At 31.7% G+C, this 121,896-nt stretch overlaps 12 protein-coding genes and 1 non-coding gene across 20 annotated transcripts in view; 6 read left to right on the top strand and 7 right to left on the bottom strand.

Annotated features, from left to right (window-relative positions):
* Positions 1-883: 883 nt before the first annotated feature.
* Positions 884-6,050, top strand: LOC101252660 (RNA polymerase sigma factor sigE, chloroplastic/mitochondrial). Of its 3 annotated transcripts, XM_004234132.5 has the most exons (7): positions 884-1,069; positions 1,709-2,277; positions 2,365-2,468; positions 2,602-2,748; positions 3,189-3,425; positions 3,771-4,034; positions 5,593-6,050. In XM_004234132.5, exons 2-7 carry the CDS (start codon positions 1,764-1,766, stop codon positions 5,788-5,790), a joined length of 1,464 nt encoding a protein of 487 aa, XP_004234180.1. In that variant the 5' UTR covers positions 884-1,069; positions 1,709-1,763; the 3' UTR covers positions 5,791-6,050. The 3 variants fall into 3 exon arrangements, with proteins under 3 accessions (XP_004234180.1, XP_004234179.1, XP_010317478.1); XM_004234131.5 differs by having other exon boundaries at positions 1,709-2,468; XM_010319176.4 differs by lacking the exon at positions 3,189-3,425 and having other exon boundaries at positions 1,709-2,468.
* A 2,049-nt stretch (positions 6,051-8,099) lies between these two features.
* On the top strand, positions 8,100-10,025 carry LOC101252361 (bidirectional sugar transporter SWEET3b). 2 transcript variants are annotated; one of them, XM_004234130.5, is made up of 7 exons: positions 8,100-8,225; positions 8,324-8,360; positions 8,490-8,712; positions 8,795-8,956; positions 9,109-9,228; positions 9,539-9,764; positions 9,863-10,025. In XM_004234130.5, exons 1-6 carry the CDS (start codon positions 8,189-8,191, stop codon positions 9,731-9,733), a joined length of 774 nt encoding a protein of 257 aa, XP_004234178.1. In that variant the 5' UTR covers positions 8,100-8,188; the 3' UTR covers positions 9,734-9,764; positions 9,863-10,025. The 2 variants fall into 2 exon arrangements, with proteins under 2 accessions (XP_004234178.1, XP_010317476.1); XM_010319174.4 differs by having other exon boundaries at positions 8,792-8,956.
* Positions 9,453-13,408, bottom strand: LOC101255766 (pentatricopeptide repeat-containing protein At2g13600-like). The gene has a single exon (XM_010319173.4). The coding sequence runs from the start codon at positions 13,266-13,268 to the stop codon at positions 11,031-11,033; it is 2,238 nt and encodes a 745-aa protein (XP_010317475.1). The 5' UTR covers positions 13,269-13,408; the 3' UTR covers positions 9,453-11,030.
* Positions 13,409-14,672: 1,264 nt separating this feature from the next.
* LOC101255466 (uncharacterized) lies at positions 14,673-17,657 on the top strand. Its single transcript, XM_004234225.5, has 3 exons — positions 14,673-15,067; positions 16,027-16,278; positions 16,949-17,657. The coding sequence occupies exons 1-3, from the start codon at positions 14,711-14,713 to the stop codon at positions 17,285-17,287; spliced, it is 948 nt and encodes a 315-aa protein (XP_004234273.1). The 5' UTR covers positions 14,673-14,710; the 3' UTR covers positions 17,288-17,657.
* An 87-nt stretch (positions 17,658-17,744) lies between these two features.
* LOC101252055 (ATP-dependent zinc metalloprotease FTSH 11, chloroplastic/mitochondrial) lies at positions 17,745-29,709 on the bottom strand. The gene is made up of 17 exons (XM_004234129.5): positions 28,651-29,709; positions 28,010-28,163; positions 27,768-27,860; positions 27,464-27,552; positions 27,031-27,154; positions 26,072-26,191; positions 25,914-25,964; positions 25,342-25,403; positions 24,277-24,334; positions 23,107-23,232; positions 22,941-23,021; positions 22,451-22,580; positions 20,318-20,466; positions 19,682-19,963; positions 18,561-18,650; positions 18,372-18,425; positions 17,745-18,288 (listed from the first exon to the last, which is right to left on the bottom strand). Exons 1-17 carry the CDS (start codon positions 29,259-29,261, stop codon positions 18,124-18,126), a joined length of 2,439 nt encoding a protein of 812 aa, XP_004234177.1. The 5' UTR covers positions 29,262-29,709; the 3' UTR covers positions 17,745-18,123.
* Positions 29,710-29,827: 118 nt separating this feature from the next.
* On the bottom strand, positions 29,828-41,163 carry LOC101251752 (polypyrimidine tract-binding protein homolog 2). 2 transcript variants are annotated; one of them, XM_010319172.3, is made up of 12 exons: positions 40,936-41,081; positions 39,406-39,608; positions 39,088-39,297; positions 38,884-38,948; positions 37,630-37,692; positions 37,462-37,535; positions 32,860-32,952; positions 32,331-32,388; positions 31,653-31,757; positions 31,471-31,552; positions 30,614-30,726; positions 29,828-30,440 (listed from the first exon to the last, which is right to left on the bottom strand). In XM_010319172.3, exons 4-12 carry the CDS (start codon positions 38,887-38,889, stop codon positions 30,087-30,089), a joined length of 948 nt encoding a protein of 315 aa, XP_010317474.1. In that variant the 5' UTR covers positions 38,890-38,948; positions 39,088-39,297; positions 39,406-39,608; positions 40,936-41,081; the 3' UTR covers positions 29,828-30,086. The 2 variants fall into 2 exon arrangements, with proteins under 2 accessions (XP_010317474.1, XP_004234176.1); XM_004234128.5 differs by lacking the exon at positions 38,884-38,948 and having other exon boundaries at positions 40,936-41,163.
* A 364-nt stretch (positions 41,164-41,527) lies between these two features.
* LOC112939966 (U6 spliceosomal RNA) lies at positions 41,528-41,633 on the top strand. The gene has a single exon (XR_003246310.1). It is a non-coding gene; the product is annotated as a U6 spliceosomal RNA (small nuclear RNA).
* A 1,747-nt stretch (positions 41,634-43,380) lies between these two features.
* LOC101251256 (abscisic acid receptor PYL8) lies at positions 43,381-46,696 on the bottom strand. The gene is made up of 3 exons (XM_004234127.5): positions 46,183-46,696; positions 45,191-45,406; positions 43,381-43,900 (listed from the first exon to the last, which is right to left on the bottom strand). The coding sequence occupies exons 1-3, from the start codon at positions 46,303-46,305 to the stop codon at positions 43,682-43,684; spliced, it is 558 nt and encodes a 185-aa protein (XP_004234175.1). The 5' UTR covers positions 46,306-46,696; the 3' UTR covers positions 43,381-43,681.
* Positions 46,697-58,389: 11,693 nt separating this feature from the next.
* LOC101250960 (probable trehalose-phosphate phosphatase 2) lies at positions 58,390-64,492 on the bottom strand. The gene is made up of 9 exons (XM_004234125.5): positions 64,355-64,492; positions 60,551-60,737; positions 60,022-60,162; positions 59,870-59,941; positions 59,659-59,784; positions 59,514-59,570; positions 59,300-59,401; positions 58,990-59,208; positions 58,390-58,904 (listed from the first exon to the last, which is right to left on the bottom strand). Exons 2-9 carry the CDS (start codon positions 60,731-60,733, stop codon positions 58,758-58,760), a joined length of 1,047 nt encoding a protein of 348 aa, XP_004234173.1. The 5' UTR covers positions 60,734-60,737; positions 64,355-64,492; the 3' UTR covers positions 58,390-58,757.
* A 7,619-nt stretch (positions 64,493-72,111) lies between these two features.
* Positions 72,112-77,457, bottom strand: LOC101250663 (uncharacterized). The gene is made up of 2 exons (XM_004234124.5): positions 77,240-77,457; positions 72,112-75,269 (listed from the first exon to the last, which is right to left on the bottom strand). The coding sequence occupies exon 2, from the start codon at positions 75,101-75,103 to the stop codon at positions 72,896-72,898; it is 2,208 nt and encodes a 735-aa protein (XP_004234172.1). The 5' UTR covers positions 75,104-75,269; positions 77,240-77,457; the 3' UTR covers positions 72,112-72,895.
* A 5,166-nt stretch (positions 77,458-82,623) lies between these two features.
* LOC101250368 (probable protein phosphatase 2C 76) lies at positions 82,624-90,655 on the bottom strand. Its single transcript, XM_004234123.5, has 9 exons — positions 90,281-90,655; positions 89,579-89,877; positions 88,424-88,551; positions 87,300-87,398; positions 86,843-87,001; positions 86,249-86,335; positions 85,056-85,147; positions 83,373-83,447; positions 82,624-83,147 (listed from the first exon to the last, which is right to left on the bottom strand). Exons 2-9 carry the CDS (start codon positions 89,677-89,679, stop codon positions 82,989-82,991), a joined length of 900 nt encoding a protein of 299 aa, XP_004234171.1. The 5' UTR covers positions 89,680-89,877; positions 90,281-90,655; the 3' UTR covers positions 82,624-82,988.
* Positions 90,656-100,662: 10,007 nt separating this feature from the next.
* LOC101250084 (cyclic nucleotide-gated ion channel 1) lies at positions 100,663-106,854 on the top strand. 3 transcript variants are annotated; one of them, XM_004234122.5, is made up of 8 exons: positions 100,663-100,844; positions 101,566-101,776; positions 102,197-102,749; positions 103,127-103,339; positions 103,666-103,949; positions 105,023-105,134; positions 105,532-105,768; positions 105,939-106,854. In XM_004234122.5, the coding sequence occupies exons 2-8, from the start codon at positions 101,748-101,750 to the stop codon at positions 106,635-106,637; spliced, it is 2,127 nt and encodes a 708-aa protein (XP_004234170.1). In that variant the 5' UTR covers positions 100,663-100,844; positions 101,566-101,747; the 3' UTR covers positions 106,638-106,854. The 3 variants fall into 3 exon arrangements, with proteins under 3 accessions (XP_004234170.1, XP_010317473.1, NP_001304069.1); XM_010319171.4 differs by having other exon boundaries at positions 100,689-100,844; positions 101,552-101,776; NM_001317140.1 differs by lacking the exon at positions 100,663-100,844 and having other exon boundaries at positions 101,748-101,776; positions 105,939-106,637.
* An 11,074-nt stretch (positions 106,855-117,928) lies between these two features.
* Positions 117,929-121,896, top strand: part of SPM1 (protein) — a 5,960-nt gene continuing 1,992 nt past the window's right edge. The window contains exons 1-7 of one of the 2 annotated variants that reach the window (XM_010319081.4): positions 117,929-118,203; positions 118,300-118,542; positions 118,639-118,683; positions 119,202-119,278; positions 119,381-119,503; positions 121,623-121,727; positions 121,809-121,881. In XM_010319081.4, the coding sequence (XP_010317383.1) occupies positions 118,389-118,542; positions 118,639-118,683; positions 119,202-119,278; positions 119,381-119,503; positions 121,623-121,727; positions 121,809-121,881 (577 nt within the window). In that variant the 5' untranslated portion in view covers positions 117,929-118,203; positions 118,300-118,388. Of the gene's footprint in view, positions 118,204-118,299; positions 118,543-118,638; positions 118,684-119,201; positions 119,279-119,380; positions 119,504-121,622; positions 121,728-121,808; positions 121,882-121,896 lie in introns of those variants that run through there. The other variant, NM_001247478.1, reaches the window with a different exon arrangement.

Below are 121,896 nucleotides of genomic sequence, written 5' to 3'. Positions count from 1 at the left end.
TTAAGCTGAAAAATCAAACAAAAAAAGTTGTAAATTTTTAAAAGCCCAACTAAGCAAGCTCATTAATAAAACCGAAATAACAAAATCGAACCGAATTATATTGGTTCGGTGTTCGGTACACATTATACAAGAACCGAAAACCAAAAAAAAAAAATCAAAACCAAATCGAATTACCGAATGCCCATCCTATTCCAATGTTCAGATTGACCCTCTTTGAAAAAGACTTGATTCTAAAAGTTTTATGATTTATCTTAAGAGTTTTTACGGTTTACCATTTTTAACTTTCTAAAGTACGTACTAATATATGCTATTGGTTAATCCAATTCTACCAATAAATAAGTAAATCTATCTTATAGACGACATTTTCATAATTAAAAAAAAATTATACATATTTTCTTTAAAAACATAATAAATCAAACACTACATAAAACTAATTTTTATACATCTTATTAAACGAAGTTAATAATTCAAATAATACTCAAGATTCACCAGCTGTGAATATTATGAGGTAGACAATTAATAAACCCTTTTTAAAACATAAATTAGAAAAAAATTCAAATGGCACAAAATAAGCAACGTATGATTCTCCACACCACTTCATCAATGGGTCCCACTAAACATTTTTTTTTATAAACAATAAAAAATTAATACGTCGTGTCATTAACCACATCCATATACACTCTAAAAATATCTCTCGTTCCACTCTTAACGTGCCACGTATGCTCTTTCACTCTTATTATTCTTCTGCTATGGCACTGTCCACGTCATCACTTTCTACACTTGCATCCACGTGGATCAAAAATTCTGACCGTCGATCTTTCAAACTACGAATCCTAACCGTTGGATAGTCGGAGAAAACAGCTTGTGGACACCGAAATTTGTTATTTAGAAAAATATATTTTGTTATTAACTACCCACACACACTTCCATTTTTGAGCCTCTCAACTTTCCACTGCGATCAATTTTATTTTTATTTTTTTTTGAGAAAAAAATAAAAAAATTTCTGCTCTGATCAGTTTCGCTACAGGAATCTTCCTCGTCGCCGGGATCAATTGAAACTCCGTTTCAGGTGCGATATATTGTTTTCTGATTTATGAGTGCTGTAATTGCGTAAGTTTGTTAACTAGTTTTGATTTTAACTCCTTCCGGCGTCGTTGTTGTTGTTTGGTTTTGAGTTAGAGATTAGTTTCCGATTTGATTGAACGGTGCATCTTCAATGTCATAGTATTCCGATCTTTTTGTATGGTAAAAAATGAGAAAAACACAATTTATTTTAGAAAAATAAGATGATTGGGATTGTATAGTAGTGTGATTCTCGAAATCGAACTTGATTATGTTATTCAGTTTACATAATCTCAGAATTGCAAACATTCATCATGTATAGGATGCATGTGTTAAGTTGTTCAACTTTATGCGAGTGTAAGAAGTGTACTCGTGCACATCTAAAGTTAGAAAGTATAGATGCCAGCTGAAGCCAAGTTAAATGACGGATTCATTTATTATGCTTTTTTTTTTTTTGCAAATAGCTGTGGAATTCTCAACAATTGAACTTTGATACTCTATGTTGATTGTTCAAACTGAAGCTTCTTCAGGAAACAAACAGAAAAAAGAAGAAAATAGTAGATGTCCTAGAGAATTTCCTTTTTTGTCTTTCGTTTGAGTTAAATTTATTATACATATTATAATGCATGTATATTGGATTCGACAGGGGAATACTGAAGCTTTTCTGAACATTGAGTAGAATTTTGATAACACAACTTGGCATGGGAGTTGTGACTGTTTCAAGCTCTGCATCTCGAAGTCCATTGGGATTGAGCTCAAGGTTTTCGGCTCGTTTATGTCCGCTTAAAAGGCCAGTAATTGTATCGTTTAAAAAAGATATAACGAAGAATACAACTTTAGTTTCACCTAAGGAGTCCATATCCTCGCCTATTGAAACATCGAAAGAAAATGAAAAAAGGTCAAGACGAGTATCTAAGCGTACTGAGAGAGTGCATGCTGTTACAATCGAAGCCCCTCCAAGTACGTTAGAATTAGACTACAGTGAAGCTGCTGCCAAACTTGAAAGTATCTACAAGCGCAGTCTGGAAACTGCTAGCCCCAATACAGAAGTTAAGGATCATTTGGTGAAGAGAAGGCCAAGGACGAGGAAGAGGATTGTAGAAAGTGACGAGGAAGCGAAGAAAGAAGTTGTTGATAATGTGGTCAAGAATCGTAGAAAGAAGTCAAAGAGATTGAATCTTGACCAGAGGATTGCTCTACTAAAGAATAAAGAAGGTAAAATGCTTGCTTCATCCGAAAGAAGAAAACTTAATGAGGACACCGAAGATGAAAAAATTGATAAGCTTGTCAGAGAATATTCAGGTGCTACCGACTTAGCGAGCTTAGACTGGAAGAAAATGAAGATCCCTCCAGTGCTTCCATCATCTGAGCATACGTGGCTCTTCAAGTTGATGCAACCTATGAAGGTACAATCAATTTATTGTTAACTGGTAAAAGTGTAAATGTGAAAGGAAGTTTGTGGATTGCATGTGTTTATCATTGGATTTTAGTGTTGCTATTGTTTTTATTTACGATTGAGAGTCAATTGTTGTTATTTAGGCAATCCTTCAAGTTAAAGAAAACTTGCAAAATGATTTGGGGAGAGAACCAACTGATGGTGAAGTGGCTGAGGCAACGAATATGGATGCCTCTGAACTACGGAAAAAGCTGGAAGCTGGTCGAGCTGCTAGAAATAAGCTGATTAAGGTACTTTCTTTCTTTTACTTGTAATACCTTCTTGCTGTGCACCTTAGAAGTTCAATTTATGCCTCAAGCAAAAGTAAACTTGTTTCTAGTTTTATAATCTGCGTCAAGCGATCCTGATGTGATCTGTTTTAGTTTATTATATCATTGAAACTGGTCAATCTTCCCATGCACTGCTTACAAAAAGTAATATGTGCAAGTTATGCATGTTATAAAGCACACGTAATTATCTTCTCTATTTTATTTTGAGTGTCTTATATACTTGAAATTCTGAAATATTGATCTTGAGCCTATGACCCTGAGAGGGGAAATGAAGCCAACAATGCTAGTGTAACTTGAAATACCCCACGTTCTTCCTGTCATCTAACTTTTATGTGCATCCAGATGTTAGATGAGTTTTAGCCTTTTAAATAACTCACCTTTGCAGTCTTGTTTGTTTGCAGCACAATCTACGTCTTGTTTTGTTTGTGATGAACAAATATTTTCAAGATTTTGCAAATGCGTCAAGATTCCAAGACCTCTGTCAGGCAGGAGTTAAGGGTCTAATCACAGCTATTGACCGATTTGAACCTAATAGGAAATTTAGGCTATCAACATATGGTCTTTTTTGGATAAGGCATGCCATAATACGTTATATGACAACCTCAAGCTTCACCAAAGTTCCGTTCGGGCTTGAATCTGTATGTTTTCTATCTTCTATCAGCCAGTGTTCTTTCATTTCACTGTTCACCCATCAAAGAACCAATTTCTTCACTGTCTGGAAGCCAAGCAATTGCTTCATTTGGTGAAAAGAAAAAATGTTCTCTATTTATGAGACAATTTCACTTGGTAAATAAAATCGTTTCTTGGCTTTCAACTAAAGGAATTTGTATTAGATTAAAATGGAAAATCCTTTAAGTGGCTGTAAGTTCTTTTGTGAGCCCGTTAGGAGTATTCTTCTCTTCTTCAAGGAAATTTCTGGGACATATGCTCGTAATTAGCAAATAGTCAGTGCAAAAAAAATTGATATTCTTTTTTTGATTCAGATCAGAGTGGAAATCCAGAAGGCCAAGTTGGAGTTGCTGTTTGAGCTCCAGAGGATACCAACAGATGATGAAATAATTAAAAGAGTTGGATTTTCCCCTGAGAGATACCATGAAGTGATGAAAGTATCTAAACCTATCTTCTCTCTCCACGCCAGAAACAAGACAACCCAAGAAGAACTCATCAATGGAATAACTGACGTAGATGGCGTTGATGGGGATAAGAGGAAGCAGCCAGCTCTACTCAGGCTTGCTCTTGATGATGTGGTAATGTGTTTTCCTCTTTGCCTCTATATTTGGTTTTGAAATTGCTTCTCTGGTTAAGAGCTTTGCTTCTTATTGAAATAGTGCGACCATACCTCTGGATATGGTACCTTTTAAATATGGTTATTGGTTTATTGTCTAGAGCTATGAAGGGTATATTTAAAGGATACACCCAAATTTAAAGCATATAAATAATAGAATTGCAATTAAATAGTGTAATGATGTATCCCTACTTAGAGTTGTCAGATGAAATAATTCATGTTGAGAATTTATCAAACGACGAAACCCATAAATGTCTTTGTAATGAGATCATTATGGAACTTAGAAAAAGACAGAGTGAGGAAGGAAAAAAAAACTTAGGTTCCACGTAGTCTATAGTGTTCCTAGTTGAAGAAAAAACACAAGTTCCTTCATGGTAAGAGCTCCATTAAGCTAAATGTGGAAGACAATCCATAAAACTGTGGTGAAACAATGGAGCGACATCTGGAGGCTCGGTATTCTGGAAAGAGACATTAAATTGAAATGAGGATATTATTTATTTATAACTATTGGAACATACAGAGATAAAGTGAACAATGACTTAACCAAAATATTACTATACTTTATATCACTTCCATCGTTGTCCAAATTATGGCATCTTTTCATTTAATGTTGAAAATGATATCAGAAGAGTAATTTTGGAAGAATGCACAATCTTATAAGTTGTATCAGTTTTGCTTTTGACGCCATGAAAATTGACAATTTTCTCAAAATAACATTTGAATATCCTCGGTGACTGAACATATATCTTCAACACTCGAAAACACATAATTTTGTTCTTGTTTATAATATAAAGCGACAAATTTTCTTTATAGGAGATCTTGGTTGTCTAACTTGCACATATATGGGGAAAAGGAAAACTGTAAGAGTGAAGTAATATCACTTGCCTGATTTATGAAATATCACATATTTTTTTATGGTTATAAAATTAGAGAGATTCATCACTTTTTATATTATGGAGTAATAATTATGAACACTGGTTTGTGAATATTTGGGCAAGAAAGTTTATTGAGATCTAAAAACACGAACAGAAGTTGTCAAATAGGAAGTTTGAGTTATAACACATTGTTTAGCCCAAGCATGTCAAACCCATCCTACCCCAAGTAGACTTTGGGCGGGGGTGGACAAGGATTCATTTATTGAGTTCGCCCATCTTGACCCTCTCAAATTCAGCCTAAACTGTCCATTTTCCATCCCTGGGATTATCTAAGCTTTGGTGATAAAAGCCTATCATTGAAACTGGCATCTCTTTTGTCGGAGGCCTTCATATGAAGTCATCTGGCTTTCAAAGCAGAGAATCAGATGCTAATAGCACTTGAAAGATTAGTAATGGAAACTTGTGGCACTGAAAGGACACTATGATTCTATGAGTAGATTTGCTGAGCTAATCTTGAATCTTAAGATATGTGTTGCTGTAAATGAAAAATCATTTCAAGTTTATAAGTTTCAGTTTGATAAATTATGAGGCGTTCAGGATTTCTGAATCATTAATTTTTACATCATCATGTTTCTCCGTTGACAGCTTGATTCTCTTAAGCCCAAGGAGAGTCTAGTAATCAGACAAAGATATGGACTTGATGGCAAAGGTGATAGAACATTGGGAGAAATTGCGGGTAACCTAAATATTTCGAGAGAGATGGTACGGAAGCATGAAGTGAAGGCTCTCATGAAGCTCAAGCATCCAACTCGAGTGGATTATGTTCGCCGGTACATATTCTAAACAAATCAACACCATTTGATCATTGTACGTATTGGACAACAATATATACCCCTTCATACTGTATAGTATATATAGTAGCTGCGTGCACACTAATCATTTCCATCACTATAGTTGTAATTACATACTCTTTCACTAGACTCAAAAACCAAAATCTGTTAGTACACACCTTGTAAACAACTTATATTATTTTTCTTTTTCTCCTTTAACAGACCAGTTTGAATCAACTGATCTGTATATTTACGACGTGGCCTTCATGTTGATCTTCGATTGTCCTAATTTTCATGGTGGTCTCTGATTGTATTAGTCGTGCTTGTATTATACTATATGTCATCGGATATGCTTTACCGTGTGTTTGTAGTTTAGGTAAAAGCATCTGTGCTAGTGCTTGTTGTCTCAGGGTAAGTTGGTGTTGTGATGATATAGGTGACATCTGCTGTGATTCAGAATAGCACTTGTATAAAATAGAGGAGGATATAAGCCACAAGTGAAACTGTGCAAGTCCACGTTATGACATAAAATTTTAAAAAAATTGTTGCAAAGTGCATCCTTATTTAAATGATTGAGCAGTATAATAAAACCATATGATAAGATTAGGAAAATGGATGCAGGTTAGATATTCAAATAGCTACAGAATGCATTAGGGATTGAGGATATGATATGAAGTGATGTTGCTTTATTGTTGTCATAATATTTTAAGGAGTCGATAATGTTGAGTGACATGTTGCATTGACTGAGGAATCGATACTGATCCTAACTCACACACTAAAAGCTAGCTCAAAGGGAGAGGATGATTGTCTAAGTCGTCTCCCCATCTCATTAACCATTGAAACTTTTTGCTTTTAACAATATTGAATCGAGAATCAATCAAAAACAATCTCTCTATCTTAAATTAGGCGTGTCTTAGGAGGCACTAAATCAACAACAACAAAAAAAAAGGAGTAGCGCGCTAGTCTATAGTCTCTCTTGTAAATTTTGGGATTTATTATGACTTACCATACGATCGACATTGTTTATACGTTTGATCATAAAAATTAGAAACTAATGCTCAGTTGAAAGATAATAGTGGAATTTTTATTGGAATATAATATTTAAGAGATGATGAATGGGAGACACTCAAAAGATAATGCTGATATCAACCATAGTGTTAGATGAATGGTTTAATAATTCTTTTACTCAAATTAAAAGTGCAACTTTATATAATTTCATAATTCGTATTCTGCAAATATATGGTAATCTGATTGGCTCTTTTATTCCTCTTCAAATAGATCCTTTTTTTTTTTACGTTGAATTGTGATTATGTATTTGATGCTTTTCAATTAGATGTACAAGTTTGATTCTCCTCCATAAGCCATGTTGCATGACTGTCTAAACGTTTAAGTTATTTGAAAAAAATATATTTTTGCTAATGTAATTACAGCTTCGAGATATTCTTATTGTGTGAATTTGTTTTTGTTTGTTTTGTTTTTACGGAGGAAACATGTAAAAAAGAAATATCTTTGTTATGGAGTGAAAGTGAAACACGACCACACGAACCAAAGTAAATCACAGTAAAACTTGTGGAAGAAAATACTTCATCTTAGGTTTTACTTTCTTCGTTTCAAATTTTTATCTCAAAATAAATGTGGTTTATAAGAATTTAAAACAAAAATAGGTATGTCTGTATATTGAGAAACTATTTCAATTATTAATAGTGTTCAATTCTAAAAAAACATTTAATAACATGAAACAAGTTAATATATCAAAATACCACTTAAAGGTTAAGGTTGAAAAAATGTCTCGTAAAATCATTAAATTTTATTTTTATATCAATAAAATCGCTCAAAACAGATATTAAACAAAGTTTACTAAATACATACATAAATAATAACGTGTAATAGACGTAAAAAATGAAACCACCCGAAGATTATATTATAATTTGCAACAGAAAATATTAAGTGGATAGTGGAAGTCTAGTAACATCTTCCACCAACACAAAGAACAAATTTTATTTTATCTACGAAAAAAACAAGAATTATTTAATTTTATGCCTTTTTTTTTCTTTTTTACATGCATCTCGTTCCCTCCTCCTGTCCTATTATTATCCCAATAAAGCATTTTTAAATGGAGCATTTACAAAATTATTCCATAAATTACATTACCATTTATTAGCCTCCAACCAATTTTTCCTAACCACAAAATATTCTTTTCTAATTTATTACTTTTATTTTGAAAATGATTTATCACCTTCCACACACAAATTTAAATACATGTACACACACCACTTTAATCAAAACCATAGTATATATATATATATATATATATATATATATATATATATATTTATTTATAACAATTATAACTACTTGCCTCTAAGCACTTATAAATTCCTCAATAAATTTTTTTTTTCTCTAAAGAAAAAATGAGTGAAAGATTGCGTTTAGCAGTTGGAGTAATGGGTAAACTATATATTTTTTTTTAAAAAATTTATATTTATATTACTTTCATTTAATTAACTATGATCATTATAAACTTGCATGGTTTTTATTTGTCACAGGCAATGTTGCCTCCATGTTGCTCTATGCTGCACCAATGTACGTACGATAATAAGATAGATAGCCTGCTATAATAAATAAACGTGATAAGATGGCTTAAATTTTTTTTATTAGTTATAAACGTTTAACCTCTAATCAACCTCTAATCTTGTGTTTATTGATCGATAGGCTTACATTTTCTCGAGTTATGAAGAAGAAGAATATTGAAGGATTTTCATGTGTACCTTACGTACTAGCATTATTCAATTGTTGTCTCTATACATGGTATGGATTACCAATAGTAAGTTATCAATGGGAAAATTTTCCAGTGGTTACTATAAATGGAATTGGGATACTTTTGGAGGTCTCATTTATTCTCATTTATTTATGGTTTTCTTCAACTAAAGTAAAGGTAAGTTATATATATATTTGATTCAATTTTTTTTTTTTAAAAATAGTATATAGTATGATTATTTTTTTTTTGTTAAAAGCAGAAGGAGGTTGCAAAAATGGTGGTTCCTATTATTCTAATATGTGTAGCAACAGGGATGATATCGACGTTTGTATTTCATGAACACAGGCGTCGAAAAGTTTTTGTAGGGAGTATTGGACTTGTTGCTTCAATTGCTATGTATGCTTCTCCTTTAGTTGTTGTGGTAAGACATTTTTTTTCGAATCGAATTTCGATATATATATATATATATATACTGATGATTACATATATTATCTACTCGAACTAAGTAATGTTAATGTCTAACAGCTTGTAAAAATTTGTTTTTTGTAATGAACACTCATATGTGTACTGCAGAGACAAGTGATCAAGACAAAGAGTGTGGAGTTTATGCCATTTTACTTGTCATTATTCTCTTTTCTTGCTAGTGGTCTTTGGATGGCCTATGGACTACTCAGCCATGATCTCTTTCTAGCAGTTAGTTTACTATTCTCTTCGTCTCATTTTATTATACGAGTGACGTGGAGTTTAAGAAAGAACGAGTTTTTTAAGACTTGTAGTCTAAAAATAAGTGATATGTATGAGTATGACTATAAATTATTTTATTATTACTTAATATAGAAATGTGTTTTTTTTTTATACTGACTAAAAGGAAAAGTGAGTCATATAAACTGAGGCAGAACTGAGGAGGGAGTACTAAGTTACCTTGTTAAACTTTATTTTCCATAAATCCAAGAACAAAGTGTAGTTACACAAAATCTTCTTTTTTTTTTCTTTCTTCTTTCAGTCTCCAAATCTGGTGGGAACACCCCTTTGTATCCTGCAGCTTATACTGTATTTCAAGTATCGAAAGAATCCTGTAATGGAAGTAGAACCACAGAAATGGCCAGATTTGGAGTATAACGATGACAAACTCAAGCAAGAAGAGAAGAAAGATCAATCGATGCTCGTTCTCACTGAGAATCTCAGCACCAAGAATTGAACAACTCTCCTTTACGTAGTAATTTATTAAGGTATACTACTTGCTATACATCTCTCTAGCATGTGTGTTGCAAATTGCAATCTGCCTCCTTCGTGTTATAGCCAAGTGTTTCATTTTTTGGATAAACAGGTAGAACCTTGCTCGAATAATGGAGTAGCCATTCCACTCAACAACGATCAGAAAAGAGGACCAACAAGTACATAACATGGTGAACCATATACATTGTTTTTTCTGTGTGTAATCCTTTAGTTACTTCTCTCGAGGAATTGGAAGAACTTACCTTGTCCCTGAAGCTGCTGCCTTTTCTTTTCTTTCACTTTTGCTAGGATCGACTTTCACCCAGCAATAACATTCTTAGAAAATATAACGAAAAATGGCAGGAGAAAGGAAATCTGCTTCAAGTTCATTCAAACAATCACTTGACAGGTCAAATAGGAAAAATACAATCAGTACATAATCTTGAATTGTCTCTCGTCTCATCAGTCACGATTAAGGGAAGTCTAATATATATGAAAGTAATTGAATGCTACATTCACGATAAGCATTATTAGTGGACATTTCTATTAGATTAATTCAATAGAAGATCAAATCTGAACCATAAGGAACCCCATGTTAAAACAAAGATTTTCTTTTCCCAGAAAAAGCATCAGAATTATCACAGAAAAGGGGATGCAGCTCCAAAAACTAATAGTTCTACTGTTTCTTAGGAAACAGCATGTAGCATACGAGATCTTTTTCCCCCCAAAAGGCATCAGAATAACCAAAAAGAAGATCAGATAAGCATCAGAATGATGCCGGGGAAGTGGATACAGCTCCAGAAACTAATATTCCTACTATTTCTTAGGAATATGAAACGTACACCCACTTTGAATGGATACTGTCAGATGATAATGAAAGAATATATACTGAGAACCTGTCAAAATTGTGTAGAAGCGTATGAACAAGAGTTGACAATATCTCAGAATAAAGCATCTCCTAACGCTTCAATCTCTGCCTTTGAACCAAGGTATGATTATCAGGGCCTCCTATATCAAAGATTAGCCGTTGCATATACATAACAAATCTCACACACCCACCTAGGTGAAATATCATTCTATGCACCAGAGACAAGATTTAGACATGAAAGAAATGAAGCCTTGGAGAAAACCAGAGTTCCATAATCAGTTTTAAAGCATAAGAAGTCAAACTGATTTAGCAGAAATCTATATGATGCTAGTTGCATTTATTTTTTGACACAACTAATAATTTCAATAAACACCACAGATGTTATGCATATCAATATAATCAGGAGGATTAACTAAGAGAGTAACTCACTTTCACCAAATAATTTTGAAGTACAATCAAAATTAATTTCGGAGTCCACATTTGCTGTTAGGTTTGCCAAAGTTGAGTAAATTGTATCACAAAAAGGATGAGTTCTATTATCAACGGAGAAAAATTGAACCTTGTTGTTTAGTTCAATCCAACTATATCCAGGATCCTTTCTATACTGCAGTTTCTTCATTGCTTTCCTCACTCTCATCTTCTCCCACCACCTGCCAATTCCTGCATACATATTGGCCATGATAACGCAGCTGGATGTAGAGTTGGGATCCAATGACAACAGTTTTTCTGCCACCCTCTCTCCAACTTCCACGTCCATCCAGAACCAACAAGCATTAAGCAGTGCAACAAAGATAATGCTGTCTGGTTCAATAGTCATTCTGTTAACAAGCTTCTCAGCTTCATGTAAATGGCCTGATCTACCAAGAAGATCTACCATGCACGTGTAGTGTTCCAGAGTAGGTGCTATACCATAGTATTCTTGCATTACGTGGAAAAGTCTTGTGCCGTCTCCAACCAAACCCACACAAGTACAAGCCAATAAGACACCGACAAAGGTTGCTGCATTAGGATTAATCCCTTCATCTAACATTTGGTGAAAAAGTACAAGTGCCTCAGAGCCAAGCCCATGATGCGCATACCCATTAATCAGAGCTGTCCATGCTGCTACATTAGGATATGCAATGCTATGAAAGGATGTTTGAGCATCATTAAGGCTCCCACATTTGGAATACATATCAACAACAGCTGTCCCGACATAGTTATTGGATTCAAATGGAGTCTTAATCAAATCTGCGTGAATCAATTGACCTTGTTGAAGTGAACCAAGGCAGGAGCATGCGTGAAACAGGGCAGAAAATGTTGACCTAGTTTGGCTAATTGTTAATCTTCTCATGGTTGTATACAACTTTAACGCACTCTCATGTTCATAATTTTGGGTATATCCTGAAATCATAGAATTCCAGGTGACAGAATTTCCCTGTACTTTCACTTCTTCAAAAAGCTCTACAGCTTTGTCAATTTCACCATTCCTCGAGTACACAGAAATCATAGTATTGATGGAAGTTAAATTTCTTTCTGACATCTCCAGAAACAACTGTTTAGACTCCTCTACTTGACCAGCCATGGCATATCCTTTAATCATCAAATTGTAAACATGATCCTGCTTGATCAATCCGTTAAACAAATATCGAGCCTCCTCAATCCTGCCCGCCAAGATTAGCCCTCCAATTAGTGAGTTTGAATTATTCAAGGAAGGATTAACTAGTGCACTATAAACTAACATAGCATCATCAAGAACCTCACAACTACAATAAAAATCAATCAGTGCACCAGAAACAGAATGATCCCACTCAAACCCAAATTTCACTACCAACCCATGAACTGCTCTTCCCCCATATAAAGATCCCAATCGACCAGACACCCTCAAAACACAATCCAGAGTAAATTCATTTGGGACAAGCTCAGTATCCTCTCTAATAGACCGAAACAACTCTAAAGCTTTCTGGCATCCACCTTCAACCTTTGAGTATCCAGAAATCAAAGTGGTCCAAGCAACAACATCACGGGTCGGCATTTTCCTAAAAATCTCCAAAGCATCAGTTAACAAGTTACATTTAACATATCCCACAAGCATCAAGCTCCATAACAACTCATTCTCCCTATGCAATACATCAAACACCATCCTTGCATCTTCGATTTCATGACACGTTGAATAAAGATACAATAAAGCACTACCCACAAGCTGAAAACTTTGATATCCAGATTTCAAAACTAGCCCGTGAACTTCCTTACCACGATTGAGCGACTGTGATCGAGCACAAACACTCAGCACTGAGGACAAAGTAGACTCGTTCAGCTTTATACAGCTGCTACGCATTAATGAAACTAAACTTAACCCTTCACTGAACTTGTCCCATTCGGAATAACCAGAAATCATGGTGTTCCATGAGACAATTGATCTTTGAGGCATTTTGTCAAACAGGTTTCGTGCTTGTTCCAGTAAACCCTTTTTCGCTAACTCTGTAATTGCAATGTTAGTGGAGACAATTGATAGATGCGTATTATTACTATTACAACACATGTTGGAGCAAAATCTGAAACTCCATTTCCAGCGTTGATGCCTCCAGGTCCCTGTTAATGAATGCCTTATAATCATCTTCATTCGATAAAGTTTCATTGATGTTTTGTCAATGTCGATTCTCTTAACCATCTATTAACTTATTATTATCTTATTATTATGCTTGATTATGAATTATACTCGGGCTGCTAATAATTTTATTACGGCGCACGTAGTTTCTTTCTTTATAAACTGGACATAAAATATTAGTCCACTAGAAAAGAAAATTTTAATTTATCGATTATTAGTTCTTTCTTATTAACATTAATATATTGCTTTGTTTAACCTTTTTCATTTTGTATGCATATGATTATATGTATATTTTATTATTATTTTTTATGTCAATTCAGTTAATATTACACATGTTTTTATACATAAATTAGGACTATATAAATTTTCTATAATAATAAAGATCAAACGTGCTACGCATGTTCTTAGAACTAGTATATATCTATATTATATATATCTAAAAAATTATGTTAATCATGTATAAATTGTACTCCCACCATCTCATTTTATGTGGCACTTTTCGTATTTCGAGATTCAAACAAATCTATCTTTGACTTTAAGTTTTTCATAGATCCTTTTAATATTTGGAATTATCAATTATTGTGACTTAAAATACATTTTACATAGTTTATAAATATATAAATTTTATTTCAAAAAAATCAAAGATTTCATACACAAACGTTCGATCAAAGTTAAACTGTTTAACATTCGAAAAATAAAAAATACTACATAAAATAAAACAGATGAAACAATATTTTTCGCCGAAAGAAATTCGGATGAAACCCTAACTCTATGCTAACTCCGCCCTTACCTGCAGTTATACAAGTTTAGTTGGAGTAAAAACTAATCAATATTATTGTCTGTTTATTTATATATTGTCCTTGCTAAAATAATGTTCTTAATATATGATATTTTTATAAAATTAATACATAAATAATATTATTTTTTCCATTATATCATTGATAATTATCAGCTTTGAATGTATATATTTGACTAGCACACAAAAATTAAGTAAAAGCAACTAATTTGTGTTTATTTAAATTAATTAATTTATATGCGTAGATTGAAAATTTGATTTTAGATAACTATTAAATAAACTCCCAATAAAAATAAAATGTTAAAACTTACTTAATTTCTTAAATAAATATATAATTAAATAGAAATGAAATAAAATAGAGTGATAAAATTACTCCATTCTTATATTTAAAGCCAAAATTTATACTCCAATAACTAAGTAGTATATATTCTTCGTTTCACAAAGAATGATTTAGTTTAATTTGAGATAAAATTTAAGAAAATAATTTTTTTTTTAATTATGTGATTCTAAATTAAAATATATTAAATTATTCTTTAATTCAGTATTCAAAATTTTAGTTTTAAATGAATCGTTCGATCAACACGTGTTAACGTTGACGCTTTGACGCAGCATGCAGAAAGCCACGTACCCCCTCACAATTTCTGTATGAATTCTTCATCAGTGTTTTAAACAGAGATTTCAATTTTCTCATACAAACAACACAACAATAATGGTGAAATTAGCATCGGCGCGGGAGATGCGATTGTACGGGCCGAGGCTGACCGGAAACCGATTCGAGTACATCAACGCCGGTCTATACTTGTTCGCTACCATATTGCTCGCTGGTGGGTTCGTAGCTCAGATCTCGAAAGAGCAATTGTCCGGTTTGGTTCTGTTGCAGATAGCGTTGGCGGTGATCGTTGTAGTGAATGTGCATGATCTTCTAGCTCACCTCGCTGGAATCGATTATAGATTTCTATTGCTCGGATTTGACCCGCAGCTTGCCCTCGTCGAATTCGCTGTGCCCGTAGTTCACTCCGTAGGAACAATTCTCAACTTCATAGCCATTCTGTTTCTCTTCACTCAGGTAAATTATGAACTAACTCCCTCTGTTTTAATTTTATTTGTCTTAGTTTGTTAAAAAAAGAAAATGTGAGACAATACTTGTGATTTACGAGATTATTCGTCACAAGTTTTTAAATAAATTGGTACCTTATGCATTTGCTTTATATTTCTTCTGTGTTAAAAACATCACAGTGAATTATAAGCAATCATTTCATAAGAGAATGTTTGATTGGAAAAAGGAATACTTTTTTTTTAATCTATTATACCTTTGAGAGAGGAGATTATAAGACGGAGAATTGAACCCTTGCTTATGGGTAGAAGTTTTCAAATATGGTATCAGACTAGAAAGACTTAAAGTGTAACGAGTGAGGTTTACTCTATTGGTTGAGTACCTGCACCGTCAACAGGTAGATTAAGTACGAATTGCGCTAAGTTAAGTTCAAACAGTGTTTGTTCCTCCCCGTGGCGCAGCCAGGATTTTTTTAGTAAGGGGTGTCAAAATATAAAGTAAAAAAGCAAATTCTCCTACCAAGGATAGAAAACACAACCTCAAATAATGTAATTTGGACCTATATATACAATGTAATTTTCCAACACCTTGCCCTAGGGTAGCTCCGCCCCTGGATCCTCCGGTGTGGGGTAGAGGAAACGGGAAAAAAATGTCTGATGTACGAAAATTTCATTTATTACATGTTTTGGAACAGATTAAAAGAAACATAATTAGCCTTTTAACTACCACAGTGCCAAACGTGAACCCGCTGACAAGATCACCATACCACTGGCACAAATTCAGCCTATGCCACTATAAGGAGGTGTCTGGTCTTTCTTTAACAGATAAAGAGCCACGAATGTGATGCAGGGAATAGTAATTTTACTTGGCTAAATATGTATTAATTATATGACGTTGAATATTGGCTATGTAGTTTCAGTATAATGTTGTTTAGTTCTTCATCTGATCAAGTATTTAATTCATTTGTTAAGGCAGAAAAGGGGTATGGCAGTCACAAAATGGAGAAGCAAGCTGTGAGTCTGCTTATTGCTGGCCCTGCTCTATGGCTGCTTGGTTCAATCCATAACTCGTGTCAGATTTACGAAAGAGCGGATGGGCATGTCCAAATCTTGCAAGAAAGTGTCAACATTCCCTTCTTATTGGGCAGTTTACTATTTCTGGTAGGATCACTCCTCAATTGGAGAGAGCAGTCAAGATATGCCCACCATGGCTTGAAATTGTTAGTAAGTAACCAACATTTTTTTTACAATTATCAATACGGATGTTTAATACCACCTAAAAAAGGTGGCTTTCCATAAATACTCTCAACGTAGGGTTGATGCGCACGTCTCCCATAGCCATGCTTGCAAGTTCCACCACAGAAACTAAACTGTCATGCTTGCTCTTGAAAAAAGAAAATAACTATTTCTCTTTAGTTAGTTTCCCCGACTTTTAAGACCCTCATCTGCGAAGCATGAAGTAGTTTAAGAATAAGAAAGGTCTTTAATTTCTATACTTTAGGATGTGCATAGTCAGAAAGTCCTGACCCTGTCAACCAAGTATCAAAACGAAAGAGAAGAACAGAGAAGGAAAACTTGTATTTTTGGCAACATTCCAGGAGTCGTCTTAAACGTTTGATGCTGTGAATAGAATCTATAGCAGTAGTCCTATCAGTAAGATGAAGTGAATACTGAATAAGTTGATAGAGATGTTCCGTATAGCGGATAGGCAATCCAAGTTTTGGATCTGAGACATTCATTTGGTTGGTACTTTAAACTCTGTCTATGTCTTTATACTTCTTGTAGGCCTATGACATAGAGAACACTACTAATATACTAGCGAGCATTACAATCTCTTGCACACCTTTTGTGCAGTTCGATCAACTAACTATTGAGGGACTTTTGAATGATGCAGAGTGAAGACTGGATGTTGTTTGGGTTATTTGGGAGTTTATTGCTGTTCATTGGAGGATTAATGAATGTGGTGAAAGTGTTCAAGATGCAACAAATGAGTGGATTGAGGCTAGAAAAGCTACGAGGTGGAGCACAGGACCGATTAATACAAGAAAGAGAGGGGCAAATGCCACTGCTAATAGAAGAGCAAAGACGAAGGAGACAGTCCTCGGGGGAGGAGGGACAGATGCCACTGCTAGTAGAAGAGCAAAGTCGAAGGAAAAAGGCGCCAGTGAAAGAAACAACATCCACTACCATCGCGCCAACTCCTTACAAGGATGTTCTTGTTGGTCAAGCTTGAGAATTCATGATTCTATATGCAGCGATTGGACAGTCATGTGACATGAGGCTATGCAGAGAATTTGCAACTAAGCTCATTCTTGCTGCCTTATTGGGCTGATTTATGTGCTTATTGACAAAAACTGTTGAGGGGTCGTTTGGCATACAATCACACGATCGTTTAACATACTTGAATTTGATGTTGTTGAATAATGTGAATCATGATCACGTACATATTTGATTCAATGTTACATTTGTTATGTGAACCCCAATGTAATCTCGAATTTTTGTTTTCCCTATTGCAGAACAGGGTGATTTACAGTTGAAAGACTTCATACAATGTAAAACATAACCTTTTTATGCAAATATATGATATATGTTAAACACCCTCACATAAATTGAAGCAGAATTACTTTCTTAAATTATCGAGTTCAAACCTAAAGCTGAACCAAATGAATCTCCAGAGACGCAAGAAGAGATCAGTCAAATTGTTCAGATGACATTGCATTGAAAGAAGAAGAATTAGTAAATCCTTATTCCCAGTATAACAAATAGATATACAATTCCCAAGTTTACATGCAAAATTTTGCCCAATACAGGGTATATAAAATTTAAAAATGACTGACAAAGAAAAGGGAAAAAAGAGATTTTGGAAGTCCTACTAAGGCGTACAACACTACTGCAGCTACCTGTTTTGTATGCCAGGAAATGGAAGTCCTAAAAATATGTTACAAACAGAAAAAGGAAAGAAAAAAAAATAGTGAAGACCTGTAATCAAAACTAGTGCTCTGTATACACTGTACATAATAGCCCCTACACCAGTTGAGATGATCACCCATGGAAGAGAAAGCCATACATCTAAACCAATGCGAGTGTTTCTTCATCCTGAGGCTGCTGCTGCTGCTGCTGTTGTTCAGAGAGCCGGTCTTCAGAGAAAGGGAGAAGAATCCGCCTTATATCTTCTGAACTCAATGTTTCACGCTCTAGAAGGGCAGTTGCCAGAGTGTGTAGAGCCTTTTCATGCTGCATTGAAAAAGAAAATCATAAATAAATGCTAACCGAACAGTTAGTATAGCTCTATGATCATTAAGATATGTAAGACAAACCTTTTTTAGGAGGGCCTTTACGCGATCATATGCTTCTCTTAGAAGTTTGACCACCTGTGCATCAGGAGAACAAACTTATAAGAGCTTATCAACCCAAACAAAAACATACTAGAATACTATGACTTAGAAATTTTTCATCAGGTCAGTTGTTAGAAAAAAAATGTTTTTAAACTCAAGCTAAGCACATACCTCAGCATCCATACGTGATTGCATTTCAGCACTTGGCCGCTCTTTGATGTGAACAGGTCCAATTGCATCACTCATCCCACAGGATGATACCTAAATCAAAATGTGGTACTGTCACACACTTGTAACAGAAAGCTTCATTCTGACAAATTTAATAACATCATTCATAGCAGAATATATACATTAGTCAGACAGAGAAAACAGAACAGATTCTTTTTTACTCTTACTATAAACCAGGTCCGGAGAGAAACCTTCTCAAGGCAGCTTTTGCCTGTGGAGAAGCTACATCTCATGTGGGGTAAAACTTTAGTAGCTTCTAACTTATGTCTTGTCAAAATACTCCCACACCATAGATATCGGGAGGGTATGTTTGCTTTCTTTTTTTCACTTTCCACCATGTTGGGTTATGCCTAGGTTACAGAGATGTTAATTTTACTTATATTGACAAATAGTAGTAGATGGAGGTAAAGGAACTAAAGGCGATACTATTTTCTCTGAGAAAAACTGGACACAGTCAAAGGAAAGCAAAAAAAACTTTGAAAATTGAAGTTTCAGGTCGGCAAGATTCAATTTTCTGAGCCCAGTATCTTTCTGATCATTTCAATTTAACATGGGCCAAAATTTCCTTCCCAACTTCATCAGTTAGGTAACTTCCTTAAGAAACCTGCAATCCAAAGGTCTTGATGTGCACATAAATATTATTTTTCTTTCTGCAGTTAACTGGCAAGAAATCAAAATGGAATAAGACTACCCCGTATAATGTTGTTGAAAAACAAGACATTCTGGGTTAACAAATTCTGCCATATAAATGCAGCGAAAAGCCAAATCAGTAACTTAAAAGAAATCATGCAGCCAGTAAGAACATCAGATTTAATCTGCATGCGTACGTTGAAATATGTAGGCATGTAGTTGCTGATGAGCAAAAAAATATTGGGAAATAATTTTCTCATAGCTAATATTTGTAATACATGATAATCCATATACTTCTAAACTGTTCAAGGCGTCTTAAAAAAATATTTGTTTAGTGAACTAGAGAAACAAAAAGGGAAGAGGAAAGAAGTATTTTTACTACATAAATTGACAATTTTACTCAGTGTAATAGACATAATGTAGCGAAATTGTACCATGTATTGAGCAAGTTCTGTAGCTGTGTGTAGGTCACTACTAGCCCCAGTAGTTACATTGTCTGGACCAAAGACCAGCTCCTCGGCTACTCTTCCTCCCATACAAACATCAAGCCGTGCTAACAACTGCTTTTTGCTGATTGATGTCTCATCATTTGAAGGAAGCTGTGTAACCATTCCCAAAGCAGACCCACGTGGCATGATTGTAGCTTTATGTATTGGATGTGCGCCTTCAGTATTCAAAGCAACAATTGCATGGCCACTCTCGTGATATGCAGTTAGCTGAAAAAGACGATATTTACCATAATGGTGATTAATATGTATGGGATATTGTAACATGTTCACCACAGAACAAGGACAGGAAAACAAGGTGCCATTAAGCAAGCATCCAAAGAGTCCTTTCATTTACTATACAAGAGGTTGACCTAGATTCTGCACGGCATTCAGAAAATGCACATCTTGATATTTTTAGGCTCAATAAGTTTTAATATTCTAAAGAATTTTGCCTGTTCATAAACACGTAAAATCAAATAATTACATAGATTACCAATAATACCTGATGTCAAACCAAATCAAACTTACAAGTGAGTTACAGGAGACAAACATGAACATATTTTTCATAATAGAGCAGAATACCTTTTTTGAGTCTTCAGAAAGGAACATGGTTTTGCGTTCTGTTCCCATTATTATCCTATCTTTTGCGAACTCCAACTGCGATGCATTTAGCTTCTCAGCACCTTCAACAGCAGCCTTAATGGCAGCAATATTCACCAGATTCGCCAAATCTGTTTCAAACAGGAACTGTTAGTCATATATCCATAATGAGAAAAGAACCAGGTTATGAGCACTTGAATTAACAGTTCCTAGAAAAGGTGGTCGGATGTTTTAGTATTAAAATGTTGTGTTACAAGAGTGATGACATTAGTAAAATATAGAGCCACACGAAACAAATATCATGTGTCTTGAATTTGACATCTATAATATGTGTTTCTTTTATGCCACTATCATCAGGTGTTCATTATTTTTCTCTTTTAGTTTATACTTGATATCAGAACCAAGCTTTGGTAAGCTCACTCGATTTTTTTTCTTTAACACTTCTATTACTCTTAAGGTTCTTTCTCTAAAAACAGCATTGAGCCCATCGGATCTACTTTTGGTCTCAACTCCAGGCTGCTACTCAGCTTGGTAAATCTACTCTCTCTCTCTCTCTCTGTGTGTGTTTTATCATCTACTATCGAATATACTTTTACTCTCAACTCCATGCCTACTCCTCAGCTTAGTAAGTCTACTTCTGTGTTTTATCATCTACTATCGAATATACTTTTACTCTCAACTCCATGCCTACTCCTCAGTTTAGTAAGTCTACTCTCTCTTTTCTTTTGTCTACTTCAGCCACACCCTTGTGGAGCCACTTCGTCTTCTCGGCCAACAAAAAAGCACAAGGTCAGGTAATAATAAAAGAAAATGAAGGCAAAATAATCTTTAATCCAGGAGTAATTTCAAGAATTGATTTAACACATGATAGAGGCTGTTGAAATATTTATCAGTCCTACATTGGTTGAGAAAAGGTTTCCAAAGGATTTATAATGATTCTTGTCTATTCCACCCACTGGGTCAAGATTTTGATGTGAATTTTCATACTTTTTCATGTGGTATCACAGCCAAACTTCGGTGACCCTGTTCCCGTAACTGTTTCTCAACCTATTATATTCTCAAACCAGGCTTCTCCCTCTCAATCCAGCCATCAACCACTAAGTTTGCTAGAGACTCACTCCTCACTCCCCTGAGCCGCTCTCTATCTCTATTTACTCCAAATCTATCTATCTCTTCACACTAGGACAACTCTTCAATTCATTGGCATATTCTATGCCTACCAGCTTGTAGAGCCTATCTCTACTTCCACATCCAATTTTTTATCTTCCCCAAAAAAGAAGTCTCAATTTCCAAAGGCCAAATGAATTCTCGAATGATTCTGGACTACTCCATCCATAGTGAGTCAATTGACACTATGATAAAAGAAATTGTTACAGAAATTATAATCCCATCTTACCCAAAAGTAAACAAATTATCAGAATCATCATTCATCTAGCCCTTTCACAAGTCATTGGTACTTTAATTCTATCAAATATTCACTTCAGTAAAATGCCCAATCTCCAAATATCATAATCCGCCCAGATCCCTAGGGAACATGACAATTAGTAACCTGGAAATGATGTATCAATAATACCACTATTCCAATGGTCAATAACAGTAACATGATGTATCTAGGCTATGAAAAAACTACGGCATCAGCCAACAGTTGTCAAAAGAAGTTCATAAAGCAATGCCACCACAAGGAAACAATGTACAAAACAATGGACACAAGAATACAATTCGTTCCAAATTTAATCTAGTTCAGTAATCTGACCAGAAAAAGTATAAATTAGTGCTCTAATTCGTGTATTTCGCCCATGAACTTGCATAATATTTTACTTTTTACATCCCGCATCCATGAGCTTCACTTCACACTTCCAGAGTTATTTTGAAGAATAACCCATGTCTAGCAGATTGGATAAATGATACAGCCAACTTCACAAATCCAATCTTCTTTTACCAAAATATTTAAAAAGTCATAGATAGAATCCACGTAACAGGATCATCCATTTCAATCTTGAAGAAGGTAGTATACCATCTCAGTAGAGATCAATTTTAGGATAAAAAAGATTCACATTATATGGAAACTTAACCAAAAGAAAATGAACATAAAAATAAAATGGGCATTGCACTTGCCTGCTCCATTGAATCCTGGTGTTCCACGAGCAATGGCATTCACATTGACATCGTCACTAACTGGTTTGTCTTGCAAATAAAGCTCTAAGATCTCTTGACGACCCCGCACATCTGGATTGGGAACCACAATCTAGAAAAAGTTGTTTTGATGTTAACAGCTTGATGATAAACTATATTTATAGAAGAAAATACAATATTCCTCAAATTCATCACTTAGAATGTTTTTTTCCAAAAGGGGGTCGTTCAACAAAATTCAAACTAAGGCCTCATTAGTTTGCCCTTATTGGAGATCTGAATGGTTCAGACCTTGGGTCATTTAGTGCATTTTGTTTACGTTAAGATTTAAGCACTTATTTGGTTTGAATAGGTCTTAATCATTAAGATCTTGCACAAAGTCTTAATATTATTAAGTGGTATTTTTGTGTGGATATCTGGAAGACTGTAAGTAGAAAAGCAGCCGAACAGGATGGAAAAGCTCCAAAAGACTTACATGCCTATCAAATCTACCGGGTCTTGTCAAGGCAGGATCAAGAATATCAGGCAAGTTTGTCGCAGCCATCAATATTATGCCCTGTATAATGAGTCAAACGTGCACTTCAGTTTCAAATTCAGGAGAGATATTCATAATTCAGATACTTTAACTTCAAGGCGTTTACCTCATTTTGCTCAAAACCATCCATCTCAACAAGCAACTGATGCAGTGTTTTTTTAGTATGCCCTTCCCACTGCTTTCGAGTTGATCCAACAGCATCAATTTCATCAATAAATATGATGCATGGAGCCTAAAAGGATGTCACAGACATGAAAATTAGAAAGCAGTTCCAGGGAACTGATTAAATCCTTCACAAAGCAAATTATCTCACATGATAGATATACTAACATGAAGCAGAAAGAGGACTTCCAACTTCCCATTAGGTTTTCACAGTTATTTAACGAGGAGTTCTTTAACTTTGCATTTCAGACGGAAGTAGCAAGTTTAACAACAAGAAAATTCAAGACAGATACTAGGGCATCATTCCCCTTAAGCTTTGTTAATCCAAGCAAACAAGGAAGTTACTTTCCTAGTATAACAAAGTCTTATATAAAAAAAATGGAATTTCTAGCAACTGCTTTGTTAGGAGTTACCCCAAAACCTCCTCTTTCACTAGCTGAATTCATCGTTCACTCCAAGCTCTTAATTTTAGAAAGGTGAATATTCCTTTTTCCCATTGATGAAGGTACATTCTATATGGACAGCCCAAATTGGAAGTATGCCAAATGATGACAGACAGGCAAGTATTAAAGTGACTGAAGCTTCATAAATCATACAGGAGACACTCATAACCAATTATGGGTGATCTCACGCAGTTCTTCTACTATGTAACTCGAACAAAAGTTCATTCCAGAGTGTTAAGGAATGAATGCAGTCTTATTCATCGTAATATACATAAAAAGCATAATTATAGAAATTGATAACAGATCTATAGGATTGTCCTTTTAGATTCTTTCCATAGTTAATATTCTATGTACATGTGTATATGCTTGCTACTTCATGGAATAACAGATCAATTTTTCTCTCGTATCTTTTGTTACACATAGATTAATAGGCATGCATACTTTATGAAACATGCAAGATAAGCTCTATGCACACAGAGAACCTCTTGCTTCACAACGGAACCACTTAAGTAAAAGTAAGCTTTTCAAGCATAACTCAGCATTGACTAAAAATTTTCAGTCCAGTGTTTACCAAGTACACTGTACATTTCACACGATTTTGCTCTGATCTGTAAATACAATTTTCTTTACAAACCACAATAAGTAAGTGATGTATGTGTAATCTATCAAACCTTCTTCTTAGCAGCTTGAAACAAAGATCTCACACGCCGAGCACCAACTCCTACAAACCTAAAAGAATGTAAAATTTCCCAGCCAAGTTAATTAGACTGTTAGGTAAAGCTGTAAGATCTTAAAAAGTGAAAATAGTTGGCCAAAAACAAAAAAGAAACAAAATAATAAAGTGCACAATATCAGACAGTGTGCTCTTAGAAGGACAGAAGGACGGACTTCCATAGTAAAATCATGCTGAAAGTGACTATCCAACTCATCAACTTCTCTGGTCTTGGAAGAACATATGGTAAGTTAAAAGACTTCAACAATATTTCTTGCTTCACTTGGCTGGTAGCACCTGAAGCATGCTTGACACAGCACAATTACTACATGCTCAGCTGTACCCGATGCCCTCATGCGAAAAGAATACTACAGATTCTAATCACCTATTTCTGCTTTGCAACTTCACAAGTCGACTCTGGTACAGTTTTACCGTTTTTGTAAGTAAAGCGAGTTGTGCTAAAGTCAACCATGGAGCAGCTAGAATGCAGAGCATACTTGACAAGGAAACTAAAGCTGCCTATAGTAACGTGCATGAAGTGGACTTAATCATAAGTACGTATGTTTGGACAGAGGATTTGCAAACTGTGATTATGCTTGTACACTTTGTACCATCTTAGAGTTGGAATAGATCAACAAAATCCTACTTGTCAGGTGTCCAGGAAAAAAGATCTGCCCTACTATACCTATTGGCCTACATTATCCAAATTCGACATATTGTCATGCATAGGTTTGTGTGCAATTACCAATCTCTCTTCATAGTCAAAAAGTTAATATGAAAAACTGTGATATCAATGACAGATATCATTCTATTCCCTAGATGCTGGAAGCAAATACTGCAGATGTGTACATATAATGAACAAAAACTGACTAAGGTAATTTTCTAAGCACCAAGCAGCTTGCTACCCCTGAGAAGAAACTGAGCTTCTTCTAGAAAGTAAGAGGAGCTCACAAATCACAAGTTTCTATCACATATTGGATACAAACATGACCAAGTTATGAGGTAGAGAAAGTAGTAAACATACATTTCTTCAAATTCGGAGCCTGCCTTATAAAAGAAAGGCACCCCTGCTTCCCCAGCGATAGCCTTCAAATCAAGATAATTAAGCAGGATTAGCGTATGTACATGCTTATGTTTACATAATTAGAATGCAGAATTAGAAAGCAAAAGGTCATATTATGAATGAAGGAAGAATGCATAATAAAAAACTTAGCCCAAAGAAGAGAACAAGGTAATAGAAGAGAAATCTTTAACTAATTAAAAGAGGACCAATGTGGACACGAAATTATTCAAGAGCAGAAGAAATAACTATGTTTTTGTAATACAAGGAATTGAAAATCTTAAATGAATTTTCTATATCAAAAAGAGAAAAGGATTAGCAAATTTTACATCACCAAATAGGCAAAGGGGAGAAGGAAGAACTGCTCAAGCAGAAGACTCACAATTCACAACTAACAAAAAGAAATTGCATCTGAATTTGATTATAGTTGGAAGGGCATAATGCATCTGAAGATATAACAAAGAACACTGCTAGCCGACACATGGAACATCCAATGTGCACAGCTATTTCAGCATAAGATGTAATCAACAGCTTACCTTGGCAAGGAGAGTTTTTCCTGTTCCAGGTGCTCCAGTCAAGAGAATTCCCTAAAAACAAGACAATATTCCATCAGGAAAAGCATAGGGGGTGTTTTACATAAAAGGAAGCACATTAAAAATAAAAAGGCAGGATAAACGGGCATAATAGCGCAAACCTTCGGCAACTTTCCTCCAAGCCGAGTGAACTTGGAAGGATTTTTTAGGTACTCAACGACCTCCTCAAGCTCTTGCTTAGCATCATCACAACCTTTGACATCCTTAAACGTTTTGACATTCTGCATCCAAAAGAAAAAGAGATAAACAAAAACAGCTGCAAGATCCAAATCCCCCAACAAGAGAAGTCATACTTTTCCCAATCTCTATTGGACAATCTCTGGGAGAAAAATGCAAACTCTAGTATTGACTAGCACTATAGAATAAGTGTGGAAGTTCAAGTCCATTCAACATCTTCTCAAGCACCTACACATTGATCTAAAGCTGAACAAGTAAATAACCCAACAAGGACTATTAGTATTTGTCTATTGAAAACATTCCAGTCGGTGAGCCTCGGGAGCATCATTTCTACCGGGTTGGGTCTTAATACCCAAAGAGAGAATGTTGTACAAACTTTAGAAGTTGTTAACAGTTTGAGTGAGCTAATACTCAAAGAATTACTCCGGAAAAAGCTGGAAGAATAAGAGAACCAAACAACCAAGGCCAATGACACATTAACATTTATGTGAATATGCAATAAAATTGATATGGAAGTAAGTTACATAAGGCATAGCCTGGGATAAAAGAGATACTTGAAGCTGTTCCTACTTCCCTTTCCAAGTAGTCTCTATTGATCACTGGTGGATGTCCAATAATGCAAGAACATAAAAAATAAAAAATGAGACGCATAAATTCTCCAAATTTCATGACTCCTAAATTTCTGAATGAAATTCCTAGGGACTTGAACTCCTTTTTCTAAAACCAAAACGAGGAACACATACAAACTAGATATTTCATACTATGACAAGATTAAGAAGTAAAATAGAATAAAATTAGCTACCAAACCCTTTAATCACATAGCACATCATAAGATTGGTGCAGAAGACAACCTACATGTAATATCTCCAGAAAGAAAACAAACCTTCTCAGGCATTATTTCTTTATTCAATTCTTTCGGCGCATAGGATGAGCTTGAACCAACACCTGAAGCTCCTATCCCACCTAAGCCACCAATATATTTCTGAAGTGCAGTAGCACCCATTATCCTGAAAAAATTATTGTACTCTTTTCTTAGTAAAAATATAGAAGAATGAGACTAAATAACTGCCAACGAAACATATAAGAAGTTACGTAAAACAAGGAAAGAGAGTGAAAACTAAGATAACAATAGAGACAAATCAGTTAATATGCTAACAAGCATAGTGGCAATCACGTAAAATAATCAGTGCACAATCCCCCTGCCACAAACAAACTCCCAGAAAATCTGGAGAAAAGGACAGGACTATATATCTAGAGAAATTACTGGGCCACATTTCTGTACATATAGAATAGTAAATTCAAGAAGATGCACTTACCAGACCAAGCCAATGGCAATAGTGAATATAATAGTTGAGAGAAACTCTTGCGCGAAACGTGATGATCTATTTGAAACTTTAGGATCAACCTACATGCGAAAATAAAGAATTCTGGGTAAACAACATGCAAGCACAAAACCATGACCCAACAAATGGACAAAGTAATTATGAGCAGAGTCAATGGAAGCACCAATAGCCATGGTTTCATATTTAACTGTTAGTAACACTAGTTTTAGGTATGATGCTTAAGATGAACATTAGACTCCTTGTCTCAACAGAAACTACAGTGCTGAGAGTATCTTACCATCACAACATGTAATGGCTGCTTCTCGGAAATGCCAGGATTTAAAAAGGGTTCGTCCATGTTCCCTGATGCCCGTTGCTTCAACTCTTGCAACTATAATTTTATTCCAATAATCATCAAACAGAACAGCAAATCAAGAGACAAGTGCAGTACAAATTACAGTAGTAAGCAGAACATCTAGAGTTCAGGTGGCATTGCCAATAGACACAAAAACCTGAAGGTATTATATGATCAACAATTACCAGTGAAGGAAGACTGGAAGGCTTTCCAGATTGCTCATCTGGTAGATATTCAGCAATAGCATTTGTAGCCACAAGAGCTCGCATATATTCTGCAACTCCTCTACTGTCTACAGCATGAGCTCTCTGCTCAAAGCGCCGAATGACAGACTCAGGGCTAAGGTTAAAAAGATAAAGAGAACAGTGAATACTCTCTAAAAATAAATTTGTGCAGCAAAGGTAACTTACAGACAAACCTAAAAAAGGAAACAAAAGTAATCCAAAGTGATCAGGTGAAAGACTCCAAAACAATAATTCATAGGAACTGACAGGCTGCATCATTGTTTAGCTACATCACATATGATTCTCTTAGTTTGTAATTGAGATAGTGAGAGTCCCAACTAGGCAGATTAATCAAAAGCATCCATGAAAACAATGACAACATTAAACAGCTTTGTATTTTATCTATTTTATGATACAGGCAAAGATTGTTAAAAAGTAGTATCCTAGTCATTCTACCTCCCCTAGAGAAAAGCACCTTAGAAATCAGTAGTGAACACACACCATTCCTCATAAAAAAAAAAAAAGAAACTTTACTAGTATATACCTCTTCTAGATTTCTGTCACTGGTGCAGATGAAACAAACAAGGCAGACTAAAGTTTACCTGTGTTTGTTGAGTTCAGCAAGCAAAGCACTCTGCATAGCAGCATCGTTTGGATTTGCATCGGCATCCGCTATCAATCTCTCCAGACGTTTCTCTTGGTGCCAAAACGGCCACCAGCTAAACCAATCAGACAACAAAATATTCTCAAACCCTTTCTTCACCTTTGCAAATACCCCCATCAAAAAAACCAGTATAGGCAGTTTTTTCTTGAGTTCATCATTCTCCACCAAAACCTCAGATGCCGCTTCATTATCAGAAAAACTACTACTGACAACTCCAGCATTGGAGTCGATGGAAGAATTTTGTACGGAACCAATCTGAACCACAGATGGTTCATTGAATTCTATGGGTTCCATCTCGGGAATAGAATTGTCATCATTGTTAGATAAGGCAAATTCCGATGAGGAATCGACTTGTTCAGGATTCAATGTACAATGAAGCAGTAAATTGTGGCGGCAAAACCGAGTCTTGAATGGAGCAGATGCAGTTGTAGATAAACGACGACAGGATAAAGCGTTGGCGAAAGAAAGGGACCGAACATGTTTCGAAGAAGAAAAATGGAGAAGAGGAGGTAAAGGCTTGAAGAGAAGAGAAGCTTGAAGAGTGGTCATGGCTTCTCTTTCCTTAAGATTTAGATATTTTAGGGTTTAAAGAAGAAGAAGAGATACTTTGGGTTGAACTCAATCCAAAGACTTGAAGATTCTTTACTGCAAAAGAGAGGATTTTTATTAATCTTTTTGGTCTCTTCTCCCCCTTTTGGTTGATGAAGGGATTGGGTTTATTTCTTGTTTGGACAAGAAAAACCTTATCTCTACTCAAATTGGCGCTCTTCTTCATGTGGCCTCTATAATTTCACTTATTTTTTTGAAAAAATACTACTCATATCCCAACGGCAAACCCCTGTTTTCTTAGACCAAAGTTATGTGGCCTATCCTTCAAGATTGAAATGAGAAACCCAAAGTTTTTCCATCTTCACTTGCTTTTTGTATATTTGGAGTTTGAAAACCATTCAAGAAAACTGTTAATCAAACAAACACGATTTCAAAAAGCTAAATATATTCCAACCAAACTAAGGTTGTCAAAGTTTAAAAACAGCCATAAGATGTTTGGGGTCTTGTTTTACTCTTCGTTTTCAACATTATAACAAGAGTGGATAGGCGAGCAAATAAGGCGAGCGTGAAAGGAAAAGCCTTTGGCTCCAATTATCATTCATTGTGATGATAGATGATATCAAGAATAGTGTACAATGCAGAGCCTAAAAGCAGGTATGAAACCATCCATTGACCTCAAAAGGGAGAAAAAAGAGAACATGACAGAAAATACAGACAAAAAAAGAAGCAAGATATGCAAGTTAGGACCAAAAGACTAGTGACATCTTTGGTTAACACATCTCTGCAACAATATTGAGGACTCTAGTAGGCAAAACTTGTTTCGCACTAGTGATATTGTGGATGATAAGGAGGCATTGGAGTAGAATGTGGCATGACGTTCTGTCCATGCATTGGCATCATCCCAGGACCCATTTGAGAGGGCATACTAGCAGTTGGCATGTAAGGGTGGTTATGCATCTGCATCGGCATTGATGGAGTTGCAGTGGCGGGGGCCGAGTTCCACCCTGCAGAATGCTGAGGCGGAGCAACACCTGGAACTGGCGTGCACTGGGCAGGGGCACCATAGGGATGAACGCCTGGACCTCCCATCTGAGGCGGCTGTTGCCCCATGATTGAAGGTTGAGAATTCATCATCGGAGTATTTGGGATTGTGTAATCCCTGCCGCGATCATTATTAATCTGAAATCAGTAAAAATAACCATTCAATTAGGCAGTGAATTGTTCCCTCACAGGAAATGGGGAAAGAAAGCTCGGGAAGCTGGAGGGTATTAAGTAATGAACAAAAGAGAGATGGCAGACACTAAATTACAGAGTTCCTTCACAAATTAATATCTCCACAAAGCTGCTTTTACCTTTATACTAAGATCTGTGTGTCGAGAGTAAGAGATATGAAGCATGCAATATCCACCTTGATATATGGAATGTCCTTCCAAAGCTTCCTTCGCAACAGCAGCTGTGCGCATATCTGTAGGTTCAACAAGGCTATAGCTTAGTTCAACTCACAAGCATCTGAGTACAGAATAACCAATTCAAATCCACTAAAGTTTGTACAAGCTGACCAATTCACAAGAGGAAAACATTGCTCCCTAGGGTGGACGAGTTCAGAACATTGCTTTGACTAATATACCAACTATCTTATTTAACCAAGTCACTTGAGAGGAAACCAAAAAAGAAGAAAAAGACAGCAAGAAGTATGTCTTTCTTTTTATGAAATTTGGCCAATTAAAATGCATCAAGAAGATTTTGAACCACAAAAGGGAACACAAAAGAAAAGAATATAAGTTAACTCTAGTATATCAAGCCTATTCTAGGATCAGAGAGCTAAGAGAATACAAAAAACTGAACTGGAGCTATTTACAGGGGTTTAGCTTGTTCCAGGTAAATGGAGTAAGAAACCTAGCTTTTATGGAGTGGTCTGGAGTTGAAATTCCATAAAATAATTGCAATTCCTCAGTCCAAAAAAAACAAAAAGAATACTTGCAAGGGTCATAATCCAGACAGCAAGTACATTTCCAATAAAATAATCACTAGAAACAGATACCCTGCTTGAATATAAAATGCCATATAGAAATCACAACATAATATAATGTCAGGAAACTGAGAACAGTGTTGGCCATTTGCCAAATGATTTTGAAACATTGGAGTAAGCAAGTAATGAGCAAGGGCAAGAACTAACACTTTGCAAATTATTGTCCGCACTTCATCTTACCTGGATATTGTATCAGAGCCTGAAGCCCTCCATTCTTATCAAACATTGCAATCTTTAGGACAGGACCAAAAGCTGAGAAAACCTGAGCATATGTGAAGGAAAATGAGAACCAACAAAACAAGTCAGAAGATGGTTATGAAAGAAATTACAAAAGCTTTTTTGCAACTTAAGAAGAGTGTTACCGTGTATAGGACATCCAAGGTTACTGCATACTGCATGTTCTCAATGGAAGCAAGAAGAACATTACTCTCAGGTTCCAGTTTCTTCCCATCCAGACCCAAACTGAACTGCATCACAGATGGAACAAACTTAAAAGAAAGGATAGACAGCATTCCATGACCAACTTGCCCCCAGGAACATATCGCAAAAGACGCAAACCATAGAAACATGAAAAATAAGTGCATTCCATGTAAAGATATGAATACTGTTGATTGTGTTAATAATAGCTTAGCTTCATTCCAGGAAAAACTTTATTACCTAGCACAATTATAAGAGAACATTACTTCTATCAAAATTAACTCTCTTTCCTAATTTAGTTATAGCGCTCATTGTATAAATACCCCTTCTCCTGAGATGTAAAGATATATCGAAACACAAAGAAGCCTTTTCTTCCTTCTCAAATTCTCACATACACACCAATGATCAATCAATAAACTTATGCCTCAATCCTACATTAGACTGGGATACACGTTCATGGTGGTTCAATTAATACTTTGCTGTATGAAAGGGCAGTATCTTAAAGTAATCCAACAGAAATCCATAATGGCAGCAACAAGGGAACGGGAAGAGGATCTAACAATCCTAGCAAATCCTCTACGCACAAGTGAGTCTGCACTTTAGAGCTTTGACTGATTCATTACCTGACCACTTGAATCTATGGCTGAGGAAGCAACAGGAAGAAGAGAATTGGTGTAGTCCCTAAATAAAAACCATAAACAAAATATAAGTTGGAAGAGTGGAAAGCAATAATTAACACAAACAGATTAAACCATATATAAGATGCAATTAAGTACAGTGAAGATTGCGCAAAAGCATTCTGTATGACCAACTTTCAAACAACATATGAAGTATTGGGGTCTAGGGAGGGTGGGATGTATGGAGTCCTTACCCCTACCTTGGCAAGGGAGAGAGGTTGATTCCATAAGACCCTCCCGCTCGAGAAAAGCATTTTCAAAACAGGTTTTGAAAAAACAGTCAACACTTATGAGTGTGTATGTTTGTATAGAAGATAGAGTATCTTCGTGGAAAATCATATTTTTTGTGTGTTCTCTACGTTTTGGTAGGCCACTTTATAGGGGAGCTTTTCTTCCCATCATCAATAAGGTTATTTGCTTTATCCGAAAATGTGCATGTGTGAGAGATAGAGAGGTAGATGGAGATCATTTGTACCTGCTACGATGACTCTGAAACTTCACACTCAGATCAGTATGGGCAGAATATGTGATTTTAAGGGTACATGGTCCCAGTTCCGGAATCAAGTAGCTGATGCACGAGAAAAGAAAAAAATCAGTCAACTGCCCTGCATGAACAATAAGTACTAGCTAGTAATACTTCATCAAAATAAATAGTAGCTAGTAATAAGTTCTCCAGTACACCAATTGAGTTTGGTATAATAGTTATAGTTAAACAGCAAAATAAATTAACTTGGACTTTTATTTTTACTAACAATATTTCCAAGTTTGGCCAAGAAAACTAATCAAATACAGCTTGGTTATGATTGTCCTTGATTCATTTGAGTGCAAGGGCTCATATCAAGTGTATTTATAGAAGGTTCATTGTGAAGAAAACTCATGCTGAAGGATCAAAAGAATAAAACAAAGATGTACAATATGGTTAATAATAAAGCTACCAGCTGCTTTCAGAGAAAGAGGCAACAATATCAGAAACCCTTTATTATGCACCTTCATCTACTAATCCCACTCAAAAATGAGAAATTCTTCACTATATCCTCTCTCTTTTTAATCATAACAGTAATATTATCTAACTGTGCTACTGCCACTTCAATGTAATATGAGGAATCTTCACCCAGAGCACTAGTTCTAGATCTCATTGTTCCTTACAGTCAAATAACAATGGTAACAACACATCTCGAGAGTAATTTAACCATACAAAATGGTGTGAACATTAAAAAGGACAATTGCTATAATAAGGGCCTTTTGTTAGGGCGTCATAGAGAATCCAATACATTTACTCCTTTGTTTGGTAGGCTTTTCAGCCCATGTACACCCTATTCAGTATTATAGGGTGTATACACTATTCAGACCATGTACACCCTATTCAGTTTTTGTGAACCTCGGGAGGACCAGATAAGATTCTTAAAAACAATCTTCCTGTTTTTTGAAGCTTCCTAGGGTCTGAAAGTGAATTAGGGAAAAAGCAATTTATTTCCAATCACGGAGGTGACAAACATTTTGAATCTGGCAGATACTTTGGGGTGTAAAGTGGAGAATATGCCAACAGTTTATTTAGGTATACCTTTGGGCAATGAACACAAGAGCATAAAAATTTGGGATGGCATTGTGGAGAAAACAGAAAGGAGATAAGCAAGATGGAAGGCTCAATATTTGTCTATGGGAGGCAGACACACTCCCATCAATTCAGTGCTAGACACCCTTCCTACTTATGTCATGTGACTATTTCCATTACCCCCCAAAGTTCTGAAGAAGCTGGACAAATTAAGGAGGGACTTCCTTCGGCATGGATAAAAAGAAATTGAAGGTTATAACCAAGTCAAATGTAACATTACTTGCTTGAAATCATGCAGAGGATGGGATTTCGAATGAAGTGGATCAGGTGGATGAGATTTTGCACAAGTACAGTCAAATTTTCAGTGTTGATAAATGGGTCTCCTGAAGATTTTTTCCCTTCGGATAGAGGATTGAGACAAGGTGATCCCCTCTCACCTTTTCTGTTCTTATTGGTGATGGAAGGTTTAAGTAACATGATAAAGACAGCTCACAACAATGGTTGGATACGGGGTTTCAATGTTGCAAAGGATGGGAATGCAAGAGTGGAAGTCACACATTTACAATATGCAGATGATACTCTTTATCTTTTCTGATGCAGAGGAGAAACAACTCAAAATTTTGAGGATAATATTCATCCTTTTTGAAGCAACTTCTGGTCTGCACATCAATTGGAGGAATAGTCACATTTTCCCAATCAATGAGGTGAATAGAATCCAACAACTTATAGAAGTCCTGGGAGGAGAGATAGGGCAGTTGCCAACTATCTATTTGGGGATGCCCCTAGGAGCAAAAAGCAAAGTCAAAGAGATTTGGAATAAAGTGGTGGAGAGATGTGAGAAGAGACTGTCCAGATGGAAAGCACAATACTTGTCAAGAGGAGAGAGATTAGTTTTGATCAATTCAGTCTTAGATGCCTTGCCAACTTATTTGATGACAATTTTCCCTATTCCAGCCAAAGTAGAGGAAAGAATTGATGCCATAAGGAGGAATTTTTTGTGGAATGGAGAAAAGGAGTAGAAAGGTTTTCATTTAGTTGAATGGAAGACTGTAATCCTATCAAAAAAGCAGGGCGGTTTAGACATCAGAAATTTGAGAAAACATAACAAAAGTTTGCTTATGAAATGGCTGTGGAGATTCCCTAAAGAAGAGCAGACATTGTGGGTGAGGGTGATCCAAGCAAAATATGAGAAGGAAGATTTCTGGAAGACCGAAGAGGTTTTCTTTGCTTATGGCATCAATCTGTGGAGGTCAATCAGAAACTTGGGGTATGTTTTCTTTAAAAGAACAAGCTTCAATGTAAAGAGTGAAAGGAAGATCAAGTTTTGGGATGATGATTGGTTAGGAAATGGCAGTCTCAAGCAACTTTTCCCAGATATGTACCTACTAAATCAGCAACAGGAGTCTACTCTAGAAGAAGTTAGGAGTCCTCAAGGGTGGAAACTGACATATAGAAGACTGATGCAAGACTGGCTGAGTTTTATGGCACCTTGGATCTGTATACAGGACCAAAGGAAGGAGATGATACTCTCAGATGGAAGTGCCATAACAGCTTCACAGTCAGCTTTGCTTATAAGAGTTTGAATCAGACGGGATCTCAAGTTAGTTTCTTGCCCTGGAATCTTATATGGAAAGTAAAAATTCCCTACAAAGTGACAATATTCACTTGGCTGGTAGTGAAAGAGGCCGCTCTAACGCAAGAAAACCTTATGAAGAAGGGCATACAGATGTGTCCAAGATGTTTTTTTTGTGAGCAAAAGGCAGAGACAATCAACCATCTGTTTTTACACTGTAAAGTGGTTGCCAACTATGGAACTTGTTTACTAATTTCAGAGGCATAAGGTGGACTATGCCTAAAAGGGTAGGTCAGACTCTAGTAAGCTGGAACTATGAGGGGAGTGGTAGTATGAACAAAAACAGATGGAAAATTGTCCCAGCAGTGATATGGTGGACCATTTGGAAGGAGAGAAATTCGAGATGTTTTGAAAGTGTTAGCAGTCCTCTGCATAGGATTAAAACGAACTGCATTATCACTTTTTGCTGTTGGTGTAGTTCGGAATATGTAGATGATCTTGTAGCGATGTAGACATCTTAGTATCCTTATAAGATGAGATAGGACCGACAGATAGATTTTCTTTGTTTGGGGCTGAGCCTATTCAGTTGTAAGTAGCTCTGTGATGTAAATTTTTGGGACACCAGCCTTAGTGCTGAAGATTTATACAAAACCTTGTAACCTTTGTCAAAAAAAAAAGGGATATAACATTACAAAGCAGAGACAGAGGAATTATGGGTATTTAGAGATTTAAGCAACCAAAACAATAGCCTTTTGTTGAAGTGGTTATGGAGGTATAATGAAGAGGGGCAAGATTTATGGAGGATGTCATCAGATCCAAGTATAGTGAGTACAATCCTTGGTGCAGTAATGTTAGTGTTGATGCCTAGGGGGTGGGGTCTGGAGAACTATCACACTTATGGCAAAAACTTGAAGTCAATACGTACAATGAAGTGGGAGATCGCAGGAGAACTACGTTTTGGACAGAATCGTGGAACAAAAAGATTCCTCTAAAAGAATCCCTTCCAGATCTGTTCTTACTATGTAGTAATCCTGATGCAAAAAAATGAATATTGGACAGCACAAGGGTGGGATCTAATCTTCAGGAGGTTTTTGAATGACCGGGAAGTGGAGAGAGTGGCCAAATTGCTAGAGCCATTCGAAAAATTCCCTGGCATCACCAGTGCTCCTGATTCTTGAGATGGAAACATAGTAAAGATGGAGCTTTCACGGTTAGCAAGGCACACAAAATGAAAGTCCCCAGCAACGCAACTCCAAGCAGAGCTTGTGGAGAAAAGTATGGCGAACCTTAGCACCAACTAAGATAAAATGTTTTACATGGATGGTCGCTAGAAGGGCTTGCCTGACACATAAAGTGCTGAGGAGAGAAGGAATTATAGTATCTTGGTGTACATTATGCAGGAACGCAGCAGAGACCAACCAGCATCTATTCTTGCATTGGCACATTGCAACTTTACAACACAAATTTGGGCAATCTTCCTTAGTCTCACAAAAACAAACTGGACAATGCCCGAGCATACTGTAGACTTGTTGAGTTGTTGGATAAGAAGAGGGGGGAGCAAGAGTCAAAAGGCAAGGTGGAGAATAATTCCACATTGCATTTGGTGGACAGTATGAAAAGAAAGAAATAGTAGAAATGTTGAAGATAGGTCCAATTCCATTTAGAAGGTCAAATGGGATTGTATCCTTTTATTTTTGGTGTAAAGAGAAAGGTTTAGAGGATACAGAACAGATTGTAGAATTATTAGGATCCTAGTAAGTATTTTTTGTTTTCTCTTCTTTTGTTCCCATCTGTTTGCAGGTCACCAGCATCTCCTTAATGCTGAAGAATACACCATTACCATTTCGGAAAAAAACAAACTAATACATAGAAAACTATGATAGTAGTAATACAAGGGCTATTAATATATCGGTAAGCGTGACATAGCCAACTAAATATAAATCCAAAATCACCTGGGAATGCTTCTTCCATCCAGGGCATCCTTTGCTGAGGTAGCGGTTTCTGCATCAGAAAATTGCACCAGAGCCTGAAGAGGGTTCAAAGAGGGACTAGTCAGCTAATTAGGAGGTCAACAAGCCTATTGACACTGATCAAATTTGCTTCTTCTGAAGCATAAATACCTGGAATCCTGCAGTCTTCTCGAATGTCGTTATCTTATGCACGAATCCAAAAGCTGAAAATACCTGAAAGAATAGGATTATTTCAGAAATGAATCTATTCAATGTTATAAATAATTTGGAGAAATAATATAACACTAAAAAGAAATCCAGCATGCTCTTCTCAATTAAGCGTCTAATACATTAGAAACAAATAGCACAAACAACATTTCTACTTTAAATGATTATCAATTATACTCTCTACTGCCAAAGAAAAAATCTATTCAAGGAGTATTCTCCATCAGTTGACCTAAAGAAGTTCCTAAAATGTGAAGGATATACACAGGAGGAAAATGAATAGAAGAACATCTCTCCTGTCATTTACAGCACATGATACAAACAAAACTAACTGAACATGAATACATGATGCAAACAAAACTCTATCTGCATGAGAAAATTCTCTGAAGTCAGAAAATTATCTGACAGTTCTCTGAAGAGTCCACAAATTTAGGTCAAGCACTCATACAACCAGAAAATTCCACAAGAAGCACTGATACAAGTCTCGAACCCTTGTTCTAGTGGAAGAATGTAAAGCATTTAAGCTACAACCAAGCTCGCGCAAGAGTAGTATTCCACACGAAACAAAATTAACTTTTAGAGAAAGTTAACTTGCAAGTCTGTTAACAAAGCCTAAAGTTCAGCATCATTACAAGGGTGACCTATCAAACAAATCTCATCATTAGAGAAGTTCTAAGCAGCCATAAATCACCTCAAGTTTGTAAGATCTTGGCCCCTAACCAGGCAAGCTCCATCCCACTAAGCTGTATTTTAGAAAACCAAACTTTCTCACTAATAACATCCTAATAACTCTAAAACAAGAGGAAAGAGACTATTTCTCAATCCTTTGAAGTAAAAAAGTCCAGAAAGTTTAAGACAAGCCAGTCTCGGAGATGGGAAGCTTAGATAACCAAATGTCTGACTATAAATGATTATTGGACTTTGTGTTTTGCCTTGGACCCTAAACTTTCGAATTATTTTAACCAAAAGACATTATTACTATAAGCAAAGGAAATTATGCATCCACTGCAAGTTGCCGGATGCATATGCAACAAGTTTGCCTCGGAAAACAAAAAATTGCATCTCCATTATGCACATGCTAAGGAAGGATGAAGATTTTAGAGGAATAAGAAACATCTGACACTCCAAGAAAGTCAGGAAAGTTAGATGAGGAGAAGGGAAGAAAGAGCTAGAGTTAAGAAAAAGAGAAAGGAGACAAACACGCATGCGCTCTTTCTCCCGATGCAATAAGCTGCCATTGAAGATATATCCTGGACATTGGCCTGCTGATCCATTCAATTTCATGTTAAAGGGTGCTCAAGAAAGCACGAAATACTCCAACCTAATTACCATAACTATAGGAAACCTTTCCACGAAGAAGATTTCCTCTCCACCAAAGCAAATGGGAAGTATTTTAATCCTTACCAAGTGTAAAACATCAATGCTGACAAGGCGAGCATCATTTCCCTCAATTGTAACCAACAACACATTTCCAGCTACATCTGCTGTAGTTTTGTTGTTCACTATCTCTTGCCTGTTGGAATATTGTAGGTAGACGGTTTTCCCCCGTACCTGAGCTGGTTCAGAGGAAGAGGCATAGTACGATATCATTGCAATGGCTTGATTTAATTCTGCCTACACATATCAACAATTCAGACATAAGAACTCAAGTTTTGAACGATGTAAAGATTCAAAAGAAAAACAGATATACTATGAAAGAGAAAGATGAATTCAGCAACTTACAAACTCTATAAATGCTTGATTTCGGTTTGCTCCTACATTACACTTGGTATTCACAACTCTACCAAAAGGTTTTCCCAATTCGATCAGCTCCTCCTCTGTGCACTCCCATGGTAAGTTTCTCAAATGAAGGACCTTTGATGGGGGTTGTGTGTATCGAAACTGAGGCTGGCTAGATGCAGATGCCATCCGAACTACAAACCAAGCTTTAAAAAGAATAACAGATATTAAATTGTCATTTGACCCAACATTTAACTCTCCTCAAGGTCTCTAAGCTAAGAGAAGAATGGATTATAAGCAGTATATAGACTACATGTGCTAAAGGATCACAGTGCAACACCCAAAAGCGCGTTGGACTTAAAATGTAAACTAGTGATCTAATAAGCATGCTTCTACATAGAAAGCAATTGTGAAACTAAGTTTTTAGAAAGATGGAATATAATTCAGACTAAGTGCAACCATGTGCAATTCTTCTCCTAATTCAGAGTAAGTGCAACCATGTGAATCTAATAAGCATGCTTCTACATAGAAAGCAATTGTGCAACATAAGTTTTTAGAAAGATGGAATTTAATTCCGAGTAAGTGCAACCATGTGTGATTCTTCTTCTATTTTATGATAAAGAAATCAGAGTGAAGTCAACCCTTGGGGGCCAACTGCAACCTTCAAAAGCTCTTTTTGAAACTGATGACCTCGACCCTCTGTCCTTCTCCACTTAAATACATAACTTATTTCTTTGGATGCACGCAACCATTGCCATACATTATCTTCCTTCATACTAGGCATGTCCCTTGTACTAAACTTTCTCATGGAGATATATCAAGTAACTATAACCCACTAAACCAGTTATTATTTCCTTATCACACACCAAGGTTAACCGCCAGACACCAATAAAGAAAAAATATTAGATGGGACACTAGATGGCATTTAATCCATATAAAGTGAAAATCTCTAATAGAGCATGAAAAGTGGTCTTGCTAAACTAAAACTCAAGTCTTAAAACTCGTAATTCAATAATATTAGTGAATCCTCATTACACTGGTGTCACTGCTCCCCTTCCCCGCACCACCAAAAATAAATACTGCCCAAGTAAAGACCCTCAAGCATCCAAGTCCCACCAGCAGAAAAACAACTAACTTATCCACAGACGTTTAGTAACATATACAAATGCCCTGTATTCCTGAGAATCACTGTGATTTACTCACCTAAAGAGACATCAAAATGTATGGTCAACAAAGACAGACCCTGAGTCGGGCAGCTATTGAAGGCAACTGTGAGCTGAACTACAAGAATAACCGGTAGACCATTAAATAAGGGAAAAAACAGAGTATCGTACAGTCCTCAACTCAAACTCATCGAATATATAAATCCAAGGGACGAAAACTGTATAATAGAACTTGCAAGGTTCAGAGCAAGAATTAAAAGCACTGACGCCGTGTAAAATGTAGAAAAGCCATTGTTAAATTGTACTCAACGAACAATAGGGATTAGGGCAAAATTGAATTAGAATAAAAAAATCATAAAGCAGATCGTACCTAGGTTAAGCGGATGTTATCAGAAATTAGGGTTTCACCGACGGAACCACCGCACAACAACGCCGAGTAGATGAGATGAAAAGCCGACGAGTTAGATGAACTGATTGATGGTTTCTCTTTATATAAGGTTAACGATTAACTCCATTAATGATGTTCAAAGACTGAATAACATATAAAGTAAATTTTATTTTTAAAAAAGAATAATAATTTTACCAATCAATTCACATTAAACATTAATTAATTTGACACAATATATATTAGTAGGACAATATCGTTATAATTCAAATTTATCATATCATAATTTCTATTTTTAGAGTCAAATTAATACGCAAAAAATTGTAATTGATAGTATTTTTCATATTGTTTTAGAATATCTAATTTTTTTTATTTAAAATATCAAATTAATGTGATCTAATTTATCTTTGAAAATTAATCGAATCAACTTTCAATAAACGCAACATGACAAATATTTTCAAACTGGGGAAGTAATTTTTAAGCTCTTACATTACCATTATAAAACGATAATAATAATAAGTGTTTATATTAAAGTCGAATTAGATATTGTAATATGAAATTTGAGTACTGGCTTTTGGTCTCTTTGGAGACATTCAATAAACTCGTAACGATACACAGAAAATTAATATGGTCCCTACGCAAGAATGATATGACAAATTGAAAAATGGTCCTAGAAGAATTTTAAAAAGAATTTTAAAAAAATGAGTACTTCATTTTTTATTAAATATTTACTTCATTCAGCAATTGCATTGAATATTTTTGCTATAATAAGAGACTGCTCAATAAAAGGAGAGTAAATGCAAAGCTTTTGAAGTTTTTGTTATTTTATTTTTCATTCCGTACATATATTATAATGTTGTTTGCAATAGGAATAGGCAAGTTATATATCTTTTTAACAACACTAGCTGCTAAATGGTCATATGATGTTTTCGATACGAATATTATCGTGTTACTTGCAATAGGTTTGAGCAAGCTACGTATCTTTTTAATAATGCTACCTGCTAATTATTACGTGATGTTCTATACATATATTATCATGTCTTGCAATAGGCTTGGACAAACTATATATATTTCTATATAATAAAAAAAATTAAATTTAAATATTTTTAGTTAATATTAAAAATATCTCAATTTAAATAATCTTATAATAACTTAAATAAAATTTATAAATAATATGTAATTATACATAAAAAAGAACTTTCAAATTGTATGGACCAAAAGCAAAATAATAATAATCTCTAGTTTTGAGTGATTTATAAGAAATCTACAATGAAACTAGACTAATCATTATTAGGTTAATCCTCTTTAAAAAAACTAATTTTTTATTTTGTGTACTTGTTAAATTTAAAATAACCTTTTGGATAGATCTTATGATATTTTTAATCTATCTCAACGTAAGGTCATTATAATAATTTAGAAATGAAATAACTTTAAGTAATTATATTATATATTTTATATGATTATCTATTTTATTTCTTCATTTATTTTCTAACAATTAAGACCAACCAATATTATTATTCCTATATTTTCCTTACTTACTTATTCTTCAATTTTTCCTTTTACCCCCTCCATAAAGTTCCCATCATTTTTTATCTTCGGCTGATTCAAATTTACAAATTATAATCTTTGATTTGAAAGTTACAGGTTTCTTACAATTGAATATTTAAATTTCTCTCAAAACCATTAAATCTTTCGCATTATACAAAATTTATTGTGGTTTATTTTACAAAAAGATCAAATCTGTTTTTTTAGAGTCTTTTTAAAATTTGTGTCATTACAACAAGGCATCATTATATTGAAACAATATAAAACAATTTCGAAATTAGCTTATCAAATTCAACGCAATGCTATCTCGATATCGTTATATAGACTTATCAAATTAGTGAGCCATGTTAAATTATCCTAACTTAACATTTAGAACTGCTTTTGGACATGTTTACTTTTTCCATTAGGGAAGCTTTGGTTTTCACTTAACATTCCTAACAGTAGATCTGTGTGTGCAGTATTTTGTCTTGTGAATTACATGCTCGTTGAAAGAACCTCTAGCGGAGTGACATGACAAGCTACCATCCTCAGTTTATTAAAGCAGTCTAGAAGTCATCTTCAACTTTCCTCTCATAACTCCAGCCACTACACAACAGTTAAAAAGTCTTTGCGTGATCAATGATTAATAACAACGATATAAATAAGAAATGTTTGCAGATCTAGAGCATTTCTCTATAACTAGTCTGTACAGCATTAGCTCTTGGACTGTTGGAGCCTTAAATGTGCTTCTATTCAGTAAATAGAGTCCCCCCCCCCCCAATCCACACACCCAACCCCACCTCCTGTACCCAGCCATTGCGTACTGCAATTAGAGACCACAAATGCAACTTAAAAGACACGGCTACACACTCAATATACCCTGGAACAACACAAAACAGAGACAAGTGACATACCACACCCCCTATCAAAATTCGAAGAATGGAAACAGGCTAGTCTTTTCATCCATTTACAGGGTGTCTTCAAATCCTTGTAAAACGTGTGGTTCTGAGACGCTACAAACAAGTAATATGACTGAACCCTAAACATACACTGCAGAAGAAGAAGAAAAAAGGCGGAGCACTAAAAGCACCAGGGAATATTGAAGAGAGCAAGCCACATACAGTCGGCCTCCAAAGCCTCAGGAGAACTAACAGCCTTAAGGAAGCTTCATCCTAAGTAGAAATAACCTTCAGAACGTCTTCCTGATTTAGACCTGATCAATGGGTTCTGTCCTGTCTTGCACAGCAAGCCTCTCTGAAACATCAGCAAGTGATTTTAGGTTGCAATTGATCAAAGCTTCAACAAAATAACATGTCTCGTCTTTGGTGTTCCCTTCGGGCACATCCACTACAAATGATTCAAGCACTAGTGTCCCAGGTCTTCCATCAATCACCTCTGGGTGCACAGATATGACAGAGGAGTAGTTCTGGAAAAGATCAAATAGAAAAGATAAGGGCAACATACAGGGCTGAATATTTAATTGAATGTAGTCAAAACAATACTAAAGGTCGGAAGAAGCAAGCACAAAGTATCTCTCTATCTTTGCAAGATCAAACTAACCTGTCATGTTTAACCTGCTAAAATAAAACCAGATCATTCATCTAGTGATTCCTTAAACGAATCCAAATACATAAAAACTTGCCTTCACAGGACATGACATCAAAGAGCAATCAATTTGCAATATTCCCCAATTAAAGATAGTGCATGAAAGTCATTAACCCAAACGAACTCACAAGTTCAGACACCTGCATTGTGCTACATAACATACCATCCTCCCTTTATTAATTATTACCAATAAGATTGCAATTTAAATTGATTTTTTCTTGGCATTCTAGTCGACCTTTCAGAAAAGGTTATCATAATTCTAAAAGCACATGCTCGGCTCTCTACTAAGAATAATCTCAAAAGCAAAATAAATATCACTTTGTGCTGTACTGATCATTCAGTTTCATAATGTGCTATCATCAATTAAAAGTGTTGTTCTATTACAGAAGAACCCAATCGTTTTTGCCAAATCAAAGAATCAATGGAGTTGGTTCTCTGCATCAGGAAGATGCTCACTTATCTAACCCTCAAATGCCTAGCAATTGAGCTATTGTCTTCAGTTCTCAACACACAAGTCAAAGGGGGCATTAAAAGGTATATAACCTGCCATGGTACAATCACAAAAAGCCCCCTGAAAATAAATTCAATGCTCTAAAGCTTAATCCCGAAAATCATCAATCTATAAGAGAACAAATTAATCTTTAGATGAGAAACATGCTAATTTTTTAGCTTGCCTAGAATACCAGACTGCAATATCCATTATTTATTTTTTTTGAGAAGGTAACAGTAGAATATCCATTATTTTGCTGACAGGTTGTACGGTCTTTAAGGGAAGAGGATTAGTATTCTGCAATATCACTATCACAAGAAGTACCAATATCAGATGATTCGAGCTTCTCTAAAAACATATATGACTAAGCACTTAAAAATAGAACTGTAAAGTAGAAATTAGAAGTATATTAAGTTATTTATTAGAAGTATATTAAGTTATTCAAGTTAGAAATTTATTTTGGTAGTCTAATTAGTTTGGAGGTAATCTTCTACCATAGAAATGATCATGATCTGAGAAAAAACCAAATTCAAGGGTACTTAATAACAATAAAATTTAAAAATAAGAAAAAATAATTGAAAAAAGAAAGGAACAGCCAAACAAGAGAGAATTGTTTAGTACCCTAAGTCTGTGATCCCCGCCAACAATCCTGACACTTAAGATGTGCTCTTCATCATCAAGAAGCTCCAATCTCTCAGTACTCGTTGTTGCAGGGAGGCCCGACTTGACATCAACTTCCCTAAGACTACCAATCCCAAGATCTCCTTGCACAATGCACCTGCTGATAAAGGGCTTGTACTTCTGTGGCTGATCAAACCGCCTAACCAATGACCAAACCTGATAAAAAGAGGGAGAAACAACAACCATTACGACTGGTTAAACACAAAATACAAAATGCAAGTTCCGTTCACGTTATCAGAGATATTAATTTTGTCCTGCTTGCAGTAATATCAGTTATCCAGCACTTCAGTCAAAATAAAAAGCATAAGGCAAACAGGCAATCGACGTGGAGAATAACTGCAGATGATTCATTTGTCCCTTTTGCATAATCAATGAACATATCAATTGCTAATACATTTAGCCTTTCGTCTTTGTTCACTATAAGCACTTGTATTAGGTAATAGGTAGTTCTTCAAGGAATATTTTAGTTCACCCCTAGTTATGCAAGAGTTTTATAGCAGGGATCTTTTCTTATACAACTAACCAAAAGATTAGTTAGAGTCACTTTCAACTTTCATGAACGGATAAACCAAACAGCTAAAAGATGATACAATCTTTGCTTGACCTAAAATAGGAAACAATTCAAATCTTATCCGTTTCATCCTTTATACAAATTTGACCAAGACAAAAAACTACAAAGGAACTCGATGATCTGACTACCAAAATCAAAGCCTAGTGACGTCGTATTTTTTCAGGAAAACAGAGCTGAGAACACGATCAATACAAAATCAGAAACCATACAATCATCGCAAATATAACAAATCTAATGTTTACCTTCAAGATATTTAAAAGTATAATCATCAATCACAACACAGCTGAAAATAAATCAATCGATCTACGGAAAAGAAAAATGCAGTAAACGCATTCAGAGAGAGAGAGAGAGGAGAACGAACAAGATGAACAGGTGCTCGAATGTGCTTGACTAGAAATGAACTGCATTGATTCTCCTTAGGTTCATGAATATGATGCTTCCTTATATACTCTTTCTCAACACCGCAGAATCCATTAGCGTTCATCGTCGCTTTACTTTCCTGCAAAACCTGTAATAATCAATGAACGGCGTGTATTTCTCTCGCCGGTGACCGGAGAATCACTCCGATGACGTAGCAAAGATCTCTCAGAGGCAGGCTAACGCGTATTGAACTCGCAAGTGGACGAGTCGGACTCGGTTTGCTTGGGAAGTCGCCACCGCCATTACAAATAGATCTCCATTATCGATTTAGTACAGTTATTTAATTATCTCACCTGGAATATTAAAACATTTTCGGCGTCTTCTTGCTCTTTGTCTTTTTCCATTTTTACCCTTCATATTCTCCCTATCTACCCGATGAACCACTCCTTTTGTCCATTTCGGGAGTTGAAACTTATGCAGTTCCCAAATTACCCCTTTATAAGTCTTTTATTTACGGGATAGGATTTCTCAGTTTCAGCTCCCTCTTATTGGAACCAATAAAAAATCTCTAACAGCAAAATAACTGTTTTTGTCTTTATCCTTTGAGGCATAAATAAATGCTAATTTTATATTTTGAACTCAGAATTACGATCAATAAATCGAAATAATTACCTAAATAATTAAAATTATTCAGTTTGTAATTTCATATTATTTATATATTTTAAGTAGTTAATTATGTTTCTTTCTAAAAATTGTAATGTTTGGGATTAACATTTCATATATTTTAATTAATTTTACAGAATACATGTCATCTCCCATCAATAATAAGTAACAAATATAACTCTATTCACTGAGTTAGAACAGGCGCAAAGAATCATTTAATATTTTTTTTTGATTTCGTTAGATTAATTATTTAAACAAACTTTTGATCCGAAATAGAAATAATGTGTGAATAATATTTATCAGTAGACGTACAAAATAGTCAAACAAATACATATAATAATATTGATTTTTTTTTAGCTCCCTATTCTATGAAAAATTATTAAAACACCTCTACTAATTAGAACATTTCATCTAAATATCTTTATACACCCTATTTTTAGCAATAACCTAAAAATATGATAAGTCCAAAATTGTGTTCTTTTTCAAGCGGTATAAAATGATGGTTATCAAATATAGAAACAACAAGATTGTGATCAAATCCTTTTAAGAATACATGAAGAAACATTAATTATTCAATGTAAATTTGAATTTAAAATCTTAATTTATAAGAAGATGTAGTAATAATTATTAATTAAATTGTTATATTTGAAATTATAGTTAAGATTCGTTGTCAATTTCTTTTCTTTAATGTTGCATACTACCTTTCATCGACATATTACTCGCTCTGTTACAGTAAACAAGCTAAATGGAAGATCATCAAAAGATGAGTGAACGGTCAACCAAATCTTCTCGTTTGAAAAAAAAAATCTTAAGCGAAAATACAATTGATATGAAATGAGACAATATCACTAGCTGCATAAAGGGAATTTGGTTTGGTTTTCTTAATCAAATAGGTATGATATTGGGTTCATTTTTTTAATATCACTATGAAATGAAAATTAATTTCATAAATCTCACAAGGGTCTTTTTTCATCTTGCTAGTATTTTTTTTTTTTACTATTAAGCTTTTTGGAGTTTTAAAAGTATTTATGAAAAAATAATTAAGTTATTTCGAGTAAACTCTCTATCTTAACTTTGAGCCTATTAAATGAGATTTAAAGCCCCATGTCCACCACAACTTTAATGTTTGCAAACACCAAAAATTAAAACAAAGCATTTATACTCCGATTACTTTATAATATAATTTTGGACCCGTCAAACCTTAAATACAAATATATTTTACCTAGTATTTAAAAATTAATTATATTTATCATTGTTCGTTTTTTTAAACTATAAAAATATCTTTTAAATTTAAGAATTTCAAATACATCAATTCAATATTCTAATGTCGTATTCTGATTTTGAATACATAACTCAACGTTATATGTCATATCTTGATACAATATTTGTTAAAGAATGACAAAAATTTCACATTGTTGGTTAATGAAATGGGCGGACTTCTTATAAGATTTGGACAATCCTCCTCCCTTTGAGCTAATTTTTGAGATCTGAGTTAAACCAAAGATCTAATTTCATAATATTCTTGTTAATATAGGACATATTTATTTCAATACATTACGCAACGTCTCGCTACGATAAAATAAATTTGATAGAAAATATGAAATGGAAACCTACTCAACTATAAAATAGAGCATAAAAACAACGTCCAGAACATTGTTTTTACTTTTTAAAAAAGCCGCCGCCAAAAGTTACGGTGGCGGCACTCACGTTTTTCCTTCTTCTTAACCTTTACTTTTCCTTCCTTTGACTTCAAGATTGCGGCTTTTGATTTTGTCTTTTTATTTTGAAGTATTTGGCTAAAATTATTTAATAACTATGACTTAATTTTAATGAATATTTTCGTATTATAAAAGTGAACAAAAATCACTTTTACACTATTTAAAAAATTACAAGATTCATTTTTTTTTTGTCTATTTTAAAAAAAAGAATCAAATCACCAATAAAAAATGTGTTAAGTTAAATGAATATATGTACACACGATTAAGCTAGTCAAGTTGGATAATTTTATTTTTTTCTAGAATTTAAGGATTAAAATATTCAGACAAGATATATTTAAATTCTAAATATCCTTTTGTTAAAAAATTGCCAAATACAATTTCATTTTCAAAAATTTCAAATAAAGTAATTATTATTGAATTCTCACGACAAAACACGTACATAATTTTCACTAAATTGCCAGTATTTTTATATATAGTATAAATGTGAATTGCATTGTCTATATATATTATAAGTACTATATGTTTTTTTTTAATTAAAGAGAATCTCTAAATAGTTGCACATAATATTTTTAAAATAGTTTTTTCTTTTGCATAATCTTTCAAACTATTAGATCCTATTGTATAAATATTTCAAAATTCATGTATTATTTGTTGCAAGTCAATTTACTTTATCATGCAAAAAAAAAACATATAAACTAACAACAAACAAAATTTAAATTATGAGGATAAAATATTTATTTTTTATTCATATTCTTATTCTTTTAGATAACATTGATATTCTCGATTTAGCTAAGACATGATCAAATATAAATATATATATATATATATATATATATATATATATATATATATATATATATATTATTTGTTAAATTAGTTTCTTAACAAAAATAGACGCATGAAGGATGTTTTTTTGTTATTTTTTAAATAGTATAAGAATTTTTTTTATTCACTGAAATAATATAAGAATGTACATTAGATCTGAGTCATAATTGAAGAATGATTTTAGCTAAAAATTCCTAAATTTTTTTTTTAGATATTAAGCTTCGGAGTTTTGACGTACCTTGTGATTTTAGATAATAAAAAAAATGTTTTCTTTTGAATACTTTTTACTTATCTATTGATTTTAAGATATTACACTTTTGTAAGGAATTGAACTAACTTTAATTTTGAATTTATTAGAAGTAGTTGAGAAATATGAAGTTTGTCTTTATCAATTCGAATCAAAATAACCAATAAGATAGCCACAATTTATGGCATGCTAATTTCTAGGCATATAATTGGCTATTATTTAAAAAGTGGGGACATAATTAAGTTGCAAGTGAGGCCAATTTAAGTTTTTTTTGGTCAAGTCTACTTTATCATTGGCTACTAAAATAAGTATAATTAGTAAGTAGAGTGAGAAAGGTGAAGTGTTTTCTTTCTTCTTTTGACATTATTTTGAAGTAAAATGTTTTGCTTTTTTTTTTTGTTTTTGGTTGATTTAGAAAGTATTTTTTAAAAAATTAATATTTTGTTTTGAAAAAATAAGAAAAAAAATTCTAGTAAAAGTTAAAAAAAAAATATTTTTTTGAGATTCTTTTAATTTTAAATTTTATAACAAAAAAAAAGTTTCACTATCATTTCACATCATTATTTTCTTTCTCACTTCATTACAACACACTCCATCCTAACCTCTAGCCCTTTAGTCCCATTCCCATACCCCACCACCCTACACCCCTAATTTTCATCTTCATCATTTATACTAATATTTATTTTAATTATATATAAATATTTTAAAAATAATAGTTTCTACTTATCAACCAAATAATATTTCAAAAAAAAAAAAAAGGAAGCAAGAAATCACTTATATTTTTCAATCTTATACTTTTATTCTTATTCTCTATTCCTTTTCATCTAGGATCATGTCTTTATTAAGCTGGACTTGTCTTAGTTTTGTCTTATTAACTCTCTTAGTTATTTTTCAGTCTATCTCTACCTCTCCTAACTCTAGTACAGTTAACCTCTCGCACCTCCTTTTCATATACTCGAACCATAATCTTGTTTCTCTGTTTTTGTTCTGCGTCGAAAACCACTCATATCTTGTCATGTATAACCATCCTCACACATCCTTTTTAGTTTCCTCATCTTTGTTACATTTATCTTCTGAACATTGATGTAGGTGACACATTCTTATCATATAATCCCCCCGACACGAGCATTTAGATCACCCACTACGCTCCAATATGATATACAACATCATCATTATCAATCTTTCCACATCTCCTTAGATTATTGGATCAAGATACTTAAAACTTCATTTCATATGTATTACTTGTTCGATTATCATTTTCACCTCCACCTCATGTGTTATGTCATGCATTTGAAACTTTCAGAATCTAAGACATGTCTCCAATTTTCTGTTCATTAGTATCTTGTCGATCAATATTGTGTCGTCTGCAAAATCAAAATATAAGACATAATATCATTATTAGTGATTTTCTTTTTAATTTTCCGCATGATATTCCATATTTTCATTGGGAGCCAATAAATTTAATTTGTACAGAGAGATCACTCATCAAAGATAATTTTATATCCATGATTCAATTTCAAAAATTCAAACTAAAAATAAAAAAATACTTATCATTCCACCGTAATACTTATATCTCTCTCCTCTTCTTTATTATAGACTATAGGTGGAAAATTCAAATTTATGATTCGTTCATCGTTTGAAGCTTAAATTACAAATAAATATTTGTCTAGGTTAGACAAGGGGAGGATTAATTGTAATGTGTTGATATTTTAAATAAAACCTAGACTACACTTAGTTTAAATCTTAAATAAAAATATTTAATGAATAGATGATATAACTTATACACATGTATTGTTATTTTCATACCAAGACCACACATAGTTTAATTAAATCTTGAATAAAAACAATTAATCATTAGATGTTATAACTTTATGTACATTTGTTGTTATTTTCATATTAAATTAAATATTGCTTAGCTTAATTACATTTTGTCCAAAATATTTTAAATTACAATCCATTATCGCTTTCCACTACACAACTTGATAACGCACCATCTATATATAATTTAATAATTTTGCTTTTTGTGTTTTGGTATTTTTACTAGTTATTAGTTACCACTATATTTACTTTTATATTCTCATGTACTCTCATGAGTTAGTTTAACTTATGGATTAATTTTCTTGAGAAAAAACAAATACTACAAAGGCAAGCAAGAGGACAATTTTGACGAGTTGACAAAATCGAAATATTTGGTTATCAGAATAATCTAACGAGTAATATATGACTATATAAATTTTTATTCTTTTCTTAATAAATAGAGAGATTATTTCTAATAAAAAATCGTCATCTCAAATCCCCCATGTTTGTTACTTTTATTATGTACAATCAATTTCTTTATACTTTAGCACCTACTTGCTTTCTTTTTAGCAAATTGACCATATGACCAATAACATCCTTTGCTTCTTCTTCTAAGGGCTTTATCACTGTTAGTTTTCTTTTGCTTCTTTTTTTTAGGGGGCCCTTGTTTGATTATCTATAGTTTCTGTTAGGATCGAATTCAGGTATACACACTTGATAAATGAAGAACACAAGAATTTTCAAGAGAAAGAGAAAAAAATAATATTTCGTGGTAACACCCCATGAGTAAACTTTCACGGCGGTGGGGTATATATATATTAATAAATCAGATTTTTTTTGGTTACAGAGAATAAATAATAAAGCCTAAACAGTTATATATATCAAACCGCGTAAACAGTTATATATATTAATCATATTTTACAACCTAACAGTTTCATAATATCAAAATTCAAGCACCTAATATGTAATTATTGTTCAGATATTTACTGGCAATAAATTTTTGTTAAAGCGACAATATTTATTAGCGCAAAAATGTCTTAACGATATTGAGTTAATATCATAAAGCTCTTGACAATTATATATGATATAGTGGATGAGACTGTTTCTTCTTTAATTAAACATCTTGAATTCGAACCATGAATATAAAAAAAATCATTAATAAAAAACCCTTCAACCCTCAAATAAGTCCTACACGATACAAATTTTAAAATAATCGAACTCGAATACGATCGATGATTCATACTTCCATGAGTGAATACTTTTATATATAGTGATTAGTGGGACTGAAGTTGCACGTTTACCTCCCAACATGTTCACAGCCTTTATTTATTCATGCATTAATTTTGGACCATATTTTCCTTTTTTATTTTCTCCACTACTTTTTGTCCACTCATATATAATTGTTGCTCATGACTACCGACACATATCATTTTAATTAATTAATTATAACTATACATTATAAATTTATACAATATAGAAATTATGACACTGTATTATTTTGCCTGCCTAAAATAGTGAGACATCAAAACTTAAGACACTAATACTTTTTACCGAGGGGGAGATATATTTTTCGAAAGCCGATGACTATTTATAGCTTATCTTAACATCGGAAAATTGAGTTCGCCCCAACCTATGGCATGACAGGTAGGTAGCAAGTAGCATTTTACTAACATGACGATTCAAAGCAGGGTAGAATTCCTTCTTTGTTATTAGGGTTGTCGATCTCAAAGTCATAATATCTCAAAACGAGAAACTGAAAAAAGAAATATATAAATATTTGGACTTCCAATTAGAAGTTGTCTCGAAATGAAAAGAAGTTAACAAACTCGATAACGATCTCAAAGTCTTAATGTCTCAAAACGAGAAACTGAAAGAAAAAATCTAAAAATATTTGGACTTCCAATTAGAAGTTCTCTCAAAATAAAAAAAGAATTTGACAAACTCGATGAATTTAAATTAAAATAATTCAAGAAAAAAACATAAAGGAATCGTTCTTTTGGGGTAGTAAAAATATTCAAATATCTCCTAATTAAATGCATCTAAAAAAAAAGGTTTGGCACCTTTAAAACCCTAGCTATGGCCCAAAGTGTTTGAAATTCTTCCCCAAAATTATTTATTTTAATTTTTAAAGATGCATAGACCTTTTTTCTTTTCTTTTGAGATTAGATTCTTCTATTTCCATTGCATTTCTTTGAGACTAACAATTGCTTGCTTAGTACATAAGAAAAATATACTCCTCTCTGTTTTAAAAAAAATTATCATATTTCCTTTTTAGTCTGTTTATAAAAGAATGATTTTTTTTCTTTTTGAAAAACACTTTAACTTTAACTTTCTACGTGGCATGTTTAATACCACAAGATTAAAAGAAATTTTGGTATATTTGACATAACTTTAATTTAGAATCACTGATTAAAAAGTCTTCTTTCTTTTCTTAAGCTCAATTCCAAATTAATCTAGATCATTCTTTTTAAAACAGAGAAATATATAATAACACATAATTTTGTAGTACAAAGCAAACTAAAGCTTAGATTCTCATCTCATACCTTAAAAAACGTAAACAAAAACATAGGTACTTTTTAGGGGAAAAAAAGTAAATTCGAAAGTCCCTTGATAAAGAAATTAAAGAAGAATATGGTCCTTATAATAAATGGTTATAAATAATTATTACTATTTTTAAAAATTAAAATATTATTAAGTATAATTTTTTTTGTTTATTTTTCTCCTAATACATTCCAGTGATATTAAATATATATCACGTTAAAAATTAAAATTTAAAAATTATCAAAAATACTCTAGCATATATTTCTTTCACCATGATTTGACCATCTTAATCAACTATTATGCAATTCACTCCAGGTATAGTTAACACGAATAATTTAGTAGATAGATGTAAGCTAATTTTCTCGCTATATATCTAGTTATTAAATAAAAAATCTTATATTATTTGTAAATTACTCTTATTTAACGTAATAAGTAACTTATTTTATTCAACCTGGCCCTTTTTCTTAAATACCCTATATGGGTCGGATTAGGGCATAATTGAACCATTTAAAAGACGAATACTATCGTGATCTGATTGGAACCGCCGAGGAATCAATGGCACGATAGGTGAAGGAAAAGGAAGTCGAGGTTTGAAAAGCGTTTCGGCGCAACGCAGAGCTGGAGGCGCAAACCTGGCAGGCAAGGGCCAGAGCGGAGGAAATCACCGCAACAACGTTACAGGCACAACTGCAAGCTGCAGCAGGCGATGATGATGTAAATAACAGAATAATTCACACATACATGAGTCGGATTGGGGGCATAATTGAACCATTTAAAAGATAGTCGTATATGTGTTTTAAAATTGGGTCGGATAGTTGGGGCATAAGTGACCCCTTTCTCTTTTAATATAAATGTCAAGTGATAATATATATAAATAATGTGAAAAATTCATTTGGCAATTAAAGAAAAGTAAAATGAGTTGAATATTTCGAGTTGACCAACTAACACCCATAAGGGCATATGTAGACCAAAAGTTGAAAGACGAGGGTATAAATGGACCAAACTTTAAACGGGGTATATCTAGACCTTTTTGAATAGTTTAGGGGCATATTTGACCCTTTTTCCTTGAATATAAATGTCAAGTGATAATACATAAAAAAGACATGGAAAATCCATTTGGGATTTAAATAAAAGTAAAATGAGTTGGATATTTCGAGTTGACCAACTAACAACCATAAGGGCATATGTAGACCAAAAGTTGGACGTCGAAGGTATAAATAGACCAAAGTTCAAACGGGATATATCTAAACCTTTTCGAATAATTTAGGGGTATATTTGACCTTTTTCCCTTATGAATACGACAGTCATAACTTTGAGAAGGTAGGTACATCTATTGAAGAGAGTGTGGATAAGACATGAGAAATTGGTGATAGAATTAACTCTAACGAACCTTTGTCAGAAAAATAGGATAGACGTACTTTTAATACTCAAAGTTATAAAAACAGTGACAATACGATATTGGCCTTATCCTGTTATCTTTCTGCAAATTATTTATTACTATTATTGTATATTCATTTTAGTTATCGTGTTTTATTTTATTTTTTTTCAAAATTATTAGTACTAATTTTATTTTTTTTTATTTATCTGAAGCCATAAATTAACTGTTCAAGTTTGGCATATTATTGCTCGTACTAATAAACTTTTAGTATATACCTAAAAAGTCGACGTGACCTGATCAAATTTTCCATAAATATCTTTAAAGTTGGTTTAAATTTCTGATATGAGTATATAAAGTTTGATTTTTCGTAGTCAAATTAAATTAAACCAATAAGATTCCATCCGATCCTTTGTGTTAGATATTTTATTAAAAAATATATGATAATCAATAAAATAACTTTCTCTTTTACTCTTTCAGTCCCTGATTATTTGTTTACTTTTCTTTTTATAGTTATCCCTAATTACTGTTCGTTCATTTTGACCTTTATTAATACGATAAAGAATAAGTAAGAATCTTACTTTATTTTTTAGAAATTAAAATCATTTTGGTACCTAACCCACCCAAGTCTAACTAGTAGATGATTGGGTGTTAGAAAGTGAAAGTATTTAGTTAGTACAAGCTAAGTGACAAGTGAAATATCTATTTATTATTTTGACCATTATTTTGGAAGCTAAAATAAAGTAGCACATATATCAATTTTATATCATGATTGGCTAGATAGTATAAGTTACCATCTCAATTAAATAGAAACTTATTTGACCAAGATTTAGTGGTTATAATAACTTCCATTATTGTTGAATACCCTTGCATATGATTGGCTGTTAGCTAGAAAAAGAAGTGTATATAATTGACAAGTGAAATATCTCTCCACTTATAATTGACCATATATTATTGTTTAACACAAAATGAATTATGATCAAAAATAAAATAAGTGGAAATGTAATTTTATTGATCAAAACAGATTGCGGGTATTTCTTGATTTTCTTCTCATGAGATTTATCCATGATTCGAGCTAAACTAGGGTTTAGAGTTGGATAACCTCCAAGAATCCTAATTTGAGTTAAACACAATTTGTAGAGTCTCAACTCGTACTGAACGCATCTTGTAGAGTTTTACAAGGTGTCAAAGTGTGGATTTCATATAGTCAAAAAAAGGGGGGACGTGCTATATCCGAAACGTACGAAATATAGTAAATATCGTAAAGGCAGATGTAGCAGAGGTTGCAAACCGGACGGTACACAACTTGATTTTGAAAGATATGGCACTAAAAGTTGTAGAGCTGGTCGTCTTTCATGTCGAACCATTGAAACAGCGCGTCGTGCTATAATCGGACACTTCCATCGTGCTATGAGCGGACAATTCCAAAAAAATGGTAAGATATGAGTAAGAGTTCTCGTAGATATCCCTATTACCGGAAAACCTACAGAAGTAAGAGTGGGAAGAGGAAAAAGAAATCCTACGGGTTGAATTGCTTTGATATCTATAATTACTTGGAACTTTGAAGGCTTAATACATATGTACCATTTAAATTTATTAAAATATTTCATTAAAACACACAAACTGATTTTTTTTGTATATATATATATGAAAAAAATTAATCAGGTGTTTCAATTTAGACAATTTTGGTTCAAAATTTGAATAGTTTTATACTGAACTTGATTAATGAAATATCTTGAAAATTTTAAAAATTGACCACGTATTATTAAGCCTACTTTACCACACATCATCATGATTGGATATTTAAAGATAGTTATGTATTACTCCCTCCGTTTAATAATAGTTGTCCATTATTATTTTAGTACTTGTTCACTATATGAAATTAAATAATAATTTTATATTTAGTTCTTAATTTATCCTTATCATTGATTATAATCAATTCTATATTATATTTTTTAAAATATTATATTTATTATATTCAAGTTTGATATAGTAAAATTATCATTCTATTTATAGTTTCTTAAAAATCACGTAAATTTTATAATGCACCAATAGTTTAATTGCGTGTAATTTCTAAAGGCTTTTAACTTTCCATGCAGCATTAGGACATACAATAGAGTGAGGAGAAAGCAAAATCTTGAATCTTTTGTGGTCACACATTTACACTACATTTAGGCCGGTAAAATTAATTCAAGAAAATATAATTTTTTTTATCTATTTAAATTTGGATGTGTTAATGATTTATATAAAAAAAAATATGTTTAAATTAGCTTAAAAGTTGATCAAATCTGTTGTTAAATTATTTTTAGTTTTTGAGAGTGTTTGATAAAGTTAAAAATAACTTTTTAAAAAAATTAAAAACCAAAAAATTAAAAGGAAGACCCCCGCCCCCTATTTATATTTTGACTTAAAAGTTACTCTCTCTATCTTAATTTATATGACTTAATTTGACTCGACGCGGAGTTTAAGAAAGAAAATATGACTTTTGAAACTTATAGTCTATAATAAGTCATACATGTTACCGTTATTATAAATCATTCCATAATTAAGGGTAAAATAAATATTTTAAAGTGAAATCCTTACTAAATGCGTGAGCCGCGAAAGCAAGCTAGATTTGTCTATTTATCTCAAATTCACTTAGACACAATGTATCTGAAACAGATTACACCTGATTTTAAGACCATGTATTTCGAGACACGTGTATTTAAACACATGTAGATGCACCAAAATCTGATAAGATTCATAATATTGCATATGAACATTATATATAAGCTATTAATAACTCCTAATCTAGTGAAAATTTTGAACGATAGCGTCGAGCCTTTAAGAGAAACTATCTTGGGCCATTTCACTCTATTGAAAAGGAAGAAGGATTCTACCAACAAAAATAAAAGAGTGGGCTAAACATTACCGATAAGCCCAACTACTAAATCTTTGCGGTCCAGAAAAAGAATAAACACATAACAAAACATTCTAAACAACAACTACAACAATATAATACGATATCAAAGTGCAAGAAACAACAACTAGTAACACAAATCGAAGTGAAAAAACCATTGCATTGCAACAAAAAACTTGGCACAAAACCAAAAAGTTCAAAAGTTTCCATTGATAAGCTGCAGTAATTGGGAAAAGATGCAAAAAACTTTACCCAACTGCGGTTTCATTCTTTAAGTCTATATATTACTACTACTACTTTGTAAACCTAATGGAACCATATTAGGCGGACCACAAAAAACGCCTTGTATACCATGTATATATATATATATATCGATATATACCATGTATACATATCAGGCTCCCACTCCTTTCAGTTTTACCATGTATATATATCGATATTTTATATATTTCAACTGTACATTGGATAGATATAATTAACTTATCCGTCACAGCTCCACTTCATAAGTGGTCTACACCGCGGAAACCTCCCCCCATCTGGCCAACCGTATCAGAAATGACAGCACTTCAGATGGATCGCGTAGAGAGTAAGATGCCATTGTGTCCCTTGGATTACTAGACACTATAATAGGACACCCCTGTTCTCTACTGTTAAGTACCTGCACAAATTATTAGTAAATGTCATACGAACAAACTTGGGTAGAGTATACACAACGATTGTTAAAGACAGTTTTAGACTCGCACCTTAAAAGCATCTTCGTCAGTTTTATCATCCCCTATGTAAATCGGGAGAACATCACTTGAGTTTGTGAATCCTAGCGTTTCAAGCAAGTAAACCAGAGCATCGCCTTTGTTCCACTTTATGGATGGACGTATTTCTATAACTTTCTTACCCCTTGTAAGATGAAAACCGGGGTATTTGGCAACTAGTGTCTGAACTTTCTTTTCCAGCAGCCCCAAATCCTGAAAAAATTTTGGAATACACATTCAACATCCTGCACATGACTTGATAGATTATTACTGAAGTAAAAAAATCTAATTTGACCGTATATACCTCTTGTAAGACATGCCGGTAATGAACAGAGATGCAGAACCTGTTGTCCTCAACCAGAGCTCCATTTATCTCCGAAGTTGTTTCCTCCAACTCATTCAACATCTGCAACACATACATACAACGAACATTTTTGTAAGGATTATGTAATCAACAACACGATGTTGGTTATAAACAAATTAAAAGCCTTGATGGACAAATTGAAATGTTAACCAACCTTTTCAATTGAAGGCAGAAAGTCCTGAGCAGGCTGGAAGACAGTGAGTTCGTTCCCCTGTAATATATAATCGCGGACACATAGATAAGTACTATAGCTATAGGGAATCGAATGTATTTTGGGCTTAAATAGGTTAAAAGGAAACCTTTTGATCAAGGGCCTTGCTTTGGTACTTTCCATCATAACAACTAGCTTGAATTGCAGGTCCCATTATGTCCATCCCATGGCTCCCCGCGTAAAACACATCATCCAACTTTACAAAACCATAAACCTAATGCAAACAACAAATAAGATATTAGGTACATTTTATCAAAAAAAGTAATTTGGCTTGAGATCAAACTAATTAGTTTATTTACCTTCTGTCGACTTCTTCCACTTATTATAGCTGTTGGATAGAGCTTTGCAACATCGCGTACAGCAGAGCGCATCTGCATGGCAATCAATACTATTAGAATGCCATCAAAGACACAATTTAAGAAATTAAACGAGGATGTACAGAAACATGTACCATATCAGACATGAAGGCACGTTCAGGATCATTCACAATCGGCGATAGAGTCCCATCATAATCTAAAAACACGACAACCCATTTCCCCTTTGCTACATCCATCATCTCCTCGAAAGAGCTCAATGCTGAAGGATGCTCTTTCTAAAAAAAAACAAAAAAACTTGCAAAATGAGACTCTAGGCAAAATAAAATGACTAGTTATTTGCTATGACCTAACACATTGTCATACCATACACAAGGGATGAAACTATAGTTCAACTTACAGGATTGACAAAACTCAGTAACTTTCTGACGTACTGTTAAACATTGTCATACCATACACTAGGGACGAAACTATAGTTGTTTGACAGAACTCAGTAACTTTGGGGCCTAACCTTTATTGTGTTAAACACTGTCATAACATACACTAGGGACGAAACTATAGTTGTTTGACAGAACTCAGTAACTTTGGGGCGTAACCTTTATTGTGTTAAACAGTGACTTAATATGTATGAATAAAAAAGTTTGTATGAGAAGTGGGCTGACTTACCAACCAAGAAATGTATTTGACATCAGTAGAAATGTCCATTTGGTCAGCAGGCTTAGATTCTTCCTTGGGCTCAGTCTTGTTAAGCTTAGTTGCTTTTGAAATGGACTCAATTCTTTGAGTTCTAGCCAGCCCATTCTGAAATCCCATAGCCTGGTAAAGCCACCTTGTCAAATTTTCTCTCATTTTACTGTTAAAAATAAAAAGAGAAAAAGTAAGTACACATGTAATCAATTGTTTTAATTAAATTCAATAAATAAGTCTTTATTATAATAATAAGGGTAAATTGGAGTTGAAATCCCATAAAATCAGGAACAACCAAGTTAATCAATATTTAAACTTGGAATATGTTAGGTGAAGATACATAAAATGTTTCATTAAAAAAATTATAAGTAAAATACTAAGAAGTAGAGATTGTATATATAAAAATAAATAGAAGTCTTTTTCAAAGCTTGTCACTAGTGACAAATAATTTGGAGCATAAGATATTTTAAATGATAATAATAATACATGTGTAAGTAAATGATTAGTAGAGATTCCAAGACTTTAAAATATGTCTTTTTTTTTAAAATTATTATTAAAGAAAGGTCACTATAACAATGAATTTGATTTGAAAAGGAGTTTAAACATAATAAAAACAAGAAGAAGACAAAAAGGAACTAAAAAGAAAAGACATTAATCAAACAAATATTAAAGTCCTATTTAGTGACTCAACGTTACATGGCAACTTTTTAAAAAGCTACTTAAGAGTTAATAATGTCTTAATCAAACTGATTCAGCACACACCGACAAAAATTAATGTTTAGTTTAATTTCTTTATATATAAAGAATTGCAAACTTTAATGCGTTAATACCGTTGGCTTTGTTATAACTACCAATTTATATGCTTTTTATAGTTGCCACCTGTTTTGGAAACTAAAAAAAATGACAATTAAGTAGAATGAATTAAGTAAACAGCTATGATAGCTGGGAAAAAATGATTTAATTGAAAATAAAATAGGGCATTCAAGTTGGGAGAAAATAAATATAAATATTCATATAAAATGTGGACTAGGAGGAATTATTGTAGTAACACAAATTATGGCGTTGATTGTGCTTTATACAATTATTTATATGTTCTTAATTTAAACATTAATTGTTACTTTAGTCAGAGTTATTCCTCTAAAGAAAATCTAGTTTTTAAATTTATCAATTTTCAACCCCTGCATTAATACTTAAGACAGCCATACAATAACATAATAAACAATTGATGAATGATTAGACTCCTAATAAGTACTCACCATCTGTATTTTCTTATTAGTCTCCTTTGAAAACGACCGACGATCTATTTGAAAAAGTTTCTCCATTTTCATAAGGTACGAATAAAACTATGTACATACTAACTTTATAAGAATTTATTTCTTAAATTTCATGTTCGAACAAATAATATCGCGTAAATATTTAACTATTTCTATGTCTATCTAGGATCCAACAGAATGTACTAGGGCCACTAGTTTTGCTTCTCTTTTCTACTTTTCTAGCTACCACCAACACTTTTTTATTATTAATACCATATAATTGATCTAACCCACAGAATTGTTCTTGGTTGTGCAATGTATGTATATACATACTCACATGAAACCGAACATAGAAACACTGCCACGTAAAAAAGTGGACGTGTACAAGGAGAATGGGATCTACATTATTTTTTAGGCATAATACATATATTGGATTCTAAATTAGCTTTAAATTTTAACTTTGATCTTCAACTTTTATAATGCACAAACACACTTTAACTATCCAACTTTTAAATAAATAAATACATGGGTCCTACATGACACAATACACGTAAGACACCAAGGACAAAAAATGACACGTAGGATGACATGTAGGACATCTGTGTCTATTCTTTCAACTTTATATAAGTTTAACTGTCTACTTGTACAAACCCAAAGTTAAAAAACATAAATGTGATTCGATACCAAGTTAAAGAGCGTATTAATTTTAAAAAAAAAAAACTGTGGAGTTAAAAAAAAACAAGAAGTGAATGATTTGACTTTTGAAAACATATGTGTGAACAAGAACACGAAATTGAAACCAGAGGTTTTCTTTTTATATATATAAAAAAAAAACAAGTATCTACGTGTTACTTAGAGGGAGGGGAAAAAAATCATAAATCATCTAGAAGGTAATTTTTGAGGATTTTAAAATCGACACATTAGGAATATCTTCATCATATACAAAGCTCAATTTTAAATTTTAATTACGCATTGCAAGACTCATTTGGATTGTAATAGAATTTTTTTATATATAGAACTTAATTTAAAATATGATAAAAATAAAACGGACTCACCACTGTATCGTAACCAAGTGTATCGTAACCAAGTCTATAAGAAAACGACTTTAAACTGTTTTTTATGGACACAAAAGGACATACAGATAACATGAGACGATACTAGAGAAACTACCTAGAAGTGGAATATAATCTAGAATAATAATACACTAAGGTAACATTATTCAACTAATACAATTGGACCAAGTCAAAAAAGCTATAAATAGTTTTTAAGTTTTAAAATGATTAATTAATGGACATAGTAATTGTAAGGAAAATAAAGAAATTAGATGTTCCAATGTAGTATCACATTTAATTTTCAAATATTTAACTGACTTTTTTGCCAAGGAAACAAGGTCAATTCCTAATTCTCCCAAGTATTATTATTTAGCACTAACAATGACATCTAACACGTAAAACACCAAAAAGAATATTAACAGGATCGATCATTAAATTTCGAATAATAGAGTGCCTTCTCAAAATTTAAGCTATTTTAAGTTTTAAAAAAAAAAATATTAGTCCAAGAAAAAGAGGCTTAGTTCAAAAATAGCTAAAAAGGGAACTTGATTTTTCTTTCCCTTTTTAAAGAAATAGGTAGGTAAAAATCTTTTATGTCTATCAGACATAAATTGATTTTACCTATACGACAAAAGGTCAAAATCTATAACACTTGCCTAATAACAACACCATCACATATAAAATTCAAAATATTTCGATACTATAAATACATTAAATTAACTATTTTAAAAATAAAAATTAGATCGAACACTTTTGAGAATAGCTAGTATTATTTCCCGGGTGATAAGAAAGATCTAATCTTAGATTTGTACTTAAGTGGGTCTCTCGGGTCAAAAATGGGCCCTAGCCCAGTCAAGTTTATGGGCCCTAGCCCAGTCAAGTTTGTGGGCCCTACCATAATTCACGTGTACAGTTCAGATACCACACGTAACCGCCGGTGAATGTAACCGAAAAAGGCTCACGGTATCAATCCAACTCCCACCTCAAGCGCGTGCCAACCAACGCCAACATCAGATGATTAAACCAATCAACTATACGTCACGCGCGTGAGCTACTGAGAAATCAATTCGAATCACCGGTTTAAAAAACAAAAAACGAACACCAAACTGCTTTTTTTCGCTTTGTTCGCACCTATTTTAGTCACTAAAACACGCCGTAAATCGCTACAACAACTCGTATAAACGTAGAATTTTAATAGCTCAGTTATTAAATCCGTATCCTATCGACAAAAAAAAAAAACAAAACAGAGAGATACAAATCAAGTAAAAACAAAAAAAATGGCCGCAGAGATTGACAATCGCATCTGAGAATGCGACCGCAATTCACGACGGCGATAAGTTATCGATCGAATGTAAAAATAACCGATGATCAGATCGAAATTTAAAACGTAAACTAAATCGGAATGAAAAGAATGTGAGATCGGCGATAATTATAATAACTGGAATCAGTAATACAGGAAGAAGAAGAAGGGAACTTACATGCTGAAAACTGAGAAACTGAGAATTTTGATTAACAGTTACCGTTGAGCTTTAAAATTGTAATCAGAACGGAAGAGAAGAAGAAGAAAAGAGAAGGAAAAATTAAGAAGTTTACGGGAGTTTATATAGATGGCGGAAGGGTTTTAGAGGGGGGTGGGGGTGGAGGGGTGGGTAGGTGTGATTTTGTTATAATGACACCAGGTTTTATTATTTACATTTATTACCCCTATCAATGTTAATATTACTAATTTATTACTTTATAAGTAATATTTTTAATTTGTTTATAAGGAGATTTCTTTTTCTTCCAAAATTATTTTATTTATACAATGAAAAAATCATTTATTAACTAAAGCTAGTAAAAATAAAAACATATTTCCTTTTTTATAATGAATGAATATCTCTTAGAAGTGTATCAAAACTAAAAAAAGTACAAAGATTAGACTCTCCATCTGATTTTATATGACATTAATATATATGATGTTAAAAAAGGAAAAAACATAAAATTGTAGTATTTAAAATAATCTATAGATAAAAAAAGGATAGTTTTCTAAAAATTAAATTATTTTTAATTATAATAAAATAATTTTTTTCTATTCAAATAATAAAAACATAAAATCATACTAATTAGTAAGAAGTTGATAAAGACAAATATTGGATATATACATTTTTGTATTTTAACATTTGACTTTGCCTTTTTTTTTAAAAAAAAAGTAGAAAAAAGGTTTTTAATTTTAAGTGGTACAACTGCACACTGCCCTTGTATCTATGTCTCTCTTACACATGCTTCATGTTTCATATTTTTTGCCTTTTTTTCTTTTCTTTTTTAATATAACAAATATATTTTATTTGTCACAAATGAACCAAAAAAAAAAAGTCCTTTTTATATGTGGTGCAAGCTCAATCAAATAATTTTGTGATCATTTGATAAAAAAAATATTATATGATTGTGTTATAAGTTTAAATAAAGGGGAAGTTGCATCAAATATCTAATTAATACTATAGTTTTGAAGTATTTTTATTTATAATTCGCAGGAAATGTTCATGTTTTTGTCATTTGGTTGGGACCCACTCGGAAGGTATATTTGTATAAAAATGGAAAATGTATAATTATCTTTCTAAATTATGACCGAAATTTCAGAGACACACCTTAACTAAATTAATGTCCTATTCCCTTCCATGAACCTTCTTTTTTAAAAATAATTTTGTGTACCTTTTTGACTTACGTGCCATCAAAATATCTCTCACGCTTCTCAGTTGTGTAGAGTCGCAGAGTGTGTCACGTAAGACAAATGTACAAAATAACAAAAATATAAGTTCAAGGGGTATTTGTACATTTTCTCTAATTGTATATATGTAGCATTTGTTTGTATACAATTTGTTGTTTGTATATGTGCTATAGTTATATACATAATAAAACTTATGTATATATGCCATAATTTTGTTTATATACAATAAATATGTTTTAGTTTGTTTATATAGATTCTATAATTTTTGCACAAAAGACACTTTATATACAAGTAGAAGTAGATATTAGCATTTGTTCGTAACTTTGTGTATAATTTGTTGTTTGTATATTTTTCATAGTTATTGTTATATATAACAAGACATATTTGTATAATCTTTTTAATTAATGTATATATATATAGTAATTTTCTTTATATATAATTACTATGTTTTAATTTATTTATTCACATATAGTGGAGTCCCAATTAAATCCTATCAACCAAATAACTTCATGATCACAATTAAAATTATATGCATGTTCTAAAAATATATTCAATCTTTATTCCAATATGATCTTGATATATATTTCATCACATTGTAGATATCTTTGACATTCACACCGATCAAAAGATTGTATAATTTATTTAAAAAACTTTTGCTATATTATAATTCAATTCCATTGATGCAGAATATTCGTGGTGTAAATAGGAACATTAATATCTAAATTATCTTGTTTTAATTAAAGAATGGTCTCTAATATTCAACGTGTTTTGCATTTAATTCCAAATGCATCAATTAATAGGGGTAACTAGTGTGGTAAATAATCATGTCAATTATTGTTTTTAATCGTGTGTCAATTTAAAATATGACAAATAAAAATAAATAAAATTAAAAGAACAATAATAACCTACTTAGTGAAATTTGAGGAGGGAAAAATGTGTGTAAATGTTATTTCTATGTTATAAAAAGGTAGGTAAAGAATATTTTTTTCAAATATGACAACTTTCACATATAGCAAACAAAAAATTTATATTTGTATGCTATAACAAAGTTTGTATAATTGCGCTCTATAGCAAACATATAACTGTATAATTCGCTATACATATACAACTGTATGATTCGTTGACGATTCGCTAGTCTCGCTATACTTATACAATTGTATGATTTGCTGGCCTAAATTGTATAATTTGCTGGTCTATTTCACTGCAATTGTATAACTCGCTGACCTATCTCATTGCAATATGGGTATATTTGCATACAATTGAATCAAAGTAAAATGTTTGTATATTGTATAATTATAAGTGTATAGGAAGAAGATATATATTTTTCTCTCGCTTTATACAAAAACAAAAACACAATTTATACACTGCTGTTGTATAAAGCGAGAGAAAATTGTATTTCACTGCGATTGTATAATTCGCTGGCCTTTTTCGCTACAATATTTGTATAAATTTGCATTTGTATACAATTGAATCGAAGTAAAATGTTTGTAAATAGTATAATTAAGTGTATAGCACGAAGATATATGTTTTTTTTGCATGTGTGCATACAGTTTTATCTCGTTTTATACAAAACAGAAACACAATTTATACACTTCCGTTGTATAAAGCGATAGAGGCGAGAATGGGAGAGTGGCGAGCGAGAGTTTTGGGAGAGAGGCGACTGACAAACTTTGGCAAACGTTTATTATGGGGAACAATTAAATCAAACAGTAGCTATTCTATTTATTTTAGGTTATTAGTTTGCTATTATATAATTATCCCTTTTAAATAACATCGGCGTATATATTTATAATATTAGTATGGAAAAAAAAGTAAATCATTAGATTATGCAAATCTCTCATTGATTTGATCCATCATACTCATTCATGAATCTTAATTATTACAAGAGACAAACACCAGTCATATAAAGCATTTATTCCATGGCTATATTTTCTTGTTCCTAATTTTCTTATACTTTAGATATATTAATTATTTGGTTCTTATTCTATGACAAAAATTTTTAGGAGTATATAATATAATTTTAGTTGCTTCTAATTGCTACTTCATTCATACTTCTGTGGCTCAATTAATACTACATATTATAGGTTTTGAATAACATGCAATATTAGGTAATTTTAAATTCGACAAATTTGAATGAATATTTTAATGTTGACAATTCAAACAAAAAGTACGTAAAATCATTAATTGTAAAATTTGGTTTTGTCAAATTCAACTATAGTTACCACCATCCATTATGAGTACTTTATATTTTTTAAATTTCAACTAGTATTTGACCTTTTCAAGATAGTCTTTACGAGAGTTCGGAGTCTAAAAGGTATAAAATATTAATAAAAATTTTAAAATGGTATATAAAATTTTATATTAATTAAAACGGCAAAATTATTGGAACAACAGCGATTTAAAAAAAATCACATTTTGCAAAATCACTGCAGTAGCAGCGATTTTGCTTTTTCTGGTGGAGTAAATCGCTGTTGTTCCAGCAATTTTGCCGTTTTGGTTAATTTAAAATTTTATATACCGTTTTGGATTTTTTGTTAATATTTTATACCCTTTAGACTCCGAACTCCTCTTTATGATTTGAGTTTTGTAAAATTCATTAAATTTTAATTCAAAGTTTTATATATATGTGTGAATAAAATTATTAAATATGTATAAATATTAAATTCATTATTCAAGTATTGACAGTTAAGATCCTGATATCAACTAAAAATATATATGTTACATTAATATCTCTTCATATGATCGTATGCATAATTCTATGCTATGCTTTTTAAAAATATTATTAAAATAGTTAAATTTCTTATATGTAGAATATTGATGGAAATGACTTCTTATTACGTTTTTTAATATGATTTAGTCATTTTCTAAGTGGCTACTTTTTCAACTACGTATTTATATTTAAGTTTGATTAAATGACCATCAATTAATTGCTCCTATTTATTAATTTGAGCCATGAATTAAAAATTATAAGCACGATTAAAAGTAATATACATGAGTTATTGAAAGTAGAGTTGATGCATTAAAAGTAATATATATGCATTGAAAGTGAAGGCCGAGCATTGAAATTTTGGAAGAGTTGAAAGTTAGAGCTCATGTGTTAAAGTAATCATGAGTTTGAAATTTATTTTGTTTTAAATGATGAAATAGCAGAATTGTTGAAAATATATGTGAAATTTTACTCTAACATAAAAATTTTTATTATCATCACGTTAATTGCAAATTTGATCTGAAACTTCATTGACCAGTTCTTTAACTTTGTTCAATTGGATCATTAAACTGTGTGTCTTGATACCACTTGTTAGATTCGAAAGTGATTAAGACGTCATACGAAAACTTGCAATTGAAAATTACAACATCAATAAATCACATGACAAATAAAGCATACAAAAACATATTTATTAATATAATTTGATTAAATAACCTATGTATTATAAAACTAATACCGAAAAACATAAATTTGTTTAAGAAAAAATCCCCTCATGAACAAAATTGACACACTTTCATACTTTTGAATATTCCTTTAGTTTGAACATTTGCATGGACATTTCCATAGTCAATGTTATATTTGTTATAGAATCGTAAAGTATTGTAAAATTTAAATAACAAAATAAAGTTATAAAAAGTCTTTAATTAAATTACTCGCTAATCATATGTACTTATTATATTATTTATTTTTTCTATCTAACATACTTCATGTGCGTTTAGTCTAAATAAAAATATATAATGATATGTCTTACACAACTAATACGTATTTTAATTTGTCAAATGCATAAAATTGGAAAATTAGTTTATAATTATTTTGAATTTTTAGTTAACGTGACTTACAATAAATTTATTTTTTTAAAATTAAAATATTTTATATTTAAATTCATACACAATATTAATCAATTTGACATCGTCAACTTTGAAAGTAAGGGAGTATTGATTTGGTGTAATGAATATGACTGACTTTTCTTAATTAAAGGTCTCAGATTTGAGTCCTAAATATGAATATCTGTAATTGTAATAGTGCGAAAAGAAGGTCCGGCTCCAAATTATTCAAGAATAGTGGCGTTGAGTTTCTTGACCCTTTGACTTAGGACTAATCAGTTCTATTTCTGACGACCTCCCAATTGTAGTCATATTCTATACAAATTGACTTAGCCAAACTCTAATATAAATATCGAACGAAAAAATAAAATAAAATAGAGGGAGTACTAATTTGACTATAGTGGAATTAGTGTGAACATGACTCTTGGAAACTTGAGATTTGCCTGTATTTATGCAGAAGATGTCAGTCTAACCAATAAAATTACAGTTCTAGAAAGTCTTTTTGTCCTCTTGTTTGACCAAATCAGAACATAAATGTTACTTCATCTGTTTTATATACACACACTATCATTTTTCAGTTTACTATACTTTACATTCAAATTATTTAATCAATATTTATATATATACTTTTTTATTTAATAGCCGATTAGAGTTATCTACACGTTACTAATAATACATGTATTAATGATGAGTACTACTCTCTCTGTTCCTATTTACTTATTCATATTTTTTTTATATCTGCCTCTGTTTATTTGTCTATTTTAACAAATCAAGAAAGGACAATACTATTTTTTTCCCCCTAATATGCCCTTATTTAATTCTAGAAAATTTATAGTATTACAAAGTTGTAATGTATGCCTTTTGAAATCAGAAAATACATTTATTATACTTAGAGAGTTACATAATCTTTTTAAGTTAAGGGTAAAATTGTAACTAACCTATAATAATAATTGATACTTTAATATGTGTGACACTTCTAAAGTGGACAACTAAAAAATAGGGACAGGGAGAGTATTATTTTATGTTGACACTTCTAAAGTCTCGTGACTTATTACATGTTTATATATTATATCAAACGTCGTATTAATTTTATACGTGAATTATTTATTTTTTTTATCTACTCACAAGACATTATATAAGTTCTAAGAAAATATATACTCGTACAAGTCATTTCTTATCCTACCTACCAGCCCTTGTTTCGTCAAAATTCATTAATGTAACTTATTTAAATTTGCATGGCGACAATCCATTAAAAGAGTAGACTGATTCCTTATAAAGAAATTATTTTATTCTATAATAATAATAATAATAATAATAATAATACTCAACATAATTATATAAGTTAGTCAATATGTTTTAAACCATGTAAAAAGAATTTTTTTTGTACTAAGCGTTTTATCTTTTTGGTGAGTCTACCAACTCAAATATAGATTTAATTGACTAAGTAAATTTCAAATATATACCCAATTATTTATTCCAATAATTTTTTTTATATATATAATTATAATAATAATAAAGTAAGTAGTAGTACTTTAGAGTGGGTGACAAGATGTTATAGAAACTTGTAACGTGCACGGTTAGGAAATATGAGTTGAATAGAAGTTCCCTTTGAGAAAAAGAAAAAAATTTAAGGATGCAAAGTTCATGACATTTTCATAATAAATTAAAAATAATTGAGGCGTACAAAAGTTAGTTCGGAGATTATGATTATTAAAAAAAGTTAAATGGTATTAATTCACCGTTATCATAAAAAAAAATTTTAAAGTATATAAGAATAATATTGAATAAACCGTATTAGTAATGCTGACATTATTTTTCTTATACCATTTTTTATTTAAAAAATATTAAAAATAACATGCATGTTATAATTTCTAAAAAAAGTTATTCACAAAAGCACCTTCCACAATACAATTGAAATAAAATGAGAAAAGGTCTTGACGGCTAATTATATTTTTGATCATAAAATCCTTTGCATTACTAATACCATAGCTTCTCATGTAGATGCGTATCCAAAATTTTGAGATAACGGTTGTACTATTATAAAAAAATTTAATTTATGATATAAATTTCATCGAATCAACATTTAGGTTTTTACTACCGAAAATCATTTAAATTCTAAATGTTCTTCCAATTAACACTTAGAAAAGTTTTATTTAATTTTCGAAAGAAAAATAAAACAAAATAAATATAAAATTCAGATTTCTGACCTCGCGTAGAGAAATATACTCAGTCTCAATCGCATTATGTGATACTCCGGTGTGATTCACGTATCTATATTTCAATACTTCTTAAAAAAACATTATATATGACTCGGAAAGAGACCATAGGTTCACGTAAACCCGGTGACCCCCTTAAATACGCCTCTTTCCTCATGCATGAGTTATATATATAACATAATACTACCAATCAGAGAGTAAGCATTCGTTATACATAAGTTACAAAAAGTATATACCAAATAAGATTATTAATAACACACAAAACTAATGCATCCTGCCTACCTTACGACCCTGAAAATAATGAAGAAGAGATTTGCAAGTCAATGGAGAAATCAACACTAAGAAATAGTTTCTTAAAACCACTAGATCTTGTTGTGCCTTTGCTCCCTAAATTCGATAAGACGGAGGAACAACTACGTCTCAGTTCCAAACTTAGTAGCATAAATTATATAAAACCTCACTACCAATGTCACGGATCAAAGAATCTGAATAACAAATAGGCCAATAGAAAACAACAGATGCATTAATATACTGAGACTGATTGTCAGCCTTGTATCTCAAACAACTAAATTCCTCTGCTGCCAGAATTTATCTACCAACAAGTATATAGAGAAAATCAGGAAATATAGTGGAATGAGGAGCACCCCAAGAAAACTGAAGAGTAATTAGGCAAATAAGACCACCTTCAACTGCAGAAGGATAGGTTGGCCATGAAGTTGGAAGTCACAATTAGCCAGTATGTAGCAGAAAACAATCTCTAAGATGTTTATATAAGGCAAACAATTATAACTTTTACTCCGGTAGATCCAAGAATAGAAGATATTCTAGTTTGTAGAGGAACAAAAACCTTTGCGGATGCCTTTACAGGATACAGAAACAAAAGGAAAGGTTCAAGTAGATATAAGGCATCCAAAGAGAATAAAGTTAGGGAGCAGACTTGTGTATCTGGAGAATGGAGATCCTTAATCCTTTTCGCTATTATAACGAGCATTAACCTGTGTTTGATATTTTTCTGATCAACCACTATTTGCTTTGAGCAAGGTACAAAATGAGGGCCTCCATAGTAACCTTCTCAACCAATCTCCACACAATACGCTTGATCCATGAATAGAAGCCCATACTTATGCTCTGTTCTGAACCAAGACTAATCTCATTCGGTTAAAGTCTAAAGGCCTGACCAAAAGTCTACAACTACATGTATCTTCAAAATATCTCCTCATTACGCTAATATTCTGGCATAATTCAGACCCTCAGCTGCAAAAAGTTGTTCAAGTTGCTCCCCTGCATTTTCATGGAGCTCCTTCACTTTCTACCATCCCGCCTTCCCTAGATTTGAGAGTATGATCAGCAGCCTCACTAGTTTTTGTTTCCTGAACTTTCTGTGATGAACCTCCATTAGCCTCCTTGTCGTTCTGCATGGCTGGCACCTCATTAGTTTCTGTTACTGTCTGAAGAAGCTCCAATGGAGTAGCAGCTGGATCAAGCTCCTGGCAACCCTTTGGAGCATTTTGACCTTCTTCACCTGTAAGCAAGTGGCTTGGGACCTGATGAGAGAAACGAAACATCTCTTCTCTGGTTATTCTAATCATCTTCTCCGGATTCAAGTCTGGACGAAAGACTGTCTTAAAACCAGCAACTTTGATGAGAGGAGCTACTGAAATTCCTTGCTCCTCATTGTAATCATCAAGAACTAGGACCATGTCATACTTGTGTATAACATCATCAGGTGTATTCTGATTCCAGTCAGCAGACCAATTTCTGAAGAGGGCCCAAACATCCCCCTTTTGGGGATATATTAGAACAGTTCCACGAGGGCCCTTTGACCATCGAACCTTGTGGGAGAAGGAATTCACCGACTTACCCGTTTCATATCTGCCAATCCTAAACTCACCAGAAGTTTTATAGAAACCTGAAGCTACCCACTCCATTGGACCAAATTCAGTGTTCGTTTTTGAATTAAGCCAACTGAGCCTCACTTTAAATGGTTCCCTTGAGATGACTTTGTTAATCAGAGCATAGAAACGGGGCATGCCATCATCAGCATCATATGAAGCCCAGACTTCATTGTCTTCAAAACAACTTTCGCTCCTATCCTGATCGAAATTGTGAAAATCAGGATCTGGTACATTCATTGTTTCTTGCACTGGATCCTCTTGATGTGCATCATTAGCTGAAGCATTGACAGCTTTCTTTACTCCCTTCATAGCTGATGACTCTACATTCCCGTTTACATTATGACCAAGAACATTAGCAGTCCTCTGTTTTTCTTTTTTGCGCTCTTTTACCTTGTGTTTTTGTGCATCTTGCGGCTGCAATCTCCATTCATTCAACTTCTTAAGTATCTCTTTCCGAGCTTTCCCCATCAGCATGTTCCGATTTTCAAGTGGTGTCAGCTCCCTGGTACTAATAAACTTGCTAGAAGAAAAACCATAAGTCCTTTCTGCATAGTGCGGCGCATTGGATGCAAAACGCATTCCATCCTCATCGAGCCTTCTCTGTTTAAAAACTGTCTGTCTAGTCTGTGAATCATCGCGTTCTCTTTTCATTCTCTCATGTGCCTGCTGGACAACATTTGCTGCTTTTGCTGCAATGGAAGGATCGGAGCTACCAACACCACCCATTCTGGAAAATGGATCCTGCTGAAAATTTGAGTATTTCGCAGTATTAGAATGTGCTGCTGCTGATCCTGCTGTTTTACCAGCACTAGCATTTCTTCCTATAGGGAACTGATTTCCATTAGGTGCATGATTCCTTAGATTCTGCTGCCACTGACTAGTAGAATTGGATGGTTTTGAATGATTGAACGGTGGGGATGTTTCTGTAGCCATAAAAGCTTCATGACAGTTGGGGCAAAGAAGAGTGTGGTTGAGATATATCTTCAAATACTCGTAATGCATCTTGCAACGGTGGCAAATGGTCCAGAAAGTATCACTTCTTTGATTGGATGAAGCATTGACTGATGAAGAGGGCATCCGAGAAGCATTTTTCTGAGTCTTTGAACCTGAAGTTCTACTAGTAAAATTATGAAATCCATTTCGTGGAGGTGCTGATGGACCACCTGAGGGCACTGGAACTTTCTGTTGTTTCTGCTGGGGACCTTTTGAACTCCTTCTCTGGTTATATGCCAACCTCTTGGATTTATCAGATAACAAGCTCCAGGCCTCAGAGAGAAGTTGAAATGCACCTTCAGCACCAATAGATTTATTTTTATCAGGGTGGAGGACAAGAGCTAGCTTCCTGTACTGTTTCTTTACCGTTTCATCATCACTTGACGGGCTCACACCAAGTACCCCATACCAATCCACTTCCCCACTTACTTTGTTTTCGGCAGAGATGTAAACATCAAATGTTGTTAACATCTGGGTTAAATCGTCAAGCCCTGGATACAAAACCTGAGCTTTCAAGGCAAATTTCTTTGCACCAGCATAATCCTTCTGTTCAAACTTCCGCTCTGCAATTTTTTTTGCTCTGAAGGCTTCATCTTTATTACACTCCATAGTTTGTGAATATGATTTTGGAAGTTCCTTTTGTGATCTCCAGTCAGTATGCCACTCGGTATCACAGAAACCACCAAAATATCTAAAGCATTTCCATGTGAATATCAGAAAATGATGACTCAATCTCCCCTTCTTGAAGCACAGTATACTTCAAATCATCCAATACCTGATTCACAACAAGCGAGAGATCAATGGCTGTTAAAAATGTGTCATTAAAGTTCCAGAACTAAAAAAAAGTAATATATGTATTGGTCTAGGTTTCAGCCAAAAAACAACTTTATTAGAGAAAATAAATATAATTTGAATATCAAGAAACATGCAAATGTACATTGATTGATGCATATCCACATATACATAATCTAGGGCCTAGGGCTTAAAGGTCAATAACTGTTGTTGACAACAATAAACTTTTGAACTTGGTAAATGGTAGAGAGGTAATCAAGATAGATATTCTGGATCCATCATACAACATATGTGATTAATCAACTAAGACTGACATCACCTCTCTGGAAATTGAATGATCCAAAATTATATGCAACAGGATAGGGTAAAGACACTTGATCTTACTCAAAAGGCCAAGAAAAAGAGATGCAATAGGGCAAGAAACCCCCTAAATATTGCTAGTATTCAATTCAAGCAGCTCTGGTAACCAGGCTTAAGTAATGTGATTCTCTAGCACAATTGAGATCCTAAAGTTTTTGATGCACAATATCTTGTTAAACAACACTGACATTTCTGGTAATTGTACTATGCAGAAATGTTGGATAAATTTACCAGCTACTAACACGTTAGCTTACACTACATGGTTATTTTCTATAATAAATAGTAGTTCGCCCAGAAAATTCAGATCTTGAAGTCAAAATATAAGGCGCAAGTTTAAAATTTTTGACCAAGAAAGGGAAAAGAAATTCTAAGCTTTGCCTAGAATTGTACAAGGATTAACTCAATGCCTAGTCTTTCAAGTAATATATCCCAAAATACCTCCATTGAGAAGCAAGATAGATATAAACATAGAAGTGGATCAGTAACAACTTCCTCTGACCCTTACAAGAGAGAACCTCTGTTTCCTTTTTAATTCTATTTCCACGAGATACCTGTCACCTCCCACCACCAAGAGGTACTGGCTAAGACAAATTGGTAGAATCACCTATTGTTTTTATCTCCACTGGGATTTGAACTTGAGCTCTCAACCCCTTCACTAACCATTAGGCCACACTCTTGGATAGAGTAAACTTCTACTTCTTACCACTCTACATTTTCCCATTCTATCATTAAAAGCTGTAATATGCATCATCATTTCCAAATTCTGTCACTTGATCTCTCGGAAAAGTTGAGCCTTTCCAGCATGTATTCTCTTCGCTAAATTCATTAACCCAACTCACTTCCTTATTCCAAAGACTCAACAAATAATACTCTGTCAATGGATAAACTCATCCACACAGTTTTATCTCCCACCATTACCACCCACTCTGATCCCCACAGCCAACAAAACCTCAAAATCTACTGCAAAATGAAAGGGAGAATGAAACTATGAGGGGATCATATAAAGTTCTTACCAAATCCTCTGGGGTAGAGGAAGCCTCAGCTAGGTGGTTGATCAGGAACTAACTCAGACAATAAATTAACTGCTCCCAAAAGTTTCCAGTACCCAAAATTCTATGGATTCCCACATCTCAAGCTAATTGCTCTTTTTTTTTAGCATTCAGGATTTCTAACAATACCAGTCCACATACAAATAATAATCCAAACGTTCAAGAAGCAGACAACAACAAGAGATGATAACATTTAAGAACTAGACAACAATGTGACCCACTACTCAGTCTAGCTAAAAAGATTCAATCTTTTACATGCCCATTGATAACTCAACCAAACCACAGTAAAATTAACTCCACCCCATGATTTAATTACTAAGCGGTTAAACCTTACACAACCAAAAACCCAAGAACGACCCTAAATCATCACAAAGGAACCATAGATTCAAACTAAAAAGTTCGAATGAAAAAATATCATATGGATCTGAATCATAAGCGGTTTGCAACGGTCGAAATTCACATTTCAATTTGTCTCAAAGAAAAAAACCCCTAAAATTCAGTACAAAAATGAAAACTTTATCGAAATGAAGGAAGAGAAACTAACCGTATATGAGCATTTGAATCCAAAAAAAGCTGCTGTTGCTGACCTACAAATTTTCCCACCAAAGTCAGACCCTTTGAAGAACTAAAATTTATTTGTATTTTTGTGAAAAAAACCCCTATGAGCCCAAGAACAACCCTAAAAATGCCCAAAATATAATCTGTAAAATTGGGAAATGAACAGCCAGACAGGCATGGGCTTGGTTTTATATATTCTACTTCATGGATCTTAACTATGGTTACTTTTATAAGCACAATTCTTAACTAGGGTTAACAAACCATGGATCTTAACTATAGTTACTTTTTGTCTAGAACATTCTTGTACTACTTTTCGTCTCGATTTAAGTTATATACACTGATATTTTATGTTAATGTTTGACTAGATTTGTAAACTCGTCAAACTAAAAGTTATTTTTGACGTATCTAGATTGTATATACCAAAAGTTCTTATGACTAAGGTTTCGTTTAGTAGTTGGTCAAAGTTATGCATACATTAGTAATTTTGAATTAATTATGAAGAAATTTATATATTTTTTTGGTATATCGATTAATTATGCAGGATTTAGTTATTCATGTACCACTTATATCTATTTTCTATCCTACTTAAAATACCAAAATCATTTGCAAAAAAAATAGGCGGGACATGAAAATTTGAGTTGGACCCAACATTTTCAGTCATTTCAAACTGTGAGGACTGACCAAAATAAATATCTAGTTCATAACTTTGAGCAATTTTTTTATCATGTTGAAATAAACCGTATAATAATAATAATAATAATAATAATGTAAATCAATAAATAATCGACAAAATGAACAAATAATAATCGAAATATAATTATTGAGCATTATCAGTCACTTTCATTGATAGTTTCGTTCAAATCAAAATCATATCGATCGGTAAGAATATTTTGACAATGATTCATGTTAGAAAATTAGTAGATTTAGTTATCGGAAATTCATCAACGTTGTTATAATTTTCTAATTGGGTATGAACATCGACCGATAAAGAAGAACACTGTTGGCTAGTCTTAGGCTCCTTTCTAACATTGATTTCAAGTATTGTTAACTTGATTTGATCTATATAATTATTTGGAGCCCTCAAAAAGTTGATCAACGATTCGTCATTATAGATAATCATCTACAAAATTTGCTTGTATTTGTGATAAAATTGAACTAGGTATTTTTCGACTATAATCATAATAATATTTATACGCTATTCTTTTATAAATTGATGAAAGAAATATATGATATCGGCTATTAATTTTTTATTTTTTATGATATGTCAAATCAATATAATTCTAGACAAACACTACAAAAACATCAAAAGGAGAGCAAAACTTAAAAAATATTCCTCTTTGTAAACTGTAAGTCCTAAGAAAAAGTTTCACTTTACAAAGTGTAAGAAAAACTTACATTTTATAAAGTGTAAGAAATTATTCCGTTATATGTTAAAATATACCCGTTATAGACTAATGGAAAAAGTTTTAAATATTGAATAAAATAGAATTTTTTTTCTTCCACTAAGCCTATTTTAGTTACATTCTAAAATAGTGGCTTATTTTGATCACTTTTATTTTTTTGTGACTTTGTTAGATTCCGAACTCTTCTAAATTGTAAATCAAACACAATACTAAGTGTGTTGAATTTTATACGCAAAAAAATGATACTAAAAATAGTATTACTTACGTTTGATTTAATAGGCGAATAACTCAGTAACCGCTACCAAACGACCCTTAATATTTAGGATTAGTTTGATTAAGCTTTTTATAATGTTATCCCTTATATCTTTTGTAATCTCCAACATAGTTTCGAAAGACATAATTTTTAGTTTATGTGAAAATACTTTTAAATTTATTTTTTGGAAATAATGTTGAGGATGTTTTGTTACTCGAGTAGAAAAACAAACACATTAAAGGTTGATTATCATTTTCAACAATTTAATTGAAACATGTAATTACTTATTTAAATATCTAATAGGGTTTTTCTGCATTTGATATTTAACTAATTCAAACATGATTTCAAAAAAATAATTCATTATCAATATTATTTAATTATGATGGCATATTAGTTATTCACTTTGTTTCAATTAATTTGACATTTTTACCTTTCTTTTAAAGTCAATAGACTAAATTTTGAATCTAAATTAGATTAGATAAACTTAAGACTTTAAAATTAAAATTAAGAATGCTAAAAAATTATAGAAAAGTACATAATGAAACTTTTCTATAACAATATTGTTGATTTATAAAATTTATGATTGCTATATTGATTGTTATATACCAAAAAATGCATGAAGTCTACTAAAAATTTAGTTTTTAATGTTAACAAAAATATTTTAAAATTTGTTAGACATTCATACTTCGCTAACTAGAAGATTAGAGATTTATTAAAATTTCAGTAAATTCATAATTACATACATAAAGATTTAAGTGGTAAGGCACAAATTTTAGTTCCATTTAAAAAGTAAATTCTTTTAAACTGATGGAAAAATTTATAACAATAGTTTGTTTATAGTATATATAAAGTCTTTTAGTGAAAAACATTTATTAATATATATAAAAAAAATTGTCATAAAAATCTCCGTTATTATAGCGAGGTGTTATCATATTAGGATATTGTTATAAAATGGTTTGAATTATATAAGTTGCAATTCTTCTCATATTAATAAAATGAAACGACATTGTTTAGATATTCATCAAATACATTATTTATGTGTGCCTATTAGGATCGTGTGTTTGATTATCTGGTGATTAATATAATCAGTTAGTAATTGAAAAAAATGAATCTTTTTAATGTATTTTTCTTCAAAATAAATTAAATGTTTTAATTCGATACTAAAATATGTAACAGTAGATGTCTAAACACTAGTGCATTTCACTTGATTCACCAATGATCCCTCAAATTTATATGATTTTGTTTCGAACAGGTTTCCATCTTTGAACTTCTAGTTCGATCAGATTTTAAGTTACGTTGTTCTCATTTTATAAGTCACGTCGTAACTTCGTTAGAAAATAAAACTGGCTAGGTTACTAACATATTTTACATCATATGTTACATAGGTTATAATATCTTTCATCGCATCGCATTTGTTGAGTTTTCCCTTCTTTTTTTTGAGTGATCATAAATGTAAAAAATTTCAATGAAATTAACTCTACATTGCAAATATTTATCCTTAAATAAAAATCATGTTGGAGTTGAACCATCAATTGCTGTTTAAAAACTTGAAAAAAGAAGTGCTCAAAAGGCAAGTTGTATTAATGAAACAAATCAGACTTCTGAATTTACAATATAGATTTGTTATCGTATGTGAATTACAATATAGATTGATGTCAGAAAAAAAAATGACTATATTTGGATTGATTTAGTTTTGACTAAAGAAAAAATAACCTGAGACCAAAAAATCCGACATTATATATATATATATATATAATTTTAAAATTTTATTTTATATTTAAAAAAATATTTTTAAATAATTTTTAAATATTTCTTATATTTTTTCATAATTTTTATCTTTTAATATATTATTTTAAGTTTGAAGCTTAGAATTTTTGGATGATTCTATAAAAATTATAGTCCACCGATGTTGGTAATTATAAAAAAAAACTAATTAAAAATCAAATTAATAATAATGTAAAAAGAAATTAATTTACACTAAAAATGACAATAATATTGAATATTTGTTCTTTAATTTTACATTAGTTTAGACAATTGAAATACATAATTTCCTTTATTATCTAGTCATGTACTTAATAGTTATTAAACTTATTTTAGCATGATTTAGTATTTTTAAATATAATAATTTTCATTATGACTTATTAATTTGCAATATTTCTTCTACGTAATTACATCATTATGTGTGTTATATTCTTAAGAAATACCTTAGATAATTGTATTTTAGTATGACTGAGGAAATATTTGAAGTACATGTAATTATATATTTGTAAGAACACTTCAGTGAAAAAATTCAAAATCGCGAAAAACACCGAGGTTGAAAATTCGAATTTTATTAATTTGATTTGGTCTAATATAATTTAATATTTAAAATTTTTGAACAAACCCGACCATATACACCTCTAATTTTTACCATATTCAAATTGCTGAAGATATTTCAAATTCTTATCCAATTCAACATATCTAGATTCACATCAAAGACAACCTTAAATGCAAATGTGTGTATCATAGGAGTTAATGAACATCTACACCAGTCAGTAATATGACATTTAGTACTAAATGCACTTTCTAATGTCACAATAAAATAGATATTAACACATTACAAGTCATTTTATCAAATATAGAAAAACATATTGAATTAATTCTCTACCAAAACAAGATATTGTAATTATCATTTTGTGATTCAATTTTTCTGAGAAGATATTTTTTCAATTCTATCTTACTTTTACTTCCCTTTCCCTTATTAAATTTATGTTTATGTATTCTAATTATCATGTTACGCTTTATGAAAAGTCAAATGTATTGCTAACTAACATAATAGATAATGATGAATTTCGTTAAATTTTTTTGAATAAAGAAATCGAATAACGCCTTCACTTTATCTCTTATTTTGCCCCCTTGTACTTTGTCGTATATTGTCATAAGTATAAATCTCACATAATTAAATTTGAAACGAGGACCAAATATGCCTACAATCATCTCATTCATTTTTGTTGGATCACCCTGATTATGGGATGTAGATAGATCAAGTTGGTCTAAATTTTTAAATATTAAATTTATAAATCAAATCAAATTAATAAAATTCGACAACACATTAGTGATGACGCTAAAATATTCAACAATTCACAATAATGAAATCCCATAAAGCAAGTAGTGCAAATTAATGTATCATGATGAAGATGATCATGATATAAAATTATATTTCGCTCTGCTAATGAATATAAGATATAGTGACAACATGTCCTTGACCTAGATATCCATACGATAATTTATTTTTAGTTACTAACAATATCTCTTCTTGGGTATGCTTTGATAGCTAGTATGACTTGCAACGATTATGAACATCTACTCCATATTTATATTCTACTGTAACTATACCTATACAACAAACACTAATCCGCAGTGAAGTTTGACATTGTTTAACAGACCTTTAATTCTGTTTGATAACCACAATCTACGGAGTTTGAACTGTGAATAGAACTTCTAACATAATACACTAGGGAACATACCTTATGTGTTGGCTTTGAACATAATACCATAACCCCTCTCGTATGAGCACTACTTATGGCCCGGACAACTCGTCTTACCTGGAGACGGATGGAGAAAAGACTTGGCATTGCTTGGCAAATCTTCTTAAATTCTGGGAAGGGTTAATATTTAGAGTCAACTGACCAACTTGGTTTAGCACTTAAGTTGGGTATATTCACAAACAACCACTTCCAAACAGTAGCACGCCATTCATCATTATCTTCTTTTCTTTGAAAGATCATATAGCATGGAAATACATTGATGGTTCCATGCAGCCAGGAACACTTGCAAGTAGAACTATCAAGTTTTTTCTACTTCAACTACTATGTTTGACAGTAAAGTTTATCCAGACAGTACCCTCTACAGAAACGGAGAAAACATGCATGCACAGACACCTTAAATACAACAGTTAAAACAGAATGGAAAAATTATGCAAAGAAATGAATGAAAAAATGGCGGCCTCATCTGATGGTATAGTCAGCAATTTGCATTGGCGACAACCCATTTGAGGCAACCTTGCTCCAGAAAAGGAAGCTGCAACATCAATAAATTCTTCAGCCTTGCTGGCTCCCCTCCGCTTCAGCCTTCTTATGATTAAACCTCACCACTATGCAAGTAATATTATCAGCACTACCCCGAGTAAACGCAGTTTCCGTCAGCTTCCTAGCAGCTGCTTCTGGCTCTTCTTCTGCTTGAGCCAGTGAAATAGCATCCTACAGGAAGACAACAACATCAGCAGAGGAGGACAAAGCCACTTCAGAAGTTCAGGCTTTGAGTTCTGATAAAAGGAAAAACAATCTCCTAGAGGGCTGGGATATGGCCTAAATATCTTCAAGTTACACTCCACCAAAAGGAGGTCAAGAGGACAAGAAACAGCGAGAAATAAGGGGTAAGGAAGAAAACTGTAAGTAAAGCAAGCATGCATGCACAGGACTTACCTCATTTGGTACAACATCCCAAAGTCCATCACTGGCAAGCACGAGAAGTTCTACTTCCTCATCAATCTCTTGATCCTGAAAACATATTTGAGAGAAGATGAATGACTACCATAAATATCAAATGCCTTCAACGCTCCAACTCATTTGTTTCGTAAGTAAATCCTTCCAACTTAGCAGGACTTTGACCCTTCTATCAGCCCATAATCCAATTTGGTTATTGGCTTAATTCTTTTATGAACATAGTTCTTTGGTCCCTATGCCTTGTAGGCTAACTTTACTTGGACTAGACGGTCAAAAGGGTAATATCAAATATATGCCTTGGCAACTGACAAAGATGTCTGAGATGTGGTGGAAATAACAGTTTTTAGTAATAGTTCATGAGGAAGAAGCTGGTTATTGTAGCCAAAAAAGGGAAAAGGAATATGTTACCAACAACCCAAGAAGTTAAGTCCTCTTCGAGTAGAAATGGTAATGAAGTTCAAACATTTTCTATTTTAGCCATATAAGTATTAATCCATAACTCTCCCACATAGATACGCTTAGATGAACTTGTTCATGAAAGGCAAGTGCAAAAGAAAACGCAAGTGTCAGGTGTAATCGCATGCTTCCCCAGTTATCTAAACTCTTAACCATCCCTAGAACACATGCACTGACCGACACCTCAATTAGGCTTTCCACGCCAGTGTATGGAAACCAAATTATTGCAACAGCCGGTGACCGCTTACAGATAGATGCAGGTCTTGACAGATGGGATAGAAATTTAGGGGTGTACATAGGTCGGTTTGGTTTGATTTTTTATTTAAAAAATCTAAACCAATTATGTCAGTTTATGAAATCTAAAAATCAAATCAAACCATATAAAGTCGATTTTTTCGATTTCGGTTTTAGACGGTTCTTTCGGGGGCTTTTGGTTTTTTCGGTTTTTTAAAACTATACCGTATTCGAAAAAGCGAAACATTTTTTCACTTACCTGTGTGATAAACTAAACTTAAAAAATGTTAAGTGAATAGAAATTTTCGAAAAGACTGTCAAATTCACATGAGTACAATTTATTTTTTTTAAAATATCAATGTTCATTATGCTAAACTAATAAAATTAAAGGCTAGATGCAAACTGAATACAAAAAATATTTGCAAAGTAACTTGTTAACTTCAAATTTTAAACTATAACAATATAATTATAACTTTGGATCTTAACACAAAATAAAATATTTACAATTTTTACAAGTCCAAATTTGAAATAAAATAGATAAACATTGAAAACTATAAACTAACGTAAAATATATTAACAAAGTAGATTATAAATAATATTTTTAGTTATAAAAAAGATTAAATTATACTATATATATGTGTGTGTGTGTGTGTCGGTTTGGTTTGAGTTCAGTTTGATTCTTTTTTTCTAATACCATACCAAACCAAGAGTGGTCGATTTTATTTTTCAATCGCCAAACCAATCAAACCAAACCACAAGCCGATTTTTTTTTTTCAGTTTGATTTGGTTCGTCGGTTTGGTTTGACTTAATGATTCGGTTTGTACACCCCTAGATAGAATATCCCAAACCAATTGCCCAAAAAAATCTGCTTCTTCGGTTGAGAGGGGGAGCTTAGTAGTGCACCTCCTCTACCCACTACGACACTCATTTTCACATCTAAAGAAGTATAAAAAGAGCATAGCTAGATCTACCTGGATCTCAGGTTCAGCAACGACAAATTGCTTCAACATTCGGTTGCCAAAAGCACGTGACATCGCTAATACACCTCCAACTCTCCAAGTACCTGATAATACAGAAACAGAAAACATAAGTGGTGTATAGCTGAGGTACCTTTCATGGAGATCGCACCAAAATTCTTAAGCAAATAAGACAGAGCTAAGGGTCCATTCACCTGATATGGACATTCACTAAATGTGAGAGCATGAGGTCTAATTCTTAGAAGAACATTGAATTTAATCCAGCAGTAACTAGGGTTTTCCTAGAAAACAAATAGTTCTTTTTTTTATTGACTTTAAAAAGAAGAAAAAAAAACTATTTGTTTTCTCAGAAAACCTTAGTTACTGCAATTGGACATCACTACATATCAATTTCCATATGGTCCCCAGCTCCCATGCACTAAACATTTCATAATTGCAACAATGCACACATGCAAACCACATTCCAATACAAGTTTAAGAGTAACTTGATTCTCACATGATCCATGCCACTCTGCCGTATCTACCACCAACATAATGGAAAGTATAAACTGGAGAACATTTGAGAAATTCAATCCTATTTTTTGTAAAATCAATGAAATCTCCACCACTAGCTTCTTCATTCTAAGAAAACAAATAGTTCGTTAGATGGATTCAAGGTGACATTACCATACAGACAAGTACAGATAGACACCGCCTGAGCTCCTATTCAATAAACGACTCATAATTCTAGCACGCACCATCACATTTTAACACAATTCCAAGAGTAACTTGATTACCAGATGACCTTAAATTCTCTAGCCAATCGACCACCAACAGAATGTTAACAAGAAACTTGGGGACTACAGAAAAGTTCAAGCCAAATTTCATGACAAATAAAGTCTCCTTCCCTTGGCTTCTTCCATCCTACATAGTTTGCAGACATTTCAAGCTTCTATAATTACATTAATGAAGTCTAAAGATCTTCCTTTGACAAATGTCTGCACCACAATGGTATTACATCAATGTGAAACAAATGGGGGACATGCAAATTGAATCTTTGTAACAGATGACTAATTAATGCTGACACTTTTAAAGAGTCAAAAAATTAAATGTGATGTTCCATTTCTAACAACGCAAAAGATGAAACTTAATTAACAGGCAAGCAACCCAATTAGAGTAATGTTTCATAGGCAGAGAAAATTCCTCACCAGCCCACATCACAACACCTCCGGCACTTTCAATTCTCCTCCGCTCATCATTTCTGTTGGGCTTATGATCCTCAGAAAGAGGAATCGCTGCCAAGCATAAAATTGAACTTGTTAAGAGTCTAGCCAAGGAGTTAGTTGTTCAATATTGCATCCTACAATATTACAAGTGTGTGCAATAAGCAATAAACTACAACATATGAGAAAAACATACCACAAAAGATACAGCATATGGCATGAAAGAATGGTAAAGGTTTCAGGAGTCCGGCTGCCACCCATTATTTCTTGCTTCAATTTCATGTTATACTATCAGTTACATTTTACTATTGCAAAAAGAGAAAACCCTAAGTAATTGTACTCAATTGCTAAGTTGTAATCCTGTTTACACTGCATGCCTACTATAAGGACACAAAACTTTGCACTAATAGAAATCACATAATATAGCCATCCTGCCAGCATCACATATTTATTCGAAGCAAATATACTATACATTTACAAAAGAATCATCTATAACCCACTGGTGGCTGCTGAAACTATTGACTACTATTTCTATTCTCAAATTCCAGGACCTTTAAACCATTATGAATCTGATGTTACCTTTTCCGCTCTTCGATATTATAGTCCGTGAGTCTCCAACATTGGCGACATAGAGATGATTACCAACTAGAACTGCTGTCGAAGCAGTGGAACCATCATCTCGGAAGGTATCTTTTTCAGAGTCCAAAAATTCCATATCTGTTTTTTGATACGTCTCACCTGCAATATGATGAAACTAATGTATAAATCTTCAACAGTGCTAGAATTCAAAGAAATGAGAGATAGACAAAGAGAGTAGGGCCGAGAGAGGAGTGAAGTTTCTAAGTTTTAGTGTTCTTCAAGTACATTACCCTTGCCATGATCATGCATTTCACACTTCAGATGTTATGGAAGCATAAAAATATAACACTTTGATATGTCAGCTTCAATGGACAGATAGCATGCATTTCTAGAACACCGGGAAAGCACAATAGTGGAGATTTAAATTACTTATCCATAAGACACATATAAAACTCACTTATGGCCAACTTGGTGTTCGTTGAAAATGATGGATGTTTCAATAGATTCTGAAAGAGATGTCCCTTCAGAAACTCAGCTGCTCGGGAACCACCATGACCTGCAGTAAAAAGAGATGATGATTAGAGAGAGTCAAAAATCCATCTTTCTCAGACACAATTAAGATAATGCAAACACAAAAAGATAAAAAAGAAGGAAAAATGCTTTGTCTGCAGAAATGTAAGAAGAAACAAATAAAGAGCAACACAGACACACAAAAGAAAAAGAAAAAAGCTAATTCTACCTCGCCTGCAGATATACAAGGGTTTTTCAATCAAACGTCTAAAAAAGAGCCAAAGTCGTCACAAGCTCATAAATGCAATATTTGAGACTACAAAATGTGGTCATTAGTTGCAAGGATGAGATGGAAAACACACAGTTTCTGAACTGCAAAACTGTTCCGTAAGCTTCCAAGTGAGAGCATTAACAGCGGAAGCTAAATGGAAAATCAATTTCAGTCTTTCAGAAATCCCATGTAGAGGTCATGATTAATCTTACACTGAAGGACCAACTCTCCCCGAGGCCCCCAGCCAGGAAAAAGTTAAAGCAATCAGATCAAGGGGTATGTGATTTTAGAAAGGAGTACAAAGTCTCCCTAATTTGAGGTTCTATTGATTTCATTCCAGTTTTGTGGGACTTCACTGGGTATGTTGTTGTAGAGCATCCCTCTTTTAAACCGCAGGGAACATTTGCATTACAACCACATTTGATGTTGCTCAAGTTTTGGTTTTGATTTGTTAAAAGAATTGTTTTCAGAAAATAACCTTAGGTATAGTTTTTTGTATTTAGGAAAAAACAACTCTTTCCAGCAGAGTAAAAAGATACCAGTTTGTGTTTTCAAAAGTAAAACAAACTGTTTTCAGGATTCTGTAGAACAAACAGATCCTACATTCACCAGTTCATGTCAACAGTAGCTCACCGACACGTATTCATGCAGACACCAAGCTACTACTGTAAAGACGAAACATAGCAAATACAAGCTTCAAGCAGGAAGATTCATAAGGCATAATTTATCATTCATTATTCATCATCTATTTAAATTCAAAATCACACTCCAAGGTGAAGGATGAATTGACAAGTCCTAACCATCAAATATCCCGAATAAGCAAACTGCTTTTCCATCAACTTCGGAAGTTTTGATGTCATAAAAGTCTTCCATGGTGGCTCTTTTCCCTCTAAAGCTTGAATAACCACAACTCATTTTTCCATCTTCACTGCCAAGCAAAAAAGAACATAAGCATGAATTATTTTTCAGAGGAATTTGGACAAGTATGAGCTACTCATAGCAACATACAAAAGAACATCATTATACATGTATGGTTAACATGGCGAGAAAAGTGAAATCTGTATTATGTCAACTCAACATAAACAACATACACCTTGTTAAGCTCAAAACCTTAATCGACATCGACTCTTTGTATGGCAAGGGTAAAATAACAAGTCCGAGGAGAAAAATTTTCACTCTTAGACAATCATCAATACTAGAGGCGGTTAGATACTCTTCACCAAATTAGGAGTTAAATAATAGAACTTACCACACAAAAGCTTGTCATTTTTAGATGCGAAGATCAGAAATTCTGTATCACCAGTAACCTTCTAATAGTTTTCAAGATTATTCTGCATATGAATATCCCTAATTTTTTCTTATTGATTTCTTATAATAAGTCTACTGGCACTTTAAAATTTGGTACATCTCAAAAAAAAGGCCTATAAGAATGACTCAAACAATTTATACAAAACTATAGAATATCAATTCTCCACACTCACCCCCTACGTGTGCTAACTTCTTTTTATTTTTTGGGCGTCAAGTGCTGGCTAATATTCAGCTTGGACAACATAGGTCTTGTTAGCTAATATACATGCAGGAATATATCTTAAAGGAAACTAATTCTTGGACAAGCGTGACAGCACACTCGTCCCCTTGAGAAAAATGAATGATCAAACCAAATGTTGTGAGTACATATCTCAGCCACAAAGGAACAAAGTCACAAAGATTCATGGAGCTTATCAGCACCATGCAGGGCAAACTATGTGTATTACTGCCTACATAATCCAGGAGGACTGTAAATGGAAACTACCAAGAATGTTATGCATTTTGCTTCAGAAACCTATGATCCACGAATGCTCCATCAGCTAAAAGTAGTAAGTATTAGTTATCTTGCAACACTACATATCTCACGGATATAATATTACAATAATCTGGAGAGGTACACAGAATGTACATCAGCTAAAAATAATCACCTCTTCCATCCTCCGCTGGCGTAACCACTACTATCATCCTTCTCCAGTGAAACATCAACCACAGGTCCACCTTTAGCAGTTGCACCAGTATCCACCATCATGGTTCTCCTCCTCGCTGTATATAAACTATTCCAAGAATAACTTATGCTACAAGTTGCATTTAAACTTTTAATGAGCTTGATAAATTGCCTTCCCTCAATGTGCCTATAAATATACCCAGCTTGAAAAACCACAACTCTTACAGCATCTATTGCATAACATCTAAATTTGATTTCCACATAAACTGCCTGAATTTGAAGCTGAAAAAAGAAAACCAGCACCTTTGATCATCAAACAATCCATTAAAGAACAAACATACCAAAAAAAAAAAAAAATTTACAAAGCTTGTTTAAACTGACAAAACTAGAAATAAACACTAAACCTAAGTTAAATAAATTCGTAGTAGAGTTGCTGCATTATTTTTCTCAAATGAGAAACTACTTATGCCGCCACCTCTTCCTATCTAAAAACTGATCATCATAAGCAATCAATTACCTTACCACACCACACATCTATTAAGTAGACATATAATCCATCAATTCTCGTCGAATTAAATACAGTTACAAAAAAAAAAACAACTATAGCATCTCCACTTCAATTCCTACTAACGCAAGAGGATCGCGAATAAATAATAATCAATAAGCGTAATGGATCTGATCTTACAATCAAAAGAGTAGATTCCGTGAAACTCTGGTAGATCCATAGCTAAAAAATCAACCGATTAACAAAATTTTGATATTAACAGATCGATCTCTGTAAGAACATTCAGGTCCAGAGAAACTCAGAAACCGAATGATGTACAAAAAAAAAAAGCAAGCAATCAGCGAAGATTGTTGAATATCCAGAATCAGATTCAACTTTTTTGAGGATCCATTAAATTAAACGAAACCCTAAGCAGAGAGAAAAAAAGAGAGAGGAGGGAACAAAAAGGTGAATGATGATAATAAGGAGTGAAATGTGTGTATTTGTGAAGTGGCGGAGGAGAGAGAGAGAGAGAGAGACGCCTGGCGGTGAGAGAGAATGGAAACGTGGCGTTCCACATGCATCCACTTTTGTACATGTTATAATCCAGTGGGCTATGGACCCACAGCCAGATCCAATACTATTTTTTTTTCGAATAATTTTAAAAGCTTACGTGGAGATGATTCCACTTATTACTTCTTCATGCCTTTTGTGTGACTAGGAAAAACTCACTCAAATCGAATCTCAATTATTGCTTTTTTTTAAAAAAAAATAATGTTTTTATTTTTTGATACAAATTAAATAAATATAAAGAGATCCTTAAATAAATACTATGATCTTTTTTAAGTAATATATGATTTCGTTACTATAACATAAATATTGTACTTTTTAATGATATCACTGAATATGTATCTTTGATCAACAGGTTATTGTCGTTCATTTTACTGCGGTAGATGAGATCGTTATTCATGACTGAAGTTCACGATTGACGTTTTTCACGTGTGGTTCACATGGATTTTGTGAGATTTCATTTTCCTAACAAAGTTAGCATTGCTGAATATAATTTGTTATTGTTTCTTGCTAAACATTTATTGTCCATGTCGGGATTGAAAAATTGATGCCATCCAAAATATTAATTTTCTCTAGATCTGTTTGTTTCACTTCATAATTTTTTTTTATATTTTTATGATAAAATAAGTTGTGATAATACATCTTGAAATTCGTATTATTTCAACATTACAAGATTGAATCTCAAAACATTCTTTAATTTAATAAGTATTAATTTATTAATTAAATAATACATCTAAAAAATAACAATATTTCGTGATTTTACCTATATTAATTTAATAAGGCTTTACTATATTGTGTTATAGTATTATAATTACATAAATTTTAGTGTAAAAAATTACTAAAATTGTCATAATTCGTAAATATCAACTTGTAGCTTTATAACTATAATAATTTAACACTATCTTAAAGTTAATCATGTAAAATTTGAATATGAAATCGGAATATTTAATCAAAAGAAATTAGTGGTCGGGAAAGAATTTCAGATAAATTAGCGATAGCCTATATTTAATAATTCAATAAAAACATGATTAAATTTAAGAATTCGGAGCTTAAAGGGTGAAAAATGTTAACAAAAATTTTAAAATGGTATATAACTTTTTTTAACCAAAAAGACAAAACCGCTCACTAAGTAGCGATTTTGTTCGCCGGAAAAAGTATAGTAGCGATTTTACTTTTTCCGGCGAACAAGCGATTTGTTAAATTTGATTTTTTAAATTTTTTTTAAACAAAACCTCTTTTTCTAATAATATTTTTAATATGTCGCTATTGAGGCAGCGACTTTAGTTCAAAAAGTTTTTTAAAATTATTTTTTACTTTTTTTTTTAGAAAAAAATTTAAATCAACTTTTTTAATTATTTTTTGCTTCTTTTTTAAAAAAAAAGTTTAAATCAACTTTATTTATTTATTTATTTATTAAAGGCATCGTTTTTAAATCAAAATCCTTTTAGCTATTTGATTTTAAAAAATAAAATAAAAATTTAATTAAAAATTGCTACCTTGACAGAGATTTGATTTTTAAAAAAAATATTTAAACTTTTTCATGAAAAAAGAAGCAAAAAATAATTAAACTTAAGTCGCTGCCTCGGCAGCGACATATTAAAAAAAATATTTTGGAAATCGCTTTTTAAGAGCAATTTTGTTTTAAAAAAATTTCAAAAAATAAAAATAAATTTAACAATCGCTGCTATTGCTGCGATTTTACTTTTTTCAGCAGATAAAATCGCTACTTCATAAGCAATTTTATCGTTTTAGTTAAAAAAAAAACATATACCATTTTAAAAATTTTATTAACATTTTTGACCCTTTAGGTTCCAAACTCTTAAATTTGAATTCCTATCAAAAGGCACGATTAATGTTGTTTACCTTTTTTATGCCTATAATTGGTATTGGTCCTAACTTCTCTAGTCCAAATTGATTTTTTTTATGAAACAATGATGCATGCAAGCAATAAATAAATGTTATTAATACTACAATGTTTGGATATTCAACGTCAATATCCAATTGTTAGTTACTTATGTATGAGAGGATTAGTGTCAATGGCTAGTCTTTGACTTTATTGGTCTATTGTTATATTTCAACAAATAATATTATTTACATAATTTTAAAATTACAATAAGTTCATAATTTTTTTAAAAAAAATGAATCATTGAATTTAAATTTTAAAATAGCTTTAAAAAAATTCTTTGATCTTATATATGATTTTTTTAAGGGGAAAATTGTATGTAATGGCAACTAATAAATCAAACTAATTGCTTTTGATTTAATTGCGTCCCATAGTAAATTGTTTGCCAGTCACCTTTCTCATTCAAATTCTCGTACGCCACTCTCCTCTCTTGCTCCATCTCTCGCTCGCTTCCTCTCACTTTTATTCAAAATCACACACATGTATATAAAATATTTTTTTTATTTGTATAAAGCGAGAAAAATTGTAAAATACATATATTTTTATTCCCCTCTCCTAGATCTCGCTAGCCACTCTCCGTAATCTCACCCACCACCCTAGCCTCTATCGCTTATACAAACAAAAATGAAATGTATAAATTGTGTTTTTGTTTATATAAAGCGAGAGAAAATTGTACATACACATGCAAATATATATATTTTCGTCCTATACACTTATAATTATACAAGATTAGTACTCTCCTGCACAATTTCTTTTGTTTTTCTCTTTCTTGTTTTATACAAATTCAAATTGTATATAATTTTTCTCTTTCTCGTTTTATACAATTCAACTCAATTGTATATTCCCTACCCAATTCTCTTTTGTCTTTCTCTCTTTCTCATTTTATACAAATTCAAATTATATATAGTTGTTCTATACACTTATAATTATATAATTCGTTTTATACAATTCTCTGCCCAAATCTCTTTTATCTTTCTCTTTTCTCATTTTATACAAATTCAAATTATATATAATTGTTCTATACACTTATAATTATACAATTCGTTTTATATAATTCTCTGTCTAAATCGCTTTTTCTTTTTTGTTTTATACAATTCGCTTCAATTATATATAATTAGTAAATTATATATATATATATATATATATATATATATATATATATATATTTACTATAGAGTGTAATTATAAAAATTTTGTTATAGCATACAAATATAAATTTTATTTTTGTTAGTTGCCGTTCGTTAAATGAATGCTCACATGTGATCCTTGTTTAGTTCATTGACTCTTTTGCTTTTGGAAGATGACTGCTAAATTATTTATGCCAAATCATTCGCCACTAATTAACTAAATTTATTTCCATGTCCATATAAGTTTTCCTTTAGTTATTTTTTATTTGTTATATTATGTTTTTCGAAAATTAACTTAATTTATTTTTAAAGTTAAATTAAATTATATTAATTTAATTTTTATAAATAAAAAAAAATTAATATTTAAAAATTATATAAAAAGTATTATATATTGCAATATTTTATATATAAATATGATAAAAAATATATTATAAATATTAATCAAAATTTTAATTTAACTTTAAAAATAAAAAATATGATAATTAATTGTGAACGGAGGGAGTGATTTTATGAAGATAGTAAAAGCACTTTTAATAACCATAAAACTCAGAAAAAATTAAATGACAAATTCACATAAAGCCAATATTTTGATAACTACAATAATTAAGCGTTTAGATATTAAAAAAATGTAATATGTGAAAAATAGTAGCAGTAGTATTTTTTTTAAAGAAAAAAAAGTATATATTTAAATTTAGCGAAATTATATTTGAATATGAATTTAGCAAAAATCTATCAATATTTGATTATATATCTAATATTTATTGCATATTAATATAAAATCATTACACAACAATACTTATAAACTTCAATTTCTGAATTTGGTTCACTTACACGTTACAGTTATTAGAGGAATATAAGCATAGATATGAGTCTTCATACTCAAAAGTTATCCAACCAATTACTAGTCCTTTGGAAAATGCAACTCAAACGCAACCTTTTGGATTTCCTACTGGTATTTTGAAATTTCGATTAAATTTGGATCACGCACTGTAGAATTCATTTAAAGATAGCGCTTCCAACATAATTTTATCCATAACCAGGGCTTGAACCAGAAATATTTAATTAAAGATGAAGCAGTTCCACCACCACACCACAACTCACATTGATACAACCCTTTCTATCCCCCTATCAAGTTTTATGTGCGAAAAATTGTATTTCAACTTGATTTATTTATTTATTTTCGTATTTCCCTTCTCCTAGTTGTCATAACGTCTCCATAGTGATTTATGACCAAAAAAATTTATACTTTCTTTTAAATATCAATTTAGGTAGGGTAAATGAAAAAAGAAAACAAGAAGATAGGGGTAAAAGAAGAGTAAAAACATCTTTTTTCTAAACTTTAGATACTAATTAATTGGGTGAAGTCAAGGGAAAAATCATTAGTAAAAGACCAATTGGATGAATTGAAGTGAAGGGGAAGGAAAAAAATAGTGGAGAAGAAAAAGTAAAAGTTACCATTTTTAAAGTGGATATTATAAAGCTATCATGAATTAATACTAAGCTTATATTGTTTAAAACTTTATAAGATTATCAAACCAATGTGATTAGATTTTAAAAAATAGTTTCTTTTTCAAGAATTTTAGAGATATTTTTAGGACCCATTTTGATCATGAATTTTAGAAGCATTTTTAAAATGTATTATGTAATTTATTATTAAAATAACTATTTTGTGTCAAACTTATTTGGATATAAAATTATGATTTATAATAATAATAATGAATGTTGTCAATAAAGGTTTTGCGTATTTTGATTTGAAAGATATTCATTTAGTATGATTCGATAATTATGACTTCATTTCAACCAAGATATTTTTTTTATTTTGGCTCCTAAAAATGTTTTTAGTAATATGCTATAAATGGACATTGAAATTAAGGATATGAAATTCGTTATAACTAGACATAGGTCTTCGTGCTTATGTGGACTCAATATTTGTTATTAATTTATTTTAATTTAATAATAAATATAGATAGAACTTAGAGTTAATTAAATTCTAATATGATTTTGAAACATTTTAAGTTGTTAATTATTGTGATTTATAATAATTTTTAAATGGGCATATCTTCGGACCCCTACCCCAGCTTTTAACTTTTGGCTTAAAATAAGTTTTTTTTTAACTTAAAATAAGCTGTTTTGAGTATTGCCAAACAGCTAAATAAGTCAAAAACCAGCTTTTAAGTCAGTTTGACCAGCTTTTAAGCTGAGCCAAACATGCTCTTCTTCATACTAACTCAAAATTGAGTAAATTCGGAAGCGTTGAAAAGAGAACTCATTTATGTTCCCTACGATATCTTGTAGCACCTCTAACTCATCCCGAGTTAGAAGTTATGGTCGTTTGAAGTTGATTCAAGATTCATGCCTTACTTAATTTTGTCAATTTCCAGAGTTTTTCATTCTTTCCAAAAATGTCTCTTTCTAATTCTAGCTCTTTCTAGTTATGGGGTGGTACACTGAATATGTTATATCTCTTTGTATAAGAAAATGAAACAACTGTCTGGTGAATTGATAAATAGTTAATGATAATTTCAATAAAAAAGGGATAAAATTTATCACGTAGGAAACTTGCAATGACTTAATAATTTAAATAGTAAATAAGAAAAATAATAATAATTCAGATATGTTAAAAACTATTCGTTCTATTTACCGAGTCCACTTATGGCGGAGATTATGATTAAGAGTGTTACTAACTCTCCAAAAAGTTCTTATCAAGAATATTTAGCAAGTGACATGACAGTGCCACTAAAACTTGTCACTTAAATCAACAGATACATGCTATTATTGGTGAAAAAATAATACCCCAAACTAAGTTATCTAACTAAACAATTAATATATTATAATCATTTAATTATAGTTAAAGAGGATGAAGTTTATATGCAATTAGTTGCAAGACATAAGTCTTATATTAGTTTATAAATAAGTTCGGAGCCTAAAGGGTATAAAATATTAACAAAAATTTTAAAACGGTATATAAAATTTTATATTAACCAACAAGGCAAAATTGATGAAACAACAATGATTTACTCCACTGGAAAAAGCAATATCGCTGCAGTAGCAGCGATTTTGCAAAAAGGTGTTTTTTTTTAAAAAAAATAAAATTCAAATCGCTACCTAGGTAGCGATTTTCAATTTTTTTAAACCAAAAAAAATAAATTTGGCAACGATTTTCAAACAATTTTTTTTTAAAAAAAATGAAAACGCTACCTAAAATGGAAAAAAAAATTTGAAAATCGCTGCCAAGGTAGCGATTTAATTATTTTTTTTAAAAAAAAATCACATTTTGCAAAATCGCTGCAGTAGCAACGATTTTGCTTTTTCTAGTGGAGTAAATCGTTGTTCTTCCAACGATTTTACCGTTTTGGTTAATATAAAATTTTATATACCGTTTTGAAAATTTTTATTAATATTTTATACTCTTTAGACTGCGAACTCTTTATAAACTTCATGATACTATTCATAACTTGCAAGGAATTAAGACAAAGTAATAACATGTTAGAAATAATGGATTTATACTAGTTGATAAGTATTAATCTTGAATATTAAGGGCAATTGGAATCTATAGGTGCAAAAAGAACAAATTTAATCCATTTTAAATATGGTAGACACAATTTTTACATTTTAACATATGAAACCATAAATTATGGATAGTTAATTTGTAATTTTCATGGGATTTTCCTTACAAACACTTAGCTTATGATTAAATACTTTTATGTTTAACAAACAGATTAAAAAAGAATATAAAAATATTTATAAGCTAAATTAACTAATTTATAAATTTATTCAAACACCGTCTGAATTTCGTGTCCTTTATTTTATTTTATTTTATTGAGTATACAAATTAGGTGATAAAATTAAAGTAGTAACTCATCTACCCAGAATGGTAGCATTCATAATGAAATGCACCTTATGCAATATGGTGCTTAAATGTTTGTTTCAGTGTTTTAAAAGGCGGGGCATGAGGCAAGGCGTTTTATATAATACGGGGCGAGGAGCAAGTTTCGAGACGCGAGACGTAAGTCTCATAGATCTACAGGATTAGTTACATGTATATTTAATTTTATAACTTTATTACTAATAAAATAAGCAAAAGTAAACTTTTCAATAAATTATGATTTTTATTTGAGATAAAGCGTTAATATTCAATAATGAAGAAAGAAGGACTATCATTATTATTTGAGAAAATATCATCACACCAATAATAAAAATATGATCTAAAGCAAAAAAAATAAATTAAAAGGATTATATTAAAAATGCCCGGGCGTACGTTTTTACGTTCAGGACTTACGTTTTTATGTTCAGGACTTTCTCCTCAAATTTTAGGACTTACGCCTTATGGATCTAGGCTTTTAATTTACGCCTCAGAGCGTTTTTGATACGCTCCGCCCCGAAACTCGCCCCGAAATATTTTTGAAAACACTGATTTATTTTATCACTGTCAATATGGAAAAACGAATGAGATCTATTCATTTTTAATCAAAAGTCTCGAATTCAATTGATAAGGAAATCAGGTATAACATACTTTGTATAACATGGATTCAAATTAATCGAACAATAAATATCAAATATTAAATAATTAACTCGAAAAAAGAAACTCAAATCAATGGCATTTATTTTGTATATTTGAAGAAAGTGAAAACCTACTTACATAATTGATATTAATTATATTTGTTGTAGCTCGTAAAAGTCTCCATCTTTGTCAAAATAAAATTCTTTATTCTGAATTCATTTGTTGATATCTGGTTTAAAAATAGTAAGAGTTCAAAGAATGATTTTTACGATTAAGTCACATATACTTTATGCTTAAGAAACTTCAATTTATTATTAATTTAATGAAATATATCATATGAGTGTATATATGTTGTATACTCATAAATGTAAATAGGTTGTAGAAAGATTGGATTCTTATATAATACTATTAAATATTGTTAATGCCGCTTAGAAAGTGTAGAAGATGAACTAAAACTCAATTGAAATTTGTATAAGCTAGAGAATTTAAGTTCTTCAGATTAGTTTTTATTTTGTGTGGATATTGTTGGAACTGACTGGATATATCGTAAAAAGAGTTTAAATCTTAATTTTGGATTATTTAATGACGATTTGATGTGGTTTCAATTAAATTGAAGTCAAATTTGAAATAAAAGATAATCATGGTTGAAGATAAGAGGTATATCACATGCATTTTTTTCTGTAGTATATGAAACATAAATACTAATTTAGGCAAAAATGGGAAATGGTACATTCCCTTCATATACACTCGTTCATTGGGCTTGTTGGTTCTACTTAGACATACACACAAACGGCCCAATTGATCTTGTTTTAAAAATATAGGAAACTTTACTTAAAAATATACTATAATAAAAAAAATATTTATCATCTATAGCAATATTTTCAAAAACGTTTTTGGGACGAGTCTCAGGCGAGGCGTATCAAAAGCGCTCTGGGCGTAAATTAAAAACGTAGATCCATAAGGCGTGAGTCCTAAAATTTGAGGCGTAAGTCCTGAACATAAAAACGTAAGTCCTATGCGTAAAAACGTATTCCCGAGCGTTTTTTACTTCTTTTTTTTTTGCTTTAAATCATATTATTATTGTTGATTAATGATATTTCTCAAATAATAATTTTAATCATTTTTTCTTCATTATTGAATATTAATTCTTATCTCACATAAAAATCATAATTCATTGAAAAGTTTACTTTTGCTTATTTTATTAGTAATAAAACTATAAATTTAAGTATACATGTGACTACGCCACGTAGATCCATGGAACTTACGCCTCGCCCCATACTGTATAAAACACCTCGCCTCATGCCCTTGCCTTTTAAAACACTGATATATAGCAATAACATCTTCTACTTTTTTTTCACTTAACACTTATAATACATAGAACAAATTTATAAAAAAAAACACACACATAACAAAAATTTAGACAAATACACATCTTTTGTTTCACTTATTTCCATTATTCCCTATTACTTTTGATAATCTCCAATATCCCTTATTTTTTTAATTTATCCGAGCTGCATATTAGTGTATTCGAGCTAGTATTTAACGTATCCGAGTTAGTTCTTAATAAATTCGAGCTACATATTAATATATTAGAACCAATACTTAATGTAGTCGAGCTACATATTAATGTATCTGAGACAATATTTAATGTATTCGAACTTTAATTATTTTATCCATTTCTTTTAAGGAATTATTGTATTTAGAAACTTATTAGAAATATATTGTAATTTCACATTAAAACTATGAAATTTATGTAATTTACACTACAAATTCGCAAATTTATTAATATTGTTATCCATTTTACTATAACTAAAATCAGATAGAGTAATTTTTTTTTAAAAAAAATTTAATGTTACATTAAAAAAATTGTATAAAAAAAGTTATCTTCTCATCCACTAATACAAAGACTCCTCATTGAGAGTCATTGTCATTTTTATACTTCGCTTAAAAAAGTGATGAAATTAATTCCAAAATCGTAAACAAAAAAAAAACCAATAAAAGGAAAAAAAAAAAAAAAGAAGCAAGCGCCGCCGTCGCCGTTAGTTTGGAAAACAAGTACCGTTAAAGACAAAGAACCGGAAACATAAAAACCGGTTCAAATACTTACCGTGGACTTTAACAGAGAGTCCATTTATGACCCATTGACCCGTCTTTTTTGTTTTATCTTCTATAATTTTTTTTTAGGTGAAATACATAAATATATTCTTTAATTTAGTTTCGAATTATATTTATGCCCTTCAACTTCTGGTTATGCACAAGTAGACATTTAAATTTATATAAAGTTAAATAAATAGACACACATGTCCTACATGTCATTTTTTATCCTATATGGCGTCCTATATGTATTGTGCGATGTAGGACTCATGTGTTTATTTATTTAAAAATTGGATAGTTAAAGTGTCAATTTATGCATTATAAAATTTAAATTAAAATTTGAAACTAAGTTTAAAATCTAATATATGTATTATTTTTTTTTTACATTAAAAGACAAGTTGATTGATAATATCTATTTAGAAAAAAAAAAAATTCAAAATCAAAATTAGCCCTACAGAAGAAGTCTCCGGGAACCTTCCTTCACTCTATCATCGTCTTCGTCTTCTCTCTGAAAAATCTTAGTTGTTTCTTGCTGTACTATACAGTTTGTCTCCGCAAAATTTTGATTCGGTATGTATCTAACGTTTCACTTCAATCCTACTACTTTTTTGATTCATATGGTTGAAATTTGTGAAATTACACTGTATTGTCTTGTTAAAGTGGTTAATATTAGTTATAATACTTATTTCTTGTTGATTGAGTTCAATTGGACAGTTGTTTAGTGACGTGTTTTTGGGGAAAACCTTGTTTTCGTTGATTAGTGGACTATAATTTTGTTTGAAGTGATGTTTCAAGTATAATAACTTTGAGAAATGAAGAAATTGATTTATGTTTGGATATTATTATATATGATAAAGGTAACATTATGCTTTATGTTTTGACGTATTAGATGATTGATCATATCTGATAAAGGTATTAATGCTGTGAATGTTTTCTTCGGTGTAGATGTATTTAATTAGATTAGTTGACCTTGTTGGAAGTTGGAGTTTTCGATGTGGTTGAACTTGGCTGCAATTTGAGTCTGTCTCCTTTTTTTTGTTTTTTTGTTTGTGTTATGTGTAAACATTTTCTATTGAACTATTTGTCTTCCTCCGTGCCGATGACAAGATTATGTTATAACTGACTAAGCAAGTTCAGTTTTTGATTCTAAATTTTGTGGCGAAGAGTTTTGCATGTGACAGCATCTCAAAGTATTCCAATCATATATGTTTAAAAGAAATATATATCATGGGGTTGCTGGTTTTACTGTTGTAATATTGAGGAGATAATTTTTTTAGGGAATGCTATGTAGGTCCTGGATGTGTTATTGGAGGTGGTTTTTATGAAGAAACTTGTCGTCACTTGAAGGATTTTGGAAGTTTTACTGCTTCTTGGAACAATAGACCCTTGTGGTTCGGCCCTTCTACGGAGCGTTAGTGCATTAGACTGCTGTTTTACTGCCTGTTGGAACAGTTTGATGCACTGACTTAAGTTATGAATCACCGGCAAGAGAAATTTGTGAGGTCAGTTTATTTGAACCTGGAAAATCCCTTATTATTTGTTCACTTATTTATCTTATATTCTATCCACTGGATGTTTTTGTTTAGGAAGCATATTGAACTAGTTTTACTTGTCTTAATGTAAGCATTTGACATAGAAGAGAAAATTGAACGATGAACAGATTAGAGGGAATAAAGAGTAAACTAATTATGGAATTTTTAGGAAAGAGAAACGCTGTGTTAGTGTATCCATCTCATATTCTGGTTTTATCTGTTTGATTACTTTTTGGTAAATCGGACCTTGTAACATAGACTTTAACCTACTTGATGCGAATTATCAATTCCATTGTAATTTAATGTAGCAATGTTTTATCAACTGTGGATCAATTTGCTCAGCTGTTCGACTCTAAACTTGTTTCTGCACCTCAATTGATTTCTACACAGGTTTCAGGATTGGAACTCAGAGAAAAGCTCAGAGGGGAATTTTCCATATAAAGATGGAGCACACAGGGGCAGATTTGGAGTGTTCTCCAATGAATTACACAAATCCCTGGAAAGTGGTTCTGGAAGGATTAAAAGCATAATACATGCCTTAAGTTCTTGTTTAAGTTGCCTTTTGGTCAAAAGTTTGGGATCAGAAAAAAAGATGCTTGATCCTCAAGGACCTTTTCTTCAGAAGTGGAACAAAATATTTGTATTATCCTGTGTAATTGCCATCTCCTTGGATCCTTTGTTCTTTTACATTCCAGTGATTGATAATAACAACAAATGCCTACATTTGGATAGAAAAATGGAGGTCACAGCTAGTGTTTTGCGTTCCATCACTGATATCTTTTACCTTTTCCATATTGTGCTTCAATTTCGTACTGGTTTCATTGCCCCTTCATCACGTGTATTTGGAAGAGGCGTTTTGGTTGAAGATGCGTGGGAAATAGCAAAGAGATACTTGTCCTCTTACTTCTTAATAGATATTCTTGCAGTTCTTCCTCTACCACAGGTTAGAGTGACTTCTCTTCAATTTTATTTCAGTTTGATTTAAAGAAAATTCTTATTTTACTAAAATGACAAGTGGTTGGTCAACTGTGTCAAAGATTTATGCTACTTCAAACAAACCATGATTCCAACTGTCGCGGAGAAGGTAGATTTCTATGATATGGTGCATTTTTTGGTGTTAGATGATTTTGTGAACTTTTGTGCTGTCATGCACTTCATGATGTCAAGGGTGTTTTATGTTTTAAAGCTAGACTTTGAGTTGTGAAAGAGATTGTATTGCGACAGGGATTAGTTTGATAACTATAATCATGCAGCTCATACTATGCAAATACAAATCTTATATTTATTGTTTAAACTCATGTTTCTTTCCTGTTTTTTCAGGTTGCAATTTTAATTGTCATTCCTAAATTGCGGGGCGCTAAATCTTTGAATACAAAGACTTTGCTGAAATTTGTCGTCTTCTTCCAATATATTCCGAGGCTCCTTCGAGTATACCCTTTATATAAGGAAGTCACTAGAACTTCTGGCATACTCACTGAAACAGCATGGGCTGGAGCTGCGTTTAATCTCCTTCTTTATATGCTTGCCAGTCATGTAAGTTTGTGATAAGCTTGATTTAAGTTCTGAATGACTCAGAGACTATGCACTCTGCTAGTTTAAATGTGTTTGAAAATTACTTTTGGGTTGACTTTATTTAAAGGTGTTGTTTTTTGTAATTGATTTTATTTTTGGTACTAAATGGTGTTTAAGGAATAAAGTTAGTGGAATTTCACTTATCAGAAGTTTTCTCTGTCATGCAAGCATATCATCTACAGATAATCAGTAATATTTTGTAGCAAGTAGTTTAGTCATTATCTTATACTTGGCACACTATTATTGCAAAACATTAAGCAGATAATGAGTCATAATCTGCTTTCTAGGTACTTGGAGCCTTTTGGTACCTGTTTTCTATTGAACGTGAATCTACTTGTTGGCAACGAGCATGTGGAAATACATCTGCTTGTCATCATTCTTCATTGTACTGTGATGATGATCATACAAATTTCATAAAATTGCTGAATGACTCATGTCCTATAGAGACACCAAATACAACGCTCTTTGATTTTGGAATATTCCATGATGCCCTAAATTCTGGTGTTGTGGAGTCAATGGATTTTCCACAGAAGTTCTTTTATTGTTTCTGGTGGGGTTTGCAGAACTTGAGGTATGCTATCTCTGTGTACTTGAGTTTTGCATATTCACCTGCATTTTTGCTATTAATACATGCTATGTCTAACCATGTTTTTGTGTATTATGCTGCTGCTCACAAGCCATATATTGGAAACAGAGGTAGGAAGAGTAGGACACTCTTTTGGGGGCTAGCTTGTGGATTAATTATTGTATCTGTGACTTCAGCACACTACTTACTTTGATGCTAGAACATTAGGGTAGTCTCTTTTTAAAATATTTCATATTGGTCTCTCATATTGACATGTCTCGGTGAGGGGAGGGGAGGAGAGGAATACTTGGACAACAAGCCCATTCCGCTAGTTCAAGACATACAAAAGCATGGTTTTATGCGAAAAAATATCTCTACATGTCCATGAAGAATGACCTGGAAAAATTGTTTTTTTCAGGATAAGTTGTTTCTGTAACATCTTTGATATCCAAATTTGGGGGAAAACTTTAGTTAAATTATCTTTATTTTGAGTGTATTGAGGCTAGAAGGATCTTTAAAGACTAGGTGTTTGTTCGTTATCATGGAAAATGTTTTCCATGAAAACTGTTCTCTAGGAAATAAGAGGGTTGCTTACTTATTTTCTTGTGTTCAGTAGGCAAGGAAAAAATACTATTCTAAAAACATCTGTATGTAATTAGACAAATACTATGGGAGATGGGGGTGGGGAGGTAGGGGTGTAGGATGGTGAAGTGAGGGGCAATAGGGGGTGGGCCAGGGGGTGAAGATGAGGTTTGTTAAGAGGGTTAGAGGACACAATTAATGTGGAATGTCATAAGTGCAACTTGTTTCCCTACTCTCATTAGGAAAATCATTTTGCTCATTATTAAGGAACAACAGTGTTGTCTTTCTTAGTTTCATATTAGCCTTTCTTTTGTTCAGCCTTGTTTATATGTCAAACTTCCTAAGCACTTCTAATAGGTTTAGCTTTTATCCCTGGTTGACCTTTATGTTTCATAACTAGAATATCTCTGTGGATCTCCAATTGTGTATTGTTCATTTTCAGTTGAATTTCTTGTTTGCTTTTATTCTGACTGATACTTTGCTTCTTTGTGTTGCAGTTCCCTTGGTCAAAACCTCGAAACAAGTACCTATGTCTGGGAAATTTGCTTTGCAGTTTTCATTTCCATCGCTGGCTTGGTGCTATTTTCATTTCTCATTGGAAACATGCAGGTAGCTTTGTCACATTTTCAGTTCTATGTTACAGTTCAGACAATCACCAATTGTCATACACACACCAAATGATTGTTTTTCAGATTTGTCTTACAACTGCGGTTTTTGTAGAATTCTCATTAATCATTTTGTATGTACCGATTATTCTTGACGTAACCTAATGTGGTTAAACAACTTAGAAAGGTTCTATAAATGTTTCGTGGGCCATGCATATCCAGCTTAGAAACGTCTTTTTGTTAAAAGTGTTGTTGTGAAGTCAGTTTCATCTAATAGATGAGAGGTAGGTGGCAAGTTTTTTCAGCCCGGGAAGAATAGGATATTGTTTTGACTCGGTGGTCATATTTAATTTTCTGTGTCCGCTATGCTCTGATCAACTGAAGTACTTGTGGTGTGACAGACGTATCTGCAGTCTACAACACTCAGACTAGAAGAGATGAGGGTGAAAAGACGAGATGCAGAGCAGTGGATGTCTCACCGCTTACTCCCTGAGCACCTCCGGGAGAGGATCAGGCGCTATGAGCAATACAAGTGGCAGGAAACTAGGGGTGTTGATGAAGAGACTCTGATCCTCAACCTGCCTAAAGATCTTAGAAGAGATATTAAGCGTCATCTTTGTTTGGCTTTGCTAATGAGGGTACGTTGTGTTATTCCTGCTTTGCAACTCAACTTATTTTTTCTTGCTATGTATGTCATTATCACCTAATGACTTCTGCAGTAGTAAGGTTTTCTGTCAGTAGCTAGGTTATAATTTTTATTTTTATTTTAATTCTTAATTAGTATGTGATTTTGGTTACCATTTTGAAGGTTCCAATGTTTGAAAAAATGGATGAGCAACTCCTGGATGCACTATGTGACCGTCTCAGGCCTGTCCTCTACACAGAGAACAGCTTCATTGTGCGTGAAGGTGATCCGGTTGATGAGATGCTTTTTATAATGCGGGGCAAACTATTGACCGTAACGACTAATGGAGGGAGGACAGGGTTTTTTAACTCTGATTATCTAAAAGCTGGTGATTTTTGTGGAGAAGAGCTTCTTACTTGGGCTCTTGATCCTCATCCATCAAATAACCTCCCAATCTCAACCCGAACTGTCCAAGCACTCTCAGAAGTTGAAGCATTTGCTCTAGTGGCGGATGATTTGAAATTTGTAGCCTCTCAGTTCCGGAGACTTCATAGCAAGCAACTCCGCCATACTTTTAGGTTTTACTCGCAGCAATGGAGAACCTGGGCGGCTTGCTTCATACAAGCAGCATGGCGCCGTCATTGTAGGAAGAAGCTAGAGGAATCCCTTTGCGAAGAAGAAAACAGATTACAAGATGCATTAGCAAGGGGAGGTGGTAGCTCGCCAAGTTTGGGTGCTACTATCTATGCATCACGATTTGCTGCTAATGCACTTCGTGCTTTGCGGCACAATACTGCCAAGAAAGCAAGGATGACAGATAGGATATCACCCATTTTGCTTCAGAAACCAGCTGAACCAGATTTTACTGCTGAAGATAAGTAAGTGTATTTAGTATGTGTTAATGCTTGCCTTCTTGTACATGATTGATTACATGCTTTTCCTGTATATTAGTTTGTTTGTAGCAATATCTTATATTTCAATCCTCAAGGTATATTAGCAAGAAAACATCATTTTGTACAAAGGAAATGATAGGCTTCTTCCATTTGTAGTTATCTTATATTCCAATCTCCTATATATACCACTACTCCGTTAGTTTCAATTTGTTTGTTAATTTTTTCTTTTTAGTCCAGTTCAAATATATTTTATATCTTTCAAGTTCAAGCATTTTATCAACTTCAACTTAGTGTACATGTTCAAGTAATTACGGGGTGTTAGGGTGGCTATGGTGAATTTTGTGGTGGTGGTTTGAAAGTGGAAATAGATTGATGTGTATTATATAATATCTCACTGTATTACTGGTGGGTGTTTGGTGTATATTTTTGTGTCTCATTGTGTATGTTAACTATATATCCTATGTGTCACTGTATATATAAGATGTTTACCCTATATTTTTTATGTATCACTGTATATATATATTATATAAGGTGATACACAACAAATATATAATTGTGTATATCACATGTATGTTAAGTAGGGTGTCAAATGAGTGGGGGTTGGGTTGAAATTAGAGAAATATTAAAATATGTTGGAATAGAAAATTGGTTGAGATTGGTTGAGTCTTGAACCCGTTCAAGTTAATTTGAGCTCAAATAGGCTCAAAATTGGGTTGTATTATGACCTGTACAATTTGACCCGCTTAATCTCAATAATTTTAACATATTTTTATTTCAACTTTTATAACCACAACTTAAATTTTAACTCAATACTTTTTTTAAAAAAAAGTTACAAATAAATTCTAAAATAATAAAATAGATAGTATTCATACTTCCATAGAAACATATATTACATTAATGCAAACAAAGAGTCTTAAAAAGGACTGAAATTAGAGATAATTAGGCTGAATTGAGGATTCTCTTAAAATGAATTAAAACTTGAATTGATTGAGACTGAACTATTCAAAAAAAATTATTTAAATTTTTGAACGAGTTAAACGAATTATCTATATTTAGATTATTTTTTGCACTCATTTGACACGCAATAATATTCAATTATATACGAGTGTACATAGAGATGAGAAAGTTACGAACGCCATGGATACCTGTATATGTTTTGTAAAAAAAAATTACTAATATTTTGCTTTGAAAATTATATTAATTATAGTAATTAGGACTCTACTTAGCACATCAAGGGAAAAAATGTCCCACTCTATGTATATTCTTTATTTAATATTTTTATGATTTTACACATTTTTTTAAAAAAAGAAAAACTTGGAGCAACGGAGATGAGGAAAGGGAGAAGAATATTAGAGATGAAATTAAATCCTTATCAACAAGGTAAAATTAAAATTGAGATAGTCAATTAATTAAGTTAAAATTAGAGTTAAGATAGTCAATTAATTAAGTTATTGAGATTTTTTTGATTTCGTAAATACTTATATTATTTATTTTTTATTCGATAAAAGTTGTTGGTTGGATAAATAAGATGTAAAGTTGGGGAGCTCAAAATTCAACCATAAAATTGACTTATTGAATAAACAATTGATGAACGGGTTAGAAATTTTATAATTAATAGCTTATTGGTGTTGGGGTAAATCATTAAGCGGAAATATGTGCCAGATAAGTTGTCCCAATGTGAAGGTATCATAAAAGTAGAGTACAGTAAAACCTCACTAAATTAATAGGCTCTCTAAGATAATATTTTCTTTTGGTTTCGATTTGGGTCAATGAAAAAAATCACTCATTTCGATGAGATATATGTTTTCAGAAGACCCTTATATAAATATTGGTCCCGTTGATATTATAAACTAACAATTTTTTGAAAATTCAAATATATCTAAGACAATTTAGTAAATATGATTTTATTATATTGTGTTTGGTTTTTGTTAAATTTTAAATCTAGTTGAAGTTCATCTTCAATTTTGTTATTGCATCGAAAGGTTTTATTGTCGTCTTTTCAAACTGCACCATAAAATTGTGAAGAGTTTTAGATGCGATAACTGTTTTGTTACGCGTAACTGGTTCCAAAGATATTGTATCATCTTCCAAAAAAAAATATTACAACGAGTCATACACATACATTATACTTTTATGTATGATGAATGTATATTTAGCTGAATTGAATAGATGTGATATATAAATTAGTAAAACAATGAATTTGATGTAATCAAAATTAACTTGCGTTGAATCTTATAACACTTTTCAAATTAATGAATATTAATTTATTGATTAAATAATATCTCTGTAAATAATAATATTTCAAAGTTCACTTATATTAATTTAGTTAACTTTACCGTAAATGTCTACTGATTTCCCTTTCTTCATAAAGTATGTCATTAGGGGGTCGTTTGATAGGAAGTATTAGGAGAAATAGTCCATATATTATGTTTGATATTATTTAGTAGGAATTTTCGGCCTAAGAATAACTAATTCATGGATTAGTTCTACACCATACATGTTATTATAAGATGTATTATTATTACCTTGTAGTTGGTGGTATTAGTGATGCATAAGATATAATACCCCATTGATTATCTATGTAAAGAGAAAAATATCCTTCAAATCATTTTAACTATATTATTTATTTTTTTGAAATTCTCTTTTATATTTGTACTAGTAAATATTTTTTGAATAAATTAGCTTATAAATTTTATTATTTAGAGAAAGTTGTTTGATGTTAAATAAATGCAATACAAATCAACAAAATATTTAAATATGAGTTGTTTAATCTTACTAATTGAAAAGACAAATATATCACCATATGACGCTTTTGTGATCTTAATCGAATATATTATTTGTTGATATATATGTGGTTTCTAATTATTTATATTTTGAACGATTTATAAAATTGCATACATATTAAACTCCAACTTGCAATTTTTATGTGTAAATGTAGATCATTTATTCGATTTTACTAACGTTTATCGTCTTTTCAATTTTAAAAGTAGATGGTCTATCTATTTTGAATTGAAACTTAATGTTTTTTGAGCGATGAATTTATTAAGATGACAATTATTTACCCTCAAATAATTCAAGTGAGAAAAAAGCAAACATAACAGCAAAATTGTTGTTCTTCTAGCTAGTTAGAAGGTCATAGAAAATAATATTTCAACAGTTATCTTCTTTGACCTGATTACATAAAATAAAAAATATCATAATAATCAATAATATAGATGAAAAGAAGCTTTTTGTAGAGTTTTAATTCAAACACAGTATGAAACGAAAGAAATGAACCAAACAATATTATAAAATATTTACTTTATTTTGCATATAAAGTCGGACCTATTCCCAATATATAGGCATTATAGCTATGATTCGACTCGAAAATAATAAATTCAATTAAACCTAACCGATCTTCCTCGGATTCGCCTAGTCTCCTTTCACATCGTTTTGTAATGTGGAAAACGTGGTTTTTCCTTCTTATGGCCATAACTGCATGACAGCTTGTAATGTTTTCAACCACAAATAAACATATCCCTTTCCTAGTTTCATGGTTGGTGGAATCGCTCGATCAAATTTAAATTTGCGTTAAAAAGATTTATATTAACAAATTAAGCGCTTTTTAATAAACATTGCTTCGTAAAATTTAAATTTATGACATTTAATTGAAGATGAAAAAAATATTTATCGCATCGTAAGTTGGTGGAATAGAGGAAGGCTTGAAGCATGACATGTTACTATTTTCCTTCCACCAATTTTATTCGTCCATTATACGGAAAATAAAAGGTTACTTTAATTCTTGTTAGTTTAAAAAATCAAAAAATTATTTATTAATTAGGTTCTAATTGACCTTTATTAATAATTAAAAACATAACACTAGATTTATTATATTTAAAAGAAAATATCATTTTCTTTAGTATTTTTTAAAAGATGTGCTAAATTAATACCGGTCATGTGAAAACTGAGGTAATTGGTACTACTTCTGTCCCATATTATATGTCACTTTTCGCATTTTTAAGAGTATATTTTTGATCGTAATTTTTTCATGAATCTTATAATCATTTTGAAATAACAATTATTATTAGCTGTAGTACTTTTTACTTAGTTTACAAATACATAAATTTCATTTCAAAAAAATTGAAGACCGTATGTGCAAATTTTCGATCAAACTTAAACTACTTGACTCTCAAAATATAAAAACTGTCCTATAAATTGAGAAGGAGGGATTTCAATTTTATCCTAAATAAATATGAATATAGATTAATATAATGAAAAAGAGAATAGTACCAAATTTGAATAAAAGAATGAATACAAGTAATTTAGTCAAATTAATTGTTTAGTTAAAAATTTTTTATTGAAATTTAAAAATTCAAACATCTATACTTTGATCGTAAAGTTTCGTACAGAAGCTTTAAGTTTTTTTTTTTTAAAAATAAAGTTGGTATATCTAAAAAATTACAATACATCATAATAATTAAAAATTTAGAATATTTTAAAAGCATAAAAGAATCAACAAAAAAATATTTGATTTACTTTCAAAATATTAACGGTATCATATAAAATTGAAATAAATAAAATGATTTTCATCAATAATTATACGCTGTTAACTTGATACATTCTTAAGAAGCAGTAATAATATATATAATATTGTTATATTATCTTTTGATTTTATTAAAATTAATATCTTGAAAAATATATTAAATAATAATTTTTTTTATTTTTTAAATTAAATAAATATTAAATAATTTTTTTAATATAATAAACAATTATTATTATACGAATACTGTAGTTACCTACCACCAAACCAACAAAGAGCCATCAATTCAGTTCAACAACCCAATTAGGTAGACTAATAATTAAGGAGAAAGCCTTATATATTCTTAATTTTATCATTTAAAATTAATATATTTCGTTATGAAAATGATTCATATATAATTTTATTATTATATAAATATCTCATATATATCTTTATTATTATAAAAAAAGTTCACATATATCCTTTATTTAACAGAAGTGGAAAAATTAATTTTAAATTTACTTTTTTTTAAAAAAAAATCATATAGGGATATACATATGATCCTTCTAGCAAAGTTGAAGGTATATTTTTATCTTTGCATACAAAAAATTAGCTTTTGACTTCTTTGAGTATTATTTTTTGATTTTTTTAAAAAATTTAAAACTATTTTTTTCGGCTATATTAGAATTTATTTTTTGTATTTGTAAAAAAAAAGGGGGGGGGGGGGGGGGGGAGGGGCATCTATATAAATTCTACAATGGAATTAGTGATACACAAGTAAATTTAATCATTAAATAATAAATTTAAATTAGTCGTTCAAAAAAAAAACGTGTATAGAGGATCAAATATACCCCATAATTCTTATATTTTTTTTAAAAAAAATTATTAAAATATTAAACTAAATTATTTTTTCACTTCCTTTAGAGAAAAAAAAGCTCTATATATATCAGAACTTTTTTTCGATAATTAATAGTAAAAGTTAGACAAAATATAATGAACAAGAATTATAAACATATGCAGAGACGAAACTCAAGATAAAAATAGGACTTAGGAGCATAACATGTTTTTTCCTTTCTAAAATCCACTTATTTTTACTAGGTCATTGATAAAGAATCAATGGAAAATCACAATGCGCGGGCTTGAACTCGCAACGATGCGAGATACAATTACAACTTCAACCAATGAACTTAAAGAAGTATTAATTATAAATACACAATTAAATATACCATTATTTATAAAATAATCCATAATACAAAAAATAAAAATTATCGAATATATGTACATCCTAATTAATATTACTTCCACTGTTTCATTTTATTTGACTTATATATTAAAAATAAATATTTCGTTTTATTTATCTATTTTAGCCAATGAGATTTTTTTTTTCTTTCATATAAACCTTAGTTAAATAACTACATAAAGTTTAATAGTTGTCAAATTTAGAATTTCAAAAAATATTAAAATTTAAAAACATTAGGTAAGTAAAATCTACCTATAATTAAGTTTGTCCAATCAACAAGGCCAAGTAATATAAAACAAAAGGAGTCATAATTTATCCCTCTTCATTTTGTAATTACATTAATTTCTTAAAAAGTAACACAAATTGAGTACATTTATACGTAGCTCGGATACATCAAAAAGTATCTCGAATACGTTATGACATAAATTTTGATAAATAATATATAGCTCAGATACATTAAAACTAGCTCAGATACATTAAAAACTAGCTCAAATACATTATAAAATAAATCAAATATGTAGTTCAGATACATTAAATTCCGACTCAAATAAATTAATATATAGCTCGAATACATTAAAAAAAATAATTTTTTTAAAAAAGATTTTTAGAAATAAAAGGAGATATTCGAAAATAAAGAATATATAAAACGTATATTTTAATAATTTTTCCTTAAATAAATGCTTCAATTGCATGCACGGTGTAGAAAAATAGGCATGTAATATGAACAGAATCATGTCATAATATAAAATATTAAACAAGGAATACATGCAAATCAGATGTTCACATTTTTATTTTATATATGTATATGAGGGAAAGGGGGTGAAACTAGGGTTGGTGAAAGGATGAAATGTGAGAAAATGAGTGAAATTAGGGTTTCTATGTGAAGGTGGGTGTGTTGGCATGCACATGTGGAGGTCCATGTGGCATTTTAATACATACGTGGCTACCACGTAACTTTTTCGTTAAAAAGAGAAGTAATTGTGAAAGAATAGTTTTAAATCGAAATATGATTACGATATATTGGAGTATGAAGAGGGGTCAGCTTCAATAACTTATACTATGTATAATATAATTATTGTTTGTTTGGTAGTTGGTTAGAGTTATGCAGATATATGTAATGCAGGAAATAAGTATGAGTGAATTCTATGTATTATTTTATGCATATATTAATTATGAATTATTTCATTTTTTATCTTGCGTAAAATAAAAAGTATATTTTTTCATAACTTTAAATATATATTAGTTACGTGTGTTTTTTAATTATCAATTAAATATTATATTAATTTTATACAAAATTTAATACATAAATAACTTATCATCTTATCAAACTACCAAAATGTCCATTAAAAATATGGGTGATTACTCACTTCATGTGGTATTTATTAGGATGTGTAAGTTTCTTACACATAGGATAGGAAAATAGAAGTTCGGAGCCTAAAGGGTGAAAAATGTTAAAAAAAAATTTAAAATGGTATATGAAATTTCCTTTTTAATCAAAACAGCAAAATCACTCACGAAGTAGTGATTTTGTCCGCTGAAAAAAGTAAAATCGCTGCAATAGCAGCAATTTTTTTAAAATTTTTTTTTAATATGTCGCTGCCGAGGCAGCGACTTACGTTTAATTATTATTATTTTATTATTTTTGCTTCTTTCTTAAAAAAAGTTTAAATAAAAAAAATTAAAATCAACTCGCTGCTAAGGCAACGATTTTTAATTAAATTTATTTATTTGTTTTTCAAAATCAAAACACTAAATTCTTTTTTGAGGCAACGGTTTGATTTTAAAAATAATAAAAAAATTTAATTAAAAATCGTTGTGATTTTTTTTTTAAATTTGATTTAAACTTTTTCTAAAAGAAAAAGCAAAAAATAATAATAATTAAAAAAAATTGAACTTAGTGAGCGATTTTGTCATTTTGGTTTTAAAAAAATTCATATACCGTTTTAATATTTTTGTTAACATTTTTTATTCTTTAGGCTCCGAACTCAAAAAAATAATCCCTTTGTTGCTTTTTTTTGAGACATAAAAAAGGATTATATTGGCAGTTGTCATGTGTGCCATACCTTCACCAAAATATTATTTTCTTATAAAAAGAAGTCAAAAAAGTAAAAGAACAAATTTGAAGAAGTTAATCAATAATATAGTAGGTCCTAAGGAGAAAAATCCAAAGATTGCCCCTCCAATAATTCAATAACTTGAAAATTAAATAATATTATTCATTTATTTGATTTTTAATACTCGAATTATGTTTGAGTATTTGTTTTTTAGATGTTTGAAAAAAAGAAAAATATAACAAAATGAAAGAAGTTTTAAAAAATTGAATTTTAAGTGTTTTTCAATTTTCAAAATACAACTTCAAATTCAAAAGAAATAGAATATATATATATTTTTTGGAAACAATAAATATTTGTTGACTTTCATGAAAAGTAGATTGGTAGCTAGTTAAAATCACATGAGTTTTTAAATTATCAATCAAACGTCATATTAATTTTACACATAAATAATTTATTTTCTATTTATCAGATATCGTATAATTTATACGAAAAGTAATATTTTTCCATTCAATAATAATTTTTCACTATACTTAAAACAGTCGTCCAACAATACTTCTCCAATTTAGAAATTTAAGAGATAATTTACTATTGTTATTTATTTTAGCCTTGCTATTAAAAACTATATATCATCTAATATATTTTTATCATGTACAACATTAAATTTAATAAAGCAAAAAGTAATAAGGTAATATTACCCGTATTATTAGTTATTTTTAAGGAATATGTCAAGTTAATAATAAAAAATTATTATTGAACAAAGAATACATCGAAAACTTATTTCTTATCCCGCGATAAAGAGACCTCAAATAATTAAATAATAATTTATGTCTATTTGTTAAGAACCTACCCTCTTCTAGATTCTTCTTTTTCCTCTTCTTTTTCACATGTGAAGTGTCAAATACCTACCCCTTTTCTTGATTTTTCTTTTTTCTTATTCACATGTGAGAAGTAAGGACTATTGTGGTAGGTAGACGAGAGAAAAAAAAAATAATTTTAATGTTTATTTCCTCAAATTTATTTTCTATAAAAAAAAATTGAAAACAAGAAAATGTAATTTTTTATTATTACAAATATAAAATGATTATATATATATTGATAACTTTTTAAATTTTGTTATTATATTTTATTTACAAATTTAAATTACGATTTGCTATAATTAAGCATCTAAATATATGATTAGATGCTTTTTATTTAAGAATTTGAGAATTTTTTTCGTTCTCAATAGGTCTATTTCAATTGAGACTTATGTATATAATTAAACGATGCTGACATATCTTAAATATTAACTTATTTATATGACATGCTTGAAAATATACAAAAAATTTTAAGTTATTGAATCGAGAGTATCTATCCAAGAAGATTGATTTTTGTTTCTAATCCGAGCCAATAATAATTATATATAAATGAACTAATTATTATGTATTTTTTAAATATTTTCAAATTAGGAAAATATTTCTCTTTTTCTTTAAAAAAAAAACGTGTGGGTCAGAACCGTAAATATGATTAACAGATGTATTACGCAGCGTGTAATTATTCCATAATCATGAATCTGATTCTGTTTGGTCTATAATTTCAATAATATATTCTCATTTTTTTTAATTATTAATTTTAATATATTATTTTTTTTCCATCTAAAAAGGAATCATCTTCTTTTCTGTTAGTCTATAAAAAAATGATTTATTCTCTTTTTTTTTATTCATTAACATATTTTAATGTGTGGCATATTTAAAGTTATAAAATTAAATAAAATTTTGATACATTTGACATAACTTTGATTTAAGATCATAAGATTGATAAGTCTGTATTTATTTTCCTAAATTTTGCGTCAAAAATCAAAATTGTTCAAACTTTGATTTAAGGAAGATACATCATGAATATATTATTTTTGTTGAGACATTCAGAAATCTGAAGTAAGATATGAATGAAACAAAAATAATGAAATCGTTGTTAATGAAAATATTTCGTTTGTGAATAGGAAATCAACACTTGCAGCCGAATTGGAGTTTGAGAAAAAAACAGACATCAAATACATCGTTGACGGTAATTTTGTTACATGACCAAACACACCTAATGCAAAACTGATAAATGAATTCGATACATCACCATATATTTTGGATCATGTATTAAATGTGTTTAGTTATGTGTTACGATAAAAATTGATGAATTAAAAAAAAAATAGACATCAAATACATCGTAAATAATGATTATGATACATGACTGACTACACCTAACACAAATGTAATACATGAATTCTGATACATAATCATGTGGACTATGTCATCTTTGTATTAGACGTGTTTAATTACGTATCTGATATATAAATACGTGCACTATATATATTAAGTACTAAAATATAATAAATATTAACATAATTATATATGCTATTTATACTAATTTAAAATTTAAATAATAATTGAAAAATTATGTATTAATAACAAAAATGAGATAAATATTCAAACTTACATCGTGGATTAATTTGTAATTGATGTTCTTTTAAAATTATAAAAAAGATCTACGAAAATGAATATATTAATATTTCTTTATTCGATATAAAATGATATACCAGAAACAAAGGCTTAGTCAATAAAAGAAAAATACAAATATAAATAGTTTTTTTTCTCTTAAGAATGTTTCAAATAAAAAAGCTGACATAATTCTAATAAAATATACGTAAAGTCATTCGTTTGCCACGATTATAATTAGTTTATGGCATGATGTACGACTTATATTATTTTATTATATTAAAATAAAATTTGTTTTGATTATATTTTAATTTTGATTCGATCGTGTTTGTTTTTGCTTAAATAATAGTATTATTTTATTTCTACAATTTGATGATCTGTCTCATTTTTGTCACACGTGCATATTGAAAAGAATCGTAAACGGGTACCGTTATCCGCATTAGGTCCAATTATTTTAAATTTTAATATAATATAATATATATATATTATTTTTTAAAAAACATTTATTTCTCATTCTTTGCTAATATTCCATACTTGTTATTTTAGAAAATATTTTCTGAAAAAATATTGATGGGCAAATTTAGGAGTTAAGTAAAATGAAACGGTGGAGTAACATTTTGTTAGGATCATTTTTATTCATTATTTCATAATGTATTATATTATATTGTATTATATGGTAGATATAGTGTTTGAGCTAGATTGTATTTTTTCTTATTGCTTAGTAACATTTTAATTGTTTGGTTTGATTGTATCGTACTGTATTGTAATTTATAAGGGGTAAAATATTATGTAAAGATATAATCAAAAAAGAAATTAAGTAATAATGAAAATACATTCAAATTAATTATTTCGAAGTTTTCATTGTTACATAACAATGAAATCTAACAATATAGAATAATAAATTTTAAGTAACAATTAAAACAAATATTTAAAACAAATATGATAGGTATAGTTAACAAACTTGGTGGGCTACTACTGAGAATAATATGATTAAAATAATTATATTATCACGAAATATAAAGACCTAATTTGGAAGCGGTAACGCATTGATTCGTCCAAACCAAAGCTTTTTGCCTGTAACGTTTTTTTTTCCCTTCTCTTTCTCTCTCGGATTCCTTCTTCTTTTTGAATTTTTTTTTGCTAAGTGTTGGTTCTGCGTTAATTCAACGCTGCTTTTATTGTATTTTGGTGAAGTAAGAGTGGAGTTCCCAGTTGGAAAGTGTTTGATTTGGGTTCCATTTGCTTATTAATACTTGGTTTAGTTCTCTAATCTTCCTGTGGAGTTTCAATTTTTGCCTGAAGTGAGTACTCTTTTGTTTTGGTACTAATTGTTGGATTAGGGAGATAATTGTGTTCGTATTTTTGTGTTGTTGTTTGATGATTGAAGATGACTGTAGGATATCGTGAGGTTGTTGGAGGCTGGATTCCAATAAGATTATAATTTACGGAGCTCGAAGAAGGAAGAGGTTTGGACAGCCGGAGGACTATGGATGGGAAGGAGAATAATGGTGTTAATGGTTCAAACAAAGTTGGTATTCCTAAATGTTGCTTGAAGGCTAGGGTATTTGATCCTGAACTTGAAGCCAATTGTCACTCTACTGTTGTTTCTGGATGGTTCTCTCAACCTCCTACATCATTTGGTAATTAATCGAATATTTTTCGTTTTATTTGACTGTTGTGTGTTCAGGGTTTAGATGTTATGGTTGACCTGTTTGTTGTTGTTCCTAAAATTGCAGATGGTAAAGAGAAGGTACTGTACTTCAACAATCCAATGTGGCCAGGTTAGAATTTGCTTGTTCCTTTGTTATATTTTACGAGTCTATCAGAAACAACCCTGGGCTGATACTTGTAATTTAATCCAAAGAGTAATCAAAAGTTGATTAATTTTTGAACTTCAACATTTTCTGTTAGCAGTGTCAAACTAATATGTTGAAATATTTTCAGAAAAGTTGGATAAAAACATGAAATCATTATCTTTTTGTTATTGTGTTAATCTTAACACTTTAGATGATCTTAGTGATTTTGTATACTCAATCACATGTCAAAAGTAGATCTTTCTGGAGATGATTGGGACATTAGGACCTTTTTTTCTTAGTTGTGTGAACAGAAGAGCTTCTGTCAGATTCCTGTAATTTGGTTTGCTAGTTTAAACCCCAAGTTAAAGCATAAAGTTTGACTGATAATTCCAAGTGAATGACTCCTTTTTGATATTAAAGTACTCAAGGATTTCCTTTATCTTATACCCTTTTTCATGAATGTTTACTAAGAAAAGATTTTTCTTCATTGCGTCTTTTTACAGGAGAAGCACATTCCCTGAAAGTAGAAAAGGTTTTGTTCAAGGGAAAGTCAGAATTCCAGGAGGTTTTGGTTTTTGAGGTTCAGGATCTTGTTCTATTGTAGTTTTGTGCTATAAATCTTGCTAGAAATTTCTCTCAAGCTATTTTATCATCTGCCTTATTTGTGTATTTGTACTTGCAGTCTGCATCCTATGGAAAAGTTCTAGTGCTAGATGGCATTGTTCAGTTGACTGAGAAAGATGAATGTGCCTATCAGGAGATGATAGCCCATCTTCCTCTTTGTTCAATCAAATCTCCTAAGAAGGTAACCATGTAAAAATTTGGCTTTACAGATTTTGCTCCCTTTGTTTCACTCCCAATGATCAACAAAGGTTCTAGGATTTGCTTTCTTGTTTTGGAATCAGAATTTACTGGAAGAGAGTGAATCTTATGTGCTTGACAACTGGATTGATATGTGTTTGTGTGTGTGACAAGCTGAGACCTGGATTTTTATATGCAAGTCAATCAAGAAAAGATAAAACTATGTGATGGAACCAACCAAACACTCACGTTTTAAGATTTCATCATCATGGATGGTCCACTTTTCCCCCAACCTTTTGAGGTTTGCATGTGTGGACTGATAAATCATTTCTTTGTTAGAGCTTGTTTGTCAAGCGGATAAAAATTGCTTATTTTTTGTAGCACTTTATTAAAATAGCTTCCAAAAGTGCATTTTGAAAAAACAATTTGTGTCTATCTAATTCAATTGAAAAATGATGTTGATAAGCAAATCATGTTTGGTTAATCGATTTTAAAAAGTATTTTTGAGAGTCAAATTACGAGAAAAGACAGACAGTACACATTGCAAATTTTGTTCAATATTATATGTAGCTAAATCGAAGAAAATATTAATTATTGATATCATATTAACATAATGTTTTAAATATAATTAAAAATATTAAGCCAAATAAATTAAATAATTATTCCACAAATTAAAACATAAAATAATAATATATAAATTGTATGATAAAATAAAGAACTTTTTGTGGAAAATCTATGAATAAAATTTTTAAATGGAACTTAATCAAATTTATGAGATATGATAATTAATCAACAAGGGATGTATTGGTAAAAATATGTATAAATGGTAGGGGTACTCTTGTTTTGAAAAATGATTTTCTTTTTTGCTTTTTTTAAGAAGAAGAATTTTTTTTGCTTCTTCCCAACCTCATAAAACCGCATTTACTTGTATCTAAAAATAGTTTTATTGATTGACCAAACATTTTAACTTTCGAAAATTGTCGTTTTCTCAAAAAAATTATTTTAGCCTCCCAACCACTATGCCAAACATGTTTTCAAAAATTGTCGCTTTTACTCTGTTTGCTGTATGTTACTATCATTTCCACATACAAGGACATCAATATCTGAACTGGTTGAATGGGGGGTATTTGACTATGTTGCTATTAACAGAGGGAGATGAAGCAGGATATGCACACATTTATTTTTGTCAATTTTCTTTTCATGAATTCAATATTGTGGGTGTACTGAAACATGTGAATCACCCAATGTTAAGATTAAAGCCCCTGATAGGTCTATGGCATGAAGGAATCTGAATAATCATTTAGTGGATATGCATTAGGAATGAAAACTTGGTGGACTGCATTAAGCAGTATCTCTTTTAACATGATTACATGTAATTACTTTGAACTTGAAAGTAAGAAATGTCCTAGTTTTGAAGGATATACACAGAGGAAGCTCAATCATCTGAGTATTCGGCTATTATTTCTGCAGAACCCGTTTGTAGTGGATGAGAATTTGATGTGTGTGGATGTTGGTGGAACTAAAATTTTCATCTACCAGTTTCTTTACTTGTTAAGCATCTGTTAAAGTACCAAATCTTCATTGATTTATGGGTTTTTATCACTTGTCAGCATTGGTTTACCAGTTTTCAGTTTTATCTGCAGATTTTGAACTTCAAATATGCGTTGTGAATAATCACTAGAATGGTGGCACTACCTGCTTGTTATCTCTGTCTGCTTGTTTTAGATGGAATCTGATATAGGTGATAGTTGATCAATTTAATTAATTGCTCAAAAGGCCTAGTCTGAAATGCTGCTGTCTTTTACAGCTGCTGTGGGAGTGTGGGTTTTCTCATTTATTACAAGGGAGAGAAAAGAGTTAATGAATACTAGGTTCTTTATTTTTTTCTTCATTTCTTTTCATAACCCTGATTTTATTCTTTGCCTGGGCATCCAAGACAAAATTAGAAAGATTTGAGTCTATGATAAGCTCATTATGAAGATATGATAAGCCTCATATATATATATATATATTGTTTGAATGCCTCATCTTTTATATTAATCTGTTTTGGCTTGGGTTTTTTTTCTTCTCAGTTTTACCATTCATTTGTTCGCTGTCTGATCTATTTTGACCTACACATGCAGGTTCTGGTTGTTGGGGGTGGTGATGGTGGAGTTCTAAGGGAAATTTCTCGACATAGCTCTGTGGAGCTGATTGATATTTGTGAGATTGATAAAATGGTTATAGATGTGAGTAATAGATCGAAGATACATGGATTGATGCTTTTGTTGATTTTCATATTAAATATGTTGTATTTTCCTGTGTTGCAGGTCAGTAAAAAGTATTTTCCAGATTTGGCTATTGGCTTTGAGGATCCTCGTGTCAATCTTCATGTTGGTGATGGTATGAACACTTGCA

The sequence above is a fragment of the Solanum lycopersicum genome, chromosome 3, assembly GCF_036512215.1.
Source record: "Solanum lycopersicum chromosome 3, SLM_r2.1".
Lineage (NCBI taxonomy): Eukaryota > Viridiplantae > Streptophyta > Magnoliopsida > Solanales > Solanaceae > Solanum > Solanum lycopersicum.
This window is presented reverse-complemented; position numbering and strand designations above follow the sequence as displayed.

Bases quoted from the DNA above. Each gene is read 5' to 3' on its own strand.
- LOC101252660 (XM_004234131.5), top strand. From the start codon at position 1,764: ATGGGAGTTGTGACTGTTTCAAGCTCTGCATCTCGAAGTCCATTGGGA. The intron at 2,469-2,601 runs GTACAATCAATT...GTTGTTATTTAG, and splicing joins AGTTGATGCAACCTATGAAG to GCAATCCTTCAAGTTAAAGA. The intron at 2,749-3,188 runs GTACTTTCTTTC...GTTTGTTTGCAG, and splicing joins CTAGAAATAAGCTGATTAAG to CACAATCTACGTCTTGTTTT.
- LOC101252361 (XM_010319174.4), top strand. From the start codon at position 8,189: ATGAGTGAAAGATTGCGTTTAGCAGTTGGAGTAATGG. The intron at 8,226-8,323 runs GTAAACTATATA...TATTTGTCACAG, and splicing joins TTTAGCAGTTGGAGTAATGG to GCAATGTTGCCTCCATGTTG. The intron at 9,229-9,538 runs GTTAGTTTACTA...TTCTTCTTTCAG, and splicing joins GCCATGATCTCTTTCTAGCA to TCTCCAAATCTGGTGGGAAC.
- LOC101255766 (XM_010319173.4), bottom strand. From the start codon at position 13,268: ATGGTTAAGAGAATCGACATTGACAAAACATCAATGAAACTTTATCGA.
- LOC101255466 (XM_004234225.5), top strand. From the start codon at position 14,711: ATGGTGAAATTAGCATCGGCGCGGGAGATGCGATTGTACGGGCCGAGG. The intron at 15,068-16,026 runs GTAAATTATGAA...TCATTTGTTAAG, and splicing joins TTCTGTTTCTCTTCACTCAG to GCAGAAAAGGGGTATGGCAG. The intron at 16,279-16,948 runs GTAAGTAACCAA...TGAATGATGCAG, and splicing joins ACCATGGCTTGAAATTGTTA to AGTGAAGACTGGATGTTGTT.
- LOC101252055 (XM_004234129.5), bottom strand. From the start codon at position 29,261: ATGACCACTCTTCAAGCTTCTCTTCTCTTCAAGCCTTTACCTCCTCTT. The intron at 24,335-25,341 runs GTATGTTTACTA...ACATTCTTTTAG, and splicing joins GGCTCCGAATTTGAAGAAAT to GTTTGTAGGAGTTGGTGCTC. The intron at 18,426-18,560 runs GTATGTGCTTAG...CCTGATGCACAG, and splicing joins AATCACGTATGGATGCTGAG to GTGGTCAAACTTCTAAGAGA.
- LOC101251752 (XM_004234128.5), bottom strand. From the start codon at position 39,591: ATGGCATCTGCATCTAGCCAGCCTCAGTTTCGATACACACAACCCCCA. The intron at 32,953-37,461 runs GTGATTTTGGAT...CTCGTGCATCAG, and splicing joins GATGGAAGAAGCATTCCCAG to CTACTTGATTCCGGAACTGG. The intron at 30,727-31,470 runs GTAAGATGAAGT...TTGAACCTACAG, and splicing joins GGCTCTGATACAATATCCAG to ATATGCGCACAGCTGCTGTT.
- LOC101251256 (XM_004234127.5), bottom strand. From the start codon at position 46,305: ATGAACGCTAATGGATTCTGCGGTGTTGAGAAAGAGTATATAAGGAAG. The intron at 45,407-46,182 runs GTTCGTTCTCCT...TCTTTTTATCAG, and splicing joins TTCGAGCACCTGTTCATCTT to GTTTGGTCATTGGTTAGGCG. The intron at 43,901-45,190 runs GTACTAAACAAT...GATCTTTTCCAG, and splicing joins GCGGGGATCACAGACTTAGG to AACTACTCCTCTGTCATATC.
- LOC101250960 (XM_004234125.5), bottom strand. From the start codon at position 60,733: ATGAGAGAAAATTTGACAAGGTGGCTTTACCAGGCTATGGGATTTCAG. The intron at 60,163-60,550 runs GTAAGTCAGCCC...GTTTTTTTTTAG, and splicing joins TCAAATACATTTCTTGGTTG to AAAGAGCATCCTTCAGCATT. The intron at 59,402-59,513 runs GTTGGTTAACAT...TATGTGTTGCAG, and splicing joins TTCTGCCTTCAATTGAAAAG to ATGTTGAATGAGTTGGAGGA.
- LOC101250663 (XM_004234124.5), bottom strand. From the start codon at position 75,103: ATGGAGTGTAATAAAGATGAAGCCTTCAGAGCAAAAAAAATTGCAGAG.
- LOC101250368 (XM_004234123.5), bottom strand. From the start codon at position 89,679: ATGATGGTGGATACTGGTGCAACTGCTAAAGGTGGACCTGTGGTTGAT. The intron at 85,148-86,248 runs GTGAGGAATTTT...CTGTATTATCAG, and splicing joins AGGTGTTGTGATGTGGGCTG to GTACTTGGAGAGTTGGAGGT. The intron at 83,448-85,055 runs GTAGATCTAGCT...ATATGTTTTCAG, and splicing joins TTGCTGAACCTGAGATCCAG to GATCAAGAGATTGATGAGGA.
- LOC101250084 (XM_004234122.5), top strand. From the start codon at position 101,748: ATGAATCACCGGCAAGAGAAATTTGTGAG. The intron at 102,750-103,126 runs GTTAGAGTGACT...CTGTTTTTTCAG, and splicing joins CAGTTCTTCCTCTACCACAG to GTTGCAATTTTAATTGTCAT. The intron at 105,135-105,531 runs GTAGCTTTGTCA...GTGGTGTGACAG, and splicing joins TTCTCATTGGAAACATGCAG to ACGTATCTGCAGTCTACAAC.